The sequence below is a fragment of the Schistocerca serialis genome, chromosome 2 (assembly GCF_023864345.2).
Source record: "Schistocerca serialis cubense isolate TAMUIC-IGC-003099 chromosome 2, iqSchSeri2.2, whole genome shotgun sequence".
Classification (NCBI taxonomy): Eukaryota; Metazoa; Arthropoda; class Insecta; order Orthoptera; family Acrididae; genus Schistocerca; species Schistocerca serialis.
The window spans coordinates 475,934,489-476,076,732 of record NC_064639.1 but is presented as its reverse complement, the minus strand read 5'-3'; the positions used below and the strand labels follow the sequence as shown (position 1 = coordinate 476,076,732).

At 40.2% G+C, this 142,244-nt stretch overlaps 3 protein-coding genes across 4 annotated transcripts; 2 read left to right on the top strand and 1 right to left on the bottom strand.

The window, feature by feature from the left end:
- Window positions 1–71,433: 71,433 nt before the first annotated feature.
- LOC126457396 (thioredoxin domain-containing protein 15) lies at window positions 71,434–111,956 on the bottom strand. Its single transcript, XM_050093655.1, has 6 exons — window positions 111,780–111,956; window positions 110,939–111,084; window positions 95,903–96,121; window positions 73,691–73,893; window positions 73,396–73,526; window positions 71,434–73,290 (listed from the first exon to the last, which is right to left on the bottom strand). The coding sequence occupies exons 1-6, from the start codon at window positions 111,823–111,825 to the stop codon at window positions 73,067–73,069; spliced, it is 969 nt and encodes a 322-aa protein (XP_049949612.1). The 5' UTR covers window positions 111,826–111,956; the 3' UTR covers window positions 71,434–73,066.
- Window positions 111,957–112,455: 499 nt separating this feature from the next.
- On the top strand, window positions 112,456–113,849 carry LOC126457399 (THAP domain-containing protein 3-like). Its single transcript, XM_050093658.1, has 3 exons — window positions 112,456–112,884; window positions 113,005–113,142; window positions 113,249–113,849. The coding sequence occupies exons 1-3, from the start codon at window positions 112,606–112,608 to the stop codon at window positions 113,354–113,356; spliced, it is 525 nt and encodes a 174-aa protein (XP_049949615.1). The 5' UTR covers window positions 112,456–112,605; the 3' UTR covers window positions 113,357–113,849.
- Window positions 113,850–119,383: 5,534 nt separating this feature from the next.
- On the top strand, window positions 119,384–135,799 carry LOC126457398 (uncharacterized). 2 transcript variants are annotated; one of them, XM_050093657.1, is made up of 3 exons: window positions 119,384–120,280; window positions 129,871–134,914; window positions 135,086–135,799. In XM_050093657.1, exons 1-2 carry the CDS (start codon window positions 120,124–120,126, stop codon window positions 130,425–130,427), a joined length of 714 nt encoding a protein of 237 aa, XP_049949614.1. In that variant the 5' UTR covers window positions 119,384–120,123; the 3' UTR covers window positions 130,428–134,914; window positions 135,086–135,799. The 2 variants fall into 2 exon arrangements, with proteins under 2 accessions (XP_049949614.1, XP_049949613.1); XM_050093656.1 differs by having other exon boundaries at window positions 135,061–135,799.
- Window positions 135,800–142,244: the final 6,445 nt, after the last annotated feature.

The following is a 142,244-nucleotide window of genomic DNA, read 5'->3' as shown; positions in this document are numbered from 1 at the left end:
TGCACATCAACTCAGCCAATGAACACACCCGTCAACTCCTATCCTTAATAAAAGTCCTCAATCTTTCCTCTCCCACATCCACATCAGCTGTTCAGAGCATCCTCCTACAGGCCAACCGCAAATTAGAACAGCATGCCACCCTCCACCTCAAAAAAACTATCCAATCTCCTGGTTTCCCACCTCCGGAAAGGCAACTCAGTCACCCTCCACAATCTTCCCAGCAAACCTCAACTTCCTCTCATTGCACACAGACCCAGTCTCTCCCATCTACTAAATCTCCCACTTCCAGCTCCACTCCCCCCAAAACCTCAAGATTCTAATCAACACAATCTGGAGCCACAACACCCTAATTCAGTAGTTAACCTTTCCTCCAAACCTCTCTCTCAATCTGAAACCTCTGTCCTATCCAAAGGCCTCACCTTCAGCCCTACTCCCAGATTCAACCAAACAGCCCTCGTCAAAGATTTACTGCCCTACACTCGTACTCTCTGCTGGAAATATCACTTTGCCACGAAGAAAAATAATCCTAATCATACTCCTAATGATCCAACTCCCCAAGACACTATCCAAATTGAACCCTGCCTGGAACAGTTCCGTCCTCCGTCACAGCGGGACCCACCACCTCTTCCTCAAAATCACCCTCTCCAAACCTTCCAGAAATTTCTCACTTCCAGCCTTGCCTCTCAATCCTTCTTGAAAAACCTTAATCCTACTCCCAACATCACCACAGCTGAAGGCCAGGCTATCCGTGATCTGAAGGCTGACCGATCCATCGTCATTCTTCCGGTGGACAAGGGTCCCATGACCGTGGTACTTGATCATCGGAAGTATGTGGCTGAGGGACTGCGTCAGCTTTCAGACAACACTACATACAAAGTTTGCCAAGGTAATCCCATTCCTGATGTTCAGGCAGAGCTTCAAGGAATCCTCAAAACCTTAGGCCCCCTACAAAACCTTTCACCTGACTCCATCAACCTCCTGATCCCACTGACACCCCGCACCCCTACCTTTTACCTTCTACCTACGTCCTAAAATTCACAAACCCAATCGTCCCGGCCGCCCCGTTGTAGCTGGTTACCAAGCCCCCACAGAACGTCTCTCTGCCTACGTAGATCAACACCTTCAACCCATTATATGCAGTCTCCCATCCTTCATCAAAGACACCAACCACTTTCTCGAATGCCTGGAATCCTTACCCAATCTGTTACCCCCGGAAACCATCCTTGTAACCATGGATGCCACTTCCTTATACACAAATATTCCGCACGTCCAGGGCCTCGCTGCGATGGTGCACTTCCTTTCATGCCGATCACCTGCCACCCTACCTCGAACCTCTTTCCTCATTACCTTAGCCAGCTTCATCCTGACTCACAACTTCTTCACTTTTGAAGGCCAGACATACCAACAATTAAAGGGGACAGCCATGGGTACCAGGATGGCCCCCTCGTACGCCAACCTATTTATGGGTCGCTTAGAGGAAGCCTTCTTGGTTACCCAGGCCTGCCAACCCAAAGTTTGGTACAGATTTATTGATGACATTTTCATGATCTGGACTCACAGTGAAGGAGAACTCCAGAATTTCCTCTCCAACCTCAACTCCTTTGGTTCCATGAGATTTACCTGGTCCTACTCCAAATCCCATGCCACTTTCCTTGACGTTGACCTCCATCTGTCCAATGGCCAGCTTCACACATCCGTCCACATCAAACCCACCAACAAGCAACAGTACCTCCATTATGACAGCTGCCACCCATTCCACATCAAACAGTCCCTTCCCTACAGCCTAGGTCTTCGTGGCAAACGAATCTGCTCCAGTCCGGAATCCCTGAACCATTACACCAACCACCTATAAAACAGCTTTCGCATCCCGCAACTACCCTCCTGACCTGGTACAGAAGCAAATAACCAGAGTCACTTCCTCATCCCCTCAAACCCAGAACCTCCCACAGAAGAACTCCAAAAGTGCCCCACTTGTGACAGGATACTTTCCAGGACTGGATCAGACTCTGAATGTGGCTCTCCAGCAGGGATACGACTTCCTCAAATCCTGCCCTGAAATGAGATCCATCCTTCATGAAATCCTCCACACTCCACCAAGAGTGTCTTTCCGCCATCCACCTAACCTTCGTAACCTCTTGGTTCATCCCTATGAAATCCCCAAAGCACATTCCCTACCCTATGGCTCCTACCCTTGTAACCGCCCCCGGTGTAAAACCTGTCCCATGCACCCTCCCACCACCACCTACTCCAGTCCTGTAACCCGGAAGGTGTACACGATCAAAGGCAGAGCCACGTGTGAAAGCACCCACGTGATTTACCAACTGACCTGCCTACACTGTGAAGCTTTCTATGTGGGAATGACCAGCAACAAACTGTCCATTCGCATGAACGAACACAGGCAGACAGTGTTTGTTGGTAATAAGGATCACCCTGTGACTATACATGCCTTGGTGCATGGCCAGCACATTTTGGCACAGTGTTACACTGTCCGGGTTATCTGGATACTTCCCACTAACACCAACCTATCAGAACTCCGGAGATGGGAACTTGCCCTTCAATATATCCTCTCTTCCTGTTACCCCCCAGACCTCAACCTCCGCTAATTTCAAGTTGCCGCTGCTCATACCTCACCTGTCACTCAACAACATCTTTGCCTCTGTACTTCCGCCTCGACTGACATCTCTGCCCAAACTCTTTGCCTTTACTGACGTGTGTGTGTGTGTGTGTGTGTGTGTGTGTGTGTGTGCGCGCGCGTGCGAGTGTATACCTGTCCCTTTTTCCCCCTAAGGTAAGTCTTTCCGCTCCTGGGATTGGAATGACTCCTTACCCTCTCCCTTAAAACCCACATCCTTTCGTCTTTCCCTCTCCTTCCCTCTTTCCTGATGAAGCAACCGTGGGTTGCAAAAGCTTGACTTTTTTGTGTTTGTTAGTGTCTCTATCAACATACCAATGCTTTAGTTTGGTAAGTTACATCGTCATTGTTTTTAGATATATTTTTCTCACGTGGAATGTTTCCCTCTATTATATTCATATTGAAAAATATAAAGTGATTGACCTCAAACCTACTGAAACTGATTTGGAGGCAATTCTGGTAACACTCAAAAGTTACAGACCTGCAGAAGCTAGGGCAGCAAAGCCAATACCATACAAAAAGGTGCAAGACATAAAAAGTTCTTAAATTTGCTCCATGAGCTCATCATTCATTCTATCTACCAGTTCCACGTCTACCGAGAAGAGGACGGGGTGATGAGGCCCAGGACAATGAAGACACGCTATCATATGGAGTTGGAAATGATTAAGTTTTGTTATCTCCTTAGATCTTCATGATTTCTTTAGTGCAGAAACCAAACTTTTTGTATCTTCCAATAAAAATATCACAATAAAACATATTTTTATTTATTCTAACATTAGTCAATATTTATTTAAAAATTTAATCAACAAATTACCAGTTTCATTAAAACAAACACAAACGCGTTTCCTTTGTTTTCTCAAAATGACGAGAATGTCGCTTGGATCTGTGTGATTCTACTGCAGCCTTCTTAAAGAAGGAAAGAGAGAGAGAGTGGTTCATGAATGTTGGGAAATAGGGTTAGATTACTTGGATCTTGAGATTGAGATGGACATGACAAGTAATTTTGCTTCCTGAGAGCAAATACTGGTCAGTCACATGTAATATGACAATTTCTCAATTGAATATACCCATTGATAAAATAATTGTGAGTCTCACAAGTGAAGAGGTTGACAATGGGCTCCACTGCTGTGTAAAGACTGACATTGTAGGGCACAAATTACATTTTGGCTGTGCCTTTGTGTGGATTCCATGAAGCTTTCCAGTGTATGGTCAACAGGAAGAGCTATGCTCATAGCCGACATAGAACATATGTGACTGACTTCATATAAGATATGTACTTGTACCCCTGATTCACTATATGGAGATGTCACATTCAGAAATTATTCTGTATTTCCTATCCATATGGTTGTTCATTTCGTATTATAAAATTTGATTTTTAGTTTCTGATTATAGTTTGTCATTCTTTATTTTCTTCTGTTATAAGTAATGTTAGCAGTAAATTGACTGGAATATTGAAATTACTTGGAACAAGTAATTTTTTCAAACACATTGCTTAGAAGGCATCCCTATTTAGGTAGCAATGGGACAGGTTTAACAAGTGCAGCAGTAAATAAATAAATAAGTCTTAAAGCCGATATTACTACTGCAGCTGATCTGAAAATGACTGTTAACAGGTTTGCAGATTGTAATGATCTGGGAGATGTGTTATTTTCTACCGGATTTGTCGATACCGAATTGTAAATGTTTTCTTATATTTTTGTCAGAATTTTTTAAATTGTAATTTGCCTTATTATATGCTAATTTACTTATATTTTTGAGAGTGAAAGCATATTGATTACTATTAGTAAATGTGACGAAGAATATCAAAGAGACTGATTACAAGTGGAACCTTGTGTGTTGTGTAAAATGTCTTTGACGCTGGAGTTGTCTTTGACTGTAGTCAGTCGGTAGTGAACTCGTGGTGTGTGTTGACGGTAGAACAATGTGCAGGTCGCCGTCATAATAATTTGAAAGTGAACAGAAAAAAATGAATTATGTTACTACTTTTTTATATAAACTTTAAGAAGAAACCACATTCGAAGAAATGGTATTTGAAGCACCAAAAATGAGGCAAACGCATTGAACCAGGTCATTTCTGCAGCCAATGAAACTGCATTGTGGAATCAACTTCCACTAGACAACTGAAGCCAAGACAAATATCGCCTTGTTAACATTTCACGGAAAAGGTACTGTCATGAAATATGCCAAATTTAAGTAAATAAAATATAGTGAGCATATTTCAAGATACACTAGCTTATACAGGCCTTTATGTTTGAAGTGACTGAAGTATGCAGTATCCTTTGAACCTGAATGCTTCTGGTAACATGCAGAGCTGACTGCCAGATGCAGCCAGTCTGACCAAAGTGGTATCCATCCTGACCTAGTGATTTCCAGTGTGTTCCCTTGATCACTTTAGGGTATATTCATCTAAAAGGCATAACTGTAGAATAAATATAGTTACAGTAGAAACAGATACTAGCAAAACACAATACTGCGGGTTGAACAGCTCTGTATCTTGTTTCAATAAATGTATGTGAATTTTGAAATTTGTGAAGTTCTTTTTGAAACACACTGTATAAAAGAATGCAAAAATCCGATTGTTGGGTGGTCTCCTTGTCAGCAATGTCAGTCACAGACAATGGGCGACCTGGCATACCAGAGATGACTTGCCGGCATTGCTTGGGTGCGAAGTAATTGATTAACGGTGCCCGCATCACGGACTCGTTTGGGGCTCTGGCAGACACCATGTTGCATCAGTTATGCATGTACCGTGTAAATAAAATGCACTTACACAGTCAATTAAGGATATACTTCTCATATCTATACAGGAAAATGAAAGGACAGATGGAATATCACTTGTTTTGTTGTACATATCAGAACATTACATAGAAAGCACTGGAATTAAACAAGTTGGGTAAAGGTATGAAGAAAGGGGGCTGACTATAAATGCTAAAAGTGGAATTATCTCTTGAGCCCTTCAAGTTTGAGAGTTATGTTCAGAAGGTCCTTGAATGTTATACAAAAATAGCGGATCAGAAAACGCAAAATCTTGTGGCACTGACAGTTTACAGGTCTGATCTCTCAAGGTTTCTTAGTGCTATCAATTAATATGTGCTTTACAAACCATTAGCAGGAAGTATCTTAAGCTTAATAAAACAGTTGGAGACAGTTATGCAGACTTAACTGGAAAATGATTGTGGACACTTTAATGTTGATTTTCTGTCAGACAGAACTGACCAAAGGGATCTAGAGGTCCAGGTTTGAATTATTTGTCCTGTAAAATTCTATACAAATATTGAAGGATATAGTGTAACAGCCATTATTAGTTTGTTTTTAGAACCAGCCTTAGAATCAGCCAGCAGTCAATAGTTTATCTGACCATGATGATCAATGATAACAATAAAATACATTGACCAGTTAGGCACAATAAACAATGAATTAATCATGATATTAAAGGCAAATTAATAAGTGAACTGAATAGATGGAAAATTCAACCCTTGTAAACATATTCCTACATCACTTTGAGTCTTGTTGTAGGGGAGGGGGGGGGGAGGAGGAAACAAGGGTAAAATGAAACAGAAGCAAGGATGACACATGTATGACTCCTGAAATTGAAGTATTTCGTGCAAAAAAGAGAGAGAGAGAGAGAGAGAGAGAGAGAGAGAGAGAGGTGCACCAATTCAGAGAAAAAAATTGGTAGACAAGAGACAAAACTCAATTACTACTCAGAATTGTAATATCCTTCAGTCTGCTGTTAAAAAAACTGAAACATAATTGCACTACGATCAGAAATAAAACATTCCAAAAATAAGGCAAAAAACAATTTGAAACATTATTGAACAAGAATCAAATCACGGGGATCAAAATGAAATTAAGCTGCCAGGAAATAGCTCTGTCAGGTATGGTGATTATGCTTTGACACTAGGAGTAAACACTGCACCCACTAAAATACACAGCCAAATATTGATGCATTAGATTTACTTGTGCAGACATTGCAAACATCATCAGTAGACATTAGTTTAAAAAATACAATACTTTAGTAGATTACAAAATTTATCTGGTGACTAAAAAGTAGTAATTCTAATGTCTCTTGGTAAGGTTTTTAGTAGAATATTAAAATTTCAGTGTGGCCTCATTTGATGAGCCTCGAGTTACTTTTGTAATCAGTCAAAGACTTTGGGCATATATCAGAGAGACTTAAGTATATTGTAGAAATACCCATGTATAAAACAGATGATAAGCATATCATCTCTCATTGCAGACCTATTTTACTCGTTCCAGTCTTCAAAAAAAGTGTTTGAGAAAGTGACCAATGATAGACTACTGTGTCATTCACCACACTGCTTGCTGCAAGCTTAGTCATTGATGTCTCACTGTCAGTCCAGGTCATAGCATCAGGCTCTGCTGTGACTACCAGCAGGTATCTGGCATTCATAGAGAAAGCTGTACAAGATCTCAAAAATAATGTATGGCAGAGCTAAATGGGAAAAATTATCTTGTTGGTATATTTTTTGACCTTGGTAAAGTCTTTATTGTGTGTACCACGACATTCTACATGGCAAACTAAAGCGATATGGCATTAATGACACCCCTTTTGAATGGATGAAGTGTTATCTAATATAACAGAAAGCTGAGGCGCTCTCCGACAGTCACAGGTATGAAACAAATCTCACAAGGGAATGGTCCAATCCAACATGTAAAAACATGTCATCAAGTTTTTTAAACAGGAAAAATACACCAAAAGAAGGACCCTGTTAAAATTTTGTCTGCTAAAACATACTGCAAGTATTTGAAAAAGAAATGTCAAAAATTACCAAAGTCGCAGCTCACCAGGCAGCTAGAGAAATGTGCAACATGGTAGGCATGTATCTTTGGTTGCAGTACATCAGTAAACAGATAACTTGACTTGGTGTGATCATGATTTGTATAGCGAATTTCAGTTTTCATTGACAGTTTCAGTGAAACAATTGTCTGCAGTTACTATTCATTCAAATTTGCGTCATTTAATATATATAATAATTACTAATTGCCTTTGTGGCAGCATAAGTGGTAAGAAGGGAGATAAACAAAATTAATATTCATTGTGTTTAATGCTTAATGTTGAGCAATGTGCAAACACAGTTTTGCTGCATAGCATCTGAGCACGAACTATTCATATGGAAGACAGACTTACATGAAGTAATAAATATGTGCCAAAATAAAACTCACAAAACTGTGAAAGAAAAAGTACCTGAAAGATTTACAGTACAAGGTGGTCACAAAGTTCCATTACTCGTACTAATAACTAACGCAAACCACTAAACTTGAGTAAATAATGGGGAACAACAGTTCCTTGGAGTTTTCTTGAGATATGAAACATGTAGAGCTACTCATGAGAGGCAATGCACCATTACTGATTGAGATCTACAAGACTGGGCCATCCAAATCACAACTGAGATGAACATTGCTGATTTCAAGTCTTCCTTGACCTGGTTAAACAGATTCAAGTCATACGATATAGTAAATTCCAGAATGATGAACTGTACTTCAAGTGAAAGTGTAGAGGAGATCCATTAATTCGTAGGTGACATGAGGACAGAGCTTGTTGTTATGTCCACATCTGCTGTGTCTAATGCTGATCAGTCAGGTTTCATGAAAGAACTGTGAACAAACTGCATTTCATCATTTCAAGGTGAAAAAGACAGAATCTGCTGACCAATCAATTAAAGCTATGACACATTAATATACAATAACGACAGTGATAAATATGAGTGGGTTACCGTTTCTGCAGCTTTACTTCTGTCAGAGGGAGGACTGTTCAGCAGGAAAAATCTTATAATCAACCCATCAAAATCTGGAAAAATAGGAAATAATTATTTTTAACATTTCCTTTGAAGCAATTTCTAACCAGTGCAAAAGTTAATTCTTTGCTTTTGTTGGACTCTTGGCCTGGACATAATGATACATCTGTCTTTCTGGAGGATAATGAAAAGACTATTGATATTATTCAGATTCCGTCTGGAACAATCGATGTGATTCTCGCAAAGATTTTTTTTTACTTTGGAAGCATTTTTAAGGAAACTGTCAAACATTATAATTTCCGATAGCTCTATGCCACTTTAGATTTATCAAGAAAACAGTAGTCTTAAATTTCAGTCGTTTGTGCTTTACCAGTGTGCTTTAGCATTTTTTATGAATTATTTTAAGTATGCTCTGTACACAGCAAAATAAGCAGAGCAACGGCCAGGAACATATCTTACCCTTCTGCATTTCTGTCTAAACAAAACTAGTAATTACTGTGACATGCCTGAAAACATCAATTTTTGTTTTGTCATGTGTACTTAGATTAAGGAAAATGTTTGTTTTCATCATTAAAATGGCATTTCCATTTGTTGTGATGGCTATGGCGAATAAACAAAGAACTGTTTCATTGTTACTAAAATATACATTATTCAAATCTTATCATAAGAAAACTGTGCTACAGGAATTGTTATAAACTGTTGTATGTGTAAGAAATATTTCATTTCAATAAATAAAAGTCTTCTATAATGTTACATGAAACACTGCCTCAATTTATTTTCCTCTTACAGTCATCTTTGTAAGAATCACATACGCAACAGTTTAACTCTCAACATGAACTGCCTTCTACTTAAAACATTAATGATACATAATTTTTTTATTGTTTTCGCACTCAAGTTCACTTTTATCACTCCGGGTATTAGCCCTACATGGCACTATGTTCTCTTTTCATGGTCAATTGCACACTATGCAGGAAGGGCTGTACAAACCACTGTCATACATGTTTCACTATGTGACAAAAACAAATAAATTCAACAATTTTTAAAAAACACTTGCAGTGTATCTCAACAGCAAAAATTTTGACTATACATTTCTTTTGTTGTGTTCTTTGAGCACAAAAAATTCCAGGTTGGGTTTTGACGAATCGGACTGGATCATTCCTAGTCGTAAAGGGAGAACATAACATGAGGAGTCCCACAAGGACTGGACGTGGCCCCATGCTTGATTTTCACCTGCAGAAATAATCACAGAAAACTTCAAATTGTCACCAAAAAAACTGTAATGTTTGCTGATGATGCAAACATACTAGGTGCCTAAAATCAACCTTACCACACACAAGCTTAGATGATAAATAAACTATCCTACAAGTTGTTCAAGCTAGTCTTAATCTCATGATAAATCATATCGTGAGGACCCTATATCATGCCACACTGACGTATTTATTATTCTCTGTGACATTTGCCATAAGAGTAATAATTACCTTCATCACAGATTATTTATTACATTACTGCAGCTACTACTGGTTTAGCAGCCAAGCATTTCAGACTAATCTTTGTTTGCCGTCAATCCTTGCTAATGTAGTGATTGTTGTTGCTGTGTGCACACTTGGCATGGGACTGTAGTTGCAGTGTGGAGTTGGCAAGAGTCTGTCGTTGGTCAGCCATGCTCGCTAAACTGTTTTTGGGCTGATTATCCATCCCGCTTTCTATCAGTCTTTAAGTGTGAAGTGATTAACATTATATTGTGACATGCAGGGAATTTTTAAAAACTAAGTGTATTTAAATTGTTTGAAATTAGTAATAATTTTGGAATAAACTATTCAGTTTGTATTTCACTAATAACTGTTCTCAGTTAAACTCATCATTGTCCACTTCCTAAAAGTAATATATATATATATATATATATATATATATATATTTCTCATCGTGAGGACCCTATATCATGCCACACTGACGTATTTATTATTCTCTGTGACATTTGCCATAAGAGTAATAATTACCTTCATCCAGATATTTATACTTCCCACTATATATATATATATATATATATATATATATGGTAAGTCTTTCCGCTCCCGGGATTGGAATGACTCCTTACCCTCTCCCTTAAAACCCAAATCCTTTCGTCTTTCCCTCTCCTTCCCTCTTTCCTGATGAGGCAACCGTTGGTTGCGAAAGTTAGAATTTTGTGTGTATGTTTGTGTGTCTATCGACCTGCCAGCGCTTTTGTTTGGTAAGTCTCATCATCTTTGTTTTTAGATATATTTTTCCCACGTGGAATGTTTCCCTCTATTATATGAACTAAGAGGTTACGAAGGTTAGTTCAACCCTATGAAATCCCCAAACCACCTTCCCTACCCTCTGGCTCCTACCCTTGTAACCGCCCCCGGTGTAAAACCTGTCCTATGCACCCTCCCACCACCACCTACTCCAGTCCTGTAACACGGAAGGTGTACACGATCAAAGGCAGAGCCACGTGTGAAAGCACCCACATGATTTACCAATTGACCTGCCTACACTGTGAAGCCTTCTATGTGGGAATGACCAGCAACAAACTGTCCATTCGCATGAATGGATACAGGCAGACAGTGTTTGTTGGTAATGAGGATCACCCTGTGGTTAAACATGCCTTGGAGCACGGCCAGCACATCTTGGCACAGTGTTACACCGTCCGGGTTATCTGGATACTTCCCACTAACACCAACCTGTCAGAACTCCGGAGATGGGAACTTGCCCTTCAGCATATCCTCTCTTCTCGCTATCCGCCAGGCCTCAATCTCCGCTAATTTCAATTTGCCGCCGCTCATACCTCACCTGTCTTTCAACAACATCTTTGCCTCTGTACTTCCGCCTCGACTGACATCTCTGCCCAAAATCTTTGCCTTTACAAATGTCTGCTTGTGTCTGTGTATGTGTGGATGGATATGTGTGTGTGTGCGCGAGTGTATACCTGTCCCTTTTTCCCCCTAAGGTAAGTCTTTCCGCTCCCGGGATTGGAATGACTCCTTACCCTCTCCCTTAAAACCCACATCCTTTCGTCTTTCCCTCTTTCCTGATGAAGCAACCGTTTGTTGCGAAAGCTTGAATTTTGTGTGTATGTTTGTGTGTCTATCGACCTGCCAGTGCGGTCAGATAAGTCCCAGCTGCCGAACACTCAACATTGAGGTTATCAGTGCCATTGCCGCGCAGGATTAGCTGAGCGGTCTAAGGCGCTGCAGTCATGGACTGTGTGGCTGGTCCCAGCGGAGGTTCGAGTCCTCCCTGAGGCATGGGCGTGCGTGTTTGTCCTTAGGATAGTTTAGGTTAAGTAATGTGTAAGTCCTCCCCCCATGAACCATGGACCTTGCCGTTGGTGGGGAGGCTTGCGTGCCTCAGCGATACAGATAGCCGTACCGTAGGTGCAACCAAAACGGAGGGGTATCTGTTGAGAGGCCAGACAAACGTGTGGTTCCTGAAGAGGGGCAGCAGCCTTTTCAGTAGTTGCAAGGGCAACAGTCTGGATGATTGACTGATCTGGCCTTGTAACAATAACCAAAACGGCCTTGCTGTGCTGGTACTGCGAACGGCTGAAAGCAAGGGGAAACTACAGCCGTAATTCTTCCCGAGGGCATGCAGCTTTACTGTATGATTAAATGATGATGGCGTCCTCTTGGGTAAAATATTCCGGAGGTAAAATAGTCCCCCATTCGGATCTCCGGGCGGGGACTACTCAAGAGGATGTCGTTATCAGGAGAAAGAAAACTGGCGTTCTACGGATCGGAGCGTGGAATGTCAGATCCCTTAATCGGGCAGGTAGGTTAGAAAATTTAAAAAGGGAAATGGATAGGTTGAAGTTAGATATAGTGGGAATTAGTGAAGTTCGGTGGCAGGAGGAACAAGACTTCTGGTCAGGTGACTACAGGGTTATAAACACAAAATCAAATAGGGGTAATGCAGGAGTAGGTTTAATAATGAATAGGAAAATAGGAATGCGGGTAAGCTACTACAAACAGCATAGTGAACGCATTATTGTGGCCAAGATAGATACGAAGCCCACGCCTACTACAGTAGTACAAGTTTATATGCCAACTAGCTCTGCAGATGACGAAGAAATTGAAGAAATGTATGATGAAATAAAAGAAATTATTCAGATTGTGAAGGGAGACGAAAATTTAATAGTCATGGGTGACTGGAATTCAAGTGTAGGAAAAGGGAGAGAAGGAAACATAGTAGGTGAATATGGATTGGGGGACAGAAATGAAAGAGGAAGCCGCCTGGTCGAATTTTGCACAGAGCACAACATAATCATAACTAACACTTGGTTTCAGAATCATGAAAGAAGGTTGTATACATGGAAGAACCCTGGAGATACTAAAAGGTATCAGATAGATTATATAATGGTAAGACAGAGATTTAGGAACCAGGTTTTAAATTGTAAGACATTTCCAGGGGCAGATGTGGACTCTGACCACAATCTATTGGTGATGACCTGTAGATTAAAACTGAAGAAACTGCAAAAAGGTGGGAATTTAAGGAGATGGGACCTGGATAAACTAAAAGAACCAGAGGTTGTACAGAGATTCAGGGAGAGCATAAGGGCGCAAATGACAGGAATGGGGGAAATAAATACAGTAGAAGAAGAATGGGTAGCTTTGAGGGATGAAGTAGTGAAGGCAGCAGAGGATCAAGTAGGTAAAAAGACGAGGGCTAGTAGAAATCCTTGGGTAACAGAAGAAATATTGAATTTAATTGATGAAAGGAGAAAATATAAAAATGCAGTAAGTGAAACAGGCAAAAAGGAATACAAACGTCTCAAAAATGAGATCGACAGGAAGTGCAAAATGGCTAAGCAGGGATGGCTAGAGGACAAATGTAAGGATGTAGAGGCCTATCTCACTAGGGGTAAGATAGATACCGCCTACAGGAAAATTAAAGAGACCTTTGGAGATAAGAGAACGACTTGTATGAATATCAAGAGCTCAGATGGAAACCCAGTTCTAAGCAAAGAAGGGAAAGCAGAAAGGTGGAAGGAGTATATAGAGGGTCTATACAAGGGCGATGTACTTGAGGACAATATTATGGAAATGGAAGAGGATGTAGATGAAGATGAAATGGGAGATATGATACTGCGTGAAGAGTTTGACAGAGCACTGAAAGACCTAAGTCGAAACAAGGCCCCCGGAGTAGACAATATTCCATTGGAACTACTGACGGCCGTGGGAGAGCCAGTCCTGACAAAACTCTACCATCTGGTGAGCAAGATGTATGAAACAGGCGAAATACCCTCAGACTTCAAGAAGATTATAATAATTCCAATCCCAAAGAAAGCAGGTGTTGACAGATGTGAAAATTACCGAACTATCAGCTTAATAAGTCATAGCTGCAAAATACTAACACGAATTCTTTACAGACGAATGGAAAAACTAGTAGAAGCCAACCTCGGGGAAGATCAGTTTGGATTCCGTAGAAACACTGGAACACGTGAGGCAATACTGACCTTACGACTTATCTTAGAAGAAAGATTAAGGAAAGGCAAACCTACGTTTCTAGCATTTGTAGACTTAGAGAAAGCTTTTGACAATGTTGACTGGAGTACTCTCTTTCAAATTCTGGAGGTGGCAGGGGTAAAATACAGGGAGCGAAAGGCTATTTACAATTTGTACAGAAAGCAGATGGCAGTTATAAGAGTCGAGGGACATGAAAGGGAAGCAGTGGTTGGGAAGGGAGTAAGACAGGGTTGTAGCCTCTCCCCGATGTTGTTCAATCTGTATATTGAGCAAGCAGTAAAGGAAACAAAAGAAAAATTCGGAGTAGGTATTAAAATTCATGGAGAAGAAATAAAAACTTTGAGGTTCGCCGATGACATTGTAATTCTGTCAGAGACAGCAAAGGACTTGGAAGAGCAGTTGAATGGAATGGAAAGTATCTTGAAAGGAGGATATAAGATGAACATCAACAAAAGCAAAACAAGGATAATGGAATGTAGTCTAATTAAGTCGGGTGATGCTGAGGGGAATAGATTAGGAAATGAGGCACTTAAAGTAGTAAAGGAGTTTTGCTATTTGGGGAGCAAAATAACTGATGATGGTCGAAGTAGAGAGGATATAAAATGTAGGCTGGCAATGGCAAGGAAAGCGTTTCTGAAGAAGAGAAATTTGTTAACATCCAGTATTGATTTAAGTGTCAGGAAGTCATTTCTGAAAGTATTCGTATGGAGTGTAGCCATGTATGGAAGTGAAACATGGACGATAAATAGTTTGGACAAGAAGAGAATAGAAGCTTTCGAAATGTGGTGCTACAGAAGAATGCTGAAGATTAGATGGGTAGATCACATAACTAATGAGGAAGTATTGAATAGGATTGGGGAGAAGAGAAGTTTGTGGCACAACTTGATCAGAAGAAGGGATCGGTTGGTAGGACATGTTCTGAGGCATCAAGGGATCACCAATTTAGTATTGGAGGGCAGCGTGGAGGGTAAAAATCGTAGAGGGAGACCAAGAGATGAATACACTAAGCAGATTCAGAAGGATGTAGGTTGCAGTAGGTACTGGGAGATGAAAAAGCTTGCACAGGATAGAGTAGCATGGAGAGCTGCATCAAACCAGTCTCAGGACTGAAGACCACAACAACAACAACAACAATGTGTAAGTTTAGGGACTGATGACCTTAGCAGTTAAGTCCCGTAAGATTTCACACACATTTGAACAGTGCCATTACAATCATGAAAACAAAGGAATATGGATAAACCTGTAAAATTTTGAGGGGGGGGGGGGGGGGAGCCTATAAATTGACACTCATTCACTCACTTTCACTTGTAACAGGAAATCCTTTTTTTTTTTTTTTTTTTTTTGGACAGGTCAGTATTATCTCAGTTGCTTTTCTGAAATCTTTCATGTAATTTTATACACATGAAATTATGAATTATTTGCACACTTAAAATTTCTGCTATTAATTATGCAGTCCTTTACTGTTTACTATGTTTATTTCTGGATTCATTTATGAAATAATAATTGAAGTTAATGATATAATGAAAACTAGTAGGAATTCATTAGTTAAGAAAAATTGTAAACCCTTTGGAATATTGTTATTTTCACAGAGTGTGGGAGTCATAAGCTTGTCTGTGATGTGTTCGGATGTATTTTTGTATAATAGGTGCAAACAATGTAATTTTGGCTTTGTTAATGTGAAAAATCAAAATACCGTATGATATACTAAAATCTGAGAAAATCAGTGGAAAGTACATTTACATAAAAAAATTCTGCAACAACAGTCTTCAACTTTATTTAGTTCAAACCAACCATCAGGACCTGATGTTAGATTTTCAGCTTCAAGAATCAGACACCTAGACAAGAAGAACTGGAGCCATCTCAACATCACAAGCTAAGTAAACATGAAAGTTTATTGTAATCTTTGCTTCTCTCAAATCTTCATAAAAGACTTTGCTTATTAATTACTTGGAATAGGCATTGTTTAATGTGGAAATAGATGGAAGAAGGAAGGAGGGGGCAGGTTACACACCTCACTCTCATTGAGCCACACAATCACTCTACAGTATCTCACAAGCTTGAAGACAATTGAGAAAGGGTAGAAGGTGCTACACCTTGGAATAAAACTGCTGTAAAACCATGGAAGAGCTAAAATAAAGACACAGGAAATGTAACTGGCTGACCACTTACAAAAAATCATGGGTGATCCAGTCACCCTTTTAGCACATTAAAAACATCTTCCCAAAATTTTCAGAAACAAGTAGGACACATCACAAAACCTTAAAAGCTGCACCACATGCATTTGAATGTCAGTTAAAATAGAGGGCACATCTGCTGGTAAATCTGTCACTTTCCCCTCGTACAAAAATAAAACACAGTCTAGTAAAACATGGCACACAGTGAACTGTGTGCTGCAAGCACCATACATGGGAGGGTCCTCTCCCTGGAGCAAGAAGCCATTCGTCAGAGGGCTGTGGCCTATGCAAAGACGAGTGAGGATGACCTCATCCTGTGGCTGAAAGGAGGTACATCACGGCTGCGTAGTGGGCTTTATGAGATGCTGCTTGTTATCTGTCACTTCTAGCCACCCATTTTTCCATCAATGCATGATTCTGTACCTCAGCCATGAGGTGATAGCATGCAGGGTGATGACACACAGAAATGACTGAGAGTCACAACACACCACCTTGACTGCTCTATCCATCTTTTCAGTCCCCACTCATATGTCCTGGTACCCAGCAGAATGACACCTCCTTCTGCAGCTGTTGTAGTCGGACAAGGGCGTCCTGGATCTTTATCTGCTGGGTACAAGCATTGGAGAGAGTAAAGGACACTCAGAGAATCAGAAAAGACAAGGAATTTAATACTCACAATGCACTAATCTGCTCCAGCACCCACAAGATTGCATATAATTCCATGCCAAGGACAGTAAAGTCCTGAGGCAGTTGGACCTTGAGGACACATCAGGGAAAACAACAGAGCAACCAGCAGTCCCCCTAATTTGATCCATACATAAAGATAGCATTGAGTTGTGGTACTCATTTAAAAGTCAAAAAATACTGTATTAAAACATATGCAACAGTGCAATTCTCCTGTACTGCACCAAATCTAAAATTGCTCTGGGCTTCTGCAGTATCCAGGTTGCTAGATTCTTAAAACCCTGGATTTATGGTTGTACCTGCTCCACTCCAAGTGACTCCAGCACATGGAGCATGCAAATCCCAAATAGCCTTGTTGCTTGTGAACTGTTGGAGAAGAGGCATTCCAGAGGTGGACAAGTAACAGTATGGTATGCCGGTGAAGTTGGAGCTGAGAGGAACTTACATGCCTGGCACGCCATGAGGAGTTGCCTTCAGATTGTAAGTGGTGAAACTTCCTGGCAGATTAAAACTGTGTGCCGGACCGAGATTCGAACTCGAGACCTTTGCCTTTCGTGGGAAAGTGCTCTACTGAGTTCAAGTATCAGTGTGACACACAGTTTTAATCTGCCAGGAAGTTTCATAGCAGTGCACACTCCTTTGCAGAGTGAAAATCTCATTCTGTAAGTGGTGGTTCACCAGCCTCAGCACAGAGAGTTGGTATGGGACAGATCCTATAAGCAATGGTCATGGTGACCAGCCTAATCCTATCAAGGTGGACAGTGCCAATGATCTTCAGATAAGAAGTATTAGCCAATCAATATGCCATGCACCCATAGTCTAGCCATGATTGGACGAAAACACTACAAAACTGGAGCAGATACACCCTGTCTGCTGCCCAAGCCCTGTGGCTAAGGCTCTAAAACAGTTCAGTGCCTTCAGTGTCCTGACTTTACTGTCTCTCAGGTGTGGCAATCACAACAAGTTGGAGTAAAAAATAAGGGCCAGGAATCTCATTGAGACTTTAAAATGTAGAAGGTGTCTCTCATATGTAAATTAGGCAAATTAAAAATATAAAGAGAATTATCAAAATGATAACACACACACACACACACTTATCTGTAGAAAACTGAAAACCCACCTTTGCAGCCCACTCCTCTAACCCCTTGCCTGTCCTGGATTGCTGAACGGCACTCATCTATCCACAGGTACAGGTCACTCCTAAGGTGACCTGAGGACTTTTGGAAGGATAAGTCAGCAGCACAACGGATCACTCGCGTGATGTGATCCACCCATTCCTGGACACTGTCACACTGTTCAAACACAACCAGCTGGCTGAACAACATCCAGTTAGCCCTGCTGACCATCCATATTGGTGGTTCTCTGCAGGGAGTAATCCATACAGAAGATGAATACAGAGTGGGAACTGGTCACTGAAATGAAGGTTGTCAATGACCTCCCATTGAACATCATCTGCAAGGGCTGGAGAGCAGAAACAGAGGTCAATGGCCGAGAATGACCCAGTAACAGCACAAAAATGAATTTGACTACCTGTGTTACGAATGCACAGCTTGTGAGACATCATGAGGCTTTCCAAAACCAAAGCTTGAGGGCAAGAGAGGTCAAGTCCCACAATACATGATAAGCATTGAAGTCGCAGAAGTTGTTCCATAATATCTGTGAGAGTCTCAGAGTCTGTTGTATCTTGTGGAGGGAGATAAAATGAGCAAACATTGATCCTCTGACAAACATGAATTTCAATGGCAATTGCTTGCAGGTCAGTAGCCAGGGGAAGAGTGGAGGGGTGATGCAAGTTGTTGACAAGCACAGCCACCTCTCCCTCAGCTCTGCCCCAGTCAGGTCATCCTTTCGGTGAAGGGCATAGCCCCACAGCACAGGAGCATCAGTGGCTTTAAAATGTGTTTCTTGTAAACAAAGGCACATGTTGTGTTCCTGTGCTAGCAGCTTCAGTTGCTCCATGTGTCCTGAACCAAATAATGTTCCACTGTAAAATGGCAGCCATCTATCATGGGGGTTGCACTTTCACCCTGTCTTTCTGCCAATGAGCAGGACCCGTAACGGATGGAGACTCAGTCTTGGGGCTAGATGATTGCCCCAGTCTGACATCAAAGTCCATTAGTTCCACAGAAGAATCAAGAGAGACATCAGGTAGGATGAGGTTGACATTGTCGGACTGTTTACTTCCTTACTCCAACTGTGGTAGGGTTCAGAGCCACAACTGTGGCAGTGCTAGTGGCAGCACTGTATGGGGGGACTAGACTGAACTTTTCGAGGAGCACCCTCTTCATTATGTTTTACACATCAACAATGCCTTCCTGGGACCACTCGGCTTTCAGTTCTTCTTGGAGAATGTCAACCAGATCTCTGCAAGTCACAAAACCTTTGCTAGAGTTAAAGTTATGTTTTACACATCAACAATGCCTTCCTGGGACCACTCAGCTTTCAGTTCTTCTTGGAGAATGTCAACCAGATCTCTGCAAGTCACAAAACCTTTGCTAGAGTTAAAGTTGTTGTGCAGTTCACTGTATACTGAATTGATCTTTCTGGACGTTTTTCACCTGTTAAGGTCCTGTTTTACACGAACTTGTGTATAAGGCTTACTGAGACTCTGCCTAGGTGGTCTTTTATTTCCCCAGCTGCTCGTGTGACTGAAATGGACCCTTCACATTTTCATTTCCTCTTCCCAGCAGAAAGGGTGGCACTTGTGTTAGTGACCACAGGCTTGTCTCATGTTCTGGGAGGAGGTGTAAGCTTTGAAGTAAAAGTAGCAGGAGCGCACTGGCAAACACAGGTACTACTGCTGACACTAGCAACCTCCATTTGTGTAGCAGCAGCGGTCTTCTGAAATGGCTGTTTGAGAATAGACACAAAGGAGTTAGCACACATCCAGGGGCTGGCTGCATGGCCTTACAGATCATTTTGGCCTCACCATATGAGACATGTTTAGTTTTTCTGATATCCTGTATCTTCCTTTCTTCAAGGAAGGCACTGCAGTCCCCACTCCAGACAGGGTGATCCACAGAGTAGTTTACACACTTTGGAGGAGATGAATAACCAACACCTTCATGGGTGGCCTTATCATGTTTGCCACAAGTGCCTTCTCCCTTATAACTTAAGGCGGTGTGCCCAAAGTGCTGGCATGTAAAACAGTGCATTGCGTTAGGAAAATGAGGCTGCATGCTGAGGTGAAGGAAACCAGCTTAAATGTTCTCTGGAAGTTTTGTGCCGCTGAAACTCAGAAGAAATGAGTCCAATTTCATGAAATCACCATCCACTGTTTTCATTATGTTTTGCACATCAACAATGCCTTCTTGACACCACTCAGCTTTCAGTTCTTCTTGGAGAATGTCAACCAGATCTCTGCAAGTCACAAAACCTTTGCTATAGTTAAAGTTGTTGTGCAGTTCACTGTATATTGAATTGATCTTTCTGGATGTTCTTCGCCTGTTAAGAATAGGCTGTCTCTACCAACAAGGTCCTATTTTGTGAGCACTTGACACATTGTAAACTTCCAGCAATTCTCTCTAAACTCATTTCTATGTAAAAGATGAAACTTTCTGTTTTAACTACTACAGATATATTTTGACTTGCAGCATGTACTCTGTTACTATAAGTACTAGAATTCTGAAGGACTTCTGGGTGTGGTGGACTGGCTACATGAGACCGTGTGTGGTACTGGGTGTTGGTGCTCTCCAGTGGCCCACCATTTCTGCTGGGAGGAGAAAATGAAAATTTGAAGGGTCCATTTCAGTCACACAAGCAGCTGGGGAAATAAAAGACCACCTAGGCAGAGTCTCAGTAAGACTTATACAACTGAGCTGCAGCAGGTTCCCAAGAGGTTGCCCACAAACAACTGTTCCACCTCAACAGCCATGCATCTCATCAGCGTACAATACACCATGAGGTTTGGATTTTTCTCAAACAGGTTTTCACGATCCTCATGACCCTACTGGTTAAGCCGAGATCCCCTTACACACAACGTTCCACTGCTGTGCTGTACAGTGGTCACTGAAACATGCCCAGGCTTATGGTGACAAGGGCAGGCAGCACTTACTAATCCCCAGCTCAGGAACTCCGGGGTTGCCAATCCTGTACTCAGCAAATGAATGCAGAGTGTCTGAGGGCCATGACTCTTGTCACCCCAGTGTATGCATTTGAATAACTATGACAAGTCAAATTGAGACTGGAGATGTAGTTAATGGGGAGGATAGTGTTGGTCAGGACAGTGGTGATAGGAATCTTGTAAATGAATTGGGACTAATTAACAGAACCCAAACTGTAAAGACAACTTTAAATGAAGGTTTAATTTTGAATGTAGACATTAGGTACAAAAGGCTGTGATAGTCAACAATCATGTTGAGGACATAGGATGGGAGGATGCAGTAATACAGTTTTTACAAAAACTGAGTGCACACAGTCAAACATGGAGCACAGGTTTGAACAAAAAATCTAGATAATAATAAGTAGCAGAATAAGACAGATAATCAAAAATTAAGGACAGATCTGAACAAAAAACTCAGTGATCATGTACATCACAAAATGAAATACATTATGACATCAGCCACAACTGAACATTGAAATGAATTCATTGGGAGCAAATAAAAATTTGCCCTGGACTGGGAAAATGTGAGTGGTCACCTCAACCACTTTGGTTATCCAAGCATGCTTTCCATCCAACCCAAATTCCCAACTTGTTCCACACTACTTACATAACTCCCCCTGTCCACCATACTGATTGCATGCCACATCACACTGGATTCCCACAACAGTTCAGGAGAGAGAGAGAGAGAGAGAGAGGGCATCCACACTGAAATGATCTGAGTGGCCTTCAATCAGTATATATAGGTGATCTTCTTTTGGGATTGACCAAAAGAATACACACACACACACACACACACACACACACACACACACACAGGTGTGTAAGATTATTTCAGTGCGGATGTCCTATCTCTCCTAAACTCTTGTGAGAATCCAGTGTGTGAGCAATGGGTGTGGTGGTCAGGGAGTGCTACCTGAGTAGTGGACAACAAGTGGGGGATTTGGGCCAGACAGAAAGCATGTTCAGATAGCTGAAGCAGTTAAGGCTCGTGTAAAGCAGGAAATGCGGTTTCATCTCATGGCCCAACACAATTTTTCACTTGTCACCACGGAATTCATTTCAGTGCTCAATTATAGCTGATATTGGAATTTATTTCATTTCATTGTCTACATGTATGGCTGCAGGATCAAGCACATATATAAATCAATAATCATAGTCAAAAACTGAAAATAGATGTGTACAAAATGTTGGATAAAAAGGTAATAGAAATTCATAATGAGATGCAGAATCATTTCAGTATTTCAAAGGAATGTAACTAATCTCTTGACGTTCAACAATTTGAATTCATGCAGGAGCTAACAGAAATACAGGCCCAAGTAAACTCATGACAGGAAATCATACAAGAAGTTCGAATTGACAGTGCAATAATGAATAAGAAGGTAGTTCAGGTGAAAAGTGCTTGTGACTAATATTTTGTCATTAAAGTAGCTTTGGGTATGCAACAACAATACTACAATTCAGAATGGAAACTACAGGAACAGACAATGAAGAATGTCAGCATTTGCAGTACAGTGGTTGATACACACTTAATCTGAAAGGAAGTAGAAACATTGATGCAAGAAATCTGTGGCACAAGCTGTTGCATGGATCTTATCATAGATCATTTGCTCAGTCAAGGGCAGTTTAATGAGTTTGATGCACAGAAACAATTTAGAGGTGCAGTCATGCAAATTCAGAATGAGTCAGAACAAATTGATAATTGTGTATGACACATGTGCAGGTGCTACAACATGGGGAAAACATGTATCTGATCAATACACTATGTTTGCAGACTTTGAAAATGTATTCCTCTGCAAGCATTGGTGATGAAAGAAACAATGAAACATCAAAGAGAAATTATTTATGATACACAATTATGACTGCAACGAGGGATCAATCCTTCAGAAACACAATGAACAATACAGTTATTTAGATGACCCCATCAGTGTTGATGATCCGATTATAGTTTTGATAGTGCATTATCATGAAAAGTATGAAGAGAGTTAGCTTTACATACTTTCGATGAGTTTGATGAGCTGCTATGAGTTGCTGACTGCTGACAATGAAGGAACACAACATGAGTCAGACAAAGACACAACATGACACAACCAACATTTTCAGTGACATGACATACTGAAGCAAGATAGTTTTGGGTGCCCACCTTAGTCAGCAAAACAACGATAGGCTGAAATACAATGATGCACGAAGAGATGACCCATCATGGAATTTCATGTGAAAGAATGATTGCTTTAGAAATGATGAGAGGAGGAAAAATGATTCTGGAAGATGGGTCCAACATGCAGCACAAGTCAGAAGATTTCAGGATTGTTCACTTCTCAAGGATATGGACAACAGTGTGCAAATGCTGATAAAGTAAATTGCTCTTCCAAAGAGACCCATTACAGAACTGCCATATCTGAGAATTCAAATGATTAATCCCAATTTTACTATTGGAGGGGGGGGCGGCTCACCAGACACTGTCAGGTGACACTACACATGCCAATAGAGGGTGCCGAATTCACACCTGCTCGCTGACGACTGCAGTTGTGATTGGTCCATGTCTCTTTCTAAGCTGCTGCACTCAGAGCTTCAACTCAGGTTGTTCTCTGATAATCTTCATATCATTCTCCAAATACACTGAGCTTATACACTACAGCATAGAACTTTATGAACCTCACAAGATGCAAGTGAAACTATGACTGCTAATCAATATTGATAATCAGTACTAAGGAACTGAGAGAGAGAGATAGAGAGAGGGAGAGAGAGAGAGAGAGAGAGAGGCCACAGGCCACAAAATTATGAATGCTTTATAGCAATATAGTGTAAATAAATACATTTTGTTTTTATCATTCTGTAGTGTTTTGTGTGTTCTAGAATGTTCATCTACTTCGTTATACTCATGGACACTACACATTCAACAAATTTGAAAGTAAAATTCTATCTACTGATATGACAGAAAATCCTCAGAACTTTTGGTCTTACATCAAATCAATAACTCGATCAAAGAAATCTGTCCAGGCACACAGTGATTACAGTAGCAATGAAATGGAGGATAACAGAAACAAAACAAAAATACTAAATTCCTTTTTCTAAACCCTCTCCACTGAAGAACATCACACTGTGGTTCCTCCATCGAATCATCACCTGAATGGGCAAATGACAGCTACAAAATATACAATCCTAGCATAGAAAATCAAATAAAATTTCTAAACAGAAGAAGGGTGTCTGACCTGCATCCAGGTTGATGCTGTTTGTTTTATCTTCCAGACGGCATTTCACACGTTCCCGTACTGTCACCAACTAAACAAAATACAGGTGCACAGAATATCACACCAGCTTTGCTACTGGATTGAGGAATTACTAGTTTTAGTGAAATGCATGAAGTCCTAAGGAAAATAGATACTTGGTGCAGAGACTGGTAGTTGGGCCTCAATGTAAGCATATGTCATGTATTGTAAATAAACAGGCAAAAAGACATGTTATGTGATTACACAATTGCTGAATGATCAGCTGGAGCAATCACATCCATTAAATATCTGGAAGTAAGTGTACACAGCAGTTTAAAGTTGGACATCATCATAAAACTAATTGAATCGCTGATTGCAAAAACCTCCTACGTCCACTTTTGGTGAAAACTGAGTTAAAGGCAAAAATGCATACTCTGCATGTAGTCCACCAACCTGTGCATGAAAACAGCCAAAATCATCATTTGTTGCAATTCAAACAGAGGTAGGAAGTGCAGGACTTCGGTTATTTTTCTTCTCAACTGTTGGCACTACAGTGAAGTGTGGTAGAGCTGTACAGAAGAAATTGGCATTGTTAATTTCAGTGTTCTTATGAAAATGGATGAAGTGGTGTGTATCAGCAGTTATGAGAAGAAAAGGATGAAGCATTCTTCGGAATATCAAAGAAATGTTATAAAGAAAGCTAAAATTCATGGAGAGGAACATGTGAATTGTAGAGAAAAAGCAATTCCGAAAAACATGACAAAACAAGACTGCAATTGTCAAAGAAGCTGTTTTTGGGTTGTTGCAGAAGACAACAGAGCTCAAGCTTTAGCATATTTTCTGAAAATGGCATGCAGGAATGATCAGGACCTTTTCCTGCAAGGACTGATCACAGCTAGTGATGTTAAAAGACACTGCCCAAAAAGTGAGAAGGGGAGCAGGTGTGAAAAATCTTTTAGCTACTGTGTCCTTATTGGAGACAAAGGATCTGAAGTATGTAGGAAAGCTTTTCTAAGTATTTATGCAGTAACTGATGTGTTGAGTTAAAAGAATTTGCAAACTGCTGTGTAGTGGGCAGACACCGAAAGACAGAAGAGGGAAATGTAAGAATGTTAATGCTATGCCATCAGAGGAAATTGTCAAAATTACAGATCACATCAGATCATTCCCCACTAAGGAAAGTCATTATGGTAGCCACACTATGCACTACCTTGACTGCAAACTATCTGTGAAAAAAATGCACCAACTTTTTATTGCCAAACATCCTAACTCGCCAGTGAAATACGATTACTATAAAAGGATTTTTCCTGAAAACCTTTCACTTGCTTCCAGAAGACCTAAAATAGACACTTACTGCACATGCAAAGAGTTGACATTAAAGATTAAGTCAAACACACTAAATGGGGTAGCAAAACGAACAGCAATAGCAGAGAAGATTGTCTATGTCTGAAGATCTAAGAAGTTTTATGATGCTCCGCAAGATGAGAAAAGACACTCAGAGACTAGACCTAGAACTACTGCTTTATGTTTCAACTACATGCAAAATGTGCAACTTCCTCATGTCTCGGTGCAAGAGCTGTTCTACTTGCGCCAATTGACTGTTGTGGTATTTTCTATACAAGGTCATCTGTTTTTTTAACTCTACCACAAATGGAATGTGAAGAAAGGACCCAATGAAGTTTGTACTTTTCTATTAAGCTACATTAATGAATATGTAGCCCAAGATGTGAAAAACTTATTTCTGTTTTCCGATAACTGCCCGGCACCGAACAAACACAACACAATGCTCTGCCTGCATTTAGCTCTTGTGGAGTTAAATCGTTTGAAAAGATCGAACATTTTTACCCTATACACGGTCATTCATTTCTGCCATATGATAGGGTATTTGGGGTAATAAGGAGGACTCTCAAGAAAGTAGAGAGAATGTACACAATCCATGAATTAAAGAGCTTGTAGTAACTGCAAGCTGCAATTTCATCATGCTTTTGGTGGATGGAGATGAAGTAGTAAACTTCAAGAAGTGGTTGCCATCAATTTATAAGAAGACTTGCTTTTTTTCCTATTGAAACATCAAAGTGAGATATTTCAAAGGCTGACAAGGTACCACTAAATATTTAAGTTTCATCATTTCTGTTATAAATCGTCAATGCCAGGAGTTGTAGAAGCAATGGAATTCATCAAAGGACTCTAGACCAATAACTTCTCCTTGAAATTTGACCACAGGCAGAAACCACAGATGCCAGATGAAAAGTGTTACAAGGATACAAAATTACCTATTGGCATGAAGAAAATGGAAGACATTAAACAATGGGTACAATTTATTCCTGACAGTGAAAGTGTGTCATCCTTCTGGGATGAAATATTAACTTGCCCTACAGTAAATACGCAAGAAACATTGGGTGGACTTCTCTACTGTAAACATTAAATATTATTTTGTTTTGTTAATTGTTTTTCCTTTTGTTAACAGTGTTGATTAGCAAAAGCATTAAAATATGTTCTATTACAGCTCTGCAATAAACATAAGAACAGTGGACTTATTCTAAATAAAAATAGTTAATTTGTTTTTGTATTTCTTTGAATTTTTTTGATCATCAAATCCATTGATTGCAAAAACAACCTAAATCTAAAGCATAAAAAGTTTTTTTGCTATGCAAATGGGTTAGCATGTAGGTGTGAGATGCTGACAATAAATCTGTTGAGTGCTACTTAATCTTCAGCTTAAGTTTCACCTTATTCTAATTCATATAGTACTTATATTGTTTTTCTCACTTTCCTTAAAAATAGGTGAATGTGACTTAGGTTGTTTTTGCAACCAGTGATTCATTTGTAGGGAAAGCAGATGACAAATTAACTGGAAGAAACTGCAGGTAGTGTAGTCCACCCACAAAGGAGACACAAAACCCTCATTCAACATATACTTGAGTATAGCTCATCAGTCTGAGACTACCAGATAGGACTGATAAAGGAAATCCAGTACTACTAGTGATAGTGGTATGACATAATAAATCAAGCCCTTACCAGTTCTCTGGAACATTCAGAGCTGAGTGCACATTTTCTCAGCTCGGGCTTTGTCTTACTGTTATATTCAACAATGTCCAAGTGCTACCAGTCAGATGTCAGAATGTGAGGAGGGGGTCATCATTTGAGTCTCATGCAAAATGGATGTATGTGGTTCCATTGCTCAACATTTGGACAGTTTGTTTAAGTGGTGACTTAAGAGTATGGAAGTATTATGTAAATAGGTAGGGTAACAGTGAATGATGATTCAGTTTATTCACGATAAGTGAAATCAGTGGAGGAAACATCTTAATTGTTAGTAGTCAGTAGCTTCCAATGAAGGAAAATATCATTTGAACAGTAAAGAAAAGTCTACTATGGATAGTTATAAATATGAAAGGTCAATAAAGAAAAGCAAGACAGCCATGAAAAACTTCAGTGTAAAAGTGGGATACATTTAATTTTAATATGAGCATGGTTGGGTAATGGCAAACTTGATCTTAAGTAAAATGCCACAGCAACATATTATTCTTAATATTAATCAGTTTAATGCTAGAATTGGTACTGTAGAAAGTAATTCAAATTATTTTGCATGTAGAGTGCTGCAGAATATAAATCAGTTTTGCATCCCATATTATAAGTTGAATGTAGGTTAGTTGTACAATTTTTACAGTTTATGTGCCAACTATAAGTTGACACTAAATGAATCCTAATGATTGTGAAAGACTTTTTTTTAAATAATCTCCAAAGTGATTGTGTTGTACTGAAATCTTAATTTACCTTCATTGGGCATGTCATAAAATAGGTTGCATATTGGACCTTTCATGTGGCACATGCAGAAAGTTTGATACCCTTTAATTACCTTCCTCATTTGTGTTAAATGGATTGCTTTTAAATGATATGCAATGTGATTTATATTCTGAGATGCCCCACAGTTCGCAAACTACATCTTTTTACAGATAGGAAGTTTTCATTAGGCAGAACATAACCATATATCCCAGAGAATCTTGCGTGTTAATTCTGTCTAACTAACATCAGCTATAAAAATTAACAACAAACATCCACAGAAATACACTATTTAAGATCTTATCCATCAGCACTAATCATCATTTTGTCTAGAAATGAACAACTCTCTCCATATTTTGCATCATTACAACTAGTGCAACAGATCCATGACCAGGGAAGTGACTGTAAGGTATAGGAAGCAGTGACAGACCCTGATGCTGCCAGACAATATGAGTGAATGTCACACAGGAAAGTCATGACATGTGGGCCATAGACACAAGGTAAGTCATCATGACATCACTAGGAGTAGCCCAAAAGGAGAAGTCAGTTTATCTGGGCTCACATTTTGGTGTCTCAAAACGAAATTGTTCAGTTTAGGGTAACAAAGAGATGTTATTGGAATAAAATTATAGTCAGTATATTTTGAAGGAAAAATCCTGTGTGAAATTTTCCAGTTGCACTTTTTTCTTGCCATGTTATGTTTTAAAAAATCATTGCGGTTGATATGTAAAAAATAAATCCAAAATGTTATCAAAGAAGCTGAACAATTCAAGGTATCCAATTTTCCTCTTCTTACCATAAGTATTAGGTATTTGCCTCTTGTACCCTCTTGCTTAAAATTATTGACCTTCCCATCTTTTCTTAAGTCTTCCTAAAGAACTTCGGTCCACTGGTTAATAATAATTCATAATCTCTTTTGGTATTCTGTTTTCTTTCATTCTTGTGACAAGATCCACTCAGTTGTTCCTGTATCCTTTGAGATTTTCACTTCCAGTTCTTCTCTTACATCAGTATTCCTACTCGTGACAGATAATGTGTACCCCCTTACTCTTCTTAGGAACCACTCTGTTTTCATTTATTTTCACTATAGCTTGCAACTCATTTCTGTATTTCATCAGTGGTACTGACATTGTTTGTAGAAACTTACGTAATTTCATTTCTTACTTTAGTACTGAGGATTTATATATTGTTTTGTTAATGTTATTAAATCCTTCCACTTTCTTTTGTATGTCTGTTTCTGTCAGCCAGAGAAGCTGGGCAAGCCTACTCTGTTTCTTTTCTGATCATGTATTATTTTTTTGGGATTTGGCACCAAGCCCTGAAAAATATGAGCAGCTGTTTAGAATGTGTTCTCACTATCAACAATCATAATTTGTTCATTAGCAAGGAGTAATGTCATAGAATAATTCCTTTCATTGAAGTCTCTGGTATAAAAACTTACTTATCCTTTGCCTTAGCATGTATTATTCCTCTTTTAGTTGATTATCTTCCATAGCTTTCCTCTTTATTCCAGTGAACGCACTCACAAAGTGTATTAATGGTAAATGTGTGTGTGTGTATCGAACACACTGTGTTTCTCATTGATATGTCTAATAGTAAACATAAGGTCTGCACACACACTACTTTACTTAAAAGCCCAGTTGCCCATCTACCAGAATAGTTTCAATTACAGTTAGTCTCAGTGTTGGCTTTCAGAATATTTTTACCAGAGATATGGTCCTATATTTTTCACAATTACTTCTACCTCATTTCTTGTAAACAGGATTTATTGTAGCTAATTTCCAGTCATCTGGAATTTTCTTAATGTTCCCATCTGTTGATGTAATTAAAAAATCCATGTTTTAGTGTGGGAGATGCATATTTAATCAGTTCTGTGTTAAATCCGTTGCTGCCCATTGTTTTGCTATTTCTCATTTTACACATCACATCTTCTAATCCTTTCATTTCTGTTCCATCTTCCTCCTCTTCATACATATAATTTTCATCCAGATTTTTAATTACATTGTCTAAAGTTTCATTGTGCCTTATTTATCATTTCTAATCTTGCATCATCCATTATATTTTTATTGAAGTCCTCCATCATTTTATAAGCGAATTCCTGTCTACCATGGATATTGTTTTTTCACTTCCAAAATGAATCTATTCCATTAATTTTCCAACAAATTTCTTTAGATAATTTTATATTCCTTTATATCAGCCATTCTGTAACCATGTCAAATAGCTCCCTTTTTTCCTTTTCGTCTATCGCTCTATACAATTGTTTCAGTAATTCAGTCTTTTATGGTTCTTTCTTGGAGTTCAGCATCCTGGAGCCACCACAGCTGCCTGCTCTATTACAGTTTTAACACTGTTGCATTCCTTTGGTAGACCTTAGCTTTCTTCTGTCTTATCACACAGTTTATTGTCCCTCCTCGTAATGATCCTTGATGGAATTTTCCTTTAGCAAATAAGCTTTCCATTTCTAATTCTCATGGTTTTTAGAAGCCTTATTCTTTGTCCATCATACTTTATAACCCGTAGCACCGCCATTAACCAATACTAGCCTGACTTCATTCAGACCAGGTTATTCCATGTATCTTTTGTCAAAAAGAAATGTATGCACTATTCAGAAGTCATGAAAACACGAAAAGCCTTCAATTAATTTGCCATTTGTATTTAAGATGTGGTGTTCGCTGGGTTATTCAGTGGTTTGGTATTTAACTAATTTGTAAATGGAAATGATAATCTTATTTTATTACATTGAGTAATTACTAAATAATTTTTCTCCCGGCTAAAGATTTGATCAAGTTGCTGAAGAACTCCAAGTTAACGTCGTGTTAAAGTGTTGTCTGTAAGTTGTGTAAGTATCACTAAATCACAGTTCATACAACGGATTCTATACAACTATGGATTATGATGGAAACAGTTATGTTCAGCAAAATGATCATTAAAACCACCGAATATCAGCCGCGCACAACACTGACGTATGTTACCTGAAACAATATTCTTCGCAACTGGTGCGTAATTAATTTCGGCTCCACACATCAGCTAGAAAAGTTTCTTATAAGGATCTTGCTATGAGCACTGTTTTTTAAGAGCCAATCTGATTCGAATCATTTTCATTCAAATGAGTTCGGGACCACCGGTGCACATTTATTTTTACACATTTGTATTATGTTCAGCATTTATGTCTGCAGAGTTGCGTAATTTGAATTTGCCGCTGAGACAATTGTTAAGATGGCGGCAGACAATTGATAGAGACTTTCTATTGTTTGACCAAATAAGTATTTTAACTGCTTATTAAACTTTACAGAAACTCTACTTTCGTATTGTGCACTATTTAGACATCATCAAGCAAACATTTGATTTGTTTCTAATGAAAACACAGACAAAAATGCGATACAAATCGCTATCGTCAATGGCTGCGCTCATTGCAGTGGAAAGAAATAATTAACACAGATAATGCTTACTGAGTGAGGAATTACAGTTACAAATAATTATTCACTCATGTTTATAATAATAATTAACTCTATTTTCAAGTAATAATTAACAAATAACTACAATTTCTTAACAGACCTCAGTTTGATATGCGTCTTGCGTGCTGAACCTACAAAAGCCATACATAAACAAAGGAAGACAATCGCAGATCATAAAAGGAATTTACAATTATCATTGTCTTTGTATGATACACATAGATATGTCCAATTACATCATAAAATACTATATAAATAATTAATATTTATCATCTTTTTTTATATGTTGAATAGATAATGTTTATAACTGTTACAGGCATAATTTCCTCTCGTCGCACTGTAGCCAAAAATTTATCACGTGGATGTTACAATGTCCCTTGGGCTGAGAAAAAAAAATTAGTTTATCTATTGTATATTTTTTTTATCAGTCCACGTAGATTTGCTACTCTCAAGATGCATATGTTTAGTTTCAACGTTGTTTTAGACATGACAAAATTATAGTTGAATCGAGTACTTTAAATGACTTCAGTGACTGTATTATCTCGGAAATTGCTGTGGATACTTCCCGAATTAACTTATCCGCTCCCATTTGGGTTCACTGGACTCGGAAAACCGGGAATAAAACCATCCAAGGGGCTTCAAAAAAATACAGACACCTACTTTTAACAGTCAGGCTTGACATGAATGTAATAAAATATGCTGGAAAATGCAAATTTATGACTCTGTTGTAAGCATCTAAGATAATGAATGTTTTCTCATGGTGGGGTATCATAAAATTTCCAAAGTCACTCATTTATCGAATGTCATAAGAATTTTCTGCTGTCGTCGTAAGACCGCCCCCGTGTCGAGCTGTTGGACCGCAGACAGGTAGGGGCTGCTGCTGGACCGCCCCTGGCCGAGTCGGTGGAGTGTCGGTTGCCGTCAGCTGCATCGTGGTTTGGATCTGCTGCTGGCTAGAAGTCGCGCTGCAGCAGGTCTTGCTTCTCCTTTCCCACGTCCCTCAGTTTAAGACGGGTACATGAAACGTCAAAATATAAGCATCAGTGACAAGATAGCTACCATTCTCATCCTGTGGAAAAGTTTATTAGTGTCCATATCACTCGCACTCACAGTAATTGAACTTTGAGGTTAAATTCCAGCTGAACACAACCCTATCCCTGTCATGCCTGCAGTGGGGCCCCATTTCTCAGGGTTTTTTTTAAGGGCACAAAAACAACTGGGGTCCTATGAGCCCAAGTCAAAACTATGGAACATGAAGACAGAAAGGAGTTAAAAAACAATTACATGTCAATCCCAGTTGATTTAAGAGAAGACAGCTAAAAACAGGGACTTGGAGAAATGTCTATAAAATACACCATAGAGAAATGGACATCCAGAACTAAAAATTAAATGGATTTTGCCATACTGCTATGATGGATAAAAAGTAGAATACAGTTGACAGCACATGCGTCGTTTGCTAAAACGGCTGATAACTCAGATGGCAAACCAAGTGGGAAAGTAAATGGTGGAAGTTAAAACTTGGGTGCAATGTGCACAAAGTGGTGGGGGAGTGCCACTTAACAAATGGCAATGGCTAAAACGGCAGTGCCCAATATGCAGCCTAGTTGAAATGACCTCCTCCTGGTAGGCCGAGAGGAGTTTGTCCAAGTTGCTGGGAGAGGCTTAATAATCTGGAGCTTATTCCCATGAAGGGAGGACCAATGGCGATACCAAAGTCACACTACCTCCTGACAGACAGCAACACAGAGATCATTAGAGGGACTATAGGAACTAGTGGGCAGAGGTATGAGGACTGCAGCCTTGGCAGCAGCATCAGCAGCCTCATTTCCTGGCAGACTGACATGACCAGGAACCCACATAAACATCACAGTGGTTCCATCAAGAGTGAGCAAGTGACAGTGAACGAAGGACAGGATGAACAAGGGCCACCACATGAAGCCAAGGTGGTGCAGGGTTCACATCCACTGGGAAAGTCGCAGGCAGTGCGAAGTTAAGCCACTGGAGCAAGAGCTGAAAACGGTCTCCACGAGGTAACAGTGATTAGGTACATGCCCCATACTGGCGATCAAAGAAGACATTGAAGATGGAAGCCTAGGATGGGTGGCTATGCATGGCAGACAAATGGCATCCATACCTGCTAGGGAGAAAGTCATGGCGGTAGGACAGTGGTAATTCAGCAGCTTTGACATACAGACGCTCAACCGAGCTAGTGGCCAAACGGATGCCACGATGGTGGATAGTGTTGAGACAGCATAAGAGGGATGGATGTGCAGATGCATAAACAAAGCATCCATACTCTAGTTTCGAACGGACAAGAGATTGTCACAAACGGAGGGGAGTCATTCAATCTGCACCCCAGGAAGTACCATTGAGGACAAGTAGGTCACTGAGGGATCATGTAAAGTGGGCTGCCAGGTAAGTCATATGGGAGGACCAAGAGTGTTTTCTATCGAGCATGAGCCCCAGGAATTTCATAGTGGCAACAAACAGAAGAGCAACAGGCCCAAGATGTCAAGATGGTGGGAGAAACTACTTGCACTGCCAGACATTCATACGAATGGTTTTGTCACTGGAAAAATCACAGCCATTGTCGATGCTCAATGAGAAAAGATGATTGAGACATCGCTGACGATGTCGCTCAATGAGACAGGGATGTGGAGAACTACAATAGATGGCAATGTCGTCAACAAAAAGGGAGCCAGCGATGCCCGGTGGGAGACAGGCAACTACGGTAAAACTTCATTTACATGTTATTCACTTACATGTTTTTTTTTTTCATGTTTTGGCAAAATATCCACAGTGTGCACAAGTTATGATGCAGTGTTTCCGAGTGGGTTGCCGGGAAGTGGGTTGATAAGGCCGATATTAGACTAATAAAATCTGATAGTGTAATAAGGAACTTCATCAAAGTTAGGCATTGGTCAAATTTTCTTTGATAAAATCTAGCACCTCGCCTAGATTTGATCAAAGAAAGCATTCGTCTTGTGTTTATTGCATGGAGAAATCAACCGCTTGGAGCGCTAGCATCGCTGCAACTGTCTGACAAACGATGTTTATCAATATGACTACCAAATTTGCATGGGGGATTGCATATATAACGAAATTGACAGAAATATTCCAGGCAGATTAAGCACCGTGTAACTTATGACATCCCGAATACAAAAACAGAATAAAAAGTGAGAGCTATAAAAAATTGCGGATGCTATTAGCCGTGAAGTATGGCCAGAATATACCCCCAATAATGTAAAGGAAAAAATCTACAACTTCCTTGGAAGTAAAAATTTTTCGTGACTGAAGTACATATTAAATTTATTTGCCTTTATATATTCCTCCTCCAGTGCATTAAAAATAGCTTCAAATGCTTCTGGTATTATTTTTGTCAATGTGCACTGCAGCATTAGAGCGTTATACCGGTACTGTAAATTAGAGTAGGTAGAAATTGCAGTATAATGGTAAGTCTGTCTTTGAGCACATATTGAAATGTACTCTCGTCCATTCCCAAAGGGATTTTCATGTGACTTGCAGCTCCTGTAGCAAATGTTGTTGTATATCTTTCGCATGTCGCCATGAAGTCCATGGCTTCACTCAAGAATGTTTCCTTTTCTTCTGCTTCTCTTACAAATGAAGTGACAATGCAATTGCAGTGGACATAACTGCAGACCAGGTATAATTTTACTTACGGCATCGGTGGCGAAGTGTGTAGATTTTAGCAACTACCGTCATTGCTGGGAATTCACTTCACCACAAAGCAAATAATTAAATCTGTTCTTGCTCTATGTCTGACAGGTTCTTGTATGTACCCTTGTCCAATCAGTACACAAGTTATACTCATAAAATTAACATTTCATAAGAAAACATTTGTATTACATGAGGATGGTGTTGCTAACATCAGCACACTACATCGCTGATGCCGTAAGTAAAATGAAACTGCAGAGAACAGTATTAAGTCATTGTCGGCCATCATGAAGGAACTTTGACATATATTTGATGACCAGTGTTGCCAACTCTAAAAAACCCGAGTCGCTAGATGGGTCAATGAAATATTAATAAAAATTGTCTCATACCTAATTGCTATATTGTCTTAATTAAATGACCCATCGCTTGCAACAACATACATATAAAATACGCTAACGTTTAATTAAACATGTTATCATAATTGACGCAACACATAAATTGTTGCTTCAATCACAGTAGTCAAATATACTAGAAATATAAAACTATATTTGTAACAAAATAAAGCAAGAATTCAAATTAAGTTACAAAACATCTACATACCGGTATGTGAGCTATTCATCGTCGTCACTCAGAAGATCGAGTAATTCTTCTGTTTCATGCTCTGACAGAACTGAAGTTGGTATTCACTGAGGCGTGCGAAACTGCAAGCTGAAGAGAGTGACAAATGCAACGGATCACTACCAAATGCTTCAAACCATATTCTCTCTTGAGTTGTTCGTAAAGCTCATTGTTTATTCCAACTATTGCAGAAGCATTATCTGTGCCAATTCCTACCATATTAGCGATTGGAAGTTTGCGATCTTTCAAAGAATTCACAAGAACAGCAGCCAGATTTCTTGCATCTGCAGTTTCTACTACAGCGAGTTTGATAAATGCTGATCTAATGCTTTTGGTTGTTTACACTATAGTACCGTACAACGATACCTAGCATTTTAGATATTGATACATCTGTGGATTCATCTATTAGTACACTGTATTTTTGGTCACTTATATCTTCAACCAATTATTGTGTAAAATATGGAGCCAAAACTTCAGTTATAATGTTAGTGCACTTTGTACGATGTAATTGCATGTTTTATCACCGGAAAACACCTTCTTGCACATTATTGCTAAATGATCTACAGCTAAAATAGAACAATATTCAGCAATAAATAAAGAAAGAGCGGCTTCCTCTCTGCTTGCTATTCTAACTGTAGTTTTCGGAACAATTTTCACAGGTAAGGTGGTTTGTGTTTTTTTAATCAATTTCTTGTTTATGCTTAATAGTTTTCAAATGCTTTCTAATATCACACAATTTAGCATAAAACTCTGTTGCACATACTTGACATCTTGCCTTGGATAAGTCTCCAACGACTGGTTTCAGCCACCCATTGAATTCAGGTTCTGCCTCCCACGCATCCCGATATTTTTGGGCGTCCTGCTTCTTCTTCTGCGGTAAATCCATTATGTAAGCCACCACAACATAAGTTTCACCAATTTATAATCACTGAAAATACATTAAAACTCAGGCGAACTAGAGGTCATGAATCAATCTACTCACTCGGTAACTCGATATCAGTCCTACTGTTCATTGTCTAAAACGTAATAATGTCTGAGATATCCCCACCGAATTGTTCTTGCATTACCACTGTGCATGTGTTAATAATTTGACTGCGAGTTAACATTTCGAAAAATTAGAGATTCCTGGACAGAAATGTACTTTATTATACTTAATATTACGTATGTTTTTTGTCAATTCCAAAAATAAAGGGAGTTCAAAAGTTGAAGTATTATAGATCGATGCGCTATCGACGATAACAGGCTAGTGGGTAATGAATAATGAATTGTTCTATAGTCAAGGTTTTCTTACTCTGTAAGCAATTCCGACATTCAGGTTTACTAAATGCTACATGATCTGCTAAGAACTTAATTTAACTTAGTAAATCTAGAACAAAGTCAGTGTAATACCCATTCTATAGTTAAAATCTTAGTTTTGTTACTGAAAATACTGGACCAAAATAGTTTTGATTTGTACTTCAAAAGTCGTCAGTACCCTAAAAGTCGCCAGAAAAGTCGCTAAATAATTTTTGTCGCTAAAAAGTATTTTTTGTCGCTAAGACAAAGGCAATAGTCTCCATTTCTAGCGACAAAGTCGCTAAATTGGCAACACTGTTGATGACAGTGTAATACCCCCTTTTGCGCCACATCAAAGATCATTGTCAAAGAAAATTTAATACTATAAAGGTGCGTTTACACTGCGATTTGTATCGGCACATGTATGAGATACATGTATATGCGACTTTGCGACATGTATCGCGACTTGTATGAGTTGACAAGTATCAACTTCATACATGTATGAGCGTGCGTTTACACTGGTTGATATGTATCACTGTGGGATAGCTTCCGACGACGATTTGGAAGATTTCACATTTTTATGTGCTGATACACTTGCTCTTTTGGAAGATGATAGGAAGAAAAGGCGGAGGAAGCGTAGATGGTGGCACAGAGAGTTTCTCGCGAATTAACGCTAGAGGATGGCGCATATTTTAGAAATTATGTGAGGATGAGTATGGAGGATTTCCGCGGTTTGTTATCACTTGTGGCTCCTCTCGTGTCCAAAACCAGCACAAACTTTCGGGAAGCGATTCCAGCAGAGGATCAGTTGGCAGTAACACTCCGTTTTTTAGCCACTGGGGATTCCTCGTAAAACGAAGATTTCATGACAAAACATTTGCATTGTCGCGCGATTGCTAATGCCAACGTCTCACACACGATTGTCGGCATCCGTTGTCAACATTATCACGCGAGGCTGCCGGAATAATAGTAAAACATTGATATACGTGCCAGATGCATGAAAAAATTATATAATGTATTACATACTCTGATATATATATAAAACTTTTACCTTCACTTCTTGGGATAAAACTTGCACAATGGCCTCGCAAACACGAAGAATAATGTTGCATATGGCACTTTTTGATATTCTATGCAGATACATTAACGTGGAAACGACAGTCGGCACCCTCAAAACTCAAACAGCCGCCAAAGAGCCTGGTACTACGCATGCGCTAATCGTCGAAATAAGCGTCAGTCGACAAGACGACAGGAAATGATAGTACTGCGCATGCGCGAGTTCAAATGTCGCTCATAAGGTACGTTTACACTGAGATACATGTATCGCGACATGTATGAGCGACATGTCAATTTAAAGGTACGTTTACACTGGGATACATGTATCGCGACATGTATGAGCGACATGTCAATTTGACATGTCGCGATACATCACCTCATACAAAAATTCACGGAACTTGTATGCGGACCCTCGAGCTCATACATGTCGCGTATACATTTTGTATATCGCTTTTTGGCCATATACGCGACATGTATGAGCGACATTTGAAGAACTCGCGCATGCGCAGTACTATCATTTCCTGTCGTCTTGTCGACTGCCGCTTATTTCGACGATTAGCGCATGCGTAGTACCAGGCTCTTTGGCCGCTGTTTGAGTTTTGAAGGTGCCGACTGTCGTTTCGACGTTAATGTATCTGCATAAAATATCAAAAAGTGCCATATGCAACATTATTCTTCGTGTTTGCGAGGCCATTGTGCAAGTTTTATCCCAAGAAGTGAAGGTAAAAGTTTAATATATATCAGAGTATGTCATACATTAAATAATTTTCTCATGCATCTGGCACGTATATCAATGTTTTGCTGTTATTCCAGCGGCCTCGTGTGATAATGTTGACAACGGATGCCGACAATCGTGTGTGAGACGTTGGCATTAGCAATCGCGCGACAATGCAAATGTTTTGTCATGAAATCTTCGTTTTACGAGGAATCCCCAGTGGCTAAAAAAAGGAGTGTTACTGCCAACTGATCCTCTGGTGGAATCGCTTCCCGAAAGTTTGTGTTGGTTTTGGACACAAGAAGAGCCACAAGTGATAACAAACCGTGGAAATCCTCCATACTCATCCTAACATAATTTTTAAAATATGGCGTTAATTCGCAAGAAACTCTCTGTGCCACCATCTACGCTTCCTCCGCCTTTTCTTCCTATCATCTTCCAAAAGAGCAAGTGTATCAGCACATAAAAATGTGAAAACTTCCAAATCGTCGTTGGAAGCTATCGCACAGTGATACATATCAACCAGTGTAAACGCACGCTCATACATGTATGAGGTTGATACTTGTCAACTCATACAAGTCGCGATACATGACGCAAAGTCGTATATACATGTATCTCATACATGTGCCGATACAAATCGCAGTGTAAACGCACCTTGACATGTCGCGATACATCACCTCATACAAGAATTCACGGAACTTGTATGCGGACCCTCGAGCTCATACATGTCGCGTATACATTTTGTATATCGCTTTTTGGCCATATACGCGACATGTATGAGCGACATTTGAAGAACTCGCGCATGCGCAGTACTATCATTTCCTGTCGTCTTGTCGACTGCGGCTTATTTCGACGATTAGCACATGCGTAGTACCAGGCTCTTTGGCGGCTGTTTGAGTTTTGAAGGTGCCAACTGTCGTTTCGACGTTAATGTATCTGCATAGAATATCAAAAAAGTGTCATATGCAACATTATTCTTCGTGTTTGCGAGGCCATTGTGCAAGTTTTATCCCAAGAAGTGAAGGTAAAAGTTTTATATATATCAGAGTATGTAATACATTATATAATTTTTTCATGCATCTGGCACGTATATCAATGTTTTGCTGTTATCCCGGCGGCCTCGCGTGATAATGTTGACAACGGATGCCGACAATCGTGTGTGAGACGTTGGCATTAGCAATCGCGCGACAATGCAAATGTTTTGTCATGAAATCTTCGTTTTACGAGGAATTCCCAGTGGCTAAAAAACGGAGTGTTACCGCCAACTGATCCTCTGGTGGAATCGCTTCCCGAATGTTTGTGTTGGTTTTGGACACAAGAGGAGCCACAAGTGATAACAAACCGCGGAAATCCTCCATACTCATCCTCATATAATTTCTAAAATATGCGCCATCCTCTAGCGTTAATTCGCAAGAAACTCTCTGTGCCACCATCTACGCTTCCTCCGCCTTTTCTTCCTATCATCTTCCAAAAGAGCAAGTGTATCAGCACATAAAAATGTGAAAACTTCCAAATCGTGGTCGGAAGCTATCGCACAGTGATACATATCAACCAGTGTAAACGCACGCTCAAATATGTATGAGGTTGATACTTGTCAACTCATACAAATCGCGATACATGTCGCAAAGTCGCATATACATGTATCTCATACATGTGCCGATACAAATCGCAGTGTAAACGCACCTATACATGTCGCGTATATGGCCAAAAAGCGATATACAAAATGTATATGCGACATGTATGAGCTCGAGGGTCCGCATACAAGTTCCGTGAATTTTTGTATGAGGTGATGTATCGCGACATGTCAAATTGACATGTCGCTCATACATGTCGCGATACATGTATCCCAGTGTAAACGTACCTTCATACCGCTCCATCTGTTACCATGGCACTGTGGTTGCCAACTAGAAAATCACTTTGTTGCGAGCATCAGAATCCAACTAACACTTATTTTTTTCTGTGACAGTATTGAGATTGTTTTATAGATTGACAGATACGCAACAACAGTATAAACTGCAATAATAGAGTTGTCACATAAACCAGATGTTATACAGAGACTGTACAGTATTGGAAAGTGCAGTATAACGTATGAACCTTACTATTACGGCAGTGATGATAGCCATAGGAAAGGTTGGTAATAGGTGTAGCACTCATTTGTTTTCCCAGAATCGCACAACTTCTGCTGAACTAGGGCACAACTGGTGAAGAATTGTTGCACGTCACTTGGGAATCCCGAAACACATCACATCTCATACTGTATAGGCTACAGTACCGTATTACTGTATTTCTAATTATTTTGAGAACTGGTAACATGAGTGGAAGAAAAAAGAAAAGCATTACTATTGCTGAAAAGCTTCAAATTTTGAGAGTTGTGAAGGAAAACAGTAATCGAAAGTGAGTCGATGTTGCCAAGGAATTAGGAATTTCTACGTCTACTTTAAATTTTATAGTAGCAAAGGCAAAGTAAATTGAAGATAGTACATGTGGGTTCGGAATTTCTACTAGGAAATGGACACACTTTCAGGGTGGGAAATATGAAGACAAGGAAAATTGTTTCTTGCAGTGGTTCGGGCAACATTGAGCAGAAGGCATTCCTATTAGTAACCTAATGCTTTTTGAAAAAGCAAATGAATTTGCAATTCGACTCAGTGTGGAAAATTCCAGTGTTCCATCAGGTTGGCTGTACAAAGGTAAGACATGGCATCACCTGTCTGAATGTATGTGGCAAAAGCAAAAGTGTCAATCCCGAGACAGTGCGAGATTGGAAAGAAACCCGTTTGACATTACTGACATCCCAATATGTTCCTAAAAACAATTTCAATGTGGATGAGACGGGCTTCTTTTACAATGTAATGCATGACTGCACAATGGCATTCAAAGGCGAGAACTGGCACAGAGAAAAAAACTTGTAACAGTGCTCTTATGTGCTAACAGTGATGGGAGTAACAGTGCTCTTATGTGCTAACAGTGATGGGAGTGAGAAGCCCCCCCCACACTTTCGATCAGGAAATTTGCCAAGCCTCGTTCTTTTATAAACATTGTCACGTTTCCCATAAAATACACTAGTAACAAGAAGTCGTGGATTATGACAAAAGTTTTCGAAAGCTGGCTTCAAAAGTTCGGTGCAAAAATGGGTGCAAGCAGGGCAGGAGATTTTATTGTTCGTAGACAGCTGTGCAGCACATCCTCCCCTTACTTCCTATTTGAGAAATGTGACTGTGAATTCTTTCCAGCGAATTGCAGGAGTGAGCTCCAGCCACTTGACCTTGGAGTAATACATAATTTCAAGTTGCATTATCGCTAAATGCTCATGCAGCATGCCATCAGGTGTGTAAACATCGAAAAAACGTATGAAATGAAAATAAACATTTTAAAGGTACAATTTTTACTTGCCATTTATTTCATTTTGTGCTACCGGAGACAAAGAACACTTCGAGAAATTATTAATGAATTTGTTTCTTCTGATAGGCGATGTACTGCATTGCAGCTTCGTGGCACAGTTTCAGACAATACCATTTGGAACTGTTCCAAAAATATGAATTTGGAAATGAAGTCCATGGTCATTTATTATTATTATCATTTATGATCCATTTCAGCTACAGCTGCACAATGTGCAAGAGATATTTGGATTTTTTTGTTAATATTAACAGTTTTACATATAATATACCTTTGTACATAATAACGCACATTAATATATCAATGAATGATGAATACTTAAATACATGTTTTTATGCTATATACAGAGAGATAAAATACAAATGTTCTTCTGAATGAGACTACATTGGGTAAACACCTAATATTTTTGAGAAAACAGAAAGAAGTGCCAGAGGTCTGTAGTTGGAACCATCATCTTTGTTTCCTTTCTTGTATAATTGGCTTTGCTTTTGCTACTTTCAAACATGAAGGAAAAGTTCCTGTAGCAAAAGATAGGTTACATAGGTGGGTTAAGGGCTCAGTAATCAAGTCCCCACACTTCTTTATAATGAAATCAGGTATATCATCTATACCTGCAGTGTGTTTCATTTTGAGACTTTTTATTGTAACCTGAACTTCTTCTACATCATGGTGGAAATGATCATACTGACGATATTTCACCTAATGATGAAGAATGGAATCGACTTGAATAGAAGGCACCATTTGAGGATTACGTGAACGTAGGTGAAAACCTCGTCACTACAGAACCTGTGATTATCGCCGAGATAGTTCAAAGTGCATCGCGGAATCTGGACAAGGAAGAAACTGATGATGAGGATGATACAGAAGAGCCTCAGAATTCCTCCGTAATGTTTAACAATGCAGTAAATGCATTAGAAATAATTAAACAATTTGTGACGCACCACAATGTTTCTGACAAATCAATGACAGATATATCCCGCTTTGAGGGTACAGTGTATGCTACTCAAAGACAAAACAAGCAAAAATTACCGATTTTTTTACAAAATGACATTTTCTTCTGTGTAGAGGTTTACATTTTTCTTTATATCTTTGTTAAGTATGGTACCTAGTAAACATGTATAATGTTTTACAGAATGTAACTTTTTATTTACTGGATTTTCATTTGTGTTTACCAATTAATTTGATAGTGTGGTGCTATATTTCATACATACGTTCTTCACATTTATGCATTTTTTTTCTGTAGTCCATTGAAAAATGTATAAAGAAAGTTTTACTGTATACGGTTAATGGCAATAGCAAAGAGGACTGCACTGAGGACAGAACCGTGAGGCACACTGTTTTCCTGGATAAAGGGGTCCGACAATGCAGAACCCATACGCAACTTGAAAACTCGGTCTTTTAAAATTTCCCCAAGTAAACAGGGCATATGGCCATGGAAGCCCCACATGTAGAGATTATGGAGAATACCAGTTCTCCAGCAGGTCTCATAGGCCTTCTCTAGATCGAAAAACACGGTCACAGTCTCCGATTAGAGCTGCACCTTTTTTAGACTGAGGTCAGTGATAGGTATACCTGCTTAAAGGAAGTCCCTCTAACTAAGGAATCACCTTCAGAGGATGCCATGTTTCCAAGTAGAGAAGGAATTAGCATATTTCATCAGAAAGTAAGAGGTATTAGAGATAAAGTTTGTGAACTGCTTATAGATGTTGACTGAAGTTATTGGTACATCGAAGCATCACTTAAATAATTTGACAATTCAGAGGCTTCTTTTACCAGGATACAGATTTGCTGGCTGTTTTTTCAAGGAGTTCCTTGTGGGGTCGGGGAGTGGCCATGTACGTAAAAAAGGTATTCCACTTGTGTCCATAGATGTATCACGGCATTGCACTGAACAGATATTTGAATGTTGTGCAGGGGCAGTTGAATTTAATGCAATTAAACTAACTCTGACTTCAGAGCATTTCTGCTCAAGCTAGAGAGGGTTACTGATTCACTTTATAGGAAGTACCGGAAATTAATTATATGTGGACTTCAATATTAATTTTGTATGTGATAGTACAAGAAAAAGGATGTTGGTAGATCTCCAAAATTCAAACGATCTGATGCAGTCTGTGTTTTTTCCAACTAGGGTGCAGGGGAACAGCAGCACAGCCATAGAAAATATTTTTATTCCTTCTTCATTATTAGATGAATATTCTGCTGGTAAAAGTGTGAATGGTCTTTCAGACCTTGATGCACAAATTTTAACACTAAAAGGCTTTTATACTCAAACAAATATCACATATAATTACAAACTATGTAGGAAAGTTAATCCAGTGGCAAAGAGTGTTTTTTAAAACTCATCAAGGAACGAGAGTGGCAGGAAGTTTATAGTGCCGATACCATAGATGACAAATATAATGCTTTCCTTAACACATTTCCCATGCTCTTTGAGAGTTGCTTTCTGTTTGAATGTTCTCAATGGGGTAGTAGCAGTAAAAGGCAGCCTGGGTGGCAGACTAGTGGGATAAGGATATCATGTAGAACAAAGTGGGAATTATATCAAAATGTTAGAAGTAGTCACAATCAAGCTACAGTAGCCCATTACAGACAGTATTGTAAGGTGCTTAAAAATGTTATTAGGAATGCAAAGAGTATGTGGCACACAAATAGAATAGCTAATTCACAGGATAAAATTAAAATGATACGGTCAGTTGTTAAGGATCAGCAGCACAAGGTCGACGATATATAGTCAGTTCATAGTAAAAATATTTCTGTTGCTGATAAATCAGATATATGTACAGAACTTAACTATGTTTTTCTGAGCATTGCCGGTGAATTAAATAAAAAATTAGTTTCTACAAGGAATCATAACTTTTTTGGCAAATGCCTTTCTGAGATTGATGTCTGAAATACTCCTCTGTGATACAGACAAGGAGGAGATTGAGTCAATATTTAAATCACAGAAGACTAAGGACTCTCTTGGATATGATGGAGTGCCTTGCAGAATATTAAAATACTGTGCTGCACATGTTAGCCCTGTGCTCAGCCATATTTGTAATTTTTCCTTTAGGAATGGTCAGTTTCCTGAACAATTAAAGTATTCAGTAGTAAAGCCCTCTGCCAGGCACTTAAATGTGATTTGCACAGTACCGATGTAAACGTAGAAGCCACTTTATAAAAAGGGAGAAAGGGATAATGTAGACAATTTTAGAGCTATTTCTATGCCATCAGTGTTTGCTAAAGTTATTGAAAAGGCTGTGTATGTAAGGATAATTGATCATTTTATATCACACAATTTTCTATCAAATGTACAGTTCAGTTTTAGAAGTTGTTTAACAACTGAAAATGCTATATTCTCTTTTTTCTGTGAGGTACTGGATGGGTTAAACAAAAGGTTTCAACACTAGGCATATTTTTTGATTTAACTAAGGCATTTGATTGTGTTGATCACAAAATATTGCTCCAGAAGTTGGACCATTATGGAATACAGGGAGTAGCTCACAATTGGTTCACCTCTTACCTTACAACAGACAGCAAAAGGTCATTATTTACAGTGTTGAGAAGGACTGATGTGAGGTCTGAGTGATGTACAGTCAAATGGGGGGTGCCCCAGGGATCAGTGTTGGAGCCACTGCTGTTCCTTAGTTATATAAATGATATGCCTCTAGTATTATGGGTAACTCTAAAATATTTCTGTTTGCTGATGACACTAGCTCAGTAATAAAGGGTGTTGTGTGCAACATTGGCTCGGTTTCAAATAGTGCAGTTCATGACTTAAGTTCATGGCTTGTAGAAAATAAACTAATGCTAATAACAGTAAGACACAGTTCTTACAGTTTCTAAGACACAATTCAACAAAACCTGAAGTTTTAATTTCACATAATGGGCATATGATTAGTGGAACTGAACAGTTCAAATTCCTAGGTGTTCAGATAGTTAACAAACTGTCATGGAAAACCCACGTTCAGGATCTTGTTCGAAGACTTAATGCTGCCATTTTTATTATTTGAACGGTATCTGAAGTGAGTGAGTGATTGATACGAAAATTAGTCTACTTTGCTTACTTTCATTCACTTATGTCATATGGTGTTATATTTTGGGGTAACTCTTCCCATTCCAAAAAGATATTTTTGACTCAGAAAAAGGCGGGTCGGGCAATAAGTGGTGTAAGTTTGCGGACTTCTTGTCAACCCCTGTTCACTAGTCTGGGTATTTTGACATTGGCCTCTCAATGTATATATTCTTTAATGTCATTTCTTGTTAACAATATCAGCTTATTCCCAAGAATAAGCAGCTTTCACACAGTTAATACTCAGTAGAAATCCAACCTGCATTTGGATCGGACTTCCTTAACTCTTGTGCAGAAAGGTGTGCAGTATATTGCTGCATCCATTTTCAATACACTATCACAAAAATTCAAAAATCTTAGCAGTAATCCACATGCTTTCAAATTTAAACTGAAGAGTTTCCTTATGGGTCACTCCTATTCTGTTGAGGAGTTCCTTGAAAAATTAAGCTAATTCTTATGTTATGTTGTTGATTACACGTACTTAAACTTATGGCTTGAATTTTGGTTTCATAAACATTTTATCTGTTATTACTTTTATGTTGTAATTTCACGTACTGACATGTTCCATGACCTTTGAGATTTGCTCCTCAATTTGGTTCTATGGAATTTGACATGTAAATAAATAAAACCTGCTCATGACATGGGTGGACAAAGTGACGAGATGGTCAACTGCAGAATGGCGCGCTCGAAATTCACACTGTGCAGTGGTTAGTAAATTGCAAGACTCGAGCCACCATATCAGCTGGGCATGAATGATACGTTCTACCACCTTGCAAACACAGCTGATGGGAGAGATGGGGCGGTAGCTAGAAGGAAGGTGCTTGTCCTTACCGGGCTTAGGTATGGGGATTCTTCTTCTTCTTCTTCCGTGTCCGGATGCACCAATTATATCTTCCTTTCCCAGTAATTAGCAACGTAGATTGCTTTGTCATTGACTTTCAAAATATCATCATTAGTGCATGTTATAGACATATCTGGGCAGATCAGTAGGTGGTCCAAGTCCTGTATTGCTCCGCATTCACAACTATCGCTATCACTGTAACCCCATTTAAATAGGTTTGATTTGCACCCAGTTACTCCAGTGCGCAGCCGGTTTAATGACCTCCAAGTTGTAAAGGGTAGTTGAAATCCTGCAGATCCCTCCTCAAGTTGTTCCATTGTGGAGTGTGGCACCATTTCTTCCCAAAGAGATAGCCACCTTGCGGCGGGCTTGGTGGCGAGCTCTTCAGTAGTTTCAATGAAACTCCTGTGGGATTTCAGCTGGACACGTTGTTTTCGGTGCATATGCATTGGGTGTCGGGGATCATTCTTTTGTTTTGATCTTTCGATCTCGGCGGCTACTTGTCTGTGGATAGTGGGTGGTGCTATGCCTGTGATGGGGTAAATGATGTCTGTGGGAGTTGGTTTGAGGCATCCTGTGGCAATACATACAGTTTCGTTTACGTCAACTTGCTTAGTGTGAGCAGAGTTCCTCAAAACTGGCGCCGCATATTCCGCTGCTGAGATACTCAGCACCAGACCCGTGGTGCGCAAAACATGTGGTTGAGCTCCCCACGATGAACCTGTTAGCTTCCGCAGTATGTTGTTCCCGGCACAGACCTTTTTTTTAGTGTTGTGACAGTGCTGCTTAAAAGTAAGTGCTCTGTCCAATGTTACTTCCAGGTATTTTGGGCTGTTTGTATGTTTCAGCTCTTCCCCTTGCCACATGACTCGGAGTTTCCGTTTGGATTGTTTGTTCCTAAGATGGAAGGCAGATACTTGAGATTTACTAGGGTTTGGTTTGAGATTATTGCCGTCGTAATAGGTAGCAAGTTCTGTTAAGGCTCCTGTGAGATTCTCCTCCACTTGTTCAAAGGTTTTATCCTGTGTGGCCACTGCTGCATCATCAGCATATATCAACATTCGTGTCTGGTGGCTGATGGGAAGATCATTGGTATAGATGTTAAATAATATTGGAGCCAAGACACTACCCTGTGCAAGTCCATTTTTCTGTGTCCTCCATCGGCTGTTTTTAGATTGTAAGGTTACATAGTAGCGTCTGTTCTGTAGCATACATTGCACGAACATAGAAAGGGTGTAGTCCTTAGTGACATTATACACTTTCTGGGTAAGCAACTTATGGTTAACTGTGTCATATGCAGCACTGAGATCCAGGAATGCGACCCCAGTTACTTCTCCTCTCTGATAGCTGTCATCGATGTAATGTGTGAGATTTCCAGCCTGTCTCACTGCTTTGTCACTTATTTAAAGTGCTGGAGCGAATGATCCTCAAACGAATAGCTGATTATGTGGACAAAGCCCTCATTAACGAACAAGCTGGATTTCGACAAGGAAAATCATGCTGTGGCCAAATCCTTAATCTCACACAGTACATCGAAGACGGCTATCAGAGAGGTATGGGGATGACAGTGGCTTCATGCCAGCATCTTTGTAAATGTGCCCTGTGCCCAAATGTAGTTGTATGTATAGCAGAAAGTGCTTGTCCGCAAGAGAAAAGTGATGCAACACCTTAATGTGAACAGCATCTGGCCCTGGGGCAGAGGATCGGGATGAACTGAGATCATGATCTAGCTCCCTCATAGTAAAGTGGCATTGTAGCACTGAAGAATTCAGAGATGAGAACGGTATCGCCCAAGACACCTCTGCTCTTTTCTGATGGGGAAAGGCAGGTTGATCGTGGGAAGAGCTCGAAATTTCCACAAAATGGTGGCCCAAGGTATTGGAGATAGCAATAGGGTCAACCATGACATCATCTGCTACTGTCAGGCTGGAAATGGGGGAATGGATCTTGGTCATAGAGAGCCATTGGAAGTTGGCCCACATAACACAGGAAGGGGCAGAACTATCAAAAGAATTAGTGAATGAAATCCAGCTAACTTTTATGCTATCCCAAAGAATGCTATGACATTGTGCATGCTTATGTTTATAATGAATGCAGTTTGCCATTGTAGGATGATGATTAAAAATGCGGAGAGCAAGTCTCTGCATACAAATTGCATCATGACGTGCCTCAGTCCAGCAAGGGACTGGGACACGGCGTGGTGAAGAGGAAATGAGAGGAATGGAATGTTCTGCAGCAGTAAGGATAACGTTTGTAAGATATTTCACCTGGTAATCGGATCTGGGAAAATCTTGTTCTTTGAAGGTTGCCAGGGAGGAGTAAAGCCACCAGTCAGCCTTAGTAAGCTGCCATTTGGGTGTGCACACAGGTGGGGTTGGAGTCAGCAAATGAATAGCACATGGGAAATGGTCACTCGAATAGGTGTCGAAAGAATGGACCACTTGGACGATGGACAAGCTGGGCAGTGCAGAAGGATAGGTCCAAACAGGAATAGTTGTGTGAGGAGTTGGAAAGGAATTTGTTAAGGCCAAAGAGGTTAAGTTGATTAAGAAGGTCAGCCAAGAGGACACTACTCTGAAAGGTTCTGGGAGAACCCAAAGGGGCTGGTGCACATAAAAGTCACCAAGCAGCAGAAATGTGTGAGGCAGCTGCCCAAAAAGCAGGAGGAAGTCTGCCCTGGTGACATGTAACTGCATCAGCTTGAAGACAGGTAGTCAAAAAGATGGGGTCACTATGAATGTTCATCCCATATGAGCAGCATGACTCCCCCATGAGACTTCAGGGCAAGGTCAAAACGGACTGGGAAGAAATGCAAAAGCTGAATGTGATGGTGAGGACGCAATTTTGTTTCCTGCATGTGGAGTACAAGAGGACGCTGTGATTCTGAAAGCAACTGTAAATCCTCTTTGTTGGATCAAAGGCCGCAAATGTTCCAACGGAGTTGAGTCATGATGAGGAAGAAATGAAGGAGTGTCAACTTGGTGGATGCCGAGTGTCTGCCTGCAAAGACTCACTGCTATAGGGCACAGAGGCAGGAGGATCCTGCTCCATGAGGTCCACAGAAGCATCAGCGTGCTTTTGGTCTGCGGAGTCCAACCCAGAAAAGCGGTTGGTGGTGTGCACCGGTGACACGGAGGCCAGCCAGGTGAACACCATCAAAGATCTTTGAGTTGGCAAAGGAGAAGACCATTTGTCTTTGTTGGACTTCTTCAACCCTTTCTGGTTAGTAGAGGAAGACTCCGATGTTGGTTGACTGGAGGGATGTAAGAAGTCTTCAAGGAATTATTCCTTCTGTCCTTTCCAGCCTGCCAGTTGTGTAGCTGGTGGCTTCACCCCCTGAGGTGAGAATCTGATGGCTTGTTGCATAGCTGGACAAGGGGACAACGATGCTATCTTGACACTCGGTGATTTCACAACCTTGGAGTTGAAGTTGAGGTTGCATGTCATGGCCATGGCCTTCATGGAGCGAGATGTAGCACAAACAGTACTGTAAATGCCAGATGGTAGAATGCAGGGTTTGCAACTAGCCAATAACTTGCGAGTGACCAGGTAAGGAAGTTTTTCTTTCACCCGGATCTCCTGGACAGTCCACTGATCGAGATACATGGGGCAATGTTGAGAGGCAGTGGCATGGTCACCACTGCCGTTGATACAACGGGGAGGAGGAGGCAGACAATTGCCCTCATGTGCATCCCTCCCACAGGTTAAACATTTGGCCAGGTGTCGACAAGACATTTGCGTGTGGTTGAAATGATGACACTGGTAGCTGTGCATTGGAGTTGGAATGTACAGTTGGACTGTGATAATTTTATAGCCTCTTTTGATCTTGGTCAGATGCAACACTCTATCAAGGGTGAGAAAAAGAGTGCATGTGGGCACTAAGGAGGAATCTACCTTTTTGATCACCCAATGGATGGCAGTGACATCCTGATCAGAGAGGTTTAATTGGATTTCAGTCTTGGTCAGACGGTAGAGCACCCTAGTGTAAATAACACCACGGGAAGAATTCAGAGTTCTATGGGCCTCGAAACGAATAGGGTAGCCATGGAGAAGCGAAGCAGCAAGCAGTTAATGTGCTTGAGGATCAGAAGTAGTCTCCAAATGAAAGTGCCATTCCGTGAATGAGAGCAGGGCTTCACAGAGCCGGCAATTGCATCAACACTTTTCTGAATAATAAACAAATTTATTGCTGCAAAGGAATTACCATCCTATGTGAAACTACGAGGAACTGTAGTGCAGCTGGAAGAGTCTTTGAATTGTTAACCTCATTCTGTTTACATTTCGTAGACATTCATTGTGGAGATGACTGGCTCATTGCAAGAAAATCCCCCAGGATTGCCAGCATCTCTGACGGCATGCTCCTTCCAACTGGGGGCCCCCTTCACAAGGAGGTGCAACTGCCTTAGGTGATTTTTCACACCTCAGGTCATACCTCCTGAACAGCTGACAGAGGGACCAATCGGCAATTTGGCCTGTATTAGGAGGTACGTGCGAACCCTACCTGTCAATCCGGGGCTGGGAATTATGCGTTACCCTGTCACCTATTACACATTAGATGTGTGGGCCGGCCTTCAGGAGCACACAGTGAGTAACAAGAAAAAGAGGAACCTCAAACGCCAAAGCGGAGAAAAGATAGGAGAAGGTAAACAAAGAAAGGAAAAGGGAATGAGAAACAGTGGTGAGACTGTTCTTATGTCAGTGACGGACAATGCAGGACACCCCAGACATGTTCCCCAAGGGAGGGGGGAAAAAGAACAGCAAGAGGAAAGACATGCAGCACAGAAGGGAAAAGATGCTGCAAAGGCTGGAGCCCCATGGTAGCCAAGCACAAACCCGGCAAAGAGCAGCGAGTCCCCCCAGGGGTGAGGGGGGGGTGGGTTTCAGGTTGTGACATCAGATGCAGACATGACTTATGACTGGTCAGCACAGGCAAATTTCAGAGAATCTTAAAAACAAAATGGCACATAGCTATCACCTAAAAGCTTGTCAAGCTCCCAACAGGCAAGCAGGCTAATAGTCAACTGTGATATAGCAAGCAAGCTTACCGTAATTGAGAATGACTCAAACATATGCACTCATTTCCTATTCAGAGTTTTATGTATGCAAGGTAACCAGCCTCATATGAGGTGGTACCCAGAAAAACCAGAATTATTTTTTAAAAGCTACATATCTTCACATTGTTTACAAACAACCTTACCTCCTTTACAAACAACCCTATCCCCTTCAAAATACTCTCCATTACAACTAATACATTTGTGCCACCAGTGCTTCCACTGTTCGAAACATTGGCAGCTCCTTGCTTTTTTTTCCCCCTTCTTCAATGTTGTCAAATCGATGTCCTTTCACGTCCTGTTTCATGCATGGATATGAGAAAAAGTTGCAAGGAACCAGGTAAGGTAAGGTGTGTGGGGCAGCAGAACCATGACATTTTTAGCACAAAACTTCTAACAGAGATGGCTGTGTTGCAAATGCATTGTCATGATGGAAGAACCAGTCTCCTATCTGCCACAAATCGGAACTTTTTGATGAAAACTACTGCACAGCCTGACAGTTGACCAATTGTCTGTAAGCACAAGCTCTCAAATTTTTTCAATATTTTCCTCAATTTGGGCAGATGATGTATGTCCAGAATGAGATTTGTCATCAATCGACGTGTTGCTATTTTTAAATTGAGCAAATCACTCTTACACTTGAGTTTTTCCCAAAGTGTCAACTTGGTAAGGTGTTTTTAACACTGAAACAGTTTCAGCAGCATTTTTACAAGTAAAAAACAAAATTTCACAGCTGCACATTGTTCACTTAAACCTGCCATCATAAAAAACGAAACAAGATCAAAACGGTGCTAGAAGAAACAATCACTGCCGATGAACAGAACAAACCAGGTTGAAAACACAGGTTGCACTGAACTAGCAATGAGTTGTGCTATAAACAACTAGCAGAAGAAATGCATACTACATAAGTGAAGCTTATTTTAGTTTGTGAAGTGAGATGAGATTTGATTGCCATTCACCAATCTCTTCTAAGGTGAGAGCAGAAATCAAATTATTTCTGAACCAGTTTTGACATTATGGATTTTGTTGGCTTTGTGCAGCTTAGCATTTCTACAGTTATAGATTGCTATCTATTTTGTACTGTTACCCAGAATTTATTTTAACCAACCAATTATTTTCATATTACAATTCAATAATCAAAATAATTATAGGAACTCAAACAAATTGCAAGGGAAAGAAATTTCACCATGCAGTTATCAAATATATTTATTTGTATGTTTCAATGGTTTACAGTTGCACTTTCAAAGCAAACAATTAATTTCCGTCATGTAGGATTGTACAAGTACTTTACTGACACCATGCCAGAGCACTGTTCCATCAGAAATCAAAGGAGTACATCATGAAACCTCAAAAAATCTGAGTTGTAGTGATTCGAGAATTTCCCTGTAAATTCTGGAACCACTCTACTTTCTGCCACCTCGAACACATGATGTTCTAAAGATAAGTGTGAGAGAGAGCCTATTTACTGTGCAACACATGTCTGTATGTGCAGGATGGGCATTGGTCATGGGAGGACAGGAGCTGTGTCAGACGAGTGATGCCGACAAGTGTTTGCCGCTCACGCCATAGAATCCATATGGAAAGTTCAAAGAGTAATTATGTGTTATTCCTTAGTGTTCGAATAATTGTAATTGTTATAGACAAATGAAACAAGATTTGCCTAGAGATTCTTACTTAATCTTGGTGTTAGACTTGCTAGAAGCAAATCCTGTCTTTGAATTTCTGGTGGTTATTAAACCCACCACATTATAATTATATTTAATAGTATCTCATGGTTAACGATGCAGTTGACTTGCAAGAGTTTGTATGCTTATGTGAAACTTGTAGAAATGAAAATATACCTGAACTGAACTGAAAGTATTATGAGTGTACCAAGTTATGTCGATAGAGAGAGAGAGAGAGAGAGAGACTTGATTCCTCTAACCAGCTCGGAGAAGAAGTTCTGGAGATCGATGCAGCCGCATGTCCAGAGAAGAGGACTGGCTAAATGTTTCAAGTCAGTCAGCTGTAGTAAGAGAAGTGTGAAGTTCGCAATCCAGTTTTGAACCGCTTTTCTTGTCGCCAAAACCATTAGAAAGTACGTACAAGAATCAAAGTAAATGATTAAACACTAATGGCTAACTAGCAAAAACTTTTGAAGGTAGACCACAACACTAGATGTTTAAGTATATTGCTGGCTAACACAGATGCAGGTGGTTGTGTATAGCTTTAATTTAAACTAAAATAATTAATAATTCCTAGAATTGTGGCATTATCAAAGAGTGACAGAGAACACGGTTTGGAAGGGGCAATGGCATTCTAATGGATGTCACTGCACGTTTTTGGATCCATTGTCTACACCGAATCATTTTTTACTATTTATCGGTGAAATCTGAAATGCTTTAATATCTCCATAACCCACTTTCATCACTCACACTACACCAATGGCAAAGAATGTCTTGGGTCAATTAAAAAAGCACAGACAATGCTTCATAACATACGTGTATGGTCTCAACATAATTTTCTTCCAGTGGCATACAATGCACCACTGACTGAAATCTAAAGTATGTTGTTACAGATACAACCCTCAGTGTCCTGACTGTGTTTTGAAAAAGAAACAAATAATCAAACTACAAACACATGCACACATTCATATGTAATTGTCTTTCAATCCCAAGGAAGATTGGGACAAAATGTGCAACACTGCACTGCTGATATGTTTACTCATTTTATTCTGTGAATTCTCCGATTATATGGTAATTGATAATTATCAGCACAGCTCTTACCCAAAAAGTAAACTTACCAACCATGTGACAACTAACAACTTAAGTTTCTTTGTCCCATAATACGTACCTCATCCTTTTTGTAGTGTTATCAACAATGCTGATTGACTCAAAGTTAAATTTATGAAGAAGTAGCAACCTGTTTGCTAGTTCAATAGCTATAACATTCAGCTATTTCCTATTTGATCACATTACGGTCAATATTCATGCAAGTAACTTTTCATAAATATTGCACAAAACACTGATCTACAGAGTTTAACAATGATTTAGTACTATTGGCTTTGAGACTAAATTGTGACTTGCTTTACAGTGTTTATTTGCTCACCTAATATATCACCAACACTCTAACTTGCAAGTTAGCATGCTGTGCATTAAGCTTCGTGAGCAGGTCAGCTGTTACTTTAAACTGGTTACAAGTCACTTGTGTTTTCCCACAATACCAATGCTTTAATTCATATCCACTATGTGGGAAAAGACAGATTGCTACTTACCGTAAAGAAGACACATGCAACTGCAGACAGGCACAATTAAAAAGACACTTACATAAAGCTTTCAGCTTCAGTCTTCATCAGTAAAAGAAAGATACACACAAGTCATGCACACAAGCAAGCACACCTCGTGCACACATTACCACCAACTCCAGCATCTAGGGCCACAATGCCAGCCATTGTTTCAGAATTAGTAATGTGAAAATAATCATTTCATTTTGGAGTTTCTAAACAAGTGTCCCCATTTATTAACAAAGTTTTTTGTTAATTTTGTACATCAATTCTGTTTAGTTCTTGAAATAAACAATCAGTCTATTTCATGAGATTTCAGGATTACAGCCAGACGATGTCTACACCTTACTATGATATTTCATTTGACACACATTCAGCCCTCTTAATGTTACTCCGGAGATTGCTGGTGTACATCACTAAGTTTGTAGTCAAATATTTTGTGATAGTGCATTTGCAAAGGGTACCACTGCAAATGTCCTCTGTTGAGTTTGCATCATCTCCGAAAAATTTGCTCCATTTGATACGATGTATGCTTAATGGCGATATTAAATGCACACCCTCTGTTGAATCGCGAGCCCATGGAGTTAATTTTATTGTATTAACACTTGAATATTAATTGTCGCTATACATGTCATTAGGCATACATTTTTTTGCTAAACATATCAAAGAAATCACCAGGACCCATGCCTTATCCATTAAAAGTTGCCTTCACAGTTCATACGAGCTTCCAGCAAAAGTATTTCCACAGATTCCTTAATTATTAACCGAATTCCACAAGGATCTCATCATGACCGAGATTTCCATAGCAGAATAATCCACAGAACATCCTGTGGATTCAGTTATTAAGGAAACTGTGGAAATATGTTTGGTGAAAGATCTTATTGACCATGATGACAGCTTTTATGTGGATAAGGCATGCGACCCAGTGTTTCTCCAATATCTTCAGAAAGAAAACTTGACACCTAATGACATGTCTACCGACAAATAATTTTATTAAGTCGACACCTGAATTTTAATTCTGGAGGCTTGTTATTCAAAAGAAAGCATGTATGCAGCATTACCATTACGCATGCACCTACACACTTCAGATGGTACAATATTCAAAGTGGGTATTAAACTCAACAGAGAGCGCTTTTGCAGTGGTAGCCTACGCAAATGCACCTCCATGACAATTTTTGATATAAACTCAGTGATGTCCACCAAGAAACTTCAATTTAAGATACCTGAAGATGGCTGATCACTTGTCAGCCAAAATATTGTGACAAGACGAAATTGTCTGACTGCAATCATAAAAACTTAGGGAATACTCATTATGCCAGCAAGTGGTAGATCCAAATGAGTCCATCAAAAGAAAGCTTGTAAATACTTTTTTGGCCTCCTGTTATGATCAACAACATGGCTGTTTCACTTAAAATCTTGATCATGTTGAGCACCACAGATGACAATGTTAATGATTAATAGAAACCACCTCAGATGTAGTATTACATAAACAATTATTGTGTCATGGCTGGTGTCATTCGTAAAGCATCTTCAGGTCACCAAGCTGCGTTAAAGTGTCATGACTTTGGATCTGCTAAGCAAATTGCTGATGCTCTATGAACAAAACCGATCATAACACAATAAATGTGTAATAATATACCTGCAGTGGTTTTCATTAAATGTTTCACTTATATTACATGAAATTTAGTGCAGTTGTGGACACCTTTGAGTTGGGACGGAAGTTTCAAATAAGCTTTTAGATTATTTTTATCAGACTTTTAGATATTTGAACAGAAAGGAAATGCTTCCTCATATGTTCTAATATAGCATCAGCTTTGATAACACTGGGCATACAATGACATAATTTGTTTCCATAAAGTCAGCAAAGGAACTCTTGTATCCTAAAGAAGAGGGTCCATCATATATAATTACTTGCCATTAATATTGCCTTCTCCTTTCTTAGAGGGAACTGAATAGCCTTATATCTGGCTTGACTTGTCTAATAATACAGCAAAGGTATTTCAGACAGCATGGCACCAAAATGTCTATGTCTAGGCATCTTAGGAAAATTGTACAAATATATTTATAACCATTACTTCTCCATCAAATGTGCCTCACTATCGTACAGGAAGTAGTCAACTATTGACTTTCTCTTTAAGTCTTGACTGTACCAGGTAATCTTGTAGCTCTCTCTTTTCCTGAACCAAGAGTTCCCAACCAGCATCACTGCAGCATTAGCAGTAACATCATTGACATTAAGGTAATACCATCAGAGGCCTTGGATAGCTACCACCATTTGCTGGTAATGAACTCAGAGGGACTAAGGATAATAAAGGGTCAGAAAACCAGGAAAGATGTATAAGGGTATGGAAGTTGAAGGAGGAAATAAGCAGGCTACAGTACCTACAAGAAGTAAAGGAAAGCATCCCAAAGGGGGAACCAAAAATGGTAGAGGAGGAATGGAGTACATTCAAAGGGACATTGGTAAGTGTGGCAGAAGCAATATGTGGGAGGACAAGCAACAAAAAGAGACGGAAAGAAACACCCTGGTGGAGTGATGAAACAAGGATATAGTTCAGAAGAAGAATAGACTCTTTAGGGCATGGTTCCAGAAGAGACCAGTAGAGACAAGAGAAGAGTATCAAGCAAGAAAGAAAGAAGCAAAATGAGTGTCGGAGGAGAGAAGAAAGTGGATGGAACAGTGGACCAGAATGATGGAGGAAGATAGTGAAGGTTCAAAAAAAAAGGTGTTATAAGGGATGATTAAAAGTAAGAGGAAGAACGGTACGACAGATTATGCTCAAATGGTGAACAAAAGTGGCCAAGATGTAGAGAATAAGGAGGAACTCAAGAATATGTGGAAGGAGTATTTTGAAGAACTGCTGAACCTGAATGGAGAGCTGGATGAGGAGGAACAAGTCAAGGAGAAAAAAGATAAGGAACAGCAAAATAGAAAAAGACTTTACATGGGAAGAAGTGGAAGAGGCATTGGGAAAGATGAAGGGAGGGAAGTCACCAGGTCTGGATGAGCTAAGTGTAGAGATGGTGAGAGTAGCAGGGGAGGTGGGGATACAATGGCTATATTGAGTAATGAAAATTATGTGGAGACAGAAGATGATCCCAGATGACTGGAAGAAGGGAATAATTGTCCCGATCTTTAAGAAGAGAAATAGAAAAGAGCGCAAGAACTATCAGGGGATAACAGTGGTGAGTCATTGTGCAAAGATTTTTTGAGAAAATTTTGGAAGCATGAATATGGGAAAAATTAGAAAGAGGAATGAGAGAAGAGCAACATGGCTTCAGAACAGGAAGGTCCATGGTAGATCTAATTTTTGCTTAAGACAATTGCAGGAACAGGACTATGAACATGTAATAGATCTACTAATGACCTTCCTGGACATTGAAGAAGTGTATGATAATGTACATAGAAGCAAAATGTGTTGAAAGCCCTGGGGAACAGCGGAGTAGCAAAACAGATTATTTGGAGGATAAGGGATATGTACCATGGACGTGTGAACTGTGTGGAAGTGGGAATGGAGAGATCAGCTTGGACTGAACAGAAGAATTGCTTGAGGCAGGGAAGCGCACTTTCACCATTACTCTTCATTGTATTGATGGATGATATAACAAGTACAGTAGCACGAGTAATTGGTGAAGGAAAGATGAAAGCTATGATGTTTGTAGATGATATGATGATTCGGGGGAATAAGGAGGAGGAAGTACAAAAGCACTTGGACATATGGGAACAAACAGTACAAGAACATGGGATGAATTTAGTATAAGTAAGAGTGAGATGATTATCACAACACGGGTGAAGGAGAAAGGAACAACTGGAGTAACTATTGGTGCGGAGTGATTGAGGAGAGTGGAGAGTTTCAAGTATCTAGGAAGACTGATACAGGAAGATGGAAAAAACAACAGAGAAATAAACGAGCGGGGGAGTGTGTCAGAAGCCTGATATGGAGTAAGAATGTACCCTAAATCAGCTGCAAGGTTATATACCGGTCATACTACGTCCCGATCCTGACACGTGCAACCGAATCCTGGATTACGAAAGGAAGAGAGAAAAGCAAAGTACAAGCTAGTGCGATGAAATTCTTGAGGAACAGTACTGGAGTGACAAAGATAGACAGGTTAAGAAATGAGAGGATCAGTGAGTTAATGAAGGTGGAACCATTACAGGAGGAGAGAGAGAAATCAAGGCTGAGATGGTACGGACATGTTCAGCAAATGGAGGAGAAGAGGATACCCAGGAGGATACATGAGATGAAACTGGAAGGAAAGAGACCAAGAGGAAGACCAAGACACACATGGCTGAAAGGAGTGGAGGAATGCATCCAAAAGAAAGGACAAGGCTGGACCAAGGTGAAGATGGAGAGATGGTGGCAAGACATAAGACGATGGGGAAGACTAAGTTCCAAACAGACCCAGCCAAAGGCTGGAAACTGTTCAAGATGCTGATGACTTCTCCCTCAGACATGAGAATTTTCTGTGTTCTTTACAACATTAAACTACAGCCATTGTAAAAATTATTTAGGCACCATGTATGAGGGCCTGCATTTTACCACTGTTAAATATCAAGAAAAAGTCCTACATGACTGTGTTACATTGCTGCATATATAGAGGCTGGTTAATTATATCTATTCTACTCAAATTTCTTTCTCAATGTTTTTAGAACTGCTAATATTATGGAGGTGTGGTCTAATACATACCCCTTCAGGTTAAATGGTGTCAATCTGACATGAAAACAAGTAACTTCCTGGAATCAGGAAAGAAAGGGAATGAGAGGGTGGTGGGGAGGGGGGGCATGCTAATGGTATCATAACCATAACATAATTACAAGACTGCATAAACAATAACTCACAAAAAAGTTAGGGCAATGAGTGATCAATGGGCACATCCACAAGACTAAGAACACTTCTGAGGAGACTTTCCTTTACTATATTTATTTCTATTTATACAGTATTATCATTCCATTATGCTTTAGAACTTGTGTTCAGCTAGCATGAACCTCTCCCACCTCCTTTTTTTTTTTAACATGGCACATTATGTGCTGTGATGTCACACTGACCACATTTTATCCTAAAGGTGCATGTATTAGCTCACACTTGTGTAATACAAGCAGTGATAAAATCATTTTCCATTACTAATGAAAATAATTACTTTTAATACATAAAGAAACTGATATTAATTATTTACTGACAGAGCATGATGTTACAGTTCCCTTAGAACACTTTCTGCCACATGAACAAATAAAGTTTGCTAACTGAACAGATCTACATAATGCACAACATAATTTGCACATTTTCTTATGAAGGGAACTCTTAGAACCTACCAGTAGTGCAAGACATGCCTGTTTCACACCACTGTTACTTACCAATAAACTATCATCTGATAAACTGTTTGTCATAAGATGTAGTCCTTTAAGATGAACCATAACAGAATGAGAAAGAGAGCCCTTCACTCTGGGATTATCACAAATAGGATGCTAGTCCAATTCGCAAAGTGGTGCTTTCCGTTGGTTAGGCATATCAACCTCAATGTGATGTTGCTATAGTTGTTTGTACTATGACCTGGCAGCCAGACCTGTGCAGTCAGGTGCCAGCACAATCCAGTTGGGCCTTAACTGGATGAGCCAGCACCTCGATCTTGTTATGTTCATGACCAGCAACATGCTTATATGGTAGATGTGGAAACATAAGGTTACCACAGTACTCTCCCCTTGGTGGGTGATTACCATATTGTGCATCTCCTTTGTCCTCCCCTGCAATATGGACAGCACACAGCACCCAGGAAAGAACATTGACATTGTCTGGAACAATGTTGAGTGACCTTGGCAAAGTCAAAAGTTCCTTGCCAGCCACCAATGGATAGTAAGACCGGACAGTTCCATCGCAGGTGGATGCCCACAAGTGTGACGTCAGCTGCGGGGAGTGGCAGAAAAGCTTGAGATGGATCGATGGGGACGTCCGAGACCTTAGGGATAGTAACAGGAACTGGCTGGTGAGGTGCTCGCTGACCACCCGTCACGACTGGTTGTTGTTGGAGCTTTTTCACACCTGGCCCCTGATGGCCCATGTGGAGGGTTAGGAAAAACATCCAAGGAGGGTAAGTAAGCAATATTGCATTCAGTCGAGCTGGAGGCAAAAACAAAGAGGAGGACTCCATGGACAGAGGAGAGGAAGAAGACCTGGACCCCTAGAGGGAGGAAGGTGCAGCCATCTGTGGTCAGAGTTGGTTTAGATAAATGGCCCCAACCTGACATCCATCTGTAGTGTGAAAGTTCCCCGACTGGAAGTGGATGACCACTAAGATGCAATACTTGCAGTGACCAAAAGCACAAGCTCAGATAGGAGACTGAAAAGTGCATCTCGTCAATGTAGGCATCTGAAGAAGGTATGGGGCATGCAGCAGGAGGTTCAGCATCATGTGTTGGCACCCTTGCAGCAGTTCACCTCTTCTCACCACATGGGGTGAACTTAGAAGAACTGAGAAAATGTGTGAGTGTATCTTCTTGTGTAGGCTCTGGCTTGGAGAGTAGCACTGTCATGTATTAGCCACTTTGAATCAACAGCAATTAAATGTTCAATCTCACAATCTATCCCTAGACAATAAACAAGTAAGTGAGCCAGCTTCTTTGTTCTCAACACTCTCCAGTGGCCCTTGTGCAGGACACAGAGAATGTCTCACCAGAGAGATACTGAAAATACCACCTGTGGTGCAGATTGTTCTGTAGAAAACAAAAGAACACTTGACGAGAGTCAACCTACGGCGTTACAAAAAAATAACTGCAGACGGGATCTGAAGCTCAGGCCAACACTGCTGAATATGTGTCGCACCTGACTGAGAACAAGATTGGAACTGACAACATGGGTGATGTAAGATCTGGAGTAGGGAATCCATCCACTGTCTTTCTTGCTTCCTCATCGAGAGAGAAATGCAGCAATTTATCCTGAAAGAAGCTGGGGTTAGATCTCATCGGAAGGTCAGAGACGGCATTAAAGTGTTGAGGCAAGGGACAGAAGAGAGTCTTGCATGATAATGACTGAGGAATAGGGCCGACCAGTGGTAGTTCATGAGTATACAGTATGTGGTCAAAAGTATCAGGAGACCTGGCTGAAAATGACTTACAAGTTCGTGGTGCCCTCCATCAATAATGCTGAAATTCAATATGGTGTTGGCCCATCCTTTGACTTGATGACAGCTTCCACTCTCGCAGGCATATGTTCAATCAGGTGCTGGAAGGTTTCTTCACCAAGTGCTGCACAGAGAGAGAGAGAGAGAGAGAGAGAGAGAGAGAGAGAGAGAGAGATCATAATCGGTCGGTGAAGCCAGGCATGAAGTCGGTGTTCCGAAACATCCCGGAGGTATTCTATAAGATTCAAGTCAGGACTCTGTGCAGGCTAGTCCATTACAGGGATGTTATTGTTGTGTAACCACTCCACCACAGGCTGTGCATTATGAACAGGTGCTCAATCGTGTTGAAAGATGCGAACGCCATCCCCGAATTGCTTTTCAACAGTGGGAAGCAAGAAAGTGCTTAAAACATCAATATAAACCTCTGCTGTGACAGTGCCACGAAAAACAACAAGGGGTGCAAGCCCTTCCATGAAAAACATGACCACACTATAACACCACTGCCTCCGAATTTTACTGTTGGCACCACACGCGCTGGCAGATGACGTTCACCGGGCATTCGCCATACCGATACCCTGCCATCAGATCGCCACATTGTGTACCATGATTTGTCACTCCACATAATGTTTTTCCACTGTTCAATCGTCCAATGTTTATGCTCCTTACACCAAGTGAGGCGTTATTTGGCATTTTACCAGGGTGATATGTGGCTTATGAGCAGCCGCTCGACCATGAAATCCAAGTATTCTCACCTCCCACCCACCTGTCATAGTACTTGCAGTGGACCTGATGCAGTTAGGATTTCCTGTGTGATGATCTGGATAGATCTCTGCCTATTACACATTACGACCATCTTCAATTTCAGCGGTCTCTGTCAGTCAACAGACAAGGTCAGCCTGTACACTTTTGGCTGTATGTGTCCTTTCAAGTTTCCACTTCACTATCACATTGGAATCAGTGGACATAGGGATGTTTAGGAGTGTGGAAATCTCATGTACAGACATATGACACAAGTGACACCCAATCACCTGACCACAGTCAAAGTCCTTGAGTTCCACATGTGATGGATCTGGGAGATGTGTTATTTTCTACCGGATTTGTCGATACCAAATCTAATGAGGGAGGTTGTAAATGTTTTCTTATATTTTTGTCAGTATATTTTTTGTGAATTGTAATTTGCCCTATTTTATGCTAATTTGCTTATATGTTCGAGAGTGACAGCATATTGATTAATATTAGTAGATGTGACGAATAATATCAAAGAGACTGGTTACAAGTGGAAGCTTGTGTGTTGTGTGAAATGTCTTTGACACTGGAGTCGTCTTTGACCGTAGTCAGTCGGCAGTGAACACTAGGTGTGTGATGGTGGAACGATGTACAGGTCCCCGTTATAACAATTTGCAAGTGACCAGCAAAAATGAGTTATTCTACTACTTTTTTATATAAACATCAAGAAGGAAGCACATTCGGAAAAATGGTATTTGAAGCACCAAAAATGAGGTAAACACATTGAACCAGGACATTTCCACAGCCGACGAAACAGCATTATGGAATCATACTTTCACTAGATGACTGAAGCCAACACAAAAAAGTCAAATATCATCTTATAAGCATCCACGGAAAAGTGAGTACTGTCACGAAATATGCTAAATTCAAGTATATAAAAATAGTGAGCATATTTCACACAGAGCACCCTATTCTGCTTTCTCACGATGTCTAATGACTGCTGAGGTTGCTGAAATGGAGTATGTGGCAGTTGATGGCAGCACAATGCACCTAATACAAAAAAATTATGTTTTTGGGGAGGGGGGTGTCCGGCTACTTTTGATCGCGTAGTGTACATTCTGGGTGTTCACAAATTTTTAGATTCATATAAATTTGAGTGTGTGAAATTAATACAATATGCTGTATAACAGTTACGCTTATCAACAAATTTATACAACTACAGCCACTGCCAATTATATCAAAATTAATAATAATAATAATAATAATAATAATAACAACATTAAAATAGACAATCCACCAAACATAACAGACATGGAACACTTCTGGAGCAACATATGGTCAAACCCGGTACAACATAACAGGCATGCACGGTGGATACAAGCAGAAACAGACACATACAAGATGATACCACAAATGCCTGAAGTGATAATTTTGCAACATGAAGTCACCCAAGCAATTAATTCTACTCACAGTTGGAAAGCCCCTGGAAAAGATAAAATAGCAAATTTCTGGCTAAAGAAGTTCACCTCAACACATTCACATCTAACTAAATTATTTAAATTGCAGACCCATACACATTCCCTGATACACTTACACATGGAATAACTTACCTGAAACCTAAAGATCAAGCAGACACAGCAAACCCAGCTAAATATTGCCCCATAACATGCCTACCAACAATATACAAAATATTAACTTCAGTCATTACACAGAAATTAATGACACATACAACACAGAACAAAATTATAAATGAAGAACAAAATTATAAATGAAGAACAAAAAGGCTGTTGCAAAGGAGCACGAGGATGTAAAGAGCAACTGATAATAGATGCAGAGGTGACATATCAAGCTAAAACTAAACAAAGGTCACTACACTACGCATACATTGATTACCAAAAAGCTTTTGATAGTGTAACCCACTCATGGTTACTACAAATATTGGAAAGATACAAAGTAGATCCTAAATTGATACAGTTCCTAAACATAGTAATGAAAAACTGGAAAACCACACTTAATATCCAAACAAATTCTAATAATATCACATCACAGCCAATACAGATTAAGCGTGGAATATACCAAGGAGACTCATTAAGTCCTTTCTGGTTTTGCCTTGCTTTGAACCCACTATCCAAGATGCTAAATAATACTAATTATGGACACAATATTACTGGGACATACCCACACAAAATCACACATTTGCTCTACATGGATGATCTAAAACTACTGGCAGCAACAAATCAACAACTCAACCAATTACTAAAGATAACAGAAGTACTCAGCAATGATATAAATATGGCTTTTGGAACAGACAAATGTAAGAAAAATTGCATAGTCAAGGGAAAAAACACTAAACAAGAAGATTACATATTGGCTAACCACAGCGACTGCATAGAAGCGAGGGAAATAACGGATGCCTATAAATATCTAGGATACAGACAAAAAATAGGAATAGATAATGCAAATATTAAAGAAGAACTAAAAGAAAAATATAGACAAAGACTAACAAAAATACTGAAAACAGAATTGACAGCAAGAAACAAGACAAAAGCTATAAATACTTATGCTATACCAATATTGACCTACTCATTTGGAGTAGTGAAATGGAGTAACACAGACCTAGAAGCACTCAATACACTTACACGATCACAATGCCACAAATATACACTCCTGGAAATCGAAATAAGAACACCGTGAATTCATTGTCCCAGGAAGGGGAAACTTTATTGACACATTCCTGGGGTCAGATACATCACATGATCACACTGACAGAACCACAAGCACATAGACACAGGCAACTGAGCATGCACAATGTCGGCACTAGTACAGTGTATATCCACCTTCCGCAGCAATGCAGGCTGCTATTCTCCCATGGAGACGATCGTAGAGATGCTGGATGTAGTCCTGTGGAATGGCTTGCCATGCCATTTCCACCTGGCGCCTCAGTTGGACCAGCGTTCATGCTGGACAGATCCGGAGATCTTGCTGGCCAGGGTAGTTGACTTACACCTCCTAGAGCACGTTGGGTGGCACGGGATACATGCGGACGTGCATTGTCCTGTTGGAACAGCAAGTTCCCTTGCCGGTCTAGGAATGGTAGAACGATGGGTTCGATGACGGTTTGGATGTACCGTGCACTATTCAGTGTCCCCTCGACGATCACCAGTGGTGTACGGCCAGTGTAGGAGATCGCTCCCCACACCATGATGCCGGGTGTTGGCCCTGTGCGCCTCGGTCGTATGCAGTCCTGATTGTGGCGCTCACCTGCACGGCGCCAAACACGCATACGACCATCATTGGCACCAAGGCAGAAGCGACTCATCGCTGAAGACGACATGTCTCCATTCGTCCCCCCATTCACGCCTGTCGCAACACCACTGGAGGCGGGCTGCACGATGTTGGGGCGTGAGCGGAAGACGGCCTAACGGTGTGCGGGACCGTAGCCCAGCTTCATGGAGACGGTTGCGAATGGTCCTCGCCGATACCCCAGGAGCAACAGTGTCCCTAAGTTGCTGGGAAGTGGCGGTGCGGTCCCCTACGGCACTGCGTAGGATCCTACGGTCTTGGCGTGCATCCGTGCGTCGCTGCGGTCCAATCCCAGGTCGACGGGCACGTGCACCTTCCGCCGACCACTGGCGACAACATCGATGTACTGTGGAGACCTCACGCCCCACGTGTTGAGCAATTCGGCGGTACGTCCACCCGGCCTCCCGCATGCCCACTATACGCCCTCGCTCAAAGTCCGTCAACTGCACATACGGTTCACGTCCACGCAGTCGCGGCATGCTACCAGTGTTAAAGACTGTGATGGAGCTCCGTATGCCACGGCAAACTGGCTGACACTGACGGCGGCGGTGCACAAATGCTGCGCAGCTACCGCCATTCGACGGCCAACACCGCGGTTCCTGGTGTGTCCGCTGTGCTGTGTGTGTGATCATTGCTTGTACAGCCCTCTCGCAGTGTCTGGAGCAAGTATGGTGGGTCTGACACACCGGTGTCAATGTGTTCTTTTTTCCATTTCCAGGAGTGTAGAATACATCACATACATTCAGCAACAGAAAGATTCACATTAAGCAGAAAGGAAGGAGGAAGGGGATTTATCGACATAAAAAACCTACATTATGGACAGGTAGACAATTTAAGAAAATTCTTTCTAGAACGAGCAGAAACTAGCAAAATACACAAAGCAATCACTCATATAAATACATCGGCTTCACCACTGCAATTTCATAACCACTTCTACAACCCTCTAGATCACATAACATCAACAGATACGAAGAAAGTAAATTGGAAAAAGAAAACACTACATGGCAAGCACCCGTATCATCTAACAGAGCCACACATCGATCAAGACGCATCCAACACATGGCTAAGAAAAGGCAATATATACAGTGAGACGGAAGGATTCATGATTGCAATACAGGATCGAACAATAAACACCAGATATTACAGCAAGCATATTATTAAAGATCCCAATACTACAACAGATAAATGCAGACTTTGCAAACAACAAATAGAAACAGTAGATCACATCACAAGCGGATGTACAATACTAGCAAATACAGAATACCCCAGAAGACATGACAATGTAGCAAAAATAATACAACAACAGCTTGTCTTACAACATAAACTTATAAAACAACATGTTCCCACATACAAGTATGCACCACAAAATGTACTGGAGAATGATGAATACAAATTATACTGGAACAGAACCATTATAACAGATAAAACAACACCACATAACAAACCTGACATCATACTCACCAATAAAAAGAAGAAATTAACACAACTAATCGAAATACCCGTACCCAATACAACAAATATACAAAAGAAAACAGGAGAAAAAACTGAAAAATACGTCCAACTGGCTGAGGAAGTCAAGGACATGTGGCATCAGGATAAAGTTGACATTATACCAATTATACTATCAAAAACAGGAGTCATACCACACAATATCCACCATTACATCAATGCAATACAGCTACATCCAAACTTATATAAACAACTACAGAAATCCGTAATTATTGATACATGTTCAATCACCCGAAAGTTCCTAAATGCAATATAACATATACCATACAGTTAAAAGGAAGTCACGCTTGATTAAGGTCCACGTCACTTTCCATTTTTAACCAGACCTAAGGTCTGAGAAAGGAAAGAAGATAATAATAATAATAATAATAATAATAATAATAATAATAATAGTAACAACAACATGCATAGCTTTTCTGACAAAAGAAAGAATTGTTTTTGTGGTATTCTTGTGATTCGTACATAATTAAGTACAGTTTAGGGCAATAACAAATTACTGTGTAAGTTTTTGCAACTCACGATTTCGCATTTTTGTGTAAGTGGTAGTTTTTATGCTTTTCCATTTTTTCGGACAAATGTACAAGATCCCTAAGAGATGTATAAGTTCACGAATTTACTTCCAGGCTGAAAATCAGATAATATTACACTGCACCAAAATGGCAGCTTGTGCTAACTGTACACTTTCCTTGCTCATTTGTAGTCACACTTATTTGATTTCGTCATTCTCTCAAACAAACGATCTGTTCTCAGAGACCCTAGTTCCTTTGTGACTAACTTTTCCTAGTAATTTACTTTTCTGTTCCCAGAATGAGATTTTCACTTTGCAGTGGAGCATGCGCTGTTATGGAACTTCCTCGCAGATTAAAGCTGTGTGCCGGACCGACACTCGAACTCGGGACCTTTGCCTTTTGCATGCAAGTTTTCTACCAACTGAGCTACACAAGCAAGACTCACGACCCATCCTTACAACTTTACTTTTCTGCTAGCATTTAAAATAGACTCAACATAGTTCACTGCACAAGAAAGCTAATTCCCACACAGGAAACAACCAACTCCAAATGCAAAGTGCCGTTTGTAGAAATGATTAAACTCAAGTAGTAATGTCTACCAACATGGTCACTTACTAGAATACAAATGAGGCACTGAGATCGATAAGGGCCTAAAGCATACCCCCGTCGATTCCAAGTTTAAGCGAAAATCAGAGAAAGCAGTGATACATCTTTTCATGATTTTTCATATATGCAATGTGGGCCTACCACACAGATAAACCTGACTCACCATAAGATCAACAGATTTCAAAAGCATGAATGAATGCTACACTCTCGCAATTGACGGTGATGTGCGTTAGGCCCTTATGATTCTCACAAGGGCAACTCCCCATCGCATCCCCCTCAGGTGGCCCAGTGGATAGCCCATCAAAAACTGAACACAGATCAAGCATGAAAACAGGAAGAGGGTGTACTGAACTGTGACAAAAAAATAATAAAATAAAAAACAAAATAAGGACAGTGATACCTTGTTAGGCGGGCGGGTCGTGTTCAAAACTCCCTCATAGCACTAAATTTCATTTTTTTTTTTTTTTTCACAACACTGAACTCTCCGGGGTCATTGGAATGTTTGTTCTCTTTCTGTAGTTTTGGAAGTTATTGTACTATACACTGGTTATAGAATATGAGTCATGTGATAATAATACATTACCGTCGAAAGCAAGCATGATGAATTGTGGGAGCATGCAAGATACCACATAGACGTCTCACAGAAATGAAAACAACAAATAAATGGGTGTGAATGACGTTACAATAATGGAATTCAAGAGTCAAGACTTCCAAAATGGAATGCAACTTCAAAAATGTTGAAAAGGTATGTTTTGACACAGCACAGAGATACTGTGTGATTGTGCAACTGCTGCATTCATTTGTTGCAGCTTATGTGACAAACTATTACTTTTCCATCATTTCTTGGAAGTGATCACATTCAGATTCATACAAATCTCACTCACTTACTAGGTGTACAAATTAGGTGCATCAGTAAGACATTCCTATCATATGACAAATGTACTGTCACTGATGTGTATGACATAAAAGATGTGTTTGTGTTTTCCAGCGGAGGATTCGATTCAGTTGTCACCTTGTCGTCAAATGTTGGCATTTCCCATTTGAAAGCCACTCACTTTTGGCTGCTAATACAGTAATTGTGCAGAATCAACGGTCATTATAGGCCCCTTCCTTAAACCTTGCTATTTCAAACGGACATTACACAGTGGAAAAAAAAAAAAAAAAAAAACCTGCGGCACAATGGAGTTTCCACAGCACTGCTCAGTTCTCTGTATTGCACTTCCTGATCATCGACCGTTCACTGTTTCTATTTTGCTTTTTTTTTCACAATTCAGTAGACTTTCTTCCTGTTTTCATGCTTCATCTGTGTTCAGTTTCTGACAGGCTTCACCGCACCCTTTTACCACCAAATCTGAGAGGGTGCCATGGGAGTTTCCCTTGTCAGCGTCTCAAATGGATTACTGTGTGGTAAAAAATTCATAACTTAATATACTACAACTCATTCAGAAACCCACAAAATAGGTTTATTGCCAGTACAACTTCAACATATACTGATGGCTGATATAATTTTACTACAGTACATGGTAAGTGAATTAGCAAATCTGAGGAATGTGCTATCATCTAGCAGGATTTATGCTGAGCAAATGGGGATAAAAGTCTTCCACAGTGTGCTTTGGCACTGACATAAACTTCTAGTCGAGTGGCAAGGGCTAGCTGTGCACACTGTGAACCTTTTATCAAATCCGTATGTATTTGGCCAGTAAGGCAATTATGTCACGCGAGTTGTGCATGTGCAAAAGCTCCTTAAAACGCGCACAACTGAGGGTGTGTTCACAACCCTCTTGCTAAGTTTCATGGAGTCTAGCGGAGCAGTAGCGCAGCAGATTTAAGTGCCATATCTTTCAGACGGCAGCATCTATGTTACATTTAACAACATTCAAAGAAAAACAACCAATAAGCACACAAGGTGTCGAATGTTAGGGTGTTCATGTGCTCTTACACAGCAGCTGCTACTGGGCCTCCTTGGTGTATTTTAGTGATAAATTCTTCTTGTGTGATCAGCTGAGTGGTAACGTCACCTTGTCACAACATTTCAATGAGTTTTGTCCCTATCTTCGACTTTGCCTAAAGATGATGGTTACAAAAATCATTGTAAGTTGCAACAAGACAATGCCACCACTCAGTTACTCACTCAAGCAGAACTTACTAGTTTATAAGTTCCATACAAGGGTCACGTACATAGCAAGGCCGAGTCCAAAGAAAGTCAAGTAAGCACATGAATGAATCGTCACCACCTCCTTCCAACCATTAGATGTTGCAATCACCTGTTTTAGTCTATTATCCATCCATCCCTTACAGGTCTACCTAGTTCTCCCTCTCCAGTCGGTCAATAATTCTTTATCTTTTATGGCAATCTGTATTCCGACATTCTATCAACATGATTCTTTCATTTTATCCTATTCTCTTGTATCTTGTTATTAACTGGAAGTTATTTTCAAATCTGATCGTATTGTTTTATCCACTTTATTACAGGCTCTTACATATACATCTTGAATGTTACCTCTGGTGCTTGTATACAAGATTATTCTTTTTTTGTTACTGTTCACAACCTGAACCATATACAGGAGCATGTACAGCCATTATAACAGATATTTTAAGCAAAGAAACAGGGTCCAAACGGGCTGTAAGATATTTATTGCCCATGCTATTAGCTAATATTGGCTGTTAGTCATTTTGAAGCACTTGTCACATTTGACCAAATAGCCAGTACATTCGTAAAGGTACACACAACCTTCATCAAGTGGGTGTGTAGCACAAATACAATTCAATACTGCACTAGATTACATCTAATATGTATACAGAAAGTTTTCTATACAAATATTACTAATGGATGTAATCTAGTGCACTATTGACTTGTATATGGACTACACACATGTATGAAAGTTGTGTGTGCATTCACATATGTACAGACTATTTATTCAAGTGTGATGTGGAGCTTTAAGCTTGTGGCAAGGACTTGAAAATGACAAACAGTTGAAATTAGCTAACAGCATGGAAAATAAACATATTACAGCCTATTTGACCACATTTTCTTCCTTCAAACATATTAAGGCTGTGGACCACACCAAGAACCACAGGTTGCAAGTCCAACTCGGGAGGTGGCACTGTCCATTGGGTGTGGGAGATGGTCTCCACGTGCTGCTGCTGTCGCTGTTTGACAGTGCCACCATTTAGCAGATGGACCCATGCCTGCAGGCACTGGCACCTTGCGTCTTGCTATGCTCACGGCCAGCAAGGTGCTGGTGCGGTCGATGCAGTAACAGGGGATAACTACAAAAACCACTAATGTTCTTGGCTCAACATTCCCATCAGCTCAAGTGAACAATTTCTTTTTCTTCAATTTTTAAGGCTACTATAACTTACCAGAGTAAACTAGAGATAATTTTTTCCTTAATAATAATAAAATGTTAAATACAGTCTTATGAGATTAACAAAGGATGAAATAACTAAAATAAATTATTTAAAATTGTGCATTTATATTTTCTTAAAACAGCTGCATTTTTAACAAAGACTAAATAAAGATAATGCAACATTTTCATTACTGTTGTAACTAAGTAACTGAAGCAAAATCTAGGAACATAATGAGTTTTTCCATGTACCTTGTTTTGTTCACAGCATGAATTCATTTGAAATTAGTTGATGCTACCTTAACTAACTTTTCAGATGACAAGAAAATCAAGATGCGACACTGACTCCTGAAAGAACACTATATAATCTGATTACATAACACTGACATTTGTAAATAGTAATGCTTTGGTTGAAAGAGGTACAATTTTCTTTATTTTAACACTTCAAATTGATCATCAGTAACAGATAAACCCCCTTCATTCCACTGTTTCAACTTCTTAAATTGATTTACAAGAAGTTAAAGGAGATATCTTGTTCTTTCCAGTAATGAGACACTTGAGATATAGCATAATTTCATCAACTTTGAGAAAAATGCTATTAAAAGATAATATCAACTGCAACTGATAAGCTAAATGCACTGAAGTTTGGGAAAAAATAAGGCATCCATCCCTGAATTGTAATCCAAGAGCAGGAAATGTTCACAGTCCCCTTCCAACAAGCACAGTGGTTAACTGTCACTCCACATGTTCATGGTGTGCTTCTGCTTCTCTCCAAGAGTTCTGTACAGCTTCTACAATCCATTGCCACCATGCAGACTTACTAAAGTAGTACACTGCACACAGCATTATGAACACCCATGACAAGACAAGACAGTAATCAGTCTCTTTGACTGGTACACTTGGTACAGGACCACTGAAGTCAACGGACATCACAAACAATTTGTTTTTGGGTTCAAGGCCTGGAAAAATAACATTTACAAAATATAACAAACAGAGTCTTTTGCAGTTGTTGGTTTATTGAACAATGATAAGTTGTCAATAGAAGATTTACAAGAGCAGATTACCTGTATATTCTATTATAAAGCGTCCAAACATTTCTAAGGTGTAATCAGAATTATTGAACTTTGCAGCTGGTCGACCATTGTGGAACAACATTACTGTGGGGACACCGACAATTCCATATTGCGTATTGAAACTGAAAACCAATGGACAACAATTATTTTGTTTGGTTAAAGTCAATGAACACAAAGCTATGCGTGCTCTAAGAACAACATATTAGCAAATGTGATGAGATTGAGTATATAACAGGCTCACAAAATCTACACACATAAAAATATCAAACCACATAAGTAGACTTACCTGTGGTATTTCATTGCATCAATGGCAGCCATTTTTATGTCTGGAAAAGCCCTAGGGAGGGCATTGAAGTGGGGTGCTGCCAGGCTGCTAAATGGGCAATAACGAGCATAGAAGAGGACCATTACGCATTCTGCCGGCTGGCGACGTCGTGTCACATTGGGGTCACTTACCAGAAGGCTCAATAATCTTGTAGAATTAATCAGCTGAAGCAAATGAAAGATAACATACAGTTACATTATTAAATTACCACTTCCTAAGTATAAGACTGCATGTACTTTGACTAAAATAACAGAGTTATTGCTGTTTCTTTGTGAAAAGTGCTTCGGGCCAACCATCGACCAACATTTTTAAAACATTGGCGCTATGTCACACTGCAGTGTGCTCCACGCTGTCAAATACTAGGATGAATTAATAAATTTTGCATTTCAACTTTTTCTTTTGTACACTGTCAAATCAGCAAGTAACCGAATCAATTGCAATCAAAGTTACTGCACTAACAATTGTTCCCATTTTGATCAGGGTAACTTGGAGAAAGACTGTGGCTGAATAGTTGCGTATTCATCTACAGCATGTCACCCAACTCACAATATTCCTTACATTTCACTGTGTTTGAGGCATCAAAATGAGATACAGAAGCAACTATTCGTTTTGTCTTTCTAAAGACTGAATAATAGCCTATGACAACAGCATAGAGGTGAACAAACAGCAGTACATACAATGCAACTTTTGCCAAGTAGTACACTTCTCCAAGAATGTGTGCAAGTGTGGTTTGTGGAAAATTGTATATCATTTAAATCAAACAAACCTGATAATTACCAAGAACAGATTGGGAACATATGTCAGATGATGTTCAGCGACTCATTGTGGCTGATAATGTTTTAAAATCAATGTGGGGAAAAATTATGCCCACAGGGTCATGACAATGCTATTGTGCTACTATTGCATAAATTGCATACAGACGACATAGGCTTGAAGTTAGGACTGTGTAGAAAAAAAAAAAAAAAAAAACTATGCTGGAGAATAACAGTTGACAAGGCACGTTTTAAATTTTTCATCAGTGGGTAAACGAAATAAAGTTATAATTGTAAGTGCGGGAAAATGAATGCCAGGCAATTCATTATTTCATTGAATTCTGACTACAGATTTACTGCTCACAGAAATGACACTGGAAGCATTTCTGTTTTGAATACTGGTACTCCGATTGGTAAGAGTTTATTTATTGACTGTCATTTGGAGATAGTGAGCGGAGCTGTGGATACTAAAAACTGGAGTCACAGGTGGAGAAATCGGAAAATATCTGAAATTCTTCCGTTTGAGCTTAAAAGTGGGGTGACAGCAGCAGAGGCAGCCAGAAACATTTGCACCATGTATGGGGATAATGTCACTGGACAGAGTATGGCAAGACAATTTTTTTCTTGTTTTGAGGAGGCCAAGTAAGACATTAGAGCACTAAGAAATTTTTCTATCAAGCATGAGGGCCAGTAATTTCGTAGTTTCAGTGAACAGGAGAACAACAGGTCTAAGATGTAAAGACAGTGAAAGAAACCCACTGCACTGCCAGAAATCCATACAAACAGTTTTCTCAGTGGAAAATGAAAGCCAATGCCGATGCTCCACATCTAAAGATGATGAGACATCACTGAAGACGCCACTCATGGAGACAAGCGCATGGAGAACTGCAATAGATTGTGAATTCATCATGAAAAGGGAGCCAGAGATGCCTGGTGGGAGACAGGTCATAATGGGATTAATGGCTGTAGCAAAAAGAACGGCTCTCAGGATCGAGCCTTGAGGCAACTCGTTCTTCTGGATAAAGATGTCTGACAAGGCTGAATCCACACATACCTTGAAAACACTTTCTTTTAAGAATTCCTTAAGGAAATGAAACAGATGGCCATGGAAGCCCCATATGTATATAGAGTATGGAGGATGCCAGTCCTCCAACAGGTGTTGTAGGCTTTCTCAAAATAAAACACAGCCACAGTCTGTTATTCCAGCGAAAATGCTTCATGACAAGGTTTGATAAAGTGACAAGATGGCGAACTGCAGAGCAGCATGCTCGAAATCCACATTGTGCAGTGGTTTGTAGATTGCGAGACTTGAGCCACCATACCATCTAGACATGAATCATATGTTCTGTCACCTTGCTAACACAGCTGGTGAGAGAAATGGGGTGCCAGCCACAAGGAAGGTGTTTGTTCTTACCAGGCTTAGGTGTGGGTATGACAGTGGCTTCACACCAGTGTTTGAAAACATGCCATCTGCTTAAATGCAATTGTATGTAAGAAGCGGAAAATGCCCCTTAAGAGAAAGGTGCTGCAGCACATTTATGTCAACATCATTCAGCCCCGGGGCAGGGGAACGGGATGAAGTGGGGGCATGATCTGACTCTCTCATAGTAAAGGCGGCATTGTAGCATTGATGATTCTGAGAGGAGAAGGGCATCACCTGAGCCGCCTCCACTAATTTCCGAGGGAGGAAGACGGGATATAGTGGGTGGAGCTCAAAATCTCTGCAAAATAGTGGCCTAAGGTGTTGGAGGTAACAACAGCAGGGTGCATACCTGGTCAAGGGGAAAAAAATTCCGTTTCTTCCCCAGTTAAAAAATACACTTTTCTTGGGTGCAAATAAACTTTTCCCACATTAAGTGACAGCACACTTTCCCTCAAAACTGTAAAACATATCAATCCTTTGAATGGCTAAGGTTTTATTTATTGGCGTAGTACTTCCCATCACTTAAGGGTGGGGAGGGGGAGGGGGAGGGGGAGGAAGACGAAGAGGAAGAGGTGGTGGTCATGTTTGTTGGAAAGCTCTTTGATCTTGGGCTACACATACACTGCATATCTTCATATTACGAAAGTATGAATTTGACTTCAACCAAAAGCAGCACGTTAGTTTCCGAAGCAATTAAATCAAGATTGTGATTTGCTTTTGTAGGCCAATCATAGCTCGTGTCAGGTGATCTTGCCAGTTGATGATAGCAGATATTCAGAGCACAGGACATGTGATGCAGTCAGTCAATAGCAACATTACTGTTAAGTAGTGTGAACACACAAATAGGAAAAGATAGTGGTTTAAATTAATATACATAGTGTACAAAGGCTAAGTTTTCACATACAATATTGGTCCTTTTTTGCGTGTGTTACACTTTAACATACATCACACAAAAGTGCCAGTAACATTTTAAATAATGTCATATATCTAGTCTTCTGGATTCAAAATTCTTCTAAGTGGCTGGTCCTTGAAGTGTTCAGTTTTAGCTATGATAACGTAGGAAGCCCTAATGTTCGTGCATAGGTTGGTTGGTTGTTGGTTGTTTGGGGAAGGAGACCAGACAGCGTGGTCATCGGTCTCATCGGATTAGGGAAGGATGGGGAAGGAAGTCGGCCGTGCCCTTTCAGAGGAACCATCCCGGCATTTGCCTGGAGTGATTTAGGGAAATCACGGAAAACCTAAATCAGGATGGCCGGACGCGGGATTGAACCGTCGTCCTCCCGAATGCGAGTCCAGTGTCTAACCACTGCGCCACCTCGCTTGGTGTTCGTGCATATACAGCATTATTCAGATCTTACATTAAACCATACAAAAACAGAACATTACAGGATATTCCAAGAGCATTGGAATTTCATAAACCCTGCTAAAATGCGTAATTCGGCTGAAAGTGCACATTCGTATTGCCAGATTCACAATGAAGTACGCCCCAACTTGATATTAAGCTTTCCAGTGTGGTTTTCAGGATGCAAATTTTCTTGAAGTACCAGTACTGTACTACTTCATGTTTGGTTCTTTATTATGAAATACCGCCATACATGCTGGAAGATGAAAATGTGCACTTGAAATTCAGCGTGCAGCTGAAACTAACCAATGGTGTGGAATAAAACACTTCAATTTCAAATAAATAGACTGCTTCTGTGAAAAAAGATTAATACAAGCTAAATTTCTTTAGCATACTGACAAAAGTAATTGTTTGTTCTGCAAGGCAATTAATGCTCGACTGCCAAAAATGTGTAAATAAAAATTTTTGCCTTCCGTAATTATGTGATGGTATTTTAATTCACTTGATAGCTCCTGGCCACAGAAAATTGTTTTGTTATTATTTGATGCGAGAGTTTTAAACAAAGAGGAAACAGCAAAATCATAAAACCGGGTCACATGGAGACTACCCCATCCCCACTACAACTCAGACTGCTCTGCACATGGGCAAATCTGGCAGCTTTTGGTGCTGCCAGAAAAATTTTTCCAGGTAGCATCTGACTGGCTATTGCTACAGCTGATATAGCTAACAGCCACACTTTAAGTAGCCAGAAGCGGAACAAGGTACCGCTAATACGCAACTGAACTGGGCACGAGACTGCTGGCAACTACTCAAACAAATCTAATGTACCCCGTTTTGATGTCTCACCCTTTGGAAGCAGCTTGTTGTCATGGTGTATTGCATAGTCTTCACCCCAAAGCCTTTGACACATTTTCCTGTTGGTAGACACTTGTGTGTGCACTGTGTTTTGTAGCTATAAATGGCACATTTTCTTTGCAACTTAAGATTTTTTTTTCTCTCATTTATATTTTATTGATGCAATATTATTCTGTAGTAGCAAAATACAGTAAAATACTTACCAGTCAAAATTATAAAAATTTAACTGAAAACTAAAACAATGAAAAATTCCCAGGTTTTCCCCAGCTGAAAAAATTCCCACTTTCTCCCAGATTTCCCAGTTGTCCTAGGGTGTATACAACCTGAATAAGTCAGGCTGGAAATTGGGGAATGGAAGTTGGTCCCAGAGAGCCAACAGAGGCTGCCCTACACAACAGCAGAGGGAGGCGTTTTTTTTTTTTTTTTTTTTTTGGGGGGGGTTTAAGGGCACTCAACTACTGAGGTCTTTAGCGCCCAGTCACAATTGTTAGAGCACATAGAATCTAGTAAAACTCAAGGGGGGGGTGAGGGGGGGGGGGGACACCAGAAAGTTCTTACAAAGATGCAGATAAAATAAATGAAAGAGTTAGATGTCTTTGGACATGCCAGTCAAAGTAATGAAACGAAGTACACGAGCAGCTGCTCGAGCATCATCAGCTAAAATATCCTGTAAAGTAGATGGCAGAGACAGGACAACACGAGATTGACTAAAACGGGACACGACAATAAAACATGGCGCACTGTTAATGCATGACCACAAGGGCACTGCAGAGCTGGGTCACCGGAGAGCAGGTAGCGGTGGCTAAACCGGCAATGCCCAATCCGCAACCTGGTCGGAAGGACCTTTTCTCGCCGAGATGGTCGGGAGGAGGTTGTCCAAACTGTTGGGAACAGTTTTACTGCCCGGAGCTTGTTTCCTTGAAGTGATGACCAAGTATCCCACCACAAGGACACAAGCCTCTTACAAACAATCCCACTAACGTCAGATGACGGGACACAATGGGAGGCTGGCCGAGGCAGGAGGACTGCAGCCTTGGCTGCAGCATCAGCAGCCTCATTCCCAGGCACTCCTACATGGCCGGGAACCCACAGAAAGCTGACAGGAGAGCCATCGTCAGCATCCGAATGGAGGGACTGCTGGATCCGTTTCACCAAGGGATTGACCGGGTACGGAGCTCCAAAGCTCTGAAGAGCACTGAGTGAATCAGAGCAGAGTACATACGATGAATGGCGGAGGCGGCGGGCATACTGAACGGCCTGATGGAGAGCAAAAAGCTCGGCCGTAAAGCTGGAACACTGGTCGAGGAGCCGGTATTTAAAGGTGACGGCCCCGAAGACAAAGGCACAGCCGACACCATCGTCAGTTTTGGAGCCATCAGTGTAAATAAAGGTGTGACTGGCAAGTCGCGCACGAAGTTCGACAAACCGTGAGCAATACACTGCAGCCGGAGTACCCTCCTTCGGGAGCGAGCTGAGGTTAAGATAAATATGAACCGGAGCCTGGAGCCAAGGTGGTGTTGGGCTCTCACCCTCTCTGAAGGTGGTAGGGAGGGCAAAATCCAATTCTTGAAGCAGGCGACGAAAGTGGACTCCAGGGGGCAGCAGGACAGACACATACAACCCATACTGACGGTCAAGAGAATCAGCGAAGAAGGACTGATAAGAGGGGTGGTCGGGCATTGACAACAGCTGGCAGGCATACCGACAAAGCAGTACGTCGCGCCGGTAGGTCAATGGTAATTCGGCAGCTTCAGCATAAAGACTCTCGACGGGACTAGTGTAGAATGCTCCAGTCGCAAGACGTAACCCCCAATGGTGGATGGAGTTGAGACAGCGTAAGAGGGATGGCCGAGCAGACGAGGCTCCCATAATCCAGCTTTGATCGGACTATGGACCGATACAAGCAAAGCAGGACAGTGCGATCTGCTCCCCAAGATGAACCACTACGAACTCTGAGGACATTATGGGAACGTGTACAACGGGCAGTCAAATAAGAGACGTGCAGAGACCAACAAAGTTTCCTGTCCAGTGTGAACCCTACAAACTTAGTTGTTTCCACGAATGGGAGAACAACGGGACCGAGATGTAAGGATGGCGGAAGGAACGCTTTATATCGCCAAAAGTTGATGCAAACTGTCTTCTCTTCAGAGAACCGGAAGCCATTTGCCACACTCCATGAGTATAGGCTGTCTAGACAACGCTGAAGGCAGCGCTCCAGGAGGCATGTTCTCTGGGCACTGCAGTAGATCACGAAGTCATCGACAAAAAGAGAGCCTGAGGCATTAGGTGGAATGCAATCCATAATTGGATTGATTGCTATGGCAAAAAGGGCTATGCTCAAGACGGAGCCCTGAGGCACTCCGTTCTCCAGGAGGAAGACGTCAGACAATACGGAACCCACACGTACCCTAAACTTTCGATCTGTTAAAAAGGAATCAATAAAAAGGGGCAGGCGACCGCGTAGACCCCACCTGTGCATAGTGCGGAGGATACCTCCTCTCCAACAGGTATAATAAGCCTTCTCCAAATCGAAGAACACGGCTACCGTTTGGCGCTTTCGCAAAAAGTTGTCCATGATGAATGTCGACAAGGTCACAAGGTGGTCAACAGCGGAGCGGCGGTGACGAAAGCCGCATTGAACATTGGTAAGTAGCCGTCGAGATTCAAGAATCCAAACTAACCGAGCGTTAACCATGCGCTCCATCACCTTACAGACACAGCTTGTAAGAGAAATGGGGCAGTAACTACAAGGAAGGTGTCTATCCTCCCCAGGTTTGGGTATAGGAACAACGACGGCATCACGCCAACGCATGGGGACTTGACCTTCGGTCCAGACGCGATTGTAGGTACGAAGAAGGAAGCTTTTGCCTGCCGGAGAAAGGTGTGCAGGATCTGAACGTGAATGGCATCTGGCCCCGGAGCAGAGGACCAGGACAGTGCAAGCGCACGTTCGCGTTCCCGCATAGTAAAGGGCGCATTATAAGTTTCCAGATTCAGTGAGTGGAAGGAAGGTCGGCATGCCTCTTTCCTGGGAAGGAAGGCAGGGTGGTAATGGGCGGAGCTTGAAACCTCCACGAAAAAGCGGCCGAAGGTGTTGGAGACATCCACAGGATCAACAAGGACCTCATTACCTGAAGTCAGGCCAGGTACCGAGGAGTGGGCCTTAGTGCCCGACAGCCGGCGCAGGCCACCCCAGACGACAGAAGAGGGAGTAAAACTGTTAAAGGAGCTGGTGAAAGAGGCCCAATAAGCTTTTTTGCTGTCTTTGATGACTCTATGGCATTGCGCTCGGAGTCGTTTGTATCCAATACAGTTCGCCAACGTAGGATGGCGGCGAAAGGTGCGTAAAGCATGTCGTTGAGCACGGATAGCGTCTCTACAAGCCTCATTCCACCAGGGGACGGAAACGCTACGTGAAGAAGAGGTAGTACGAGGAATGGAACGTTCGGCAGCATTGATGATAACAGCCGTGAGGTATTCGACCTGACTGTCACAACTGAGAAAAACGTGGTCCGGAAAGGTCGCCAGGGAGGAGTAAAGTCCCCAGTCAGCTTTCGGTATGTTCCAGCTCGAAGGACGTGGGGATGGGGTGTGGTGCAGGAGACGAACGACACAGGGGAAGTGGTCGCTCAAATAGGTGTCAGAAAGGACGTACCACTCGAACTGATGGGCAAGAGTGGTAGAACAGGTCGAGAGGTCCAAGTGGGAGTAGGTATGAGTAGAGTAAGAGAGGAAAGTCGGGGCGCCAGTATTGAGGCAGACAAGATTGAGATGGTTGAAGACATCCGCCAAGAGGGAGCCTCTCTGACAGGATGCAGGAGAGCCCCAAAGGGGATGATGGGCATTGAAGTCGCCAAACAATAAAAACGGCGGAGGAAGCTGAACAATCAGGTGCATCATGTCAGCCCAACTAACTGCGGATGACGATGGAGTGTAGACGGTACAAACAGAAAAAGTGAAGGCAGAAAGAGTAATACGGAAAGCTATTGCTTGGAGTGGGGTGGTCAATGGGATGGGATGGTAATAGACATCGTCCCGAACAAGCAACATGACCCCACCATGAGCTGGAATACTGTCCACGGGGGTGAGGTCAGACCGCTCCGAGGTATAGTGGGTAAAAGCAATACAGTCAGTTGGGCGCAACTTGGTTTCCTGGAGACCAAGGATGAGCGGACAGTGCAGGCGGAGGAGCAGTTGTAATTCCTCCCGATTAGATCGAATGCCTCTTATGTTCCAATGTAACAAAGCCATCGCTAGTCAGAAAAGAGGGGGAACGAAACGGGTGAAGAGCTGGTCACCTCGATGGCCGCGGAGGGGCAGGTTTCGAGGGAACAACGCTACAACCGGCGGGAGGCGGATCCTGTTCCATCGAGTCGTCGCCAGCAGCGGCCACTTTCCCGGGTTGCGTAGGAGGGGCAGCATCATTCGCCGACGAGAGGCCAGCTGAGCGCCTGGCACCAGAGCGTCCCGGCGAAACTGAGGACGGCCGGGAGCAGCGACTCACGAATGGAGCGTCAGACGAAACGCGCCGGGGTGGAGAGGGGGATAAAGACTTCTTGGAGGCCTTCTTGGAAGTCCGATGAGGCACGGGGATTGTGGGCTGGACCCGAAGAAGGTCCTCACGCGCGGGGTCCGTTTTGGAACGCCGGACCTCGGAAGCCGGGGTCCGGAATGTTTCCCCGATGGACGCCTGAGAAGAGGATCGCTTCTCAGGCGGTGGAGGGGGAGGAGGAGGAAGGGTGGCCCCTGGGGCAGAGGGGGCAGGGGCCGCGAGGGAGGAGGATTTGGAAGGGAGGGATTTGGGAGGCGGAGGCATAGACCCCGGATGGGGTGAGGAGGTGGAGGGGGGACAGGATAGGGTGAGGATACTGTGGAAGGAGTGGACACGACTGTGGCAAACGAAGTTGTCAATGTCACGGGATGGAGGCGGTCATATTTCTTCCTGGCCTCAGAATATGAGAGACGATCCAAAGTTTTTAATTCTTGAATCTTCTTCTCCTTCTGATACGCGGGGCAGTCTAAAGATCTAGGTGAGTGGATGCCAGGACAATTGACGCACCGAGGTGGTGGAGTGCATGTATGTTCCTCACGAAGAGGACGTCCACAATCGCCACAAAGGGGCTCAGCCTCACACCGTGACGACATGTGCCCAAAGCGCAAACACCGAAAACAGCGCATAGGAGGCGGGACGTAAGGTCGCACGTCACACCGGTAGCACATCACCTTTACCTTCTCCGGGAGAACGTCCCCCTCGAAGGCAAGGATAAAGGCTCCAGTGTCGATGCGACGGTCTTTGGGGCCGCACTGAACTCGCCGGACGAAATGCACACCTCGGTGCTCCAGGTTGGCCCTGAGCTCCTCATCAAATTGCAGCAGGAGGTCCCAATGAAAAATAACCCCCTGCGTCCTATTCAGTGCCAGATGCGGGACAATGGACACTGGGATGTCCCCTAGTCAGTTGCACGCCTGGAGCGCCGCCGACTGTGTGGCGGAGGCGGTCTTTATAAGAACGGACCCCGAAATGCATTTTACTGAGAGCCTCGATTTCCCCGAAGATGTCCTCGATGTGCTGGACAAAGAACATGGGCTTGGAGGTGGCAAACGTCCCCCCATCGGTCCGAGAACAGACTAAATAGCGGGGGAAGTACTTCGCCCCAAGCTGGCAGGCCTGTCCTTCCTCCCAGGGAGTGGCCAAGGGGGAAAGGGCAGGAGAACCAGAACCAGAGACAGTACCTTTCTTTTTAAAAGACTCGGCCCCAGAGCGACCTGATACATGTTGACGTTTCATCTGCGAAACGTCCGCCCCGATACCATCCACTCCGACCAGGGGCTCTCCCCACGGGCGCCACCCAGCCTCAGCAAGGGCCACGTGGCAGGATGACCGTTGCCGGGAGTCCTGATGCCCCAAGGAGACGGGCATCTACTCCTTGGCCGACGTGGGGAGGGTGCAGCTCAAGTATTGGCAGTACGATCCCTGTGTTGTCAGGGGGCTACAACACAGAGGGTACATGACGACCCCACCACAACGGGCTGGCTACCGTGCTGGATTTCGGGTGCCATGGAAAGTCCATCATGATCGTAGGTGCAGATGGGGACGCACTATGGGCGGAACTTGTGCAACCCATCAGGCGTTTAGGCCCAATTTGAGGAATAGTGGGTGTGGTTACAATGCTGTTACAATGCTGAGTGCCAAGGTCTTAGTGCACTGAGGACCAGTGATACACCACGTAAGGCGTCCTTCCCCAAAAGGCTCGTACTTCTGTAGAATTTTGAAAAAAGGAGGTCAAACCCCAAGGGGGAACATCACATGGAATGCCGAAACGGTTGAAACTCCTTTTAGTCGCCTCTTATGACAGGCAGGAATACCACGGGCCTATTCTTACCCCGGACCCGCAGGGGGGACAGTAGAGGGAGTGAAACTGTTAAAAGAAGGAGTAAATGAAATCCAACTAGCTTCTTTGCTATCTTTAAGAAAGAAACGATACTGCACACACAACTTCTTTTAACAATTACAGTTTACCATCATAGGATGATGGTTAAAAACACGCAGAGCACGTCTCCGTGCATGAATCGTGTTGTGGCATGGCTCAGTCCACCAGGGAACCATGACGAAGCACAGTAAAAATGAAGTGCGAAGTATTGACTGTTCTGCAGCAGTAAGGATAACGTTCGTAAGCTACTCTACTTGGTCATCACAACTGGGGAAACGATGTTCATTGAAGGTCACCAGGGAGGAGTAAAACCTTCAGTTGGCATTAGAAAGCTGCCAATTGGATTTTCAAGTAGGTGGGTAGGAGACCACAAACTGATAGCACATTGGATATGATTAATCGAGTATGTGCCAAAGAGAATGGATCACTTGAGACAACGGACAAACTGGGCAGTGCAGAATGAGAGGTCCAAATGGGAATAGGTATGCGTGGAGTCTGAAAAGAATGTGGGTGCTTAACTGTTACGACAGAAGAGGTTGAGCTGATCGAGAAGATCAGTCAAGACAGCACTCTTGGACAGGTTCTGGAACAGCCCCAAAGGGGATGGTGCACACTAAAGTGTGAGAGTTGACCAATAAGCTGCCCTGGTGACAGCGAATGACAGAGAGAAGTAGACGTTACAAAGAGAAAAGGTGAGGTGAGGAAGAATAATGCAGACTGCAACAGCTTGCAGCTGAGTGTTCAGTGAGATCGTTTGGCTATGATCATCATGCTCGATGAGCAGCATGAGATGGAATGCCATCCTCTGGAGGGGTCAAAGTGGACTGGAAGAAAATGCGAGAGGTCATAGCAGTTGTGAGGACGCAATTGTGTTTCTTGGAGGCAGAACACAAGTGGACAGTGTGATTCCAGGAGCAGCTGTAATTCCTCCTTTTTGGATCTAATGTCATGATCATTTCACTGGAGGGGAGTCGTAATGGGGAGTGGGGAGGAGGGAACAAATGAAGGGCAGTCACCTCGGCAGCTGTCTAGTGTTAGCCTTTGAAGACTCGCTGGAACAAGGTGCACAGGCTGCATGATCCTGTTCCAGGAGGTCAACAGAAGCATCGCCCTTCTCCCTGGGTCAGCCTGCAAGTTCCAGAGCAGAAAAATATTAGGCAGTGCACACAAGTGAAATGGAGGTCAGTAGGGTGAGGTATCATGCAGTGACACTGTTTAAGAGGATTTCAAAGTCAGGAAAGGAGAAGAACATAAGCCTTCATTTGATTTCTTAGAGCCTTTGGGGTTAGCAGATGAAGACAGATGTTTGTTGGCTGGAAGAACATAAAAGATCTTCAAAGGAGTATTCTTTTTATCCTTTCCGGCCTGCTGGTTGTGCAGCAGGTGATTTTGCCACCGAGGGCGAAGATCTGGTGGCTCATTACACTGCTGTAGTAGAAGGGGAGAGGGATGCTACCATGATACTGGGTGATTTTACATCTGCAGTGCTGAACTGGAGGTCGCAAGTCTGCACGGCCATGTCCCATGTCCTTCATGGAGCGAGGTGTAGCAAGAACAGTACTGTAAGTGCCAGACAGTAAAAAGCAAGGCATTTTACTAGCCAACAACTAGCAAGTGACAGGGTAAGGTACTTTTTCCTTCACCCAGATCTCCTGGATGGCCCGCTCATCGAGATACATGGGACATTCAAGGGATGAGGTGGCATGGTCGCCATTACAATTGATACTGTGGGGAGGAGGAGGCAGGCAATTGCCCTTGTGAGCATCCTTACTACAAGTTATACATTTGACTGTGTTTTGAGAGCACATGTGAGTGTGCTTGTAATGTTGGCACTGGTAGCAACACATCAAGTTTGTAATACACGGTTGGACTATGATTACTTCACAGCCTGCTTTGATCTTCAATGGAAGCACTACTGAATCAAACATGCGAAACAGTGTGTAGGTAGGCATTAAAGTTGCATCAACCTTTTTCATTACCTGATGGACTGCAGTGATGTCCTGATCAGAGGTGTAAGTTTGGATTTCTCCCTTGCTAAGACCATCAAGCAGCCGAGTGTAAATAACACCATGCAAAGAATTCAGCATTCAATGGGCCTTGACACGAATGGAATACCCATGGATGAGGCAAGGTGTAAGCAGTTGTTGGGCTTGAAAGTAACAACTGGTCTCCAGAAGAGAAGTCCCAGTACATAAATGAGAGCAGGATTTTGCAGGGACTGCAACTGTATTGACACTTTTCTGAATACTAAATGGATAACCACAGCAAAGGATTGATCTCCTTCGATACTTGATAATATGAGGAACCGAGGTGCACCTGGGATAGTATCTGAATCTTTAGCCGCATTCTGTTTACATTTAGTAGACAGACTCAGATGGTGATGGGCTCATTGAGAAAAAGTCCTCCATGTCTGCCAACATCTCCAATAGCACGCTCCTTCCAACTGGAGACTCCCTCACCTTAGGTGATTGTTCACACCTCCTGAACTCCTGACAGAGGGACAAACTGGCAATCACCCCTCCCTGGGCCTGGCCTGAACCAGGGGGTACATGCAAAGTTTACCTGTCGACACGGGTCTGGGATTTATACATTACCCAGTCACATATTAAATGTCAAAAGCATAGGCTTGCCTTAAGAACCACACAGGAAGGAAGAAGAAACAAAGAGAAACTTCAAATGCCAAAGCAGAAGAAGGGTAGGAGATGGAGAATGAAAAACGAAAGAAATAAAGAAAGACAGAAATGATGGACTGTTCCGATGCCAGGCTATTGAAACTTCAGAACACATTACCAAAATATCCCACACATGTTCCCCAAGGGAGGGGAAAAAGAATAGCTGGAGGATAGACAAGCAGAATGGAAAGGGAAGAGGAATTGCAAAGGCTGGGGCCCCATGGTAGCCGAGCATGAACTAACCAAAGAGCTGTGAGCTCACTTGCAGGGGAGGAGGGGGAGGGGGGGGGGGGGGGGAAGTGTTCTAAGGGCGTGGTTAGGCAGGATCCTATGAGCACAGCTTAAATTGCAGCAGCTGAAAATAACTGACATGTATGATTAAAAAATTTCACTGCTGTGCACTGAACATTTCGTAGTTTACATGGCTGAATAAATGTTCTGTTAGCACTGTGATTTTCCCGTAGAAAAGCCAACTACATGTGGAATTGCTCAAGAAATCACCTCTCACCATTTGAAGGATAACTTTCTGCCATCATTTTTGCATAATTTGTAATCTATGGAAGAACTAAAATAAATATGAAAAACTAAACTTGAAGCTTGGTCTTTTTTACCGTATGTTACCCTTTATGATATATCAAATGCAAATGTGCCAGTAAAATTTTAAATAATGGCTAAAATGGCTGGTACTCTGGGCCTGAAATTTTTTTAAGTGGCTGGTCTTAATGTTTAAAGTTTTGAAAGAGGGTCTGATGCTCCACGATTTCACAAATTCATCACACAGTCTCACACTTATCATAATTCATCTTGTGTAAAAGGAAATTTAGTTTGAAAGTAAAGCTTATCAAACCACCATTCACAGTATTTTCTAGCAATCTGTTAGAAATGTAAATAGTTGCGATGTCATGCTCATCGAAAACAGTTTGTTGTTACGAAGTATTGCATAGTTTTCGCCCTAAAGCCTTTGACACATCTTGTTGTCTGCAGACACTCATGTGGGCGCTGTGTCTTGTTGGTATAAAAGATGCATTTTCTTTGCAACTAAAATTTTATTTTGGTGTTATTATCTCATTACATTTCATTGCTGCAGTATTATTCCGCAGTAGGCTCATTAGAGTATCATTTCTTATCAGTCAAAATTACAAAAATTTAACTGGAAACTAATACAAAAATTCCCAGAATTCTAAAAAATTTCCAAATTTTTTCAGGACAAAAAAATTCCTGTGTTTTTCCTGGATTTCCAGGGTGTATACAGCCTGTAACGTGAACAGAAAGAAATGGTTGAACCCAAACAAAGCAGCAACTTCTCATACAAAGATCAGTGCACCCATGAAAGATAATAGTATGCATCTGGTGGAACAGTAACACAGTGGTGTACTACAAATTGCTTCCCCCGGGTGTAACCATCACTACTGACATTTATTGTCAACAACTCAGATGTCTTGCAGTCACAGTCCAAGAACAGCAGCCAGGAAGACAGCGTGAAAAGATGCTACTCCACAATAATGCTCGCCTGCATTCTGCTAAGCTCTCAAAAAAACACTATAATCAAGTTGGGTAATGACAGTGTCCTCAGACTGCGGCCCGGATGAAATATGCATGCAGCCTGCAGTTCCCAGCTGTATTTTATAGCCCTGGCTTCACATGGGTAGCAGTAAGAATCTAATGTCAGATGAATTATCTGCTGTAGTGGAAATTTTGCTTCCAGGGCACTGCAGAGAGTTATGATTAAAAATCGGGGTAGAGCATTAGGCAAACGGATATCACCATTTTTATATAAATTGAACGATTCAAGCAGCAAATGCTACTTGCTCTCATACTGCAGTGCTGAAAGACATGAGCAGACTGCCGTGCCACACCCTGCTAACAATGCGAGTTGTTCATCAAAAGCATCAGCAGCCACTTGCTTTTCCGTTCATAATGCTTAGTTTTCAAAAAAAGAACTACTTGAAAAATAAATATTGTAACCTGTTGTCCAGGCATTTCAAAGCCGCAATGAGGATTTCATGCAGTCCAAACAATGTAAATATACACAAGATAGCCCCAAAAGCACATCACCACGAGTCAGAAAATTTCACAATTTTTTTTATGTATGTAAGTTTGTTTTGCAAATAGAATAAATAAAAATCCAGATTCAAGAACAAACCTGAAGTCGTCTTATATAGCCTTTGGATTGTGAAGGGTATCTGAAATGAAAGGGCTCATCAGATTTTCGTCATTTTGAAAGATTATGATTAATGACATTACAATAAAGCTCATGTGCCCATTTGAATAACATTAACAATTTTTCAATGATACACCTGGCTGATCTTGTATAATTGAACTTTGAAATCAAGTTCAGAAACAAAATACACTGATACCAGACTCTTTTTTTATAGTGACTTGAAACGATCAAATTACTAATGTGTCCCTTCCTAGGCACTTGTCAAGCATTATAAGATTACACAAGTTAAGTGAACTTTATTTTCACAGAGATAGGGTAGACTGGACTCAATTAGACTGGCGCACTGCATTCTTTCTTTTTGTTTACCGACAACTGAACAACAAAACTTAATGGTACTTTTTATACTCACAAACAAGGCATAGATTCATACAGGATCAGGTAGATTTGTTGTTGCACGGTGACAGGACATGACGGGGAATATTTTCCTGACAACTTATGGGCGTGTATGTATTGTACCAATCTTCTGCATTGTTATACATTTCAAACTGAAGTAACACAGATATGTGAATGTACATTATACACTGAGGCACCAAAAGTTATGGGCAGCAATACGCATATGCACAGATGGCAGTAGTATCACTTACACAAGGTATAAAAGGGCAGTGCATTGGCAGAGCTCTCATTTGTACTCATATGATTCATGTGAAAAGGTTTCCAATGTGTTTATGGCCAATGAGGAGAATTAACAGACTTTGAACGCAGAGTGGTAGTTGGAACTAGATGCATGGGACATTGCGTTTTGGAAATCATTGGGGAATTCAATATTCTGAGATCCACAGTATTAAGAGCATGCCAAGAATACAATATTTCAAGTGTTGCCTCTCACCATGGATAACGCAGTGGCTGAAGGTCTTCACTATAAGACTAAGAGCAACTGTGTTTGTATAGAGTTGTCAGTGCAAATAGACAAGAAACACTGCACAAAATAACTAGAAATCAATATGGGACATACGACGAACATATCTGTTAGGACAATGTGGTGAAATTTTGTGTTAACGAGCTACAGCAGCAGACGACCGACAGCACCTAAGCACGACATCACCTGCGGCGCCTTTCCTGGACTTGTGACCATATCGGTTGGGGTTGGGTCCTAGATGACCAGAAAAATGTGGCATGGTCAGATGAGTCCCCAATTCAGTTGGTAAGAGCTGATGGTAGGGTATGAGTGTAACACATACCCATGAAGCCATGGACCCAAGTCGTCAACAACACACTGTGCAAGATGCCGGTGGTTCCATAATGAAGTGGGGTGTGTTTACATAGAATTGACTGTCATCTGGTCCAACTGAACTGATCACTGATTGAAAATGGCTATGTTCAGCTACTTCGAGACATTTTGTAGCCATTTATGGACCATGTTCCGAAACAATGATGGTATTTTTACGTATGACTATGCGCCATTTCATCTGGCCACAATTGTTTGCAACTGATTTAAAGAACATTCTGGACAATTTGAGAGAATTATTTGGATGCCTAAATCGACCAAAATGAATCCCATTGAATATTTATGGGGCATAATTGAGAGGTCAGTTCATGCACCAAGTCCTGCACTGGCAACACTTTCACAATTATGGTGGCTGTAGAGGTATCATAGCTCAATATTTCTTCAGGCGACTTCCAACAACTTGTTGAGCGAGTCCATGCCAAATAGAGTTGCTGCACTATGCCAGGCAAAACAATTAGTAGTTTGAGATTAGCGGAAAACCTACCTAGCTAGACTGTTGGAAGCTCATGACATACTAATTTATGTAGGTTACAGTTGCTCAAGCGTGCAGTCGAGCGCGCGCACGCGCCGTGCGTGTGCATGTGTGGGCACATGCGCGTGGTTTATTTTTGACGAATGCCTTATGGGCTAAAAGTTTTATTTGGAACACACTTTTTGTTGTGCCCATCTGCCACTCAGCATCTCCACTATATGGTGAGTAGCAACTTTCCTTTTCATAATATTGTTACATTCCATCCTGGATTTTCCATTGTTTGAGTCACAAAGTTTAGTTCTCCAAACTATAAAACTAAAAATTATTCTTTTTATGTAAATCAAACATCTTAGTAGTTACTTTAATAAAAATAGTTATGGGCATACTGCAGTGTTCTGTACCACGATTTTGACCAAGCTGCAGTGGTCTCCCTTCAGGTATTATCAATACCTTTGCCTGTAGTGAACACTTAAATATCAACCCCCTGACATCAGTTTTGTATTTATATTGGCCATAAAATGACAGTAGTTGTTATTGAACAGGAGGAGATTACGGAAGACTACACACTAATTCCAAAGTACACAAATAATTCACAGACCAGGAATATCAGCTACAATCGTTGGTCTTTGGTTTCCCTGCCTGGTGGTTGTGGATGTATGGCAATAGCTCTGTCTGTGTAATTTCTTTACAAACTCATGGCAATGTCTGCTGTTGCTGCTGCCTAGCAAGGCCCATCATACTAAGAAACAAGGATGTCAGGAGCCTGTAACTGTCCCCTCTGCTGATGTTCAGTCAAATCAATTACAGCCACAAAATTCAAACCAAATAAACATTAACTTATGGATAGGAGTATGTACATAAATAAGTTTAGGTCTACTAAACCTAAGGCACGCTCATTAGCACTCCTTGTAGTGTGTCAGTTGCCTTGACACATTGTTCACAGGTAAACCTGTCATTCGCTTTAAGGTTGGTTTGAACACCACAGCGCTGTATTATTCATGATCCTATTGAAGGGGGGGGGGGGGGGGGGGGGGGACGTATTTGCTACCCTCCAACCTTTGAACTGACTTACGTAGCCAAGGAGACTTACAATTTAAAATGAACTTCAAGTCACAATGCAACTTGGCATTTTTCTCTGATTAACTTATATTGGCAGAGGAGGAAGAAGAGATGAGTGACAGAGAAAAATCCTATGATTCACCAGGGGTCATATCAGTTTTTCATTTTACCACTAAGCCAGGCTATCTGTTACACATTATAAATGGCTGATGTCACACATCTTAGGAACAGTGAGTAATAATGACAAATGGTTTGCACACTATGATTTATGTATTTCACCTAAATCAATAGCTTTTTGAAGGCTGAAAATCAACAATCTACTATGTTACTTTTAATTACATACAAATTTAAACCGAAAGCTGTTCAATTAATTTATTATTTACCTCACATGCTTCATGGCTATGAAAGTTTATCAATATTGTATTTAGAATGAACAGTGGAAAATTTGGGATGGATTCATATGGTTGTATTTAAATTGGTGTTTCACCAGAAATTATTTAAGTGGAAAGCAAAGTAACAGAACACTTTGACACTGAATTATTTGCAGAATGTTTGCAAAAGAAGACAATTTTTTTAAACACAACAAATGTATTTATCTGTTAGCTTTCTCTGGGTAAAGTATAACATATCCTCTGAAACAGTTACTTAAGCATACGGAAGTAAAAACACAGATGGATCGTTAGCCAAGCATAGAAAAACACTAGCTTTAGGTGTTCAAACACCCTGACGGGAACAAAATATCCGAGTTAATCGATGAGTTGATAGTTAGTACACTGACTATGATTCATAGATTCTGGAGATGTTTTCAACTCCTTTTCAATACAACTTGTACTAGCTGCCCTTGAGAATACATGTGCACAAGTAGTACAGCTTCCACTAGACAGTGGTAAATTCAAAATTTACAGCAAATTCAGACAAGGAGATTCCACAGCATCAAAAATATTTGCAGCAACCTTAGGATGGGTTTCCAGATCCTGAAGTTGGGGGGAAACGTGGAAAATGTGTTAATGGAATATACCTAAAACACCTTGATTTTACCAATCGGATTATCTGCATTAGCAGCAAACCCCACAAACTACAAATGGAAATACTTAATGTAGCAATTTTGCAAGCAGGCCTGAAAATCAGGTATAAAAACAAAACAACTCCAACTGAATAGGCCTCGAAGGGCCAACAGTATCAACTGGCCACCGTGTCATCCTCAGCCCTTAGGCGTCACCGGATGTGGATACAGAGGAGTATGTGGTCAGCCCACCGCTCTCCCAGCTGTTGTCAGTTTTCGTAACTGGTCGAAAATCGATTATAATTTGATGAAATGTGTGATCACATCACTGAAAAGAAACTTGTACAAACTGAAAATGTTGTCATAAGACCAACTGATAAATTTTGGCAGAGGTATTTAGGGCAGCTGAAAACTGTGGCTGGATGGACAATAGAATGAATGGATGAATGAATGAATGAACAAGAGAGTGAAACAGCTTGGACTGCTTTTTGTGAACTATAGTTAGGCTGATAAAAGTACTTCCCTGACACTTTGCACATGTGGACCACGTTGTCAAATAGATGTCCAAGATCTGGAATTCATAAACACTGCCATGGTGGTGGTGCAGGGATGCCACCCCTACCACTCACAGTTGCATTTGTTCCATACTTTCTTAGTGGCAGCAAAATAGCTGTTAAATATTCATCATTTCTCCCAACTGTGAGCTACAGATGTAGTTTGTGTTAATGGTGAGATGTAAAGTGTCATTGATTTCCAGTTATGTGATGCAGCTCTTCCTTTAGCCGTACGAAAGTTGGCAGGGGCACTATCTTAAAGAGCAAATCTCGTGAGCTCTTGCATAATGTATGATGCTATTTTGAAGAAGAAAGGGATAATGTCGGGTCTCATACCTTTGCCGAAAGTTGTTGACTGAGCAGCTGTTGTTTAGGATACTGTTGCCTGGAAATGCAATTTTTTAGAGGACAGCACCTAGGTATAAAGCTCACAAAATCATCTGGTTGGACAAAACATGAGTAAATGCTGGTCATTCCAGACTGACTATGTGCACTGATGACAGCACAAGGAACAATGAAAGTTCCAGTTGGAAATGAAGTTGGCTCATTCTTTTACATGCCAGAATGATCAGTGGGTTTGTGCAATGCTTAATTATTATTATTATTATTATTGTTGTTGTTGTTGCCGTCATTGTTTACATCAAAGAAATCTGGGCTTACCATGAGGAAATGATGGAAACAAAATTTAAAAAGTGATTCATACAATCTTTGCTACTGAACCTAAAACAGAACTCCACTATATCATTGGATAATGCTCCATATCACTCTGTTATTTTAAACAAAGCCACAACATGCTGCAGCAGGAAGAGTAACATAGTGGACTGGCTGGAAAAGAAAGGCACACAGTCATATGATAGCAAAATGAAAAACACTTAACTGCTACAAAAGGTGAAGGAGCACAAATCACGTAATATCATTCAGGAGACTGACACAATTGCACAAGAAAATGGTCATAGAATGTTATGTGTTTCACTACATCATTGTCATTTTAATGCAATAGAACTCGCGTGGGCTCAGGTGAAGTCATATTTTGAAAACAAAAAATGAAAGTTTTTTAATGTAAAAGTTTAAATTTTTATTGTGTGATGCATTTGGTAGCATTACTCACATAAAATGGAACAATATTTTCAAACATGCATGTCACATCTCAGAATTGGCATGGCAACGAGAAGGGGCATTGGAAGAAAGTGTGGAAGAGTTAACAATAAGATCGAGGGCAGTGGTGGCGGTGGCAGCGGCACCACCACCACCACCACCACCACATCCACTCGTAAAGATGGTGACAATGACCTGGGAAATGTGTATGGTGACAACTATCTATGAAGTCTGGAGTCTACCCTCTTCCCTAAAGTGCAGGTAAGAAATGCACCTATGCATTAAAACATGTATTAAAATACTGTAATAGCATTTCGACTATAAATGGGCCAAAACTAAGTAACCAGTGTATCTCAAGCAGAAAATTTGCACTCGGAAATACTTATGACAGTGAGGCCATTGTGTTGTAATGCTAAAACCGTACAAAAACTGAAGGATTACTCAAGCAAGCACTGGGGAGATTTTGAGAATTACTAGATGGAGCAGAAAAATAAAGGAATGGAAGACATAATTATCAGCATACAGCAAATGAGATGGATGTAGGTGGGACAGGAAGCAACATGAATGGATGGTAGATGGAGTAAGGAAGTTCTTTGTTGGATTTCAGCAACTAAAAGGAAAAAAATGAGATTGAAATATAACGCAATGCGGGTAACATTGAAAATCATGCAGAAGCAACACAGATGTGTACAAGTGAAGACTATAATGCATTTATTTATTCATCATTCATTCACAGGCTATCTTCACCATATGAAAAAGCTTCAGAGGGCTTTTATCCTGCACTGGATAAAACAGCTGATGATTATATTTCATAGACCATTTTTTGCAGTGAGTGGTAACATACACGGTTAATAATGTTTACATTTCCACCTAAATTGCAACTGCTTTTGCCAGCCTATAACAAATGTGTAGATTTTGGGGAGGGGGGGGGGGGGGGGGGGAGAACAGACAAATACAAACTCAAATAAGCATTCTTTTCCTATTAGTATAGGGATTTAGTTTTATTTCTTTCTCTGTAAATGATCTACGTGTTGATCTACTTTAGCAATAGCCTACACAAGTGGCCTACCTCCACTGGTTTCCCAATACTACTGTTTCCTACAACGCAGGATACAAGTGTACTTCTATTCAGGCCATTATCAGTATTGTTTAATGTTGAGTTTTCCACTGTTTCAATATCTTCAGTTTGAGAGGCAGGAGCAGTTGTCACCTGCAGGTCCTCGACATCTCCCTGGAGTACTTCAGCATCTGATGATAATGACAGATCATCTTGTTTTATAAACTGATCCTAAAGAAACAAAGTAGAAAAAGGTTGATAACCATAATCATCCATACAGAGTCAATCAATCAACTATATAAAAAAAAGATCTTTAAAAGAATAAGAACAACTATTTCAACTTTGGAGTAGAAGTTTTTGAAGAAGTCGCTATAGAAGTCTTCCAAGATGCCCATGGGCTAATGGCTTTAACTGAGCCAATAGGTGGGTGATTAAGGTGTCACTCTGGATTTGTAAACTATAGCTGAAATCTGCAACACAGTTATAATGCAACCATTTACTTTCCATAAAAACATATGTTAATCATTGGTTTCTATTCATTCAATGTGAACAGAATGGGGAATATTAACAACATTCTAATTTATATAAAATAGAAATTAATGTTTATTTCATTATTTCAGAACAAATTGTAACTAAATGAATCAAAATGTGCTTACCATAATGAGCTTTAAATCTGTTACAACACCATACAGCCTTAACCAAATTCTAGCATGTATGTTTGCTGTTCACAAACATATGAGTGCAAAAAAAGACTTTTGCCATCAACCTTTCATTTACAAAATGACAAACTAAGCACACAAGATAATGTGGAACACATCTACATACTCCGCAAGACGCCATACGATGCATGACAGAGGGCAACTTTTACCACTGCAAGTCATTCTCTTTCCTGTTCCACTTGCAAATGGAACAGAGAAATAATACTGTCTCTATTTTTGCACATGGACCCTGATTTCCCCCATCTTTGCGATCCTTATGCAAGATGTACATTGGTAACCATATGATCATACAGCAGGCTATTACAAATGCTAATTCTCTTAACTTCTCTTTTTTTGTGAAAAGAATGTCGTCTTCCCTCAGGGACCCCCGTTTTAGTGCCTGGAGCATTTCCGTAATAATCTCGTCTTTAATAAAGCTACCCGTAATAGTGCACCTGTTAACAGCTTCGATGTATTTCTTTAATCTGACCTGGAGAGGATCCCAGGTACTCTAGCAGCACTCAAGAATGTGTTTCACAAGTGTTCTGTATGTGGTCTCCTTTAGTGATGCGCTGCACTTTCTTTGAATTCTCCCAATAAAACAAAGTAGACTATTTATAATAACAAAATCAATCAATTTTTGACAAAATAAAGTGTTGAAGGGGACAGAAGAGGTGTGAAGAAAAAACGACTGGAGAGGTCTAGGAAAAGGGGTAGATTTCGGAAAGGTCAGCCACAACCATGGGTCAGCGGAGACTTACCAGACAGGATGAGAAGGAAAGACTGATTTTTTGGTGACAGCAACAGATGATATTTGAAAACCTGAGATTTTAAAGGTGGAAGATAGGATAATACACAAGACAGAGATTACTGCTTAAACATTGTACACTAGTTAATGAGAGCGAAAAGCTAAGTGCATTGTACATAACAGAGGTGGGTGGCGAAAAATAGACAGATAAAAAATGAAAGACGTAGAAAACTAAAATAAAGTGAAGAAAGGAGTAGTTACTTTGAAGAAATGCTGAGATAAGAAATTAACGTAAATTAAGACCAGATGGGTACGAGAACCAAGGACATGTTGTAGAGCTTGTTCGTACCAGTGGAATTCTGAGAAACTGGTGTTGGGGGAAGAATCCAGATGGCACGTGTGGTGAAACAGGTACAGAGGTCTCGACTGTCATTTTGTAGAGCATGCTCTGCAACAGGATACTGCGTGTTGCCAGCATATACCCTCAGCCTATGTCCATTCATCCTTACTGATAATTTGGTGGCAGTCATGCTAATGTAAAGGGCGGAACAGTGTTTACATAACAGCTGGTATACGATGTGTGGTTTCACAGGGGGCTCTCCCTTTGATAGTATATGTTTTGCCAGTTACAGGGCTAGTACAGGTGGTGGTAGGAGTATGCATAATGCAAGTCTTGCAGCAGGAATAGTCACAGGTGTAGGAGCCATCAGTAATAAGTGGGTGCAGAAGGAGCATAGGATCTGACAAGAATACTGCAGAGATTAGGAGGGCGGTGAAAAGCTATTCTAGGTGTGGTGGGTAAAAACTCAGACAGAATGGATCTCATTTCAGGGAATGAGTTTAGGAAATGATGGCCTTGTTGAAGTAGCTCATTAACACATTTCAGACTAGGATAATACTGAGCGACCAGTGGTACACTCCAAAGTTGGTTTTTGGAGGGATCAGCAGTACCAGGATTGGATGCGATGGCCTGGGAAATCGGCTTTTGAACCAGGCCTATGAGGTAATTGCATCCAGTGAAGGCTGAGGTGAAAATGGTGGCGTATTGCTGTAAAGGGTCTGCATCAGAACAAATACATTTGCCTTTAATGACAAGAATGTATGGGAGGGAACGTTTGACATGGAAAGGATGGCAACTGTCAAATTTTAAGTATTGTTGATTGTTAGTAGGTATAATACGGACAGAAACGTGTAGCTGGTCTTTGGTGAGGTTGAGATCAACATCAAAGAAAGTGGCATAGGATTTGGAATAGGACCACGTGAAATTTAACTGGGAGAAGGTATTCAGAGAGTCCAGTAATTTTAACAGGTCAACATCCCGAGTCCATATGGTAAAAACGTATCTAAACCAAGCCCTCTCCAAGCGATCAATGAAAAGACTGGCATAGGAATGCCCCTCAAAGGTGAAGTAGGTGTTGGTAAGAATAAAGTTGATTAAGCTGAGTAGGAAGGACGTCATAGGCTTGGAATCAGGTGGGTGCTGACTGATGAAATGTTCAGCAGCAGACAGACCACATACATGGGGGATGTTGGTATAGAGAGAGATGGCATCAATGGTGACAAGCAAGGTGGGTGGTGGGAGTTGGACAGACATGGTTTTCAGTATATCTAGGATAAGGTTGGTATCTCTGATATAGTAGGGAAGTCTCTGTACTATGTGTTGCAGGTGTTGATCAACTAAGGCAGATATACATTCAGCGGGTGTTCTGAAGCCAACAACTATAGAATCGCCAGGTGTGGTGTCACCGCCAGACACCACACTTGCTAGGTGGTAGCTTTTAAATCGGCCGCGGTCCGCTAGTATACGATGGACCCGCGTGTCGCCACTGTCAGTGGTGGCAGACCGAGCGCCGCCACACGGCAGGTCTGGTGAGACGTACTAGCACTCGCCCAAGTTGTACAGCCGACTTAGCCAGAGATGGATCACTGACGACTGCGCTCTCATTTGCCGAGACGATGGTTAGCATGGCCTTCAGCTGCGTCATTTGCTACGACCTAGCAAGGTGCCATAGCATTTGATATTGAGATTATAACATGTACCGTCAAGAGCGATGTACACCAATTGTGGATTAAAGTTAAGTATTATATCAACTACGTACTTTATTTGCTACTATTAATTCCCTTAACTGTTCCAGACCTCACGCCAGTCAGCGTGTAATTAAACGCGTGCATTTTGGCCTCCTCTAGCAACACTTCACCAGGATGACTGGGTTTGTGGATCTTAGTAAGAAAGTAAAAGGTGGGAGTGCATGGTTTGGGTGAGGTGAGAAGTTTAATGGACCGAGGTGTTAGTCCCTGTGAGGGGCCTGAAGTTTTGAGGAGGGACTGCAGGACATTCTGAATCACAGGGATGGGATCTTGATGGCAGAAGCTGTGTGTGGAGGCAGACAGCTGGTGTAGATCTTCACTAACCTACTCCTTTTGCTCAAGTACCACCATGGTAAATCCTTTGTCTGCGGGAAGGATAATGATAGAGTCATGATTTTTTGGGGAATGTAGAGCTTGGAGTTCTGCAGTGACAGGTTAATGTCATATTGTAGGGACCTGAGGAAGGGTTGTGAAGCAATGCTGGATGTGAGGAATTCTTGGAGGGCTTGTTAGGGATGATTTTGAGATAGTGGTCAAGTCAGGATCATGACCAGAATTGTTAAAGGCAGGGTTCAATGTTGGGTTTGCTGTTGAAAAGGTGTTGGGATTGGGTTGCTATGTGATACTTCCAGCTGACATTACATGCGAAGGAAAGAGGGTAAGTACATTCTTCACCAAAGCAGTATGATCAAAAGCAAGTTTAGGGCTCAAAGTGAGACCCTTAGATAATACTGATATCTCAGGGGTGGAGAGTGCTTTAGACAGGAGGCTGAGGATACTGTACTGTTCTGACTGGTTCTTGTGATTATGAGTTGTTCTTGGTCTGGGAAGCAGTGGCAAAGGCTGTGGGAGGATGTTAAGGAGGTTGGCCAAGCACTGTTTGTAGCAGAGGACAGTGGTTGATGGTGTGGCTGTTTAGGGAGTTGCAGGGGGGCTGGAATGGAAACACTGCTGTTCAGGTAGTTTAGGAGAAGGTGGGATAGCTTTTTGGGGTGAAGTATGGCATGATGTTGCAATCTGAAGCTGGCTTGGTGGATGATACCATCGGAGGAAACATGAGGGGCAGCTAACTGCAGGATTTTGTAGGAGGCGAGAAGTCTGATGGAGTGGATATTGGCTCATGACGCATACAGGTCACAGATTACTGTATTTGAAACTGTAAGAGCCTAGTGTACAGTAGGATTACATCCAGAAAGAGGGACATTCACTGTTAGGCCTTTTGGAGTAATTCCACAGGAAAATCAGGTTTCAAAAAATGGAACATGTGCCCTTAGTCTTGATGGTGGAAAAGCACATTTTTGAAAAGAACGGATGTAATGTGAGATGGGATTCATCATGGCACGAAAGGACAGTTTGGAGTGTTAGAAATTGTGGGAGTGGCAAAAAAAGATAAATCAGAGAGTGGATACAAGATAGAAAAATTGAAGAAAGACAAGGAAAGAATTCAGAAAAAAGCATAAAAATTCGTATGAAAATTGTGAGAACAGACAATGGTTAACAACGGGTAATTAGCGAGCGAGAATGTCTTGCTAGAAAGTGGCCTATATGATACGAAAGAAATATTGGAGGGGGGGGGGGGGGGGGGGGGGGAGGGAGGGGGGAAAAAAAAAAGAGAGATTGGGAATGTTGTGAAAAAGAGAGGAAATTTTATAAACTGGGTAACAGAAAGGAAAAGTTGAACGAGAAAATTTAAACCACTTAGCTCGGCAATTAATCTAACGTAGGAGACGGCAGTAAAAGTGGATCAGAGCGGTTTGGCGAAACACAAATGCACAAAAACATGAAATAATTACGTATAAGCAAGATAAGTGGAAGGTCAGAAAGAAAATAGCTGTCAAATCCGTGGGGGTGGGGGGTGGGGGGGGGAAAAAAAAAAAAAAAAAAAAAAATCGGCAATCGACGATCGGAAGAAGGCCCTGCAGTGTACTCAGTGTAAATTGTTAGATGCAAATTCATAAATAACAATGGAATTGTTATGTGCAGATAAAAATAGATCCATCTACATGCACAGAAATCAGAAATCGAAAACTGTAGGGGGCAAAGCGTTGATTAATCTTGGTAATAGAGAGATAAATAAACGAACGGAATGGTAGAAAACAGACAACAGTTTGAACAAGACATATTACAACAAAGACTGACAAGATGGTTACACAAGAAGAAATGAGGGCCACATGGACTAATAACACAATGAAATCAATCAATTTTTGACAAAATAATCTAATTGGCTGGATGAAAAAACTACTCACCAAGCGACGGCAGATCACACACATAAAAGGTTATAATTAGGCAAGCTTTGCGGCCAGTGGCTCCTTTTTCAGACAGAAGTGTTGAAGGGGAAGGAAGAGGGGTGAAGGAAAAGGACTGGAAAGGTCTCGGAAAAGGAGTAGATTTCAGGAAGGTTAGCCGCAGCCATGGGTAAGCGGAGACAGGATGAAAAGGAAAGACTGATTTTTTGGGGACAGCAACATATTAAATTTGAAAACCTGAGAGTTTAAAGGTGGAAGATAGGATAATACACAAGACAGAGATTACTGCTTAAACATCGTACACTAGTTAATGAGAGTGAAAAGCTAAGTGCATTGTACATAACAGAGGTGGGTGGCGAAAAATAGACAGATAAAAAATGAAAGATGTAGAAAACTAAAATGGAGTGAAGAAAGGAGTAGTTACTTTGAAGAAATGCTGAGACTAAGAAATTAACGTAAATTAAGACCAGATGGGTATGAGAACCGAGGACATGTTGTAGCGCTCGTTCCTGCCTGTGGAATTATGAGAAACTGTTGTCTGGGGGAAGAACCCAGATGTCGCGTGTGGTGAAACAGGCACCGAGATCACGACTGTCAAGTAGATCATACTCTGCAACAGGATATTGTGTGTTGCCAGTATACACCCTCAGTATATGCCCATTCATCTGTCCTGATAATTTAGTGGTAGTCATATAGACCTAAAAAGCCGAGCAGTCGTTACATAACAGCTGGTATGTGACATGTACTGTTTCACAGGTGGCTCTCCCTTTGATCATATATATTTTGCCAGTTACAGGGCTGGTACAGATGATGATAGGAGGGTGCAGAGGGCAAGTCTCGCAGCAGGGACAGTCACAGGAGCAGGATCCATCGATAGGGAGACGGGTGCAGGAGCAGCATAGAGTGAGACAAGAATATTGCAGAGACAAGCTATTCTAGGTGTGGTGGGCAAAATCTCAGACAGAATGGATCTCATTTCAGGGCATGAGTTTAGGAAATGATGGCCCTGTCGAAGTAGCTGATTAATACATTCCAGATAATTAATACATTCCAGATAACACTGACTGTGCTGTGCTCCAAAGTTGTTTTCTTGGAGGCATCAGCAATACCAGGATTGGATGTGGTGGCCAAGAAAATCTGATTTTGAACTAGGCTGGTGGGGTTGTTATGTCCAGTGAAGGTTGGGGTGAGAATGGTGGTGATCCATCACATTGTAAATACATGATGCTTACTCAGTGTCCAAGTGGGATGCTAACAGCTTATTTTCTGTCTTCAGTGTGAATATTCTCTTAGATTTCATGTTGCATTTATTAAACTTAGTAATCAAAGTGGCTATGATGAAATCATTATCACTAATTCCTATCTCTCCTACCTCTATATTGACATTGTCCAGAAAGGTCAGGTGTTTGTAGCTAAGAAGTCTAAAACATTTCCTTTCTGCTTGGGTGGTTGAACAATTTACTCAGCTATTTTCATACAAAGTGTTATGAACAGGGGCAGATGTGGACTCTGACCACAATTTATTGGTTTTAACTGTAGATTAAAACTGAACTGGAACTGCAAAAAGGCAGGAATTTAAGAAGATGGGACCTGGATAAACTGAAAGAACCAGAGGTTGTAGATGGTTTCAGAGGGGGCATTAGGGAATGATTGATAAGAGCAGGGGAAAGGAATACAACAGGGGAAGAATGGGTAGCTTTGAGAGATGAAAGTGCTAAGACAGAAGACAGCAGAGGATTCAGTAGGTAAAAAGACGAGGGGTAGTAGAAATCCTTAGTAGAGACACTGAATTTAATCGAGGGAAGGAGACAATATATAAATGCAATAAATGAAGCTAGCAAAGAGGAACACAAATGTCTAAGAAATGGGATCGACAGGAAATGTGATATGGCTAAGTTGGAATGGTTAGAGGACAAATGTAAGGATGTAGAAGCACATATCACTAGGGGTAATACAGATACTGCCTACAGGAAAATTAAAGAGGCCTTTGGAGGAAAGAGAACCACCTGTATGAATTTCACGAGCTCTGATGGAAAACCAGTCCTAAGCAAAGAAGGGAAAGCAGAAAGGTGGGAGGAGTATATAGAGGGGCTATACACGGGAGATGTACCTGTGGCCAATGTTATGGAAATGGAAGAGTATGTAGAGGAAGATGAACAGGGAGATGTGGTTCTGTGTGAAGAATCTGACAAAGCACCGAATGACTTAAGTTGGAACAAGGCCCCGGGAGTAGACAACATTCTGTTCAAATTACTGATAGCTTTGGGAGAGCCAGCCACGATAAAACTCTTGAAAAAGAGTCCATCTGGTGAGCAAGATGTATGAAACAGGCAAAATACCCTCAGACTGTAAGAAGAATATTATAATCCCAATTCCAAAAAAAGCAGTGCTGACAGGCATAAAAATTACCTAATTACCAGTTTAATAAATCAGGGTTACAAAATATTAACACGAATCCTATACAGAAGAATAGAAAAACTGGTAGAAGCACACTTTGGGGAAGACTAGTTTGGGTTCCAGAGAAATGTAGGAACACGCGAGGCAATACTGACTGACTTCTCATAGAAGATAGGTTAAGAAAAGGCAAAACTATGTTTATAGCATTTGTGGACTTAAGAGATAGCTTTTGACAATGTTATCTGGAATACTCTCTTTCAAATTCTAAAGGTGGCAGGGGTAAAATACAGGGATAAAAAGGTTAGTTACAATTTGTATAGAAACCAGAAGTCAGTTATAAGAGTCTAGGGGGCATGAAAAGGAAGCAGTGGTTGAGAACTGAGTGACACAAGGTTGTAGCCTATCCCCGATGTTATTCAATCTGTATACCGAGCAGGCAGTAAAGAAAACAAAAGAAAAATTTGGATCAGGAATTAAAGTCCAGGGAACAGAAATAAAAACTTTAAGGTTTGCCAATGACATTGTAATTCTGTCAGAGACATGGAAGAACAGTTGAACAGTATGGACAGTGTCTTGAAAAGAAGATATAAGATGAGCATCAACAAAAGCAAAACGAAGATAATGAAGTGTAGTTGAATTAAAGCAGGTGATGCTAAGGGAATTAGATTAGGAAATGAGATATTTAAAAAGTAGTAAATGAGTTTTGCTATTTAGGAAGCAAAATAACTGATGATGGTTGAAATAGGGATAATATAAAATGTAGACTGGCAATGGCAATAAAAGCGTTTATGAAGAAGAGAAATTTGTTGACATCGAATATAGATTAAGTGTTGGGAATTTTTTTCTGAAAGTATTTTTATGGAGTGTACCCATGTATGGAAGTGAATCATGGACGATAAACAGTTTAGGTAAGAAGAGAAAAAAAAGCTTTTGAAAAGCGCTGCTACAGAAGCAGCATTTTAGTTTCAGACAAGGCACAATTTAAACACAATTTAAAAGAATTTTTGGTGGCCAACTCCTCCTATTCCATCCATGAATTTCTCAACAAGTGCAGTAGACCAGTTTAATGAAAATTTATTATACTTTAATTTTTGACAATACTTGATTGTAATAGCCAAGTAACTAGCTACTGTGTGAATGATGGATTTAATGAAAGCAGATGTAAGTATTAAACATGTAAATATTAGAAGTTTAATTTTAATTCATGTACATAATTTTACTGTTTATTGACTGAGTATCATTAAATTTAATGAAGCTCAAGTTTTTCTAATTACATTTTTGTAATGTGTTTATCTGACATGTTCCACACCCAGGAGGATCCCCTCTTTTGTGGGTCTATGGAATGAATAATTAATCTAATCTAATATGGAGAGATTGGGTAACTAATGAGGAGGTACTGAACAGAACTGGGGAGAAAAGAAATCTGTAGTACAGACTGACTAGATGAAGGGATTGTTTGATAGAACACATTCTGAGATATCAAGGGATCACCAATTTAGTACTGGAGGGAAGAGAGTGTGTGTGTGTGTGTGTGGGGGGGGGGGGGGGGGGGGGTAAAAACCATAAGAGGAAGACCAAGAGATAAATATATTAATCAGATTCAGAGGGGCGTATGTTGCAGTAGTTACTCGGAGATGACGACGCTTGCACAGGATAGAGTAGGATGGAGAGTTGTATCAAACCAGTTTTTGGACTGAAGACGACGACAACATGCTAATCAGTTGAAGCATTCATAACAAAGTGCCCCAGTTTGATGTGCTCATGAAAAGCAGTGAAGTTCACATAATAATGGGCACAAAAACTGGTTGAAACCTGAGACTGAAAACAGTGAAGTTTTGGGGAAATTTAAGTGTATATTGAAAGGATTGGCAAATGGAAAATGGAGGTGGCGTATTAGTTGCAGTAGACAAGAAACACAGACCCACTTACATAGAAACTGGAGCTGCATGTGAGATAGTTTTGGCAAGACTCAGTATCAGGATGGGCATAAAATGGTAACTGGATCCTTCTATTGCTCACCAGACTCGTTTCCTGATGTAACTGGAAAGTTTAGAGACAACCTCTGTTCACTTGTATGTAAGTTCCTCAATCACACTGTAATCATCAGTGGAGACTTAAATCACCCAACAATTAACTCGAGAGAGTACAGTTTTGCTAGTAGTGGGAATGATAAGACACCCTGTGAAGTGTTACTAAATGCCTTCTCTAGAAACTACCTAGAACAGATAGTTAGGAACACCAGTCATGACGGAAATATATCCCATCTGACAGCAACAAATAGACTTGACCTCTTTGAGAATATCCGTATCAAAACTGGTATCAGTGACTATAACACACCTGTGGGAACAATGATGACCAAAGTAAAAAGGGCAACTAAAACAAGCAGAAATATATATATGTTCAGTAAACTAGATAAAACATCAGTAGTGTCCTATCTCAGTGAGGAACTTTAAACTTTCAGCACAGGGCAGGAGCATGTAGATAAACTCTGGCTCAAATTTAAAAGAATCTAGATGACCACACACTGGATAGATATGTACCCAGAAGATCATTTCATAATGGGAGGGACCCTCCATGGTATACAGTCATTGTAAAGAAACTTCTAACAAAGAAGAGATTACTACATAACTGGTGTAAAACAAAGCATGGGGCTACAGATAGAGAGATGCTGAATGAAACACATATGGATGTCAAGAAAGCAATGCATGATGCCTTCAGTGACTATCGTAGAAGAATATTGTCAAGTGATCTTTCAGAGAAACCAAGGGAATTCTGGTTGTGTCAAAACGCTGCCAGTTGCACCAAAGTTAGTGTCCTGTCCCTAGCAAATGAGACAGAAACTGAAATTGAGAGCAGCAAAGCAAAAGCTGAAATGCTTAACTATTTTCAAATGTTCATTTACAAAGGAAAACCCATGATTATTGCCTCAATGTAATCCTTGTACTACTGAAAAGATGAATGAAATAAATGTTATTGTCAATGGTGTTGAGAAAAAGCTCAAGTCGTTAAAATCAAACAAGCTCCAGGCTCCAACGGAATCCCTGTCAGATTTTATACTGAATTAGTATCTATCGTAGATCCCTCAAACAAAAAACCGTGCCCACGTCTTTGGGAAAAAGCACAGGTTACTCCCATCTACAAGAAGGGTAGTAGAAGTTATCCACAAAACTACCACCCACTATCCTTGACATCGATTTGTTGTAGAATCTTAGAACATACTCTGAGCTAAAACATAATGAGATATATTGAACAAAATGACCTCCTCAATGCCAAACAACATGAATTTCAGGAACATCGATCATGTGAAACCAAACTCACACTTTTGTCAAATGACATACTGTAAGCTTTGGATCAGAGGAACCAGGTAGGTGCAGTATTTGATTTAAAAAAAAAAAGCATCTGACTCAATGTCACAACTACAATTACTGTCAAAAGTACATTCATATGGGGTATCAAGTGAAATTTGCAACTGGGTTGAGAACTTTGCGGCAGGGAGGACACAGCATGTTATCTCGGATGGAGAGTCATCACTGGATGTAGAAGTAACTTCAGTTGTGTCTCAGAAGTCTGACCTTATGAACAATATTAGTAGTAGCCTGAGATTTTTGCAGATCATGTAATTATCTTTTGTGGAGTATTATCTGAAAGAAGCTGCGTAAATATTCACTGAGGTATTGCTAAAATTTCAATGTGGTGTACACACACTGGTAACTTGCTTAAAATGTTCACAAATTTAAAATTATGCACTTCACAAAACAAAAACAAGTATCATAGGACTATAATATCAATGAGATACTACTGCAAACAGCCAACTCATAGAAATACTTGGATTTAACTTTTTGTAGGGATATGAAATGGAATGACCACAGAGGCTCAGTCGTGGATAACACAGGTGGTAGACAATGGTTTATTGGTAGAGTACTGGGAAAGTGCAATCACTCTACAATGGAGATTGCTTAAAAATCACTTGCGCAACTTAATAAAAAGTTAATTTTATATTAGTAACATATTACAATAAATTATATAACTCATTCTAATAAACCTATTATATTATTTATTCTTTATTATGATAGAAAAGAAAGATTAAATGAAAGGTATAATAATATAATAAATTTATTGGTTTCCAGGTTCCACATCTATCTTTATTTACATACAATAGAGAAGTTGTGGTCATGAGGGGGATGTGCTATCTTTTTTTTCTAATTTTCTGTTTCGATTTTATTTTCTTGAAACATTTGTGTTTTGTCATATCTGTCATCACATCTGATTTATTACGTCTGTTCTCCATAGGTGAAGGGCTTGGGAAGAAACCCTAATAACTGGTGCAATGGGGCATACACTCTGCCATGTGCCTCAGGGTGGTTTGCAGAGTCTAGAGGTAGATGTAAACTGGAGTACTTCCATACTACTGACTGTACACATTCTTCCAATGAACCTACAGTATTACAGCAGATGCTAGTGACTGGTAGAAACATCTGATGATTAATTCGAGTTCATCTACCATATTTATTCGAATCTAAGCCGCACCTGAAAAATGAGACTCGAAATCAAGGGAAAAAAAAAGATCCCGAATCTAAGCCGCACATGAAATTTGAGACTCTAAATTCAAGGGTAGAGAAAAGTTTTAGACCACACCTCCAAATCGAAGCAAAGTTGGTCCATTGTAGCATGAGACACAATTTAGGTAAAAAGGATGAAAATACAGCTACAGTAGTTTGGTTCGAGTCGTAAGCTTAACAGTTAAGGTTTACCAAATAGCCATTGCTATGTGTCAGGTGCTCCGTCCGTATTTATACGGGTACCCTTCCTTTCTCACATGCTTCGCCTGGTTTGAATCGATTGCTTATTTTGCTTTGATCTGATTAGTGCCGTTCTTTTTGTTATAAGTGTTTACGTCACTCTAAGCTGAAAATGCATTATTGTACTGTGTCATGCATTGTTTGTCGCATTCTGATAATGAGTGTTTACGACTTGTAGCCGCTCGCGGCATGGCTCGCTTTTGTGCGCGCTACCGCTGCTTACAATAAAAACAGAGAGGAATGTTCTCATAAGCGAAACAAAAGCAATAGACTGCTATTTGTTGTTACTTACACTGCTGCTTTCTTTGATAATGATCAACAAGAACCAAATGATAGACTTTGTATGATAGAAGAGGTTCTGAACGAGAGTTCAGCAAACATTTTTCTCCGTTTGAAAATCTTTGCAGACGCCTCTTTAGTACATTACATTCTGCACAGAAATTAGAGATATTTTAGATTTAAAAATCTAGTCAGTTGCCGTGCTTCATTTCTGACTGTATCACTATTCAGCATAAGAATAATACGAATATAAACATGAAATGATATGTATATTCTTCTGCGTTTGCTGTTGTCTCACTCTAGTTTTGTAGTTTATTAGGCAGACAGGATTTAAATGAGAGAGCAGCAAATACGAAAGAATACACGGCATAATGTTTACATTCCTCTACCTTTTCTTTTAATATATTTGCTAACGCAGAGGTTTTGGTGCCAGTATTTATCTTTGTGCCTGCAAAGCATCCCTTTGTAGCACTACATATATTCGACAGCAGAAGTTAGTTGTGGCGGCACCTACCAACATTTTTCAGAACTTCCGCTTACTTTGCACTCGATTCTAAGCCACAGGCAGTTTTTTGGATTCCAAAAACCGGAAAAAAGTGCGGCTTAGATTCAAGTAAATACGGTAGTCCTGTTATAGCACCCAGATAACTTTGCAGACAAACTCAATTTGGTCCTCAATATAATATTTTTGTCAACTGCAATGAACACTGCCCACCTGTCATTTTCGATATATGTTCCATGCAACAGCATGAAGCATTCTACATCGGGTTCCAACACGTTCTTTGTTACAAATGTAATTTGGGGGTGACAGCCTTCCTGGAGGGCAGTAAATTCAGTGACTTTTTTTTATGAATTCTTCAACAACTTACAGTTAAAATCCTGTCATTCCAAGTGTATATTCTTCATACATGATAACTTTCTGCATATTGACTGGTGAGCATTCAGAGGATCTTAAATTATTGCCTAACCCAAAAAGCACCATGTGCACTCCACATGCACTCTTGCTATCCAAGTTCATCCAATGACATGCTTCACAGTCCCAAAATTCCAAGCACGCACAGATCTCTAACGGAATGATGTTGGGTGCGCGATGTCATACATGAACAAAATACTGAGAAGATAGACTTTGACAATATTTATTTTGTTTCTACGTTATCAGCTTTATAGTGGTGACAGCCTAAACCGTAATGTACCCCAGCTCTAGGTTAGGTTGGAAAGGTGATGGTTTGTTCGCAAGTTTGCAAAGTTCAGAAATGTGATGGCAGAAGAAAAACAATAATACGTGTTACGACATTTATTTTACACTTATTGGCTTGTATTTCAGAAGAATTTTGTCCAGTTTAAGGATAACATTGGTCAATGTAAACAAGCAGTATCGGCAGGTTCAATAATTTTTCAGCAACATAATTGGACATGATGATTTAGTCTGCTAAAATGAACTGTGATATAGTCTCTATCCTCCCCCATATGACTCGTTCGCCATCTAGTTATGGTCACTAGAATTTGAGTGATAGAAATCTATGTCTATATCCTAATATCTGAGGAAGCATCAAGACAGAGGTCAAAGAAAATGTCATTCTTTTTCTCTCAATGGAAAGAATTAGGGTAGTATGAAACAGCACTAAAAGCTGTGACTTTTGATTGCTGACTCTTACAGTAAAGGGGGTTGTCATTCTGAGGATGTAGTGCTTTTAACATTAACTAATTAACAGGACAAAACTTTCACAGATTTACTTAGATATCCCTTTCTTTAATTTCTTTGAAATCATTAATATAAACAGGTAGGTTCTTACCGTGAACTCTGCAACTCTTTTGCTCACTACAGTAGCTCGCAGAGGCAAAACATCAGATTTACTTTCATGCCCGAAGGAATCTACTTCACTATTCAAAGCAGCAACAGACTGAAGTCCTAAATCTTCTGCACAAACACCAACTGACACTGTAAATTCCAAAGCATAGTATTTGTTCTGACATACTTAGAAACATCATTTTCTAGCAAAAGGATGGTCGTACTATATCAACAGGCCTACACATTATGGAACATTGTTTAAAACTAATAATATTTTCAAATTACAATATGTTTAAAAGCTTTTAGTAATTACAAGTAAATAATAAATACCACTTTCATTTGCATTGGCAAAACAGAAAATTCTATGTAGAACACTGCACCATATTTTGTATATGCTGGGTTCTCTGAATTTTTAAGGTTAATAATTTGTGTTTAACGAAACCATGCTCAGTGAGATTGTGAAGTGGCCAACAAACAATGAACTATTGCAAATTATTAAATAATGTTATTTACAGGGAGAAATTGGAGTTTCATTTTTCTTGGGGACAGCGAAAACAATAGAACTCTCACTACACCATATTTAGATATATCGTAGAGATCAACGAGAGAGAGAGAGAGAGAGAGAGAGAGAGAGAGAGAGAGACTGTGTTTATGGACGTAGCCCTGCTACAAAACGTTATGTTCTGTGAACAAGAAAATTTCAGTTTCTGTATTCTTTTTGATACAATGAAAAGAAATTTTTTTTTTCTATTTTGTTAGCAATTTAATTGCGCTTTTCCGTACTGCTGTACTGTTCAACAGACATACTTCATGCATTACACGGGACAAAACTTTGATGAACTCACCAAATAATACAAAAAACGAAGAAAGTGACAGAGCTTCAATACTCATTCCAAATGTTTACCACTAAACATTGTTCCCAAATCCCAATCGTCTGCACTCTGGATTAAGTTGCACTTGTTTCTGTCAAGTTTTTGGTCGGAACTGCCAACTTCATAAGTTATATAGAGCCCGCAAATAACAAGTGTTCACTCTCAAAAATGTTATTTTCTGTATTACATTAACCAGTTATGAGTAGACAGATTGCATTAACCGAAAATATAGAAAACACAGAATTAGTAACATATACATACAATAAAAATGAAAAAGATTTACACAGAATTTTTTCGATTTGAGACAAGACTGTTTTTAAGCGGTAACAAAAAGATTTCCTCGCATCTTATCGCTCCACATCATAGCTTGATAATTATAATGGACTGGTTTTGTTTTTCACTATTGCCCATGTATTGTGAGACTTCGAAAATAAGTAAATAAGTGAACTGCATGGCATACTTTGTGAAGCTTGCCCTGAAGAATGTAGTCGCTGGTCAGTTTTGTTACAGGCGTCTAAAGCTAGCGAAATGAGGGATGCTCAACTACCGGACCTACCGATAGATGGCTCTACCAGCTGATTACTATCGTCTGTATTGCCCGCCATATTTGAATTTGCCAAGAAGTTTCTCTCGGTCTGTGCGGTGTATAAGGAATTAAGGATTATCGAAATGGTGATTTCTTGTTCCGCTTTCAATTGTGCGAAGCGATGGAGTAAGGAAAGTGACTTACCATTTCACAGGTGATAAGACTGCCGATACAATACGACAACAATACAGACTTAGTGCGTTTGCTAATTCGATGTTTTTGAACAGGTTTCCTCTAAAGCACCCAGAGCTGCTAAAGAAGTGGATTACTTCCGTGAAGCGGAAAGATTTTAAACCCAAGTCTTGCAGTTTTCTTTGCGGAAACCCTTTCCCACAAGATGATTACGTAGTGAGCCCTGGAACGTGGAAGAAACGTCTCAGATCCGAAGCAGTGCCATCAATTTTTGACTTTCCGACACATTTGATGCCACCAAATAAGCAGCCACGACGACATTTTAGGATTTTGAGTGACTACGATGCTTCTCCATTTGAGGTAGCTAATTAATTTCCTTGCTACGTGGTTTTGACTTTTGTGAATTTATTTCGTACGGACACAGATGGGCTACATAGGTCTACGCAATGTTGTAATACTGTTCCATATTTTTGTTTTTAGCGTTCTGTCCTGGAATCCGTGCTTGATTTGCCCTCTGCAGAAGCTACTGATTGCGTGGAGAATGTTGTCAATGAGAATTCTTCCGTGGAAAGCATGTCCCATTTATCCAATGCAGAAGCTACGAATTGTGTCGAAATCGTTAGTATAAGGATGTTTTCACCCCCCCAAAGTTTTCTTATAATATTTTTTCATCAAGCCTTGAGTTATTTCAATCATATATAACGAAATTGTTTCTTTATTTCAGAGTGCAGTTGGTTCTCAAGTAATTGATTGTGGTATACAGCCGAAAGTAGAAATGGAAGACAAGCGACCGAAACTTGCAATTTTTTCTCAGACATTGTGCACGAATTAAAACGTAAACTGAAGTGTGTCCGTGAAAAACTTCGAAGAAGAGAGAAGAAAGTGTTTTCCATGGATGACATCATAAGTTCATTGAAGGAGAAGGGGCATCTTCCTGAATAGTTACATAACTTCCTCAATCATCAGAAAGGAACACAAGTGGAATTAGTGTGCAATTTAGTGGACAACTCTCTCTCGTCAAAGGGTAATAGATACACAACAAATGTGAAAATGTTTGCGATGACTGTGTACTTTTATTCACCAGCAGCATATGAATACCTGCAAAAATTAATGCCTCTGACCCATAAATCATTGATTCCCAAAAGGGGGGCAAGTGTCGACTGTGAAACTGGCTTCTTAAAAGATGTTTTTAAGTAGGCCTACATTGATTCGAACCCAATTGTAAGGGACCAGTTCAGCAATTCATGTCTAATTGTAGACAGTGTGGCACTTAGGAAGCAAGTAGTTTGGGACCAAGGAACTAAGCAATACACATGTTTTTTAGAGTTTGGTGGGGAAGTGCCTCAGTCAAAAGAAGTAATAGAGGCATCTGAGGCTCTGGTTTTCATGCTTGTCTCTATTAAAGGCAAATTTATATGCTCGATTGCATATTTCTTTATCAACGGTGTACAGGCAAATAATCAGGCCACATTGATAAAATCCGCTTTAGAGAGGCTGCATAGTTCTGGCATTAGGGTTTGGTGTGTTACATGTGATGGCTGCAAGGTAAATATAAGCACTTTACGTACACTTGGCTGTACTTTAAATTTTTCCAAGGGTGATTTTAAGAGCTACAATGTTTATTGTATCTTGGGCATGTCATATGATTAAGTTTGCCAGAAATGCTCTAGCAGAAGTATCTGCTATTGAGTCTCCAACTGGCATTATTAGATGGCATTTCGTTGAGCAATTGAACAAGGTACATCATCTCCAACTGGCACTATTAGATGGCCTTTCGTTGAGCAATTGAACAAGGTACAACAAGAAGAAGGTATGACATTTGCCAACAAACTATCAGGACAACATATAAGTTATGTAAATAGAAAAATGAATGTTTCATTAGCTCCACAGACTGAGTTCTAGTGTGACAGATAGTATAGAGTGTTTGAGGAGGGTTGGTGATCCAAATATTAAAGGAAGTGAAGCAACAGTAGAATTTTTGTATAATATTGATAGGATTATTGATATTCTGAACTCCAGAAATCCATTAGGTAAAGGGTATAAGAGCCCCCTGAGACTTGACAACAAATCTTATTGGCTTGGTATTTAAAAAAAAAAATTAAATTAAAAAAAAAATGGTTCAAATGGCTCTGAGCACTATGGAACTTAACAATTATGGTCAACAGTCCCCTAGAACTTAGAACTACTTAAACTTAACTAACCTAAGGACATCACACAACACCCAGTCAACACGTTGGTATTTTCAGACACACTGAAAATTATATCAAAAGCTTAAAAATCATTGGTGTTCCATTGCTGCTCCATGCAAGAAATATTTTTGCTTTTGGGATAATTTTCAATGTGCAATCAGTAAGGCACATAGCTCTGACAAGTATGCTTCGTGTTGAATCTCCTTTGAAGTATTTGCTAACATATAAACTGTCACAAGACCACATAGAGCTTTTTTTCCCCTGCATTCAGTCCAGATGTGGTTGGAACAACAATCCAAAAGCATACCAGCTCAAATGTGCCATGAGAAAGTTGCTCTTGGGTAACAGTGTCACTGCAATGAATGGGAATTGCTCAAATTTTAATGTGTGTTGTTTGCCACCTGTTTGATTTTCATGCAAGAAAGCTTGTAGTAGAAAGTGATGAAAGTGCTGCAGAAAATGAAGTAGAGGAGTGGTGTGCACTTCTTGATGATAAAATTAAGTTCTCATTTCACAAGTAAAACATACTCAATTATATTGCAGGGTATGTGTCATTGCGCCTTTCAAGGCAGATCACATGCAAAGACTGTCTTCACATACTGAAGCCACCAGTAGTTAAATCTGCATTAGAATGTGATTCTCTCTATGCTTTTCCCAATATGGCCAATAAAAATGCATTTGTAAATTTTGTTAAACGGGGAAAACTGGTTAAAACAAGTGACTGCATGTACTCTGTTGTAGAATACTCAGAAACTCTTTCAGATGATTGTGACTGCTGGGGATATGTGACAAACATATACAGGCCAAGATTTTGCATTGTGTTAAAAATAAATTTGTAGATTACCCATTTCCTGCTCTTCATGATTACCGTTATGAAATTAGGATTGAGGACTTACATCAGACTCAACTTGTTTGTAAGATTGCATCCCTATACTCCTGCATACGCTTAAAAACATATGGAAAAAAAGCCTGCTGAGAAAATTTTAAACAACAAATCAAGTATAAGGCAGAAGTTAAATAAACTCATATTGTTTAATCATGTATAGTGCTCAAATTGGAAAAATTATGTAATGGGACATTCCATGCAGATGGGTGCGACATTTTGACAGATTTTTTAAAACTATTTTGTCCATAGATTTGTTGTTGTGTAATGATGAACTTCAAAAGATGAATCACATTGAAGTAAAATTAAGTCTTTACATCCTGTGTAGATATTGTAACAAAATTATAATTGTTTATTATACAAGCTTATTTTAAGATGTTTGGTGTTACAAAATATGCACTTGCATTAAAAACGGGTGATTTTTGTGAAATTAATGAAAAAAATGTGCTGAGACTTATTTGACAGATGGCTTTCAGTGTGAGAAAATATGTCCCTCAATAACTATGTTAACTTGAATTTTTCACTTTAAGAAAACAGTTTAATCACAGGATGGGTGTGATCTAATGAAGTATGCAGTGGCCCTATGTTCCAAACAGTAATGTATGTGGATACTCTGCAACATAAGAGCAATAAAATTGTTACTCTGTTAATTCTTGTTTTAATACTTCCTATAATGAACACAATGTTCCAGTTGATCATAAGCATTCTTATTACTTTATAACCATTCTAGAATAAGGGGACCTGAGTCAGGCAAAACCTAATTTTCTGAATTTTGTCCTTATTTTGTTAGGATGCCTTTCTATTATATTTTCCTGTGGAAAGGAGTGGGGGGGGAGGGGGGAAGAGAATGCAAATAATCATATAGAATTATCTTTCTAGCATTACAAAGTACAGAATACAGTGATTACAGGTACACGTGGAAATCTAGGAAATTTCAGTATTCATGTTACATGCCTAATTTTCATCAACATTTACCTTAATTATACGGTTACACTTTTTGCTGATTTGAACTGTGTACTACATGTTAAAAAGATTTTGTTTGGTCATAGTAATAAAAGCATTTCATTTTGTTAGTTCTTATGTCCCATACGGAACTGAAATTATCGAGTTATGATGACAAAGGAAGGAAATAACATTAAGGAATCTTACTTCACAGAAATTATGTAACAATGGTTACACTTTTTGCTTGTTAACTTTAACATAAACCATTTAGTTTTCCATTAAGAGTGAAAGCAGTTGCACGAGTCACATAAAGAACAAAGTTTCCCATAGGGAACTAAAGTATTTTACGTTTGAATTATTGCAGACCCAAAGTATTGTGATCTTCAAATTTCTATTTAAAAAAGTTTGTAACTCAAATTCACAGACATTTTGGAATCTGTACATACATATGTGTAGCAAGGTACTTTTCATGTGCCATGTGGAACCTTTAATTTTCTGGCTTAAATATAATTTATTTCATGAATTACCTTTAATACCAGCACTGTCTGAATGCATTATTTACCATTCAGAAGATGAAATATTAGTGTACAGAATAACAAACCTCATGAAAAATGCGAGAGATTGTTCTGTACAGAACTTGGAATGGCTCGTAATCAATAGCAGGTAAAAAAGAAGGCTTCTATTAAACGTTCAAAGAAACCAGTCAGTACCTCTTAATTCGCCATAGAGGTGATACAGTAATAAAACAATTTACTTTTTTCAGAATTTCTGCTAAGTATTAAAAGTGTGAAGACGTATTCAATTAGTATTTGCTTTACCAATAACCTGTAGTACAAGCACACGTATAAGCAGATAATTATGGGAGTCAAGAGTTATGTTAAAATTAAAGATACTGACTATTATTACTTGCTCACAAAGCATTGTAGTTGCTGTACAATTTATGCTGTATGTGGTGTACCCAATGTGATTCCTGGAGTACATAATATTCTGTTATCCTGTGGGAGTGCACTGGTACCACACCTACTGAAAGTACGTTTTGTTGTGGAATAGTTGTATCAGGTGTCTGTACCACAAAACAGATCTCCACTGTGACACCCTCATGTTCTTGGTATGCTATTAGCTATTATTACAGGAATACTCTTCACATGGAGGAGGAAGCATAGTGAGATTTTCTTTTTCATCAATTCCAACATTGTACACAACTTTCTTGCACTTTTATGTTATCACATTTTTCCCTTGATAATCGAAAAGAGAGTGAGGGGAAAAAAATTTAAGCGAGCTTTCATAACTGAGAACTCTACTTGCGTCATTTGTTATTTTCAAAATGTTACTCTCTTTCCCAATACTGTCCTATTTCTTCAAACCAATTTTGAATTTCTCAGATTATTACATATTATTTACTGTACATTGTCCACTAATACTTCCGTTGTTACCAGATAGTTTGTAATGTGGCACTACCTTTGTGCCACTGGTATTGGCTAGTGTACTTTTGCAGATAAGAAAATCGACTGGATTAGATTGTCCTGTCAGTATAGGACAAATTCAGACAATATGGAACTTTTTACAATAAATTTGCAATATAATGTCACCCTTGTCTCACACAGATTGTAGCAGCCATTGGGGTGCCTGTCTGGCCAGCTTCTGCAGCTTTCACTTTCAGGTTTGTTTTTTGCTTGGGCCGTATACTGACAACCACTCATTCCAGTGATTGACACCATGTCAAAGACTGGAACCAAGATTCACAGAAATAGAATTCTGTGGTTGCAAGTCAAAGTGTAATTAATTTTGCTCACTGACATGTTTCGAATTCAATTTTAAATTTGTTTGGGTGTCAGACTGGAAAATTACAGTTTTAAGACACGCCAACCTTAAAATTAACAGCTGTGATCGAGGTTATTTTCAACAACTTCCTTCACTCCCTACATCATCATGGATCAGTCCAATACAAGTCATGCATTTAAGAGGAGCCTTAATGTTGGGCTTTGAGTTTATCTCATTCAAATGTATTTCTTGTCTCGTATCAAAGACTGAAGCACCGTTAAATACTGGTGCTTCTACCATATCACTCAGTTTAAATACACCGTGTCATGTACAGGCGTTAATAAAATCATGGCATTTAAATTACTGATCAAAGGGAGAGCCAAATTCGTAAGTACATGTTGCAATTACAGTGTCAGCATTGCAATGCATCACTTCAGATAAAGAAAAATAACATTTTTTTCTGTTTATACGTAAGTAATACTTTAATAGTTCAGTTGTAATTTCTGTTGTCAGTAAAGATACCCCTCAGCAAACGATGTCAACTTTTTTTCAAGAGACGTCTTCACTGTTGTCCACACTTGATTTTCCGAATTATACCAGTAGTTAAAAGTTTCGGCAAGTAAGGTAATTTGTTGACCTCCATTGAATCTTAAATAGTGTTTTAAAACGGGCAAATAAGTAAAGCACTCATAAAATGGTAAACAATTTATAGGTCCGCTTGTCAAACTTTCAAAACACACTCGAATTTAGGAATTTCATAGCAGAACTGTCACTGTTTTTTCTCGCTAGATTAGAAACACTTCATTATGTTGATGTGTAGATATCTAGAACATCCAATATAAAATACTTATGAGGGCGCAGAACGAAAAACATTTTCATCCGTGTTTTGACACTTCGTTTGTTTGCCAAATTCAGATATGGCGGACACTCAATTATACAACGTCTTGCCGGCACGCGCTAGAGCCATCTATCGGTAGGTCCGGTAGTTGAGCATCCCTCATTTCGCTAGCTTTAGACGCCTGTAGTTTTGTTTACTTTCGGTGCAAACTGGAGAGGCCAAATGCCTGTGATCTGATAGTTGCTGCCGCGTGTGGAATGTAGCAAAAGATTGTATTTAGCCATGAATGGCGAGCTATACCTTCTTTTTTGTCTACACCTACATGGGTCCAGCCGTGAAGTGCATGGCAGAGGGCACGTCCCGCATTACCAGTTTTAGAGTTTCTTGCAGTTTCATTGAAGTATGGAGCCCGGGAAGAAAGATTATTTGAATACCTCTGTGTGTGCTGTAATTATTCTATTTTTGCCCTCACAGTCCCTACTGTGGGATAAGGAGGGGGATATAATACATTCCTAGAGTCGTCATTTAAAGCCAGTGCTTGAAGCTGTGTTAGGAGACTTTCTCGGAATGGTTTACGTCTGCCTTCAGAAGTCCACTACTTCAGTTCTTTCATTATCTCTGTGTTACTCCCCCATGGGTCATCCATACCTGTGAGCATTCGTACTGCCCTTCACTTTATAAGTTCAGTGTCCCCAATTAGTCTTATTTGGCACGGGTTCTACAAACGTGAGCAATATTCTAGAATGTCTCGAGTGTGCTGTAAATCGTGGTTTGACCGTATAAACAGACGTAATCAGTGTCCACGACAAGGTTGGCAGTGACGTGTCACATACGACGCCAGAGCTGCTTTTTTTCGCATGCTGCCGGTACTAAACATAAATGATAACAAATGAGAGCCAAGGCGCTTGGCTGTCTGCGCCCTATCGCACGTGTCCATTCAAGACGTCTTCGTTTTTATATTTCCTTCGGTACTGTGTATAGTCAATATGTCGTTAACACAGGAAGAGTGTTCGAAGATGATCTTTTTCGTGCAGCTTGTTGAAAAAAATCCTTGTCTGTGGAATCACACAATGAAATCTTATTCAAGGGCAGATGTGACGAGTTTGGCTTGGAAAAATATAGCAACTGAAATGAAGGAAACTGGTAAGAACTCGTGGAATCTGTATCGTCATTTGGAAATCCTTAACTTTGTCGTTGCAGTTTGTAATTCATGTAACAAACGCACGATTTTGGCCTGTGGTTGTAAAACGTTAATCGTATTCTAAAACTGTTTCATTCGAAACTGAAATGGAGGAGCTCTCATTTCTTGTTGTTTTGTTGTTGTTGTTGTTGTTGTTGTTGTTGTTGTGGTCTTCAGTCCTGAGACTGGTTTGATGCAGCTCTCCATGCTAATCTATCCTGTGCAAGCTTCATCATCTCCCAGTACCTATTGCAACCTACATCCTTCTGAATCTGCTTAGTGTATTCATCTCTTGGTCTTCCTCTACGATTTTTACCCTCCACACTGCCCTCCAATACTAAATTGTTGATCCATTGATGCCTCAGAACATGTCCTGCCAACCGATCCCTTCTTCTGGTCAAGTTGTGCCACAAACTTCTCTTCTCCCCAATCCTATTCGGTACTTCCTCATTAGTTATGTGATCTACCCATCTAATCTTCAGCATTCTTCTGCAGCACCACATTTCGAAAGCTTCTATTCTCTTCTTGTCCAAACTGGTTATCGTCCATGTTTCACTTCCATACATGTCTACACTCCATACAAATACTTTCAGAAATGACTTCCTGACACTTAAATCTATACTCAATGTTAAGAAATTTCTCTTCTTCAGAAGCGCTTTCCTTGCCATTGCCAGTCTATATTTTATATCCTCTCTACTTCGACCATCATCAGTTATTTTGCTCCCCAAATAGCAAAGCTCCTTTACTATGTTAAGTGTCTCATTTCCTAATCTAATTCCCTCAGCATCACCCGACTTAATTCGACTACATTCCATTATCCTTGTTTTGCTTTTGTTGATGTTCATCTTATATCCTCCCTTCAAGACACTATCCATTCCGTTCAACTGCTCTTCCAAGTCCTTTGCTGTCTCTGACAGAGTTACAATGTCATCGGTGAACCTCAAAGTTTTTATTTCTTCTCCATGGATTTTAATACCTACTTCGAATTTTTCTTTTGTTTCCTTTACTGCTTGCTCAATATACAGATTGAATAACATCGGGGAGAGGCTACAACCCTGTCTTACTCCCTTCCCAACAACTGCTTCCCATTCATGTCCCTCGACTCTTATAACTGCCATCTGGTTTCTGTACAAATTATAAATAGCCTTTCGCTCCCCGTATTTTACCTCTGCCACCTTTAGAATTTGAAAGAGAGTATTCCAGTAAACATTGTCAAAAGCTTTCTCTAAGTCTACAAATGATAGAAACATAGGTTTGCCTTTCCTTAATCTTTCTTCTAAGATAAGTCGTAAGGTTAGTATTGCCTCACGTGTTCCAATATTTCTACGGAATCCAAACTGATTTTCCCCGAGGTAGGCTTCTACTAGTTTTTCCATTCGTCTGTAAAGAATTCATGTTAGTATTTTGCAGCTGTGGCTTATTAAACTGATTGTTCAGAAATTTTCACATCTGTCAACACCTGCTTTCTTTGGGATTGGAATTATTATATTCTTCTTGAAGTCTGAGGGTATTTCGCCTGTTTCATACATCTTGCTCACCAGATGGTAGAGTTTTGTTTGGCCTGGCTCTTCCAAGGCTGTCAGTAGTTCCAATGGAATGTTGTCTACTCTGGGGGCCTTGTTTCGACTCAGGTCTTTCAGTGCTCTGTCAAACTCTTCACGCAGTATCGTATCTCCCATTTGATCTTCATCTACATCTACATCCTCTTCCATTTCCATAATATTGTCCTCAAGTACATCACCCTTGTATAGAGCATCTATATACTCCTTCCACCTTTCTGCTTTCCCTTCTTTGCTTAGAACTGGGTTTCCATCTGAGCTCTTGATGTTCATACAAAGAACTGGGTTTCCATCTGAGCTCTTGATGTTCATACAAGTGGTTCTCTTATCTCCAAAGGTCTCTTTAATTTTCCTATAGGCAGTATCTATCTTATCCCTAGTGAGATAAGCCTCTACATCCTTACATTTGTCCTCTAGCCATCCCTGCTTAGCCATTTTGCACTTCCTGTCGATCTCATTTTTGAGACGTTTGTATTCCTTTTTGCCTGCTTCATGTACTGCATTTTTATGTTTTCTCCTTTCATCAATTAAATTCAGTATTTCTTCTGTCACCCAAGGATTTCGTCTAGCCCTCGTCTTTTTACCTACTTGATCCTCTGCTGCCTTCACTACTTCATCCCTCAAAGCTACCCATTCTTCTTCTACTGTATTTCTTTCCCCCATTCCTGTCAATTGTTCCCTTATGCTCTCCCTGAAACTCTGTACAACCTCTGGTTCTTTCAGTTTATCCAGGTGCCATCTCCTTAAATTCCCACCTTTTTGCAGTTTCTTAAGTTTTAATCTACAGGTCATAACCAATAGATTGTGGTCAGAGTCCACATCTGCCCCTGGAAATGTCTTACAATTTAAAACGTGGTTCCTAAATCTCTGTCTTACCATTATATAATCTATCTGATACCTTTTAGTATCTCCAGGGTTCTTCCATGTATACAACCTTCTTTCATGATTCTGAAACCAAGTGTTAGCTATGATGAGCCCTCATTTAAGGTTCTGAAAACATTAATTGCAGGCATACAAATTGTGCAATCCTCAGTTTGTCACTTAAAAATTTTGGTTGGAATGAAATTTGTCGTCAGCTGCTTCGACGAACAGATAAAACTTTAATTATTGGATACCATGACGATGTCAGAATTACAATAGAGTTGAATGGGACCTAAGAGAATATGAATCGGGAAGACGCACAGCTTACTCCCTACCGCTGGTGGTACTACATGTGCACTGGACACCTGTGAATTATTTGAACGGTTTTTGCGTATTTTGCTCTGTTGTTGCAAGTAAACACTCGTCAGCGCAATAATACAACAATATTCATTATATAGTTTGCTGCAGTATGCAGCCAGAGGATGTTGGATTGTTGTGCAGATCATAAAGTAACTCATTTTAGTATTTTATAAATGTACTGTAGCTCAGTAGTGTGTTGTCACAGAAGTGAGACTGTACTGTGATGAGCTAATGGTCTGGCAAATCAAGACTACTCCATATGACAAGCATCTGTCAAATGTAGATTTTTTTTCGCTGTTAGCCAAAGGAGAGGATGTGAACCTGAGAGGCCTATATTATTATCTACTACAGAAACATTGAGTTTTGGAACGAAGGAAAGAATAATAAACCAGCTTGTATATTTTCTTTTTTATTATTAGAGTATGAACACAAGCACAGTGCCATTAGACTGTGTTTATGCTTGGTAGTTTAACTACCACAGGACGAGAAAAGCAGTTTTCCTATCTGTGCTGCCAGAGCACCAACATCAGCAGGTTTGCAGCTCTGCATAGCTGCTCATAGCAATAAGAGGAGGCTATTCCAGCACATTGTGCTCCATCTGTCAGTGCTGTTACTGTACACATCACTGGTCAGTCACTTTGAATGTAATTATAGAAAGTTTAGCAGCAATAATGCCCTTGGATATGTTGAAATGTTCTCATTTTGAATGAGTTTATGGTAATGTATTTCCCGAAATCTGAACAGCTACTAAGCACGGATTGTTCTGAAATGAAGATGCTCGCCATACTATTAAGTTTATCGGTGTCTAATGTGCTCAAGATTATAGTCACCGATCTGCTCAATATGCCACGCAGAATTACTGTCTTTTCTGACACACAGAATTACTTAAAAAATCCATAATTTCTAAAAAAAAAGTACACTGGAATATAAATAAGCCTTCACTCTAAAACACTTTTGAAACATGTAGCACAACTAAAATGGCAAATTATAACTTCCTTTGGAGCTCATACTATGCATGATCATACCATTGAAAGGCTTGGCTCCGACTCCCTTAGACTGCTGTCAGCATTCTATATTTCCAAGAAAAAAGATGTGTGAAGAATACTCCGTCTGATTGGTCAGTTTTCTTTAAAGCCAATAGAAAAACATTATCCTCCTGTGTTAGTTTGCACTCTTCATGATTAACCAATCAACAAATTCCACACTTTCGAACTGTACTTTTTTCCAAAATAAACATTTAACATTTTGTTTATACTTTACTTTTTTTTTTTTTATTTGCTCTTTATTAGCTTTCCTTTTACTGTAAACTTACTTAACCTATTGTGATACAAAATTCCCTGTCGCCTGCATTCACACTGCCTTAAAACTTTCTCACACTAGTTCGTACAGTATTCACCAGTAGACCAGTGATCTACATATTTACTTTAGACCACATTCACACCACTAAAAGCATATACAAAACTGTACAAACATAAATAAACAAAAAAAGCCTTCAAGAAATAAACAGAACAATTCACAAAAACATTTTATTGACCTGTTTATTGAATGTCTCTGTACACTGCTGGACTCTGGTGGTCAAGATTCTTAACTACATCATAATTCTTCCTGTTCAGTCCTGTCTGCTACTGTCCTCTAGCAGATGAAAATTAGAACTATGTGCTTGACTGAACCTGCTTCAGACCATCTGTCACTTTGCAGGCGTGAGTCATTCTCCCGATACGCACACTGTAGACAAGATTGATATAAGGGGCCACGACTCAGGTGTCTAGGAAACCTGCTTTCTCAGATTGCTAGACAACAATCCAAGCAAATCGTATTAATGAGTTTTTAGTACAGTAAGATAAATGACAATACTTAACATTGAGAAATTTACAATGAGGTGTTGCAAGCAGTGGGCGACAAACAAATTAAGAAAATCTCCTCAGTATACACAACTCCTAATACAAGTGAAACAATACAATTCCTAAGTTGTTGCTGTAAAGCTTGTTGAATGGTTTGTCTACAACTGGGCCGCGGCCAGGCGGCGTGGTGCTTATGTCCTCTTCGTGTAGATGCCACTGTTGTCTCGTGTTGTCCTAGTGAGGGGTCAGTCAGCATTCTATTGGCTGACATCTTCTTCACAGCCCTCTCTGCTCTAACGTTTCTGCCTGGCATGCCGGCACTTGACTTTATGCTGGAACAATTTTTTTCTTTTTCTTTTTATAAATTGCAAAAGTTTACATTTCTGATCATTTAGAGCAAGTTGCCAAACTCTGCACCACATTGAAATATTATCAACATCTGACTGAATATTTATGCAGCTTCTTTCAGAGAGTACTTCATTATAGATAACTGCATCATCTGCAAAAAGCCTGATTTTACTGTTAATATTGTCTGCAAAGTCATTGATATACGATATGAACGGCAAGAGTCCCAACACACTTATCTGGGGCATACCCAAAGTTACTTCTACACCTGACAATGGCTTTCCATCCAAGATAACATGCTGTGTTGTCCCTACCAAACAGTCCTCAATCCATTCACAAATTTCACTTGATACCCCTTATGATCGTACTTTTGACAAAAAGCCTATGTGCGATACTGAGTCAAATGCTTTTCAAAAATCAAATACTGCATCTACCTGGTTGCCTTGATCCAAAGCTTTCAGTATGTCATGTGAGAAAAAGTGTGAGTTGGGTTACACATGATCAATGTTTTTGAAATCCATTTTGGTTGGCAGTGAGGAGGTCATTTTGTTCAAGATATCTCATTATGTTTGAGCACAGAATATTTTCTAAGATTCTACAACAGACCTATGCCAAGGATATTGAACGGTAGTTTTGTGGATAACTTTTACTACCCTTCTTGTTGATGGTTGTAGACAGTGCCTTTTTTCCTAGAATTGGGCAGGGTTTTTTTGTTCGAGGGATCTACGATAGATTATGTTTATAAGAGGGGCTAACTCAGTCACAAATTTAGTATAATATCTGACAGGGATCCCATCATGCCCGGGAGCTTGTTTGATTTTAATGACTTCAGCTGTTTCTCAGCACCACTGACAATAATATTTATTTCATTCATCTTTTCAGTGGTTTGATGATTAAATTGGGGCAGTTATCCAGGGTTTTCCTTTGTAAAGGAACATTTGAAAACAAAGTTAAGCATTTCAGCTTTTGCTTTTGCTACTCGCCAGGGACGGGGTACTAAGTTTGGTGCAACTGGCAGCCTTTACATACAACCAGGATTTCCTTGGGTTCTCTGAAAGATCACTTGACAATATTCTGCTATGATAGTCACTGAAGGCATCAGGCATTGCTTTCTTGACAGCCAAATGTGTTTCATTCAGTATCTCTCTGTCTATATCCCTAGGCTTTGTTTTACACCTATCATGCAGTAATCTCTGCTTCTAAAGAAATTTCTTTACAGTGACTGTATACCATGGAGGGTCCCTCCCATTATGAACTGTTCTTCTGGGTACGTACCTATCCAGTGCGTGGTCAGCTATTCTTTTAAATTTGAGCCAGAGTTCCTGTACATGCTTCTGCCCTGTGCTGAAAGTTTCAAGTTCCTCATTGAGATATGACACTACTGATGTTTTATCTAGCTTATTGAACATATATATCTTTCCGCTTGTTTTAGTTGTCCTTTGTACTGTGGTCATCATTGTTGCCACAACTGCATCATGATCAGTGATATCAGCTTTGATGTGAAGATCCTAAAAGAGGTCAGGTCTGTTTGTTGCCAATAGAACCAGTATATTTCCATCATGAGTGGTGTTCCTAACTGTTTGTTCCAGGTAGTTTTCAGAGAAGGCATTTACTAATATTTCACAGGATGTCTTACCTGGAAGTCCTGGATAAGTTCACAAGTTCCCTTTGTTTAATACATCATGAGTGCTCATTTTATTGTGTGAGAAAGAGGACTTGGTTGTCTTACCAGAAAACACTGGAAATGCCACTGTGGTCCTGAACACTTAAGTCTGTCATCTGCTAATTTATTAAAGGATGATTCATTCTGGCAGCTTAGTCTCGATCAACACGGGCTATCACAGAAAGATAGGGAAGTTATGAAAGGTAGCTCACATGCCAAAAGAAATGTTGAAGAAATTAATGCCACACTTTATGGATTGCTGAACATACAGATGAAGTCATTCCTCTGAGACCAGTAGTTAGTGTGGACTGAAGACACTGAACAGCATTTTGTTACCCTCAGGAAAATAAAGATAGGCCGGAATGATGTAATGGTTAGTCTGGACATTGTCACTTTTTATGAGGGTGCTGATACAAGAAAAGCGGGATCTTTGGGCCTTCAGTTCTTAGCATAAGTTTGTTTAAGTAGTGTGTAAGTCTAGGGACCTCAGCAGTTTGGTCCCTTAGAAATTCACACACATTTGAACATTTTTGGGCCTTCAGTATCCTCCTTTACTCTAAAGCTATTCTGCTGTGCCTTAATGACAATGTACTACTTGTACTGCTGTGAATGTTATGAGATGATGCGGGGCACAGTAATGGGATGCCCACTGTCTCCATCTTTCCTGAACTTCTTCATGGAGCACTTTGAGGTGCAAGCTTCGAACTCTGTGGGACTGCATCCAAATTGCTTCATATAGTACATTGACAATATCTTCTTGATATGGGCTCGTGATGAAAATGCACTGAAGCAGCCACATGAACAGTGTCCAGCCTAACATTTAAGTCACTGTTTAGATGGAGAGGGATGGCCAGCTTATGTTCTTAGCTGTTTGAGCTGAGTGGAAAGCACGAGGCTGGCTTGGTCATTCAGTGTATAAGACTGGTTCTTGAAAAAATAGTGACTTTTACCACCCTTTACACAAGAAAGCAGCCATGAACAAATTAGTACACTAGGCAAAGATTATTTTGGGTGATGACCATGCACAGTCTGAGTTTCAGCATTTGAGACACGTGTTCAGGGAGAATGGTGACAGTTAAGGAGAGATAGTAAAAACTTTCAAGTTCCACCATTGAAAGACAGCTTTTGAATTGGTGGAAGAGGCTGAGCTAGCTGCATTCCTTCCATACAGTGGGGCAGTGACTAGCATGCAGCAGGAACATGGACTGAAACCAGTGCTGCGGCCTGCTTCTGAGATGTAAGGCCCCATTAAAGGCAGCATAAGTCTGAGTTCCTAGCATGTATGGTGTCCCCTGCGAATGTGGTAATCTTTACAAAGGACAAACTGTTAGAATGATTTCTGAGTTTTGTGCTGAGCAGTCATGACATGTTAAACAAAGGGAATGTGTGAAGTCAGCCAGGCTGAACATTGCCTAGAGAACAGATATAAATATGAGAACACGCTGAAAAGTAATGCCTTCAAATTTTTTATGTGAAAACTTGGAAAGATTTTTAAATAAGACAACAAATTGACATTATTCTTCATGTCTACATATTTATTTTGTAACCCTGACAATGAACACGTCTCCCAATGAGAGACCAGCTTGTTGATACCATCATTGCAGAATGTTTGACTTTGTTGGTGGAGCAACCTCACCTGTGATTGCACTGCTTCCTCACTATCAAAGTGAAGTCCTCAAAGGTGTTCTTTGTTATGGAAATAGATGAAAATCAGTTGGGGCCAAGTTGGGTGTGAATGGAGGATGATCAGTGGCTGTGTGGTCTCGCATTGTAACATGGAGAGGGTGCCACATGTATAGACAAACTCTTAGAATTCAAAAATAGATTACAACATGCACCGACATAGTTACATTATACACCGTCATGCTATACATTACAATTTGGAGCCCTCTAGCAGTAGGCAGCTGCAAATACATTGACACAAAGACCAAGTGATGTAGTTGCAGACAGGCACGATGAAAAGACTATTACGAATAAGCTTTTGGACAATACCTTTTTAGAAAAGAAAAATGCACATACATTCTCACAAGCACACACACCTCTCACACAGGTCATAGCTACCTCCAACCACTCCACCCAGACTGTAACAGAAACACACTGAATAGGAGTAACAGTGTGGGCAAGAGGGGAGGGGGAGGGATAGCAGGGTACAGGTGGGGGGGGGGGGGGGGAGGAATGAGGAATCGGTGCTGCATGGCAGATGGAGGAGGGAGATGAGGAGAAAAATGAAAAGCTCTCCCATTCCTTCCCCCACAGCCTCCTGACACTGCACTTATCAGCCCTGTCCTGCCACCTCTAGTCCCTGCATGCTCTGCCAGGCAGCACTGATTCCTCTCTGCCACCCTTACCCTGCTATCCCTCACTCTTCCTTGCCCTGCTCCATATTGTTGCTCCCATTAATTCATCATGTTTTTTAGATGCTACTACCATACTTGTAAAAGCGGAATATCATGCCAGCCCCTGGAGTCAGTTATTTTAACTTCTGAGGACAATGACAAAGATAACTATTGTAGGCTCAATGTGTTATTTGAAGCGACTCAGCTTTTATTGAAGTAAGCCACTGCAAAAGACTCGGAGGACACAGCACTGACCCAGTTTGGCAGATTTCACAGTTCAGCGTACTGATCTGCAGTAACTTTCCAAATATTTTGATCTAGGACAACCATAAATGATGGTCTTGAAAGCTGCTTCTTGTAGCCAAATACCTGCAATAATAATGAATGAATATTTGTGGGGTTACATCAGAAATTAAATATTGTAATAACAAATATTGGAAAATATACATCACTTCTACATCGTACATGTATGCTAAGTAATCGTCAATATAATTGACAAGTGTTTACATTATAGAAACAGATATAATCTTAAGTAATTTTTAAACATGCACCTACTTTGTATTTACTTTATTTTGCCTTAATTTTCAGAACAGATTTGTCGTGACCGATGGAAAAACATCCGCACTGCTTTTGGAAGGTCATTGAAACCTTTGAAATCAGGATCAGGAAGGCTAAAGAAACCATATTATTTGGCCCCCCACCTCTCATTTCTTCACCCATACATGAAAGGGGCTCCTTCTTCTGGGAATGTATCTCCACTTGAGGAAAATGAAGACAACATGGCAGCTTCAAATGCAACGCTGACCACCACAGACCATCAGGAAATGGAAAGTTGTGAAATTTCGGAAGAAATGTGTGATTTGGTTGATTGTGATGTGGTGCTACAATCAACTCCTCCTAAAAGAAAAGCCGAAGCCAGCAACAGCGATGCCCATAAAGTGTATGCTGACTGGCTGGAAATTAAACAATTTAATGAAATGAAGAGAAACTGGGCGTCATCAGCTGGTGATGCTGACTGGATGTTTTTTCAATCCATCCTCCCTGATTTCAAGAAACTTAGTGACAGGCGTAGGAGAGACCTGAAAGCAAAATTCCTGTTGCTTTTGAATGAGCAGCTGGATGAAGCTGAGAATGATACATCGTGATTTTCCTCATCATAGACTGCATCTAATTAACAAATTTATGCCACTACACAGAGTTAATCATCCACTGCTACAAGATCGATGGTGACGGATTTCCCCTCAAATTCGACAATGCTTCTTGTGAATACACTTCAAGCAGAATTACATTCTACCTTAGGATATGGAGCAGCTGTTACTTTTTAACTTGTAACCATTGTTTACATTATGAGGTGACGAAAGTAATGGGATAGTGATGTGCTCAAATACAGGTGATAGTAACATTATGTACACAAGGAATAAAAGGGCAGTGCATTTGCAGAGCTACCATTTGTGCTCAGTTGATTTGTACGAAAAGGTTTCTGATGTGCTTATGGCCACACAACAGGAATTAACAGACTCTGAATGTGGAATGGTAGCTGGAGCTAGATGCATAGGGCATTCCATATCGGAAATCGAGAATTCAATATTCTGAGATCCACAGTGTCAAGTGTGCCGAGAATACACAAACAGTGCCCTGTACTTAATGACTGAGAGCAGCAGTGTTTGCATAGAGCTTGAAAACAAATCACAGCCTGGTGAGATGAGTCCAAGTTTCAGTTGGTAGGAGATGATGGTAGGGTTTGAGTGTGGTGTAGAGACCTTGAAGCCATGAACCCAGGATGTCAACAAGGTATTGTGCAAGCTGGTGGTGCCTCCATAGTGGTGTGGGCTGTGTTTACATGGAATGGACTGGATCCTTTTGTCCAACTGAAACCAATCATTGCTGGAAATGATTATGTTTGGCTGCTTTGAGACCATTTACAGCCATTCATGGTTTTCATGTTCCCAAACGACAATGGAATTTTTATGGATGACAATGATTCATGGAAGTGGGCCACTGTTGCTAGAGAATGGTTTGAAAAACATTATGAATGTTTCGAGCAAATGATTTGGACATTCAGATTGCCCAACATGAATTCCGTCGAACATTTATGTGGCATAATTGAGGGGTTAGTTTGCGGCAAAATTTGCACTGGCAACACTTGTGCAATTATGGGTGGCTGTAGTGGTAGCGTGGTACGGTATTTCTACAGGGGACTTCCAGTGACTTGTTGAGCCCATGCCCCATCGAGTTGCTGCACTACGCCGGGCATAAGGAGGTCTGACGTGATATTAGGAGGTATCCCATGACTTTTGTCACCTCCGTGTATATGTACAGTCTTAGATGTAAAACATGGCCACCAGCCGGCTGCCACAAGACTAAGTCCAAGTTTTCCACTTAGTCTCTCGTAAAAGTGGCTGCTCCTTAGAATTCAAAATCTGCATGATCTGGCAACACTGTAAGATGTGGAAGAGTTTACTCAAGCTGTACAGTGCTGTATCTGCTAGTGGTCTAGTTGTAAACGTCACACAATGGAGATGCAAAGTAGTGAATTAAAGTTCACTCATTCCTTTATTTTTGAACTGCAATTTGGCTGTCTATTAAAGGTGTAAGTCTCATGGAACATCAAAAATAATGTTACATTTTCTAAGTACCACTAATAGCAAAACCACAAACAAAAGAGCTCATCGCTGTGTTGTGATCAGAGCTGTTTCTGCTACACTTTCCTTGTCCTAAAGTGGCTACTGCCATTGGGCACCTTTATGCCAGCTACTGTCTGACCAGCTGATCATGGTGCACTTTGGCACATTTCTGCTTGTACATTGTTAGCATAAAATTATTTCTTATTGTTCTTTGATTTTCCATGCAGAGTACATTCAATAAATTGAGTGAACACCATGCAGCTACACAGGATGCTTAGTTTGCTGTGGGTGTGTTTATCAAGTATCATTTTCTGATTTAAAGTTCTAGTATTTATTGTGGGGTTATAGATTGGAATTTGTTTACTTCAGTCTTATGGAAGTTGCTTAAGCATTATAAAACAGTTGAAGGTGGAAGGAAAATGCCTAACATTTGGGACATGTTGTTCACTTCGGGTTTAATTGGGGGGGATTGGGGGTGCAGTGCAACAGAGGTGGAAGCAAATCAAAACATTTGTTTCATGTCTGAGGTGAGTATATAACAATAATGTCAGGAAAGGAAAGGATTTTCATGTTTCAAGAAAGTTCATTTTCCTGTGAATGATTTTCCATATTCAGAAAGGCTCAATAATTGACATATATGTTGAACTGCAGCATTTGCATGCAAGAGGTTGGGTGCAGTGGCACTGCATGTTCTGATTCAAAGCAACAAAAATCAACGGGGTGAATACTGTTACATTTGTATTCAAGTATCATCAGTTCGCTCATTGAACATTCCTTTGCAATATTGGTACTGTGACGATTTGATGATGCCTTTATGTTAACTTCTAAAGAAGAAATCAGTGGCTGACCCCCTTAAAAAAAAAGAGAGGGAGCATTTCCTCGAGGAAAAGGGAGTGTGAACAGATAATGTCTTGCATCTAATACTAAATTCACTCGATATTTTCTTGCCATTTCTGTTGAACAGTCGGAGTGACTTAAAATGTGACATGGGATAAGCGATTTAGAGTTTTGCACCCAGGGAGCATGCTTCACACAGAAATTGCAGCTAATTTCATGTTTTACATTGAGGTTTATCTGTCCTAGCCACCACTGGGAGAAACAAATGCCATAGATCTTTGCTGGCTCAGAGGTGATGGGGTCATACTGCAAAATAAGTGCAGCATCTGGTCTTGTTTCCATTCTCAATGTAGGCCAATATTTTCCCTGTTCTGTGACAGAGCCTCCATCAGCCAGATTCCAAACCAGTGGGGAAAACTTAAGAAAATTCCTGCATCATAAGTTCTTTCATTACTTCCAGTACCACATATTGTAAGGTTGAAAAATGTGTGTTATTGCACAATTGATAATGCCCTTTTCTGCTTCTATCAAGATAATTCTTGGTATTTGTAGAGACACTATTTCATATGTGAAATTGTGGTAGTGAATAGTTTCTTAACTGGACTCCTTCATTTGTATACTCCAAATATATAATTTCCATACTACTTGAGTATGACACAGGGTATCATGTAAATTCAGACTGCTTTGAAGACCAAAGTGTGTGCCAGTAATATCTTACAAATTTGTGCTGATGTTGGTATGCCTGTTTTACAGATAATTTATTTTTTGATATTTGTGTAAGGTTATAGTTGTAAATAGTAATTCATTTGTACTAAGGCAATGCATATTTTAATAGCATTTTTCAGTAGTTTATTGTACACGAAAAGTAAACATGGGACAAATTAACATCAACAATACATATCTCTTACATTACATAAAACAGTCTGGCAGTGCTCAAGTAGTTTACCAGTTGCAAGCCTATAGAAACTTAAACACTTAAACAAATTTTATTAAATTGAAAGTCCGATTTTCCACACAAAATAACTTCAATAAATTGATTGCAATTACACAACATGCATAGTGTTCTACAACTGTATGCAGAGTCCAAAACGTAGCTGCATGGCAAAAACTAGAACTTTAAATAAGAAAATGGCACTTGATAAATACATTTGCAGAATCTTATGCATCTTGTGTAACTGCACAGTGTTCACTCAATTTATCAGAGTTATTTTGTGTGGAAAATAACATTACAATAAGAACCAATTTCACAGTAACAATGTGAGAGCAGAATATGGCAAAGTGCACTGTGTCTTGATCAGATCATTGGATGGCGACTGATGTGAAGGCACCCGGTGTTGGCTGCCACTGTAGGGCATGGGAACTCCCAAGCATTAACTGTTCTGATCTTGGTGCAGCCACAAGCTGTTTTGCGGAAAGTTTTGTTGTTACTGGTGGGCTAGAAAGTGGAGAAAATTATCTTTGAGGTCCCACAAGACTGATACCTTTAGCAGTATTAAGAAAAGAGGGGGGGGGGGGGGGGGAGGAGAGGTCAGCAGTGAGTGGATTTGATTTCGATATTTTTCCGATACTTTCCGTTATCATTGTGCAGCCTTTACTTCTAGACCACCAGCATTTACAGCTAGAGTAGAAGACTACATTTCCTCCTGAAACTTCCACATCCTACAGTGTTGTCAGGTCATGCATATGGTTGTACTTAGAATTTTCAGGTGCAGCCATTTCTATTGGCACCTTAAGGGAGCTCACTCAGTGTCTGGGCGGCTCAGCAGTGAATATGTTTTATGTCTAAGACTGTACTTCATCAAATAAAGTGCAATACTAGGTGGTCTTACTAGAAATGAACTTTTCATTGTGGCATTTTTAATGTCGCTCACACTTGCAGCAGCTTACCTTATTGTAATGGGTAGCTTCTCAGCGGAAGAAATAGAAGGTCGACAACTTGCGTCTAGCTTCGTCAGCATTTTAACTTCTAATGCAAATGATTTCTATTATTTGAGACAGTGGATATAATATTATGGCCTACTCTACACAAACTGAAGTTATGAGAAGTAGCAGCACTGTGAAGATGGCCTACTTTACTGGTTACAGGATGAACAGATTGAGAGTGTTTGAGCTTTGTATGCTGAGAGATATGCATATGTAGACATCCAAAGATAGCTGATTTATCTATAAAGGTGAGTTTTCTGACTAATATTTTCATATAGAAACAAAATTTAAAATTGATGTAAGAGAGTAAAACCATGTAGTCAAAATGGTAGTAAAGAGTAGTTCATTATCTGCAGGAAATATGTATTACTGTTAATTCCGTGATATTTTTCAGATGCCACACTATTACTGTATTCCAGGATGTTAAAGCAGTTATGTTCCAGTGGCGATAAAAGCTACATCAAGGTGTTCTGGTTCCCAGCAAATATGGACACACAACATTGACTGGCTGAAACCAGTTCCAAAAAGAGACTTGGTTACCTTCCAAGATATACATGGTCTGTGCTAAGTACTGTGGAGAACAGGAGATAATAAACTTCAATATGTTTAAAGATATGCTGAAAAAAAAGCTGAAATACTGAAAGAGCTGGACTCAAATGAACAGGTGGCACAATGCCAAGATTTTTTGCAGGTGTGCCTCATTATTTAAGGACTAGGAAAGATACAAATGAAGGAAGACTGAAGTGGCAGAAAGACCTTCATCAAATAAATGAAAAGTGCCTTACAGAAAAAGTGATTAAAATATTTACAGATCTAAGTGAAAATGTAGGTAGGATTATGCAAAGTGACATTTGATGCCATTACTGTAACTAGCAATTCAGTATGTTTCCATAGGTTATCAGTGGAAGGAATTCCAAAAATTCAATTTAGTGCAAAAACTGATAAGTGTATGTGTGTCAAAGTATGTGTCAACAATAGTATTGCAAGTGCCCACAATATGCAAAGAATACTTGAAAGTAACAAGGTGAGCACAGCTAGAGAACATTCTGCAGAAGTATGTTACAGTGGAAATGTACAGTGAGAGTTGTGGTCATGATTGTGTCACAAAACTAAAAGTAAAGATACTCTGTCAATATGTTTTTGTAATCTTTCTTAATATTTGAACAGTCCAATTCAGTATATAATGCTCTCTTTGTCCAAACTTTCTTCTATATCTGCTGCATCCAAAGCAGATACAAAAACTTGTTTTTCCTTACAGTGGAAACAGGACACTTTGCAAGCCCTGTAGATCCAGCAGTCTCTTGAATAACATTTTGTTGGCGCTGCCTTCCTGCAGAGTTTGTAGGTGCAATGCTGTAGCTGTCCATGCCATTCCATCAGTCTCAAACTCTTGGTAATCAATATCAGCTCTCCTTTCAGCATTTTGTATTATAGCAACACTGCAAAATTTAGAAATTATGAGAAAACACAACATAAAAAATATATAAATTAGTTTTATGTTTTACAGTTATACAAATTGTAATATTTTACCCACTTTGTCATCTCCTTCTATGACTAATAGCATTACTTGCAAGTCGTAAATCAATACCCCACTATTACAGCATCATTGTAGTTGGAAGAAACCCTTGGTTGGTCATTATCTACACTGCTGTCTGATGAATCACTACTTGAATGTGCAGCAGGATTGTATTCATTACCCAATATCACTTTTGTTTGCTCCCTCTGGAACACTCTATTTCAGACTGAGTTGAATGTATCTGAAGAACTTATAGTATCATCTGAATGCCCATCAGTGCGACAGCATTCCATTATAATAAGTGAACACTGATCATGCTATCCTGTACTTTGCAGTTGCACAATATTTTGTTTTGTGTTTATAATAATTTTTAACTGTTGAAATCCCACTGTTGCCCATTTAACATGTTGACTTCTGCACATCTAGTGATGGGTGTTTCATTGCCAGGCCTCTACGGCAGGATAAGGTACCTGCAATGTAATCGTCTTGCTGAGGATAATACACTACTGGCCAGTGAAATTGCTACACCAAGAAGAAATGCGGATGATAAACTGGTATTCATTGGACAAATATATTATACTAGAACTGACATGTGATTACATTTTCACGCAATTTGGGTGCATAGATCCTGAGAAATCAGTACCCAGAACAACCACCTCTGGCCGTAATAACGGCCTTGATATGCCTCGGCATTGAGTCAAACAGAGCTTGGATGGCGTGTACAGGTACAGCTGCCCATGCAGCTTCAACACGATACCACAGTTCATCAAGAGTAGTGACTGGCGTATTGTGACGAGCCAGTTGCTCGGCCGCAATTGACCAGACATTTTCAATTGGTGAGAGATTTGGAGAATGTGCTGGCCAGGGCAGCAGTTGAACATTTTCGGTATCCAGAAGGCCTGTAAAGGACCTGCAACATGCGGTCGTGCATTATCCTGCTGAAATGTAGGGTTTCGCAGGGATCGAATGAAGGGTAGAGCCACGGGTCGTAACACATCTGAAATGTAATGTCCACTGTTCAAAGTGCCGTCAATGCGAACAAGAGGTGACTGAGACATGTAACCAATGGCACCCCATACCATCATGCCGAGTGATACGCCAGTATGGCGATGATGAATACACGCTTCCAATGTGCGTTCACCGTGATGTTGCCAAACATGGATGCATGCATCATGATGCTGTAAAGAGAACCTGGATTCATCCGAAAAAATGACATTTTGTCATTCACGCACCCAGGTTCGTCGTTGAGTACACCATCGCAGGCGCTCCTGTCTGTGATGCAGCATCGAGGGTAACCGCAGCCATGGTCTCCGAGCTGATAGTCCATGCTGCTGCAAATGTCATCGAACTGTTCATGTAGGTGGCTGTTGTCTTGCAAACGTCCCCATCTGTTGACTCAGGGATCGAGATGTGGCTGCACAATCCGTTACAGCCATGTGGATAATATGCCTGTCATCTCGACTGCTAGTGATACGAGGCCGTTGGGATCCAGCACGGTGTTCCGTATCACCCTCCTGAATCCACCAATTCCATATTCTGCTAACAGTCATTGGATCTTGACCAACACGAGCAGCAATGTCACGATACGATAATCCGCAATCGCGGTAGCCTACAATCCGACCTTTATCAAAGTCAGAAACGTGATGGTACACATTTCTCCTCTTACACGAGGCATCACAACAATGTTTCACCAGGCAATGCCGGTCAACTGCTGTTTGTGTATGAGAAATCGGTTGGAAACGTTCCTCAGGAGGACATACAGAGAATTGTTACAGGTTTCTAACATTATAAAATGCAGTTTATTTGGTGCTTCTTTTGTTATCCGATTGTCTGTAAATGAAAAATCCTAATTGCAATTAATAAACTCAATGATACATGTTCCTCCCAATGGATGGACGAAATATTAGCCATTACTTTGCCATGAAGTTGTTTAAAATCACAGTACAGAGCTTAAAAAGTGAAATTACATATATGTGTTGTACATGATAACTTAACAATTAATCAGATGATCCAAATCTTATGAAAAGTGAGCCGTTACATTTCAGTACCCTCCAAAAAGGTATTGTGCAACACAGGTTGGACAGAACTTTTGTAGGCAGTCACGAAATAGCTAACAAAGTTGTAGGTGTCGCCACCAGAGCCAACGTTGTGTGAATGCTCTGAAAAGCTAATCATTTGCATATCACAGAATCTTCTTCCTGTCAGTTAAATTTCACGTCTGTAGCACATCATCTTCATGGTGTAGCAATTTTAATGGCCAGTAGTGTAATTGTCAAATAAAGTAAATCAAAGTAAAAGTCTATACAAATGTAAATCTTGAAGTTGGATGGATGTAACTCAGATTCTTCAAAAAGAGTGTTGGTGTGAACTTAACTCCTTGTCGTTTCTCCTCTGCAGTTGAATGTTCCCATAAATTTCTTAAGTTATAATGGGCCAGAGAACACCATGGTTTCCTAGTAATGTGAAAAATCAAAGAAAGATTCAGGGGTACACAAACTTATCTGACATTACGTCACATAATGCAGCTCAAAGTCTCACATTGTACTCGCCCTTTCACACGATTTCGTGTGGGTCATATATACCTTCAGTGAAAATTCAAATATTGTTGTATATAGTAATTTTGTTAATTACAATTGCAGAGGATGTTCAAAATCACAGAAAATGTTATCATTCAAAGATTAAAATTGAAATACTTTGCAGGATACAAAATCAAACACATATTTGTCATTTTCAAGGAAAAATAAGTGAAATGATTCAAATAAATAATGCTGATTATATTTTTGTTAATTGCATTGAAACTAAATTATCCCAAGTATTCCTACCATGTTTCCTGCTTCAAATATAAATACGTTAGTTGTTAGTGTAGACATAATTTCAATATTATAATCCAGTAACATAAATAAACACTTTGTTTATATTATGATTTAGTTTAGTACTGCGAATTACTGTAATTGTGAAGTAATTAGATCCCATTATGTCAAACAGTAGTATAGTAGATTGACAGTACGGCAAACAGAGTTGTTTCAGGATGTCAAATTAAATACCTTTCAGCTGTCAATTTTCAACCTTATTTTAATTGACAACCAGTTTCAGCATTTTATTCCGCCGTCTTCATTCCCCTGACCAATGTGTAGGAAGAATCTACCTCAGTTGTATTCAAAACAGGTGCAAGCAACACTGGTATTAGTAGATATTTGCTACAGTGATCTTTTCAACCATCACCTGCCAACATCATCGGTCGGAAGGTGATGATTTAAGACATCACTGTAGCAAATATCTACTAATACCAGTGTTGCCGGCCTCTGTTTTGAACACAACTGAGGTAGATTCTTCCTATACATTGGTCAGGGGCCTGAATATGGTGTAATAAAATACTAAAACTGGTTGCCAATAGAAATAAGGTTGAAAAATTATGGCTGAAAGGTATTTAATGTGACATCCTCTATTGAACAGCTGGGTCCCGCAACCATTTCTAAAATGATGGACATACAGAGAGTTGTTACAGGTTTCTAACATTATAAAATGCAGTTTATTTGGTGCTTCTTTTGTTATCCGATTGTCTGTAAATGAAAAATCCTAATTGCAATTAATAAAATCAGTGATACATGTTCCTCCCAATGGATGGACGAAATATTAGCCATTACTTTGCCATGAAGTTGTTGAAAATCACAGTGCAGAGCTTAAAAAGTGAAATTACATATATGGGTTGTACATGATAACTTAACAATTAATCAGATGATCCAAATCTTATGAAAAGTGAGCTGTTACATTTCAGTACCCTCCAAAAAGGTATTGTGCAACACAGGTTAGACGAAACTTTTGTAGGCAGTGACAAAATAGCTAACAAAGTTCAATAATGTATGCATTCATACATCTAACAATAATTACTATACAAATATCACATCCTCTAGAACTGATTGGTCATGTGAAACAGTAATACCATGAATAGAACAAAACTTTCTCAACTTCTTATATAATACAGAACCAATCTCTTTTCATTATCATAGCTCATTTTCAATAGTTTCGGAATGAGGCAGACAAATGTAACAATTCATTTCCAAGTCTCTCACTTCATACATAACACACAGTGATAGCACCATAGACCTCCTTATACAAGTTTTCATAGTCAATTATCAGTATATCATTTCACTCTCTAATATAAGGCAATGAACTGTAAGTATCTCCACATTTGCTAAAAGCACATACAATAAGCAATCAATATTTTCCCAATGTAGATCATTTACATCCAAATCCATCTTTTCTTTCCAAATGGAGCATATCAGTATAACTTCCCTTCCTGCGTACAATGGAGCATTTCAAGTAAAATATCAATCCTCTCTTTCCAGTATGTAGCAGATCAGTAGTGTGTGTTCCTTTTAGACTGATTTCAGTATATCATATCTTAGTCATACAGTATATGTAAGTAAACATACATCAAATAAAGGTTCCCTTAGTTTATACTATCATTAGAAGTCAATTATCAATTTTTCATACAAAGTGAGTAACGAAAGTCAGTGTTTATACCAGTTAGCTAGTGCACATTTCAAAAATGATAAATCTGAATTCAACAAATCACATGCCTAAACCTAAATAAAAATCCTGTGTATATGTACATTAAAGTAGGTATATACTTCATGTGTCCAGAAATGAAAACTCATGTCATAGATCTCAAATCCAGACATATAAATATATACATAACTAATTAATACCTCTTATATCTAAATCTTTTGTTAATGATGTTTACTACTAAATGTGGTGATGTTGACTACATTCAAATTTGGTGATGTTGTTGCATGATTACATATTCAATAAAAGCTTAGACTTAAAAGCAAAAGTAAACCTACCCTTCCCTCCATTCTTTCAAACATGTTTCAAATAGCACGAGTGAAGAGTAAACAGAGCCTACATTTCCTATCTGTGTTCATGCATTGATGAAGTGCAGTGTCAAGTACAGAGCAGTGGAATGCCAGGAGTGGTCACATTTGTATCAGTGAATGTGTGAATACTACCATCTTATACACCTGGTTGTGTACCCTAATGTCTTTCTCCTAATGTAAAATTTCTTACTACGCCATAATCAATACCTCTTCCCCTCAGTACTACACGTAAACAATAATACTGTTCATAAAAGCAAATAAGTATATATATAAAAACAAAGATGAGGTGACTTACTGAACGAAAGCGCTGGCAGGTCGATAGACACACAAACAAACACAAACATACACACCAAATTCAAGCTTTCGCAACAAACTGTTGCCTCATCAGGAAAGAGGGAAGGAGAGGGGAAGACGAAAGGAAGTGGGTTTTAAGGGAGAGGGTAAGGAGTCATTCCAATCCCGGGAGCGGAAAGACTTACCTTAGGGGGAAAAAAGGACAGGTATACACTCGCACTCATGCACATATCCATCCACACATACAGACACAAGCAGACATTAATATTAATATTAATATGTCTGCTTGTGTCTGTATGTGTGGATGGATATGTGCGTGAGTGCGAGTGTATACCTGTCCTTTTTTCCCCCTAAGGTAAGTCTTTCCGCTCCCGGGATTGGAATGACTCCTTACCCTCTCCCTTAAAACCCACTTCCTTTCGTCTTCCTCTCTCCTTCCCTCTTTCCTGATGAGGCAACAGTTTGTTGCGAAAGCTTGAATTTTGTGTGTATGTTTGTGTTTGTTTGTGTGTCTATCGACCTGCCAGCGCTTTCGTTCGGTAAGTCACCTCATCTTTGTTTTTATATATAATTTTTCCCACGTGGAATGTTTCCCTCTATTATACAAATAAGTATATACCTTTTTCTGGTAGTAGTGAATCATTTCATAAAAGTTACTAGTAACTATAGAATACATAATCATAAGAATAATGTCAAAATATCTATATCCGTTTATCTCCAGTCTTGTGTGGTGAAATAAACAATGAAAGTAACAAACTGCAATGTGTCACCTGTGTTTATAGCATAGATTGCATCTCGCAAAACGGAAGCATGACCTTCACTCTAATTATGTAGAAAGTAGGGTTCATCTTTTGGGTAAGCAGTAGTACTAAAGCTACACTACCTGTCTGG

What these genes read in the sequence shown, in the direction of transcription:
- LOC126457396 (XM_050093655.1), bottom strand. Translation starts at nt 111,825, where the DNA reads ATGAGTATTGAAGCTCTGTCACTTTCTTCGTTTTTTGTATTATTTG. An exon ending in AAAGAGTTGCAGAGTTCACG is followed by an intron (nt 96,122 to 110,938) that starts GTAAGAACCTAC and finishes TTGTTTCTTTAG; the next exon opens with GATCAGTTTATAAAACAAGA. An exon ending in GTATTGGGAAACCAGTGGAG is followed by an intron (nt 73,894 to 95,902) that starts GTAGGCCACTTG and finishes CATTTGCTTCAG; the next exon opens with CTGATTAATTCTACAAGATT.
- LOC126457399 (XM_050093658.1), top strand. Translation starts at nt 112,606, where the DNA reads ATGTTTTTGAACAGGTTTCCTCTAAAGCACCCAGAGCTGCTAAAGAAG. An exon ending in ACGATGCTTCTCCATTTGAG is followed by an intron (nt 112,885 to 113,004) that starts GTAGCTAATTAA and finishes TTTTGTTTTTAG; the next exon opens with CGTTCTGTCCTGGAATCCGT. An exon ending in CTACGAATTGTGTCGAAATC is followed by an intron (nt 113,143 to 113,248) that starts GTTAGTATAAGG and finishes TCTTTATTTCAG; the next exon opens with AGTGCAGTTGGTTCTCAAGT.
- LOC126457398 (XM_050093657.1), top strand. Translation starts at nt 120,124, where the DNA reads ATGTCGTTAACACAGGAAGAGTGTTCGAAGATGATCTTTTTCGTGCAG. An exon ending in AACTGAAATGAAGGAAACTG is followed by an intron (nt 120,281 to 129,870) that starts GTAAGAACTCGT and finishes CTTAATTTTCAG; the next exon opens with AACAGATTTGTCGTGACCGA.